Raw genomic sequence first — 144,179 nt, 5'->3', positions numbered from 1 at the left:
TGCAATTCCATATCTAAATCTATCATCTGGGATTTTGTTAAAATCAGAGATTTCTTTTTCACAATCATATGAAATACTATCAACCTTAGCTCTATCATAAGCTAAAAAAGGTAGTAATTTTCTATGTTGTGCCTTACTAATTTCACATGAATGATGTAACTCAGTTAATTTTCCATATAGTCTTTTTGCTGAATTACAAAAGATATATCTCTGGGCTAACAACAAATTTATTTCTTTTCCTAATTTTTCTCTATCCTCCATGATATTTGAAACTTGCAATTCTAAGTAATCAATTCTAGTGACTTTCGAATCTAGCATTTTTCTTGTCTCTAGTAATTGATTACTTAACTTTTTGGCTTCATTGCTAGCAGACACAACGATTGAATCAAAGTAAATAACAGTTTCATCAAAAGATACTAACTCAGAATTATATGCAGAAACTGGAATGTTAAAAGATTCAAGAATGTTACGTACCTTAGTAGTCATAGGCGACTTGTCAGTAGACTTCGAAATGAAGCATCGCCCACACACTTCGTCAGTCTGTTCATCATCTGAATCTTCTTCCATTTTTGCATACATGGCTCCATGAGTTGGATTTTTCATCTCTTCATCATCTGAACCTGAAGACCATATTTGATATGTGCCGTCTGATTCAGTTTCTCCATGAGCCATTAATGACATATTCTTTGCTTTCTTCTTGACTTCCTCCAGTTTCTCTGTGTAGTAAGCTTCATCTTTTGTTTTACTCTTCTTTTCTTCCTTCTTTCTCAACAGACAATCCACAGCCAAATGATTTGCTCCATAACAATAATGACAATTGATCACTGTATCACCTTTCAATAGCATCTTCATTTTCTCCATCTCATTCTTCGAATCTGTCTTCATTTCTATTTTCTTCTCATCCAGTTTGTTTTTGTTCTCAAAGCTACCCTTCGAATCTGATGACTTCTTTGGATTAAAAGGTTTCTTAAAAAATTTCTTTACCCTATTGTTTGAGTAAAAAGCAACTGCCTCATCATCAGAATTCATCAAAAAACCTTCTTCTTCATCAGACTTCGTTTTATCATTCTCTCTTTCTGAGACCTTTGAAACTAGAGCCAAAGGACCACCAAGACTTGCTACAGCTTCTTCAGCTATTTCATTAACTTCATTTTCATGAGATTTCAATTGATTGTACAAGTCATTCAAAGTCGAAGTATCAAAACTTTGTTGATTTTTCACCATCATACTCACACTCCTCCACTCCTTTTGAAGTCCCATAACAAATATCAAATTGTACTCCATTGATGACCTGATTATACTATAACGATTACAACGATAGATTAACTCGTTGAACCTATCATAGTATGCTTCAATTGACTCATTTTCTTTTTGTTTAAAGTCTTTGAGTTCCACCAGGCATTGTTTTACAGATGTGATTTTCGTCTTTTCACTTCCTTGAAATTTATCTTTGAGATTGTTCCAGATTTATTTAGCTGTTTTGCAAGTTCTGACATAATTGTACACAATAGGAGGTAATGCACCTCTTAATTCCCTCATGCATCTCTTCTCCAGATGTTTTAAACGATCGGTTTGATTATTAACTTCTGAACTGCTTGAAGACATGCCGATTCGCTGAACTTGTGCAGGTTGATTAACATCTCCTATGATACACTTCCATAATTCTTCATCCAAACCGTTCAAGTAATCTTCCATACGATTTGCCCATTGATCATAATATTCTGGAATAAGGATTGGAATTTTTGTGGATGATCCAAGCAAATGAGAAAATGAAGTCATCGAATTAAGATTGAATGACGCCATTGTTGTATGGACAAAAACTTCAAGATGAAACTTGACTTTTGAGAATTTTGAAAATCAAATTGTATAATTCAATTCAGAATTACACAAAGAACACTCGATTAACAAAAAAATTTTGCAGAATCAAATCCTAGATTGAGATCTAGATGAAAATTTCAAATTCAAAAAGGACGGAAACTTTTTGAATCAAACAGTGGATTCAAAAACCTTTTTGATCGAATGAAAATCAGATCACAGAAAGGATTCCTGCTCTGATACCAATTGATGAGATTTGTAATCGAGTTTAAAGATCAATTTATCTAAGAATTAAGAAAGAGGAATCACGATGAACAAGAGAGTAAATATAATCTTTGATCAGCTCATATTATGCTTTCTGATTTACAGAGTATAACAAAATTCTCTGTAAAGTGTGTGAAAAAGTTACTTTCTCACATCGTACAGACTCCTATTTATAGGCGTACAAAAGCATAATAAAATACTAAGGACTAGACAATAAAGCTTCGTTAAAATGCCTTAGTAAATATAAAGTTACATTCGAAGACACAACTTACAAAGACTAACAACCCTTCGTAACAAAAACAATACTTCGACATATTACAATACAAACCCTAACATGGAGGGACTCGGCGAGTCTACGCCCTGACCCGACGAGTCCTGTCAACTGAAAGTTGACTTTGACCAGGAGGTAAAATAGTCATTTTATCCTGAGGACAGTTATCAGTACCTGATCTAGTGTTTTGGGATTTGTAGCCGGAGAGTTCCGGAGCAGCAGTCATCTAGTTTTAGAGTCAGTATCTCAGTAGCTAGTGATGTGAGGTGAGTTTTCCTTCTAGTAGGAATGGGTCTACGGCCACAATGTCGGCCCGCCTAGTTAGCAGTAGTTCCGGACTTCGGTTCGGTGCAGTAGTTCAGTGTGCTTGATATCTTTGTGATTCAATCAATTATTGTGTTATGTGTTCCAGACTCTGGTCCGATGCAGTATTCAGTAAATGTGTTCATGCTAGTTGATATGTTTATGCTATGCTATGATCAGTCAGTTTATGGACTTCGGTCCGATGCAGGGGACAAGGTCCCAGTCAGTTCCGAACTTTAGTCCGATGCAATTAGTTCCAGACTTCGGTCCGATGCAGGGGACTGGGTCCCAGTCAGTTCCGGTCTTCGGTCCGATGAAATTTCCGGACATCGGTCTGATGCAGTTTCTGGACTTCGGTCTGATGCAGTGGGAAAGGCCCAATAGTTTTTTTATCTGGTATTGTATGGTATGTGGTAGTTTGGGGGAGCTCACTAAGCTTCGTGCTTACAGTTTCAGTTTTTGGTTTCAGGTATTTCCGCTAGCAAAGGGAAGAGCTCGGGTTGATGGCATGGCACACACCACAAATTCAGTTTTATCCTGGGAGTTTTATTCATATATTTTGATATGACTAATACAATTTTTGTTTTGACATAGTTACTATCAGTTTTGAGTTACTCTTTCCATGGTTCTTATTATATATGACATTCGATGATGTGATTTTTATGAATATTAAAACAAAAAATTTTGGGTCGTATTTTGGGTCGTTTCAAGTTGGTATCAGAGCCTTGGTTTGAGGGATTCGGGCACGCTTTCAAGTGTGTATGAACTTAAACTAAGGAAATGGTAAAAGATTTTCAAATGAGAAACATTTTTGAATAGAATTTTTGAAAAGAACATAGAAAGAACAAGAGTTTTCTTAAGAAGAGAAAAGGGTGTGGTGCATGCGATCAGTCAAGCTCAAGTAAATACTCTCAAATTACCCATACAAGTTTATGTTATGATTATCAGTTTTAGTTTCAGTAGAACAACATGCTAGAATAGGACTAATGATCTAGGAATGATGCCTTATGTGTCTGCTATATGTGTTTCAGCTTTATGAGAATTGCATGCTAGTATTGAGTAGACAGTAGTAGGATAGCTTGTTTAGGTTATGCCTGATAGTATGAGCTTAGCATTGTATGCTAGTAAAACTTCTTGTTATGAGAATAGATTTGCTTGAGTAGTTCCTATGTCCGAATGTTGCTTGCTTTGTGCTTTGTGGGACTCTGAGTAATAGGAGTTAGCCATTAGGTGAATGCGTCACGTCACATGTGATCAAGGTTGAATAACTTCAGAGTGTTGGATTTGGCCCTATTGCGCAGATCTCGTTTGAGTCTAACCGTTGTGGGGACAAGTCTTTTACTCGAAGGATTATCTGAGCTTTGTCACATGTGATGGTATTCAGGTGATGGATAATTGGCATTACAAGGTGGCCTTCAGCAGCTGAGGACTAGTTTGGGTCAGAGATTTCCCTAGGGTATGCCTAGGATGAGTGTAGCAGTAGTAGTAACATGGTGGAGTCGAGGAAATTCTTGAGGAAAGTACGGATAGATGTAGAAGTTAGTATGGGCACGTACTGCTGAAAGTAGAGGATCCATACTTGAATCAAGGAACGCCTAGGCGAGACTAGGAAACCTGTAGTAGTAGCGATCCCTCGAGATATATCAGTGTTTCTGAAATTTGATGTGATGTGTTTTCAGAATTGTAGTTTTACACCCTAGACCAGCAGGTGGCAGTTTAAGTGTCGGTGAGGGATCATGATCAGGCTCGGGGGCCGAGCATTTGGATGAGCAGACGAGGGAGTTTTTCTCTTCAGAGATTACTCGTATCATACTTGAGCAGACTCCTATGATCTTTGGTTCGATCAAGGAGGGTATTTTGGAGCAGACGGATGAGAGGTTGAGCACATTTCGTGATGAGGTGGTGACCATGATGGGGTCGCGCACACTCAAGTTCAGGGAGTTCAGAGCTTGTGGAGCTCCTGACTACCATGGGGCGCGAGATCCCATTGCGAGTACTAGATGGTTGGCAGATGTCACCAACGCTTTCCGCACCAGCAGATGTCCCAAGGGGGACAAGGTCAGACTAGCATCCTGTTTTCTAAAGGACAGGGCACGCGATTGGTGGGAGGAGATTGGGCATGTCATCGGGGATGACGCAGCACTTGATGTGATGACTTGGGCTGATTTTACTACCAGGTTCAGATCCGAGTTTGCACCGATTATTGAGGTGCAACAGTTAGCCAGGGAGTTTCAGTATCTTACTCAGACTACAAAGACAGTGGCGGAGATTGCCGCCAAGTTCAGGGAGAGGGCTCTTCTTGTTCCTCAGTACGTAACAGATAAGGAAATGAAGAAGGCCCGTTATCATGAGATGTTGCAGAGTGATATCCGCTAGTTTGTGAGCCGGTCCAGCTGTAAAACGCTGGATGACATGATTGCTAGGGCACGTGATATATATATATATATATATATATATATATATATATATATATATATATAGAGAGAGAGAGAGAGAGAGATAGAGAGATTGATTTAGAGATGGAGAAGAAGAGGAAGCCAGAGGCGGCATCTGGCATTGGGAGTTTGGGTAAAAAGCCCAAGGTATCTAAACATAGTTCCAGAGGATAGCAAAGCAACAATTGGTGTGGCAAGTGTGGGAGATTACATGATGAGGCGTGCAAGGCAGGTAGTGCCGGTTGCTACAAGTGCGGTTGGACCAGGCATATGAGTAGAGATTGTACTGCTACTACTACCACCACAACATCTGATCTGATTTGCTTCCATTGCAATCAGAGGGGACATAAAAAGTCCCGGTGTCCGAGTTTGACAGCAGCAGGGAAGGTGGTATCACCTGCCCCTACAACATTGAGGATTACAGACAGCCGTTAGGGCAGGAGTGAGGCGCCAGTGATGAAAAGTAGAGCTTTTCAGATGACAGCAGAGGAGGCGCGAGCTACTCCTGACGTGGTGATAGGTATGTCTCTTCCCTTCATCTCTTTATTTGTTAGTGAACGGCATTTCAGCTACAATCTTGTTTGATTCGGGGGCTACCCGATCATTTGTTTCGCTTGCGCTTAACAAGAAGTTTAGCAGAGCTCCGGGGGAGCTGGATTGTCCACTTGAGGTTGAGATAGGTGATGAGAGGACCGTCAGGGTCACGAGAGTGCATAAGGGGTGTTCTCTTCGGTTATTCGATGAGTAGTTTTCGGTAGACCTGGTTCCTATTCCTCTGCTAGGGAACAAGGTTATAGTAGGTATGGATTGGCTGAGCCCCAATGGGGCAATGATTGATTGTGAATTGCAGTTAGTGAGGGTTCGCACTCCTAGTGGGGGAGAGTTAGTGATTCAGGGTGAGAGACCACGGCGCGGACCGATTCTTTGTTCGGCAGCGAAAGCGAGGCGCTACTTTTAGCAGGGTTGCGTGGGGTTCGTCGCCTATGTTTGAGATGCCCAGGAGAAGGGCAAGGCGACAGTCGATGATGTTCCGGTAGTGCGAGACTACCCGGACTTATTCCCGGAGGATTTTCCTGGGATACTTCTAGAGAGATAGGTTCACAATTTCACAATCACTATCTTCTTAACATCTTCCTTAGTGAAAGCATTTCCTCACAGTCATTTTAATGAAGGAGGAAATATTATGACACTTCGATTTTTAATGGTGTATGTGTTCCTATCCATGTGAATTTGTTAAAACCAAAGTTTATGACAAATTCAAACTCATATGGACCGAGCCTTCTCAATCCTGATTTCTTGCCTTATGGTAACACGGCTGCCCACCATGTCTTCCAAGTAGTCAAGCAGCTCACCCTTTCCTATCAATGTACTTTTCATTGATCAAGGTCCTTGCCTTTTATGCATTCAAATGAGAACTCATAAGGCTCACATGCATAATTAACTCAATTGGAACGGCACAGAAACAAGATAATGTCAACACGATAGGTTGTACACCTCAAGTCGTGTGCTAGTGATGATCGATAAGGTTTATTCTTGATTAGTTCTTAAACTTTTCAAGACCATTAAGACTCCCACTGACTCCTTGACATATAAGATTCTCTTGTCAATAAACATTTCTCGACAAACAAATATTCAAGAGTTAGTGTAGCTTTTATCAAGACAAAAACACTTCACAAAATTGGTCCTAGTTGGTCTTTGTCTTATTAAAGACATCACAACTTTCCAATTTCAAATGTGCGAGAATAAAACTTTTTTCAATTCCACATTTGATGAATGTTATAAACCTTCTTAAGACTTGTCACTCAATGTCACAATCTTAACTCTAAGACTTGTTTTGGAATGAAGTATGATTGACTTCTTGATTTAACCATTTCTTCAATTCTTGATTCCTCTTCTTAGACATACAATTGTACTAAGATTTACTTAGAGGATCAATTGAGATATGGTTCTTAATCATTAAGACATATCATAAAGCATAAAAGGTACTCTCCCTTCTTCTTAGAATAGAGAAACTTTTATCTTCCTACCTACTTGATTCTTCTTATTTGTTCTGCTATTTATTTAAACTCTTTCAATCAATTCAGAATTACACTTATTCTTATAAGTATAATCATATTTACTAAACCTTTAGTAAACCATGACTAATATCTTTGTTACTCTTGTGGTGGACTTGATCAACACACAACTTTGTGTACTCGATCTCCTAGTCCTTCACTTGACACTTTGTCAACGAATTAGTCTAATTTCCAAATATGAAATTTCTCATTCATCATGCAACCAATTTGTATGATTCCAAGTTTGTGTCCAATTGAAACTTAGGCGATGAGAAACTCTCCCTATTTGGTAAATTCTTGACATTTCCATAAATAACATGATATCCATTTGTTGTAGAAATATGCGAACATCAATTTTTCATAACGATTTCATTGCAAGGAAATAAATAAATGAGTCAAACCAAAACATATTTTATTCATAAAACTAGCGGAAAACATTTGTCCTTACAATGCAAAATCAACTGAAAACTATGTAGTCAAAAGAAAAAAAAATTGCTAACAACTCTATCATAACTTTCTAAGCTCAAAATCTAATCTTCAAATCCATGCGATCGAGATCCATTTCTTCGTGATTAGACTCATCTTGCTCTTTCATTAAGCTTCCTCTCTTTTCACTGATCTTGTAAAACATTCAAATGCAATTTTATCACATCATGTATTAAGAATCAACGAATAGGAACTTAATGGAGTTAGATAGTGGATTTTACCTGAAGCACATCCATACTCTTTGACTCTCCCATCTTCTGGACTCTTCAGGCTCTTAGGGAAGACTTGTATCCAACGCCCTTTCTTTTGGCAGCAAACGCAGGTCGGTTCTCCTAGAACATCCTCGGAAGCATGGTTGGTTGACTTTCCCAACAAATATGCTCCATTGTTTTGCCAAATCATATCTGATTCAGCAGCAATGAGCATGTAAGTTAGGTCAATGAGGTTTTCGTCATGATCCATCATATAATACTTTCTTTTGAACTCATTATATGATTCAGGGAGTGACTGTAGAACCCATTTCATAGCCAACTTATCAGGGAATGACGCACCCATCATTATCAATCTATCGATGTGTGATTTCATTCCTAGAACGTGGGCACACACGGGTTTACCATCTTCATGTTTCATTTCCAATAGGGCTTTAGTGACATTGAACCTTTCAATTCTTCGATCTTGTGGGTTAGGGAGAATAATTGGAGGAGGTGGAGGAAGTGAAGCATGATCTCTTGTTCCTCAATTGAATTGTGGAATATCATCTTCATGTGGAATGCTTGTTCCATGGGATTTGGGAAGACCATAGTTGTCGTACTTTGACATTTACAAAACGGGAGAAAAATAAATTCAAGTTAGTTGATTGATTGAGTCCTTAATAAATCACCCAAATGAGATATTAAGGCTAGGACCCAATACAATACGCTACAACCTAGAAAAGGGATGCCATAATCTAGTTGCAGAATATTTGAAGGTAAGTGAATGACGATTCACTAATTTTCCACCATGAAAAACAAAAAACAGTTTAAGTTTTAAATCTATTGAAAATTCCTAGATCTTTTGAGATTCATTAAACCTTTCAATGGCATGTTTAAATCTTGATATGCCCTTCTAGTTTGTGACTGGGATGCCGAGGATCACAAACCGGGTGTGAATAACCATGCAAATCTACATGGTGCCCCCACATGTTACAGTCACTTATTCGATGTGCTGGTTAACCACACATGCTCCACGGAACTATGACAAACATTGAGTCACCCTTTTCTACCTTTGCTTAGACCCATTTAGTGTGCCGGTTAACCATACACGCTCCAATAATGTCTTCGCAAGGGTACAAAGTGTAATTTCATGGAATTGAATCAATTCACTTTTTCCTAAAGTAACTAAGATTGGGAATTTTGTAAAACATTTAGTTACTTTTGTACTTCATTATACTTATAATGGAAGGTTTCTGTCCTATCCTACCCGTTCAGCTAACGACCCTCCACTAGTCAAGAGTGCGGTGGGTAAGAGTGGATACCCATTCAATCGCCATTTTATAGGCAATTTCCTTAAACACCCCTTATAGACCAGCTTCGTGAATGAGGCCTACTAACGATAAGACTGACTTTTACTCATACACATATATAATGTTAGACTTTTAATGTTATATATAGTATAGGGTGTATTTTACACTTTTAATATACTAGGTGGTCAAATTTAACAATTATACTGTTACTTCAATTAAATTGTGAACCAAAACTTTATGGATTTATTAAACCTCTTTTAATTATACACTTTAATTAATTAATAAAATCATAAGGGTGTGATTTGAACTTTTCAAAACAATACTAGGGTTTTAGAATTTAACATTCCTAAATTAAACTTTTAATCAACTTTTAAATTCCAAATCTTGAGGGCAAGTTTTGAAGCATTTCAAAACATTAGGGTTTCAACTATTTAAATTTCAAAAACAAAACTTTTAAGCTCAAATTTAAACTATAAAACCTAAAAGGGGAAAATTGAAACTTTTTCACAACAAGGATCAAATAAACAAATAATATAAATTAAACAAATAATTTTGTCATTATCTATATTTGACCTAATTTAAATTTCTTGCAAGATAAATTACCCAATTAATACAAATAATCAATCTTTAATCATATAAGGAAGTTATTATCTAATCAATTGGTAATTATCTTTTGTTTAATCAAGGAAATACTCATAAATATGTTTAAAATCAGATTTTAATGACCTAAAACAGATAAGGAAAGTATCCATGAGTAAAACAGCAAGAAATCCCGAAATCCCCTCTTTCTGATGCTCGAACTCGCCGAGTTCCTCTATGGACTCGCTGAGTTGAGGGCTACTCGCCGAGTCCACAATGGGACTCGCCCAGTTCATCAGGCAGACTCATAAAATCGAATTTTTTCAAGCATGAACAAGTTAACAAGGCATCAATACAATAGAAACCAATCTAGGCTCTGATACCACTTATGAGTTTTAGTCATAAGAACATCCTATGTGCTCATACAAACCCTAATGCTTGGATCTAGGTTTCTCTATTGTACATGCAATTCATCCAAGACTATAAACCCTAGATCTAGCATATGATAATCAATATTAACATAACAATGGGTTTAAGATATTACCTTGATTGTTATGTAGCAATAACAATCTCAAATCCTCCTTGTAATGACTTTAGAAAGCTTAGAGTGACAAATGTCACTCCTCTAACGGTTCACAAACACCAAGAGCAAGAGGATGAAGAAGAGAAGAGAAGAAACACCCAAAAACGTGTAGAAACCCTAAGGATTCAGTTGCCCACGTTTTTGGTGCCCAAGGGGTCCTTAAATAGTGAGGCTATTAGGGTTATCTAACAAGGAAACCCTAATTTGGATGCTTAAGCCCTAAGCAACCCATGGAATCCTTCCTTAATAAGCCTTGGATGATTTCCTATGGGTTTCCCCATAGAATTCGTTGAACCTTATATTATAAGGTAATCCATAGCCCAATTGCAATTATCATATAATTACAATTCCAGTCCCTTAAGTTTAATTAATCTCTTTTAGTCACAAAATTAATTATCAATTAATTCTTGACTAATTTTAATCAAACAATATGATTTCTCCTTTAATATATTATTCTCATAATATATTAATAAATCATATTTAATCCTTTCTCTCCATAATTCATCCTATCAAATTGCTTTGGTGAAGGGAACCCAAAAGGACCATGCACCATCGGGTCAACTACATACCAAAATAGTTATGGACTTAGACACTAATCCAACAATCTTGGCCTATTCCAAGACTCAGGAGCAGCACAAGGAGCACCTGAGGGAGGTGCTAGAAACTTTGAGGAGGGAGAGACTTTTCGCGAAGTTCTCCAAGTGTGAGTTCTGGTTGCTCGAAGTGCAGTTCCTTGGGCACCTTGCCAAGATAGAGGTTGTGATGCAGTGGGAGGTCCCGAGGTCTCCATATGAGATTTGGAGCATCCTAGGTTTGGCAGGGTACTACAGGAGATTCATTTAGGATTTCTCCAAGATAGCAGTTTCGCTCACCCAACTAACTAGGAAGTCGGTAGTGTTTCGTTGGGGGCCTGAGCAGTAGGAATCATTTGAGACCCTTAGACAGCGGTTGTGTGAGGTATCGATTCTTACCCTACCAGAGGGAGTGGATGACTTTGTAGTCTATTGTGATGCTTCAATCACAGGGATGGCAAAAATGTTGATGCAGTGAGGGCATGTGATAGCTTATGCCTCTAGACAGTTGCAGCCACACGAGGCTAACTATCCGACACACGATTTAAAGCTGGAGGCACTGGTGTTTCCCCTCAAGATTTGGAGACATTACCTCTATGGGGTCCGTTGTACCATTTACACATATCACAAAAGTTTGAGGTAGCTCATGGATCAGCCAAATTTGAACATGAGGCAGCGCAGATGGTTAGATGTGGTAAAGGATTATGATTGTGAGATCCTTTAGCATCCAGGTAAGGCCAATATAGTGGCCGACGCGCTGAGCCGCAAGGCGGTTGCAGCCCCGATCAGAGATATTTGGTTGAGGAAGACAGTGATTACTTGTAATGCCTGTGTTTCCGGGCTTGCCATTTTTAGCAATGTAATAGTCTAGGTTAACCTTTGTAACCCGTTTTGAAATAATAAGAATGTATTATTTAAGTATTGTGTGTTTTGTGCTTAATTGCTTAATTATGTGGTTTGATTAATTAAGAATAAAAATAAGCGTCAAAATTTAAGTGTAAAATAAACTTAATATCTTTGGTTAATGTTGTAGTAGTTGAAACGAGGTTTCCGAATATATATATAAAACGCCCAAATCTGACTTCGTATGAGGAAGTTATGATTTATCGAAGTTTCGGCTTAGCAGTGTGCAGCCTGAAATACTCGATTTGAGATCGAACGGTTTTTAGCCGAGATTTTGGGGATGTCACAGTTGGTATCAGAGCATTAGTTTAAGCGAACTAGGAATTTGCAGGATTTCTAGACTTAAACTTAGAATGCTAAGTGGAATTTTGAGATGTGTGTCTATTGTGTTTTAGACACGAACACTAGTTTATTTTAGGGAAGTTGCCTAAAATGCTTTATGTGCTAAATGTTATATGTTGCCATATATGATATTATTTGTTCAGATCTATGGATTGTTGCCGACCGGATCTAGAAACCTTATGTTGTAGGATTCTAAGCGTATGTCTACGATATTAGAACTAGCATGTAAACGTTTCGGAGTGATAAGGATGATTTGAATATCTATCGTGATTGAGGATCTAATTTCACCTTATTCGGTGTGTAGATCAAAATCGTGAGAACAAGAAGTGGAGTTGGAAATGCTGACGAAAACAGGAATCAACCACCAGTGATTGAACAAATACCTGTCGTAGCAGCAGCACCTGAGCCAATAACAATGGATGGTGTGCAATTGATGATTCAGACGATGTTGGATCGTCAGATGGATGAAACTAGACGGTTGCTTCAACAGAATCGTGAAGAACTGTCAATTCGTGTGGAAGAGCCTGAATTAAATGAAGGGCACTCGGAAGGTGGAAACTTCAGTGGGTCTGTTGGTCAAGCCAACCCACCGATAGTTAGGCAAGATAACCATGATGGAAGGAATGATGGAATGGGATGCAAGTACAAGGACTTTTTCACTTGCAAACCATCGACCTTCAATGGAAAGGAGGATCCGATTGGGGTTATGGATTGGATCTCTGAAATGGAGTTAGCCTTTATAACTTGTTGCTGCAGAGGTAAGTTGCAGACTATCTATGCAGTGCGTCAGTTCCGAGGTGGAGCCGTTCGTTGGTGAAACACTCTAGGGAAGACTTTAAGCCCTAATGAGCCACTGCAATTGTCATGGGCAGAATTCTTGGTGCCGTTCAAGCGCAAGTTCTGCTCGGCTCAAAATCTGTTGGAACTAGAGAACAAGTTTCTGACATTGACGAAAGGCAGCATGTCAGTTGATGAATACACCAATAACTTCACCGATAAGATGGAGTTTGCTTTGCGCATCGTTCCAGATGAGCTGACAAAGGTCGATCGGTATGCGAAGGGACTCCCATGGGAGTACGAGGTGCCAGTACGTCAGGCACTTACTCTAGAGGCAGCTATCTGGGCTGTCAAGTCTGTTGAGAACATGATTAAGTGAAGAACCACCGACAAGATTGAGTTTGGTGAGAAAAGAAAGTTTGAGGGAACATCTGGTTCCGGTAAGAAAGGCAAATTTTCGAAATCTTATTCGAAAAAGTTTGGAGGAAAGGGAGGCGAAGCGAAGTGGTGTGATAAGTGTAAGAAAAAGCATTTTGGGAAATGTAGCGAGGATGTAACCTGCTACAATTGTGGAAAGGTTGGACATTTTGCCAATGAATGTCCGAACAACAAAAGGATGTGTTTTGGTTGTAATGAAGAGGGGCATATTTTGAAGGACTGTCCGAAGAAGAAGGAGGCAGCTATGCCCAACATTCCACCAAAGCCGAAGGCGAGAGCCTTCCAGATGACACTTGAGGCCGCGAAAGATGAAGCTGATGTCGCTTCAGGTACCTTTCTCGGAAACGAATTACCTGCTCAAATTTTGTTAGATTCTGGAGCAAACTACTCCTTTATTTCGCATGAGTTTGGTAGAAAGCTAGCTTTGCCTGTTGATAGACTAGATAATGCTTTATTAGTCGAAGTGGCTAGTGGCAAGTTTGCACCTATTAGCCATCGTATGAAAAACATCTTAATCGACCTTAATGGGAATAAGTTTCATGAGGAATTATTGCCTATCGAACTAAATGATTTTGACATCGTGTTGGGAATGGATTGGCTTAGCGCCAATGATGCCGAAATTTTATGCAAGAAGAAGATAGTAAAGATTCATTTATGGTGTATGGGGACAAACGCAGAGTGAATTCTGGAGTCATTTCCCTAATGAAAGCTAGAAAGTGTTTGACCAAGGGGTGTACATCATATTTAGCATTCGTGATTGATGCTAAGAAGGAAAAGAAGGTGATGCAGAGCATTCCAGTGGTGTGTGAGTATCCGGAAGTATTTACCGAAGATCTTCCTGGATTACCGCCTGATCGACAAGTGGAGTTCAGAATAGACTTGTTACCAGGAACCACACCAATAGCAAAAGCACCTTATCGATTAGCACCGACGGAGATGAAGGAGCTGATGATGCAACTTCAGGAGTTATTGGACAAAGGTTTCATTAGACCTAGTTCATCACCCTGGGGAGCTCCGGTGTTATTTGTGAAGAAGAAAGATGGAAGTATGAGAATGTGCATCGATTACAGAGAGCTGAACAAGGCAACAATAAAGAATAGATATCCGTTGCCGAGGATTAATGACCTGTTTGATCAATTGCAAGGTTCGAGCTATTTCTCGAAGATCGATCTTAGGTCAGGATATCATCAGCTAAAAGTAAGAGAGCAAGATATCGAGAAGACTGCATTCAGAACTAGATATAGACACTACGAGTTCTTGGTTATGTCGTTTGGACTAACCAATGCTCCGACAGCGTTCATGGATTTGATGAATAGGGTTTGTAATCCGTTCCTTGATAAATCCGTGATAGTGTTCATAGACGACATTCTGATTTACTCGAAAAGCCAGGAGGAGCATGGCAGCCACTTGCGAGAAGTGTTAGAAGTTTTGAAGTAGGAGAAGTTGTATGCAAAGTTCTCCAAATGTGATTTTTGGATTCGTGAAGTCCAATTCTTAGGTCACGTGGTCAACCAAGAAGGGATAATGGTTGATCCAGCAAAGATTGAAGTTGTGATGAAGTGGGAACAACCGAAAAGTCCCACGGAGATTCGAAGCTTTTTGGGATTATCCGGATATTACCGCAGGTTTATCCAAGGCTTTTCTTCGATTGCTACTCCATTAACAGCTTTGACCCACAAAGGAGCTACTTATGCTTGGAGTGATAAACATAAAGAAGCATTCGAGAAGTTAAAGAAGAAGCTATTCGAGGCACCGATACTTTCTCTACCCGATGGATTTGAAGACTTTGTTGTTTATAGCGATGTGTCTGGGGTTGGATTGGGTTGTGTTTTGACCCAAAGAGAAAAGGTGATAGCATATGCGTCTCGACAGCTGAAGGAGCATGAAAAGAATTACCCGACTCATGATTTGGAGTTGGCAGCGGTAGTTTTCGCTCTGAAAATATGGAGGCATTACCTCTATGGCACGAAGTGCAAACTTTTTACTGATCATAAGAGTCTCCAATATCTCTTTAATCAGAAAGAATTGAGTATGAGGCAACGACGCTGGCTAGAATTACTTAAAGACTACGACTGCGAGATACTTTACCATCCCGGTAAAGCTAATGTTGTTGCTGATGCTCTTAGTCGGAAAGTCAATCTTGAAAGGAAGAGGCCAAGAGCGTTGAGAATTGAAGTTATCTCGACCATTAAGGAAAGTATAAAGAAAGCTCAAGAGGAAGCTTCTAAGAAAAATGACCGAAAGGAGGAACGTTTGGGTAAAACGTTGGTGTTTGGTACAAACGGTCATGGAATGAAGGTATTCCAAGATCGTATTTGGTACCTAAGTCAGGAGGAATTAGGGATCTTCTGATGGAAGAAGCTCACAAAACCATGTACTCAATTCATCCGGGTAGCACTAAAATGTATAGGGACCTAAAACCCTACTATTGGTGGCCGACGATGAAGCTTGATGTTGCAAAGTATGTGGCTGAGTGTGTGACTTGTGCGAGAGTAAAGACACAACATCAAAAACCGTACGGGAGTTTAGAACCATTGCCTGTGCCTATGGGTAAGTGGGAAGACATTGCTATGGATTTTGTCACTAAACTGCCCAGAACAAAGAATGGTCACGACATGATTTGGGTGGTCGTTGATCGATTCACTAAGAGTGCGCATTTCATAGCAGCCAAGGAGAAATGGTCTATGGAAAAGCTTGCGAATTCTTATGTGAAGGAAATTGTGAGGCTTCACGGTGTTCCGTTAACGATTGTATCGGATCTTGATAGCCGTTTCACCTCAAGGTTTTGGAAAAGTCTACAAGAGGAAATGGGTACCAAGTTGTGTTTAAGTACAGCTTACCATGCGCAGACTGATGGTCAGAGTGAAAGAACGATACAAACACTTGAAGATATGCTAAGAGCATGTACCTTGGAATTCCTAGGTAATTGGTATGAACATTTACCGTTGGTAGAATTTTCCTATAATAATAGTTTTCACTTGAGCATTAAGATGGCACCTTATCAAGCTTTGTATGGACAGAAGTGTCGTACGCCGTCTTGTTGGCTTGAGGCTGAGGAAAAGCAGTTTATGGGACCGGAGATGGTTCGTCAAACTGCTGAAAAGTTGAAAATAATTAGGGAAAGAATGTTAGCAGCTCAAGATCGTCAAAAGAGCTATGCTGACAAAAAGCGAAGACCGATGACTTTTGAGGTTGGAGATTCGGTTTTGCTTAAAGTCTCGCCGTGGAAGGGACTTATAAGATTTGGTAAAAGGGGAAAGTTGAGTCCAAGGTTTATTTGACCGTTTAAAGTTCTTCAGAGGATTGGGAACCAAGCTTACAAGCTCAAATTACCCGAAGAACTGAATGGAATTCACAACACTTTTCATGTGTGTTATTTGAGGAAGTTCACGGGATAAGTTCCCGATATAATTCCAATTTCTGAATTGAGAATTGATTAGAACAAAAGGTTGATTGAAGAACCAGAGGCAATTGTTGACCGAAAGACTAAGAAGTTGCGACGCAAAATGGTTGGGTTAGTGCTTGTCCGATGGAAACACACGAATTGGCCGAATCTCACCTGGGAGACGGAGAGTGACATGTTGAGTCGCTATCCGCATTTGTTTGTTGATGTGTGATTCCGGGGACGTAATCATTCTAAGGTGGAGAGAATTGTAACACCTGTGTTCCCGGGCTTGCCATTTTTAGCAATGTAATAGTCTAGGATAACCTTTGTAACCCGTTTTGAAATAATAAGAATGTATTATTTAAGTATTGTGTGTTTTGTGCTTAATTGCTTAATTATGTGGTTTGATTAATTAAGAATAAAAATAAGCGTCAAAATTTAAGTGTAAAATAAACTTAATATCTTTGGTTAATGTTGTAGTAGTTGAAACGAGGTTTCCGAATATATATAGAACGCCCAAATCTGACTTCGTATGAGGAAGTTATGATTTATCGAAGTTTCGGCTTAGCAGTGTGCAGCCTGAAATACTCGATTTGAGATCGAGCAGTTTTTAGCCGAAGCAATCTAAATGAGAATCGAAGATCTCATTGTTGGTATCGAAGCGATAAAAAGTTAGGCGAGAACGGACGTCAAACGAAGAAGTTATGAATTTATAACGAAAGTTTCTGTCCTGGCCTATTAAAAATAAATATTAAAAATAAATTCAAAATTAGCCGACGGAGTCTAAACGAAAGTTGTAGAGTGTAGTCTCAACGTCGCGTGGATATAAAGAACGTCGAAAACGGAGTTCGTATGAAGAAGATATGAATTTCCGAGGTTTATTAAATACATTGTATTTATTTTTAATTATAAATTCCGGTATTATCCGAAGGGCGAGTCATCGGACTCATCCGAAGTACACCCCGCGTACACCGAAGAGTGTCGACACTTCGGATGACGCATGCAGTGATGATTTCGGAGGCCTGTACGCCCCGCGTACTCCGAGGCTCCAGCCTCCTATAAATACGATGCGAGGGCAGCCGACGCAATTGCCAATTTTCTCTCTTCTCTATCTCGTTTTGCATCGTTTTGCATGCCAGAAATATCCCGAAGCCCTGGTATTATTCTCGAGCCCCGAGGCAAGTCCTGAGATCCCTAAGATCCCGAGAAGTGCGGTTCCCGAGCCGAAGCTCTGCCCGCGAGAAGTTCGATTTTTGAAGAGATCTTCCAGATCTGCTGAGGATTACTACTTTTGCAAGCCGTAGTGCTGTCCGATCATCTTCTGATCAAGTGAGTGTATACTACCTTTCATAAATACGATAATAATACAAGTATGGTTTGAGTGTATTAAGTATATTGTTGCTTATATGTGTGAATGTGTATTCACTTTCTTCTAACTCATAGATATGATTTATTCTCTATGAGATATGTGTTGTGTGTGTGTGCCTCATCTGTTATCTGAAATATGTGTTGATTAAAGCATGTTATACAGGTTTTTATCTATGTATAAAATGTATATTTTTATCTACTAATATGTTGGGTAGAACATGGGTAGATAGTTGGTGTGTAATAAACAGATGAGAGGCCTCGTTGTTGGTTGATCTAGTCATCTAGCGGAGTTTAGATGACGACCACATACTTTTCTAGATAGTCTTGGGGAAACATTAGCAGGTTCGCCACCTGTAGGTGTTAATGAACTTGGGTGTTCATTCGCTGTACTCCATCCCCCTCATGGTTGCCTTATTTGACTTATATTGCTGAGGTACCCCCGAAGCATGTGTTGTCGCCCCGATGAAATATTCTTAGACTAGGTCCCTTATGTTAGTTGTCTTAGGAACATTAAAGTGAGAATAACGGGAATGGGTAATTGGGTTATTGTTGGTTGGTGAAAATTAAATATGATTTTTTATTGTAGGTTGAAAACCCTATATGCTCACCAGGCTCCCAAGCCTGATCCACTCAGTTTTATTTGTATTACAGGATGTGGCGCAAGGGCATGAGATGGATGAACCATCAAGTTGTTTTGTTTACAAGTCTGCATATGTTTATATTTGTTGAATGACTTGTAATGTTATCGTTTATGCTTATTGGTCTGTATCGGAACATGACACCCCGAGTTTTGATTATAATGAAAATACATTTCTTTTATGAAATGCTTTGGTAAACATTGTTTTATCATGTTTTGTTTTTGGGAATAAATTCCGCAACTCTTTCAAATCAAAAGGATTTACTCTAAAAATATTTTAAAAGCATAAATGAAAATCGGTCTTTTCTGGCCGAGATTTTGGGGATGTCACATTACTCCCTTGTTGGAGCAAATTAGAGAGGCTCAGGTTGAGGGCCTGAAGAAGGAGAGGCAGAAGTGTGAGAGGATTGTGGGTCGAGTAGCTTCTTTTGACTATGACAGTCGAGGATTATTGACCCTTCATGGGGGGTATGGGTACCATACTGGGGCGGAGTATGGCAGGTGTTGATGGACGAGGCTCATAAGTCTCGTTTCTCCATCCACCCAGGGGCGACGAAGATGTATAGAGATCTCCGACCCGATTATTGGTGGCCCTGCATGAAGCGGGACGTAGCTTGGTACGTGGAGAGAGGCCTGACCTGTAGGAAGGTCAAGGCAAAGCACCAGAGGCCCCACGGCAAGATGCAGCCATTAGATATTCCCATGTGGAAATGGGAGGATATTACTATGGATTTCATCACTAAGCTCCCCAGGAGCGCACGTGGAGTTGAATCGATTTGGGCCGTGGTGGATCGGCTGACCATGAGCATGCATTTCATACCGATCTAGGAGAGTATATTAACTGAGAAGCTAGTCGATATTTATGTGCGCGAGGTAGTGGCACAACATGGAGTGCCTATATAAGTAGTATCAGATCGAGACGTCTGATTCACTTCCAGGTTTTAGAAGCGGTTTCATGACGAGATGGGGACTCATCTTCATTTTAGCACCACTTTCCACCCTCAAGTGGACGTGCAGAGTGAGAGGACGATTTAGACTCTCGAGGACATGCTTCGGGCATGTGTCCTAGATTTCGATAGCTGTTGGGATACATATCTTCCATTAGCAGAATTTCTGTATAACAACAGTTACCACGCTAGTATTGATCGCCCTCCTTTTGAGATGCTCTACGGGAGGAAGTGTAGGACCCCGATTTGTTGGGGCGCGGTCGGTTAGCGAGTCACCGGGAGCACTGAGGTGGTGCTCAAGACCACATAGTTGATCCAGCAGGTTCGTAGCAGACTGCAAATTATCCAGATTCGACAAAAGTGTTACATCACAAGAGGCGTTCGGACTTGGAGTTTTAGGTGGGGGACATGGTCCTTATGAAGGTATCACCCTGGAAGGGTGTTATCAGGTTCCGGAAGCGGGGCAAGTTGGGCCCCAGATTTATTGGTCCTTTTAGGGTTTTGGCCCGGGTGGGTCGGGCTGCTTACCGATTGGATCTCCCAACAGAGCTTAGCCAGATCCACAACACTTTCCATGTTTCTCAGTTCAAGAAGTGTTTAGTGGATGAGTTAGCAATTGTACCCTTGGAGGATATTCAGGTTGATAGCAGCCTGAATTATATCGAGAGACCAGTTGAGATCTTAGCTCAAAAGACGAAGACCTTGAGGAAAAAGGTGGTTCAGTTAGTGAAGGTGCAGTGGCAGCACCGAAAGGGGTCAAAGTGGATGTGGGAGACCGATGAGGAGATGCGGGAGCATTATCCAGAGTTATTCTCCGATTCAGCAGCAACAGACTTCGAGGGCGGGGAGAGTTGTAACGCCCCATTTCTAGTACGTGATTTAAATAAAGTAATTTTCAATTCTTAAGGGGTACTCGACGAGTCTGTAGCCCAACTCTTCAAGTAGAGACGGGTTTTGCACGCGTCTTAAGTTGGCTACTCGACGAGTCCATATTCTTGGACTCGACGAGTCTGCCAGTCTGGATGAAACCCTAATTTCAAGGGTTTGCACCCTATTTAAACAACATTATGCGCCCCAAACCAACCTTCATCACCCTCAGAACGTCCCTTACTAAACCCTAGCCTCCCTCTTAGCATTCTTGGACAATTTCTCATTTGGTGAATGATTTTTGGTGTATTTTGAAGTTAGAAGAAGAAGAGAGAAGAGGGATTTTCAAAAGGAGCAAACAAGATCTGAGTTTATTGTGTCATTCCAGTTTCCATTAAGGTATAAAGCACAAATCTTTGCTTGTCATCATGTAGATCTCCTTAAAAGCTTGCTAGTGTTGTTTTTAGCCATTTTCTAGACTTTGGATCTTTTAAGGGTAGTTAAGATGAATGGGTTTCAGATCCAAGCATTTCAGGACACTTTAAGCTCAAGGTTGGCACCTTTATTGAGCTAAACACCAATTCCAAACCTAGATCTCATATTTTAGCTCCTTATTGGACATTTTAGCTTCTTATGAGCATGCATGAACGTAAAGTTAGAAACTTTACGTGTGAAATCAGTCCTAGGAACCCAGATCTATGAATTAGATGCATTGGAATCGAGCAAAATCGACTGTATAGTAATGACATGCTTGGGACTCGGCGAGTTGTACTTCAGAATCGACGAGTCGAGTCGCGAGTCCCCAATTTTTCCCCGATTTGAGAGTTTGGGGTGAATCAGTGGGTGGGAATGGACTCAGTGAGTTGGAGTTCAGATCTAGTGATGGAGGGACTCGGCGAGTCTATGCCCTGACTCGGTGATTCCGGTCAACTAAAAGTTGACTTTGACCAGGAAGTTGACTTTGACCAGGGGTAAAATAGTCATTTTACCCTGAGGACAGTTATCAATACCTGATCTAGTGTTTTTGGGATTTGTAGCCAGAGAGTTCCGTAGTAGCAGTCAGCCAGTTTTAGAGTCAGTATCTCAGCAGCCAGCGATACGAGGTGAGTTTTCCTTCCAGTAGGAACGGGTCTACGGCCACAATGCCGGCCCGCCTAGTTAGCAGTAGTTTCGGACTTCGGTGTGATGCAATAGTTCAGTGTGCTTGATGTCATTGTGACTCAAGCAAGTCTTGTATTATGTGTTCCGAACTTTGGTCCGATGCAGTATGCAATATATGTGTTCATGCTAGTTGATATGTTTATGCTATGCTTTGTTTAGTCAGTTTCTGGAATTCAGTCCGATGCAGGGGATAAGGTCCCAGTCAGTTCTGGACTTCGGTCTGATGCAGTTAGTTCCGGACTTCAGTCTGATGCTGGGGACGGGGTCCCAATCTATTCCGGAATTTGGTCCCATGCCGTTTCCGGACTTCGGTCTGATGCAGAAGGCAAGGCCCTGGTTAGTTCCGGACTTCGGTCCGATGCAGTTCCGGACTTCGGTTCGATGTTGTGGGCAAGGCCTAATAGTTGTTTATATGTTATTGTATTGTATGTGGTAGTTTGGGGGAGCTCACTAAGCTTCGTGCTTACAGTTTCAGTTTTTGGTTTCAGGTATTTCCGCTAGCAAAGGGAAGAGCTCGGGTTGATGGCATCGCACACACCACAGTTTCAAGTTTATCTTGGGAGTTTTATTCAGATATTTTGATATGACTGATACAGTTTTTATTTTGACACAGTTACTATGACTTTTGAGTTACTCTTTCCATGGTTCTTATTATATATGACATTCGATGATGTGATTTTTACTAATATTAAAACAAAAAATTTTGGGTTGTATTTTGGGTCGTTTCACAATTGAATATCTACTTTAGCTAGCTTAAAATCAATCTAAAATTTTGAACATCCAAACCAAATAGTGATTTCTAAATTGTCATATTGAACAATTCGTTTATAACCAAATAATGTACAGTCCTACACTCACATACCCAAATTTGAATTTTAATATTATTTATAATTTTCTAAAGAATTGTTTTACAAAAGTTAAGAAAAAGTCACATGACTTTAAAGACAACGTAATCAATCTTTTTTTTATGTCACATTCTAGAGATCCAATTTATAAAAAAAAGTTATATTAAATATAGGGGAATCTAAAATTCCTAATATTTTAATTCACTTTAGGAAAAAGTCGACGTGTTACTTTGTTAACAAAAAAGTTTTGGTTATCGGTTAAAAAGTTCAACTCGGTCATTTTTTACCCACTTACCTATAGAAAAATCTTATTATTTGACATAGTTAGTATGGGTTAAGTAACCATTAAAATGCATTCCAACTAGTTAGTATGGGTTAAGTAAATCACACTCCACCCTTTGACTTGGAGTCATGTAAGGAAAAAAAATCCCATTAAGATATACATTTAGAGTGTAATATTTCTTTTACTTCACACCATGCATGTAAGAAAAGACCATGATTTCCTTTATGGCTAGCTTTGACCCTTTTTATATCTCTTAGTATATAAAGGCGATTTGGTTTTACGAACTATCAAGTTCTTCCATACGAGTTCTTTCTTATTTAACCTCCCAAAACCAAGAGCACTTTAGGCTTCTCGCTTCTCCTCCTTTGCCTCGTGTACTATGGAGTTTAAGGTCCTAGTTGCTTCTCTTTTGGAGGTATATTTGGTATATATTTCTAAGGCTTATTAATAAATAATATACAAGTGAAGACTAGCATTTTTGGCGGTTGATTCTTGCTTGGTGGATACATTATATAAAGTTTCTTCTTTGGAGTTTAATGTCATCTTCATCAACCTCAATAATTGCCAAAAGAAACCAATGCCATCAAAGATTGTCAAGTAATTCCATCTTATGGTTGTTTTAATCTTCCCAAGCTTTGCAAAATGATCATTGGTGGGTAAAATAGTTTTAGTTTATTTAAACATACAATTGCTTATGTTGATAAGCTCATAGTTTTGACTATTTATTTTAGACTATTTTTGAATAAAACCCAAGAGTTCATATAAGAAACCATTGACTGATGACAACCCAATCAATACGATAGTAGGTTAGGCAAGGTTGTATGGATTCTACATAAGAATATGATTTTATCTTTAAATGTTAAGCATATATGAACAATTCCTCCCTAGATAAAACTCATATTCTTCTTTATAATCCATAAAACCTTACCTCACATACTATTGTATTGATTCCTTTGTCACCAGTCAATGACTGCACTATTGTATTGATTGATTTTTCATCATTCAATTAATTTGTCATCATTCAGTTGTTTCTTATGTGAACATAACACTCTTATAGGATCGTAGATCATATAAAAACAATTTGAAATAACGATTAACACATAATTATCATAAATATGGTTTTCATTAAGAATGATTCTCACAAAGAGATCTGGATACACAAAGCAACAAGTACTATCTAAGAACTCACCAACAACTCTCAAATCTATCTCTACAGAAACTCTAACTCTTACAATACAATACAATACAAATTATTAACTCTTAACTAGTGAGAGAGATAGTATAAATACTAGTTTAAACCTAGCAGATAAATCTTCTATAGATTCACTAGATCTTCGCTTATATCAAATCCTTGAGTTGATGAGATTAATTCTTAAATGATAAATGCATATATGGTATTTCAGGAATGGATCAGATCAGATCTTCAACATACTTCTTCACCAAGTAAATCTGATCAATTCCATATTTGGATATCATCACCAACACATCATATGTAGGTCAGGGGAATCGACATCAGGGAGTCACACTGATCAGCTTCAACTTCATATAGAAGAGCTTCAGCTAGTGTAGCTTCATCTTTAGAAGTGTATTATTGACACTTTCTTAGACAAGAATGACTTTCTACAATGAGCAATAAAACTATAATTATAATGTATATATATTCTTCATCATCAAATCTATAATATGTATCACAACAATCTCCCTTTATTTTATGATTTTAATAACAAACTAATAAAGAATGAAGTAATAAATGAACTAACTACATCTAAAGTAAAATGCTAATTTCTACTCCCCCTTGGATTTTGTTCCCCCTCAAATAACCAACATTTGAGTTTTGGTCCCCCTTTGATGTATAGCCTTCTTCTTTTAAGAGTGTCTTCTATTTAATGAATCATCAAGTAACAATGTTGTAGAACTAAACATTTCCTCTTTTTGACAACATCAATAATTATTGCCTTCTTTTTGATTTTTCAATATTTTTAAGAAGACAGGAAGTAACTTGAAATGAAAGAAAACATCAAGTAAGTTAACGGATAGGATAGGATTTGTTGTATCATACTATTGTGTTGTTGCAATAGTTAATAACTTACATAGTTTTGCATAGACTCATCCGCGTATGATTTTATACACTAAATCATTAACCACTTCTGTTAGAAGAAAAATGACAAGAGTAAGTAGGTGCGTGTAATATATCACATTACATGATATACCCATCAGAACAGATTTTTCAAGTTCTCATCAATGTCTGGCATATTACATTGAATCATAAAACTTTTAAGAATAATTTAAGGGCAAGAATAGGTTGGTGCGTGTGATAAACTATGGTACATAGCATAACCATCGTCATAGAGTTTCAAAATTTTAACACTATATGGTATTATTCCCTGAATCTTCAAGTTTATATTAGAAGACTTGTAGAGAGTAGTTAAAATCATGGAATATATCCATAGTCAATTCATAATGGTAAAATATCATACCTCAGACTAAGAGGTCAAGGACATGAATAACCCTTTTTCATTTAAGGACATGTAAAGTATCTCTTACGCTAATATCAATGCGATCAGGGTAAGCCACTAGGTAACGGTTGATGTTTCAACAGAACATGTGACTTGATGCATACAACAAACACACTTTGAAGGACGAAGTCAGGTAAGAAAAGATGAACCTAGAGAATAAACACTCAATCCTTACACTAAATTTTCTTATCATGACTAGGCAATCTTACTTTGAACGATTAGAAAATGCTAGACAGTCAGCATGAGTAGGTGACTCAATGCCCTCTTAACAGATGGTCACACCTTTCCTAGCTGATGGCGGAAATGCCGAGTGGTGACGGTACATAGATTTCCCAAATCACAGAGTGTCAATCATATTATTTAAACGAAAATATACATGTCTTCAAGCTAATAATCCTTTCTTCTTCATGGTCTCTGCTCCATCCTAGGAGCACATGTGATTTTTGAAAACGTCAACTTGATGTTGATGAATCCACAGGTTTTTATAGTTTTATTTGGTTGTATTTTATCAAGCCCAACTTACTATCTTTGCAGGATATCTAACGATCTTATATTATTATCTTTTAGCATCTTTTAATAATCCTAATTTACAATCATTACAAGATATCTAATGATCCTATCTTATAATCTTTAAGGACATTTTATTAATCTTAATTTTCTATCATTGTATGATATCTAATTAATCCTAACGTATTTTATCTTTTAGGATGTTTTATTAATCCTAATTTACTATCTTTACAGAATATCAAACGGTCCAATCATATTTTATCTACTATTATAAGGCATCCCAAATGGTAGTATGATCTCTAAGGGGTTTGTAATATATATTACCATGACCCCTAATAATCAACACTATCTAACTAGTGATTTCCCTGCCATGACTCTTCATCGGAGGTCGAACAGTGATTAATAAGAAAGTTTTCGTATTCGAAATGTAGCTAGCAATCACAAGTGGGGGAGTCAATCCCCATATAGAACTATGCATAGTTTTCTATCTCTCACAATATTAATGATTATAGGTATTAGGGTAGCCGAATTTAATGAGGCTAATGATGAATATTAAAATCCCACTAACGTATTAACCTTAGGTATTTTATCTTTTATCTTTTATCTTAGTAATTTCTTATAATTATCATAATATAAACCCCTTTAATTTTATATTTGACAATTATATCTTTTAGATCTCATAACTATTATATATATATATATATATATATATATATATATATATATATATATATATATATATATATACATATATACATATATATATATATATATATATATATATATATATATATACATATATACATATATATATATATATATATATATATATATTATCTTGCGATACATATCTATATACCATAATTATGGTTATCATGAAAAAAATGATATTTAGGCAGAGTAATGATTATGTATGGTGCATATCTCTATATTTGACCAGCATTACTTCTACGTACTATGTTATCCTAGGGGATTGGTCATTATAACATCTAGGTATTATCTCTTCTTAGAGTATCGGGCATCATAAATCTTAGGCATAATATTATAGCTTACAACTAGGTATAATATCTCTAGCTATATTATCCTAAAGGTGTTAAGGTTTATAAAACTATTAATAAATATAGTTTGATAAAGCATTTTGATAAGCATGTGTCCCCCCCCCCCCCCCCCCCCCCCCCGCGTGCGAGCGCTCGCGCACGTAAAACATTTAAAACAGTGAAACAAGGGTTGTGTACTCACTATAGTAGCATATTTTGAATCATCCAAGCTATTGCATCCAAAGCTTCACGCCATTGGGAGTGCTTCCAAAAAAAACTTGAGAGATATAGACAAAGTTTTGGGTGTGAGAAACTCAGAAAGTGAGCAACTCAATTTATAGTGGTTGTGCGTGCAGTGCATTTCATGTGCGACATGAACTTGATTTGTTGCCCCATCCAAAGTTTGCCACATGTCATACTTCTAATGATCCACGGCTCGTTAATCTCGACGAATCTAGGTGTCAGGTGTGTGCATCGAACATGGCGCACACTTGGCGTGCACCCCTCAATCTTTTATAAAAACTAATATCTTCCTTATATGAATCATGTTTCTTACACTCTTTACGTATTTGTGTAGCTCTCTACTAGTACTACAACTTTCCTTAACGTTACGTTGCCAAATTTTAACTTTTATTTTTAATCCGTATTTTATATTTTTCTAAAAATCGTATTTCCTTCATACGAACTCCATTTTTAACCTTTTTTCTATCGAGGTCCTTATCTCTTGGAGTACTATGATTTTACTTTTTTTGATGTTATTCGAAAATCTATCGATTTCTTCATGCCATTTTGACGTTAATAGTTATTAACGCGGTTGATTTTATCTTTTATAAAATCACAACTTCTCTGATCGAAGTTAGATTTTGACAATGCGTATATCCTTCGGATCACTTTGTTGTGCATTTTCCAAATACAATGACCATTATTAAAAGTGATATATATATATATATATATATATATATATATATATATATATATATATATATATATATATATATATATATATATATTGGTCATTCATCTTTTACCATATTATTATCTAACTGATTATATTTTTCCTTCAATATGAAAAGTACTATTATCATCGGTGGTTGATGAAAATCTCTAGTGACGATTGGTGACAGTAAATTATGAATTGTCATATTCTCCCCTTATTTTAGGAATTTCATCCCAAAATTTGAACTATATGATAATCTTATCAGGGGAGATTGGTTTCTTAATTAGGAAATCGATTCTTTTTTCCTATTTATTGGGACAACTAAATTTCCGTTTTAGTTTCCTCCTTCTAACTCTTCAACTTTGTCATTAGAGTCTAATATTTGTCTTCTAAAATCCTATTTGCTCTTATCCTTATTTTACACCAATAGGAAGTTTAAGGTGTTGTTGTTGTTTGGTTTGTAGAATGTTACTGGAGGAATTTGAATTGGAAATGGAAAAGGAATCTATCAAGAATTTGAATCCGATTCTATATGTTGTTTGGTTGGCAGGCAATAGAATTGGAATTAATTCCAGATTTTATTTGGTTCACAGGAAATGGAATTGTAGTTCATGTAAAATGATAGACTTTCCATTTTCTCTATTTTGCTTAATTTTACCTTGTTTTCTAACTTATGTATAAAGATACATTATATAAATTATAAAAAAGTAAAATTTTAGCAGCGGTGGTAGTGGTAGTAGGGGAGGTGGCAGCGGTGGTGACGACAGTGATGGTGGTTGCGTTTATGGTCGGTGGTAGTGACGGTGGCGGCGACAGTGGTGGGTGACGTAAATGTTGGTGGCAACGGTGGTGGTGATGGTAGCAGTGGTATTGATTGTAGTGGTGGTGGTGATGGTACCGGTGACAACTAGTGATGATGATGATGATAATGATGGTGGTGGTAATGGCAGTGGCTGCTAGTGGCTGTAGTGATAGGTTGGTAGCGAAGGTGGTGATGGCAGCGTTGATGATGGTAGTGGTGACGTTGGTGGTGGTGGTAGTAATGGTAGGTGATGATAGTGGTGGTGGCGGTAGTGTTGTTAATGGTGGTAGTTGTGGCGGCGATGGTGGTGGTGGTGGTGGCAGCGGCGATGTTGGTGGTGACAATGGTAGTGGTGTAAGGTGATGACGGAGGTCGTAGTAATGTCATTGGATGGGGTAGTGGTGGGTGATGGTAGTGGTAGTGGTGGTGGCAGTGATGGTGGTAGTGATGAGTGGTGGCGGCAACGACGATGGTGGTGGGTGGAGGCAGCAGCGGTGGCGGCGGTGATCAGTGGTGGCGGCAGTGGTGGTGTTCATGGCGGTGGCAACGGTGGCGATGGTGGTGGTCGGTGATGGTAATGGTGGTGGGGTTTCTTATATATACAAGGGGTATTTTTGTAATCTATCACTTTCCTTGATGAGAATGAATGTTTTCCCTCCAACTTTGAAAGGAAATCACTTTCCTCCATATAATGGAAGTTTATTTTATTTAGGAATCCTTCCCCCTCTATGTCCAACCAAACATATGAATTCGATGGAATTGGAATCCTTTTCCCTCGAATTTCATTCCCTTCCTGCCAACCAAACACACCTTAATTCTTTTATCTTAATATTGGTGTGGATTTCTTGAAGGATTTCTATAATTATTGGTCTATTACTACATGTATTCAAAGTAGATCTTTATATATAATAATGTTGAATACATTTTTAAGGGTTTCCAATTCCCTTTTTCAAACATTACATAATCATTCCTATGAGACGTTTTCCTAAACCTCTTTATTCTAACATACAATATTTCCTTCTACTAGCTTCGTTGATCCTTGCAAACGTTTGTGAAGTGGGTGATCTCTCATGATGCTTCCTTTCCTCTGTTTCCTTCCACATGGGTCAACTAGATTGGCCCTTTACAATTCCTTCCCACCTCTTCTTAAGTTCTTTGGACTTCTTCTTACTCCATCTTGGTATTGGGTTGGTGGGACTGCACCTCGACTCTGATACGGGGAGCTAACCCTTGGAGATATGCATTGATTTTATGGATCTTCTAGCTAACAAACTTAGGGCATATGGTGACTAGGTAGTCAAAGTGTACCATGTAGAAAGCTAGGTCTGACTCCTTGGTGCTCAGATGATTGATTTCATGCTCTGGTCGTGCTACGTCTCTTCCATAACATAATTCATTTATCATTCGCTTCTTCAAATCTTCCCAAGGAGTTGAATAGGCTTTATCTATTCCGAAAGTCTTGAATTGAATACTCCACCAGAGGAGATCTCTTCCCATGAACATGCATGTTGCGAGCTTAACTCTATGTTCACTAGCACACTTTCTCTTTATCTATCTTGACCAGTGGATCAAACTATCTACTCCTATGTCTGCTTAAGAAGATCTCGGCTTACTATTAAGAAAATACTGATAGATTCTTGTCATTTGACTACCTTATTTATTACTTCCCTCATTATTATTAGCCTTGAGATTCCCTAATGCATGAGAGACTTGACGCTAAATCATAGTATCAATAGTGGCCTGGTCAATCAAGGTTAGCATTGTAGTGTTGTTTTCCTGAAGCGACAACAAGAAGGTTACTTGTTGTTCCTAATGGAGTTAACACTACTTTTCCTTTTGTAGGGTAGTATAGTTTCTATCCTAGCAACTTGTCTTCTTGTTGCTTGCTTAAATAGAGACTTTAATGGTATCTTTTCTTTTATTTTCATTTTCCTTCTTATCATGACGTGCTATTGTAGCTTTCCTAGGAACTCTTATTATGCACGGTTTCTCGTATTACTGTTTCTTTCCAAGCAACTCTTATCATGAACGGGTTTCCCATATTATTGTTGCTTTCCTAGTAACTCATTTTATGGAAACCCCTTATTATTTCAAGGAAATCCTTCTTCATTGTTCTTAATATTCTAATTGGATTAAATTCCTAAAGATTTTTAATATATAGGGTGTCTAAAGGTTTTTGGGAGTGAAAAGGGTCAATTTTGAAAATCTTAAATATGCACGTCGGGCACACTGTAACACCTAAAATCAGAAAGTCCAAGAAAGGAAAGAAGACCCTAAGTCAAAGGGTCAACTCGTCGAGTCCAGGGAGGAACTCGACGAGTTCGAGCAGGATCCGGGTCAAGGAGTAAGTGACCGACTCGGCGAGTCCGGTCTGAAGAGAGAAACCCTAATCCCGAGGGTTGTACCTTATATAAAGGATGTTATGTCCCTTCCTCAGCCTCTATATCATCCTAGAGAGCCTGTAAATCCTAGATTTCGTGTGAGATTCCATCATTTGAGAGAAAATAGCTTTGGAGGAGGGAATCTTTGAAAGGGACTTTAAGATCAAGAGGGGTGCATCTAGGTCTATTTTGTTATGAGATTTGGGGGTTTTATGGTTGTTTGAGATCTATTTCGGGTTTGGGGCATTGATATGAGGTTGCCACTTCAGATCTAGTGTTGGGATGGCCCTAAATGTCGTAAAGCATTAGTTATTGAGTAGTTGATGAAGCCCTTTTGTCTTAAACCTAGCCCTAGAGTGTTTTGAGCCTAGATCTCATTAGTTATATGTAAAGTTTGCAACTTTACGTAAGGAATAAGCCTTGGAAGAATGGATCTACAGTTTGGAGTCCCTGCATGACTCAAAAAGCTTCTGATTGTATGAAGGACTGAATAGACTCGGTGAGTCCTCCGAGTGGACTCGACGAGTAGTTTGAAGATTAGGAGGGACTCGAAGAGTTGGACGAACAACTTGGCGAGTCTGTTGAAGTTTGCCTTGGACTTGTCGAGTTTGTTCTTGGACTCGGCGATTCAGCTTGCGAAACCCCGAACCCTTTGAGTTAAGACTCGAATCAGTGAATCGGGTGGAGACTCAGTGAGTTGGACAGGACAGGACTCGAAAAACGGTGGACTCGGCGAGTCATGGTCTGACTCAGCGAGTCGAGTCGCGAATGGAAGGACTCTAATGAACTCGGCGAGTCAGTAGGTAGACTCGGCGAGTAGGGTTGACCTGGAAGGTTGGCTTTGACCAGGACTTTGACTTTGACCAGACTTGACTTAGTTGACTTTTGGAGGACAGTTAAGCTAAGTGCTATATGTTTTGATATTGGTAGCTTGGGGAGCTAGTGGGACAGCGGTTTAGAGAAATATCGCACAGTAGGCATCAGTAGCAGCAGAAGTTCAGCAGTTAAAGTGAGCTTCCCTTTTGTGTGGATGGGTCTACGGACATAATGCCGACCCATATAGTTATGAGTATGAAGACCCAGGGGTTAGCCATATGCATTGATTGTCAGTATGTTAGTATGATATTTAGGACGAGGTCTAGCGTCAGCGAGCGGGTGCCCAAGGAGCGGTTTGCATGATAAGGTATACTTGTTGTCTGTGTGATACATGTATGTGCCTGGTAGGAAGGTGAGTGTGGGTGAGGCCCCATATCTCACCAATAGCAGAGTATAGACGGTGTTCCATATCTCATTAACAGCAGAGTAGGGGCGAGGCCCAGGTTAGAGAAAGGGTGAGTGTGCGTCGGGCCCGTATCTCACTATCAGTAGGAGCATGGACGGGGTTCCATGACTCATCAGTTGCAGGACATGAACGAGGCCCAAGACAGGAGAGGCCTTAGAACAGGATTCGGTAATATATGTTTGGTTTACGTGCTATGATATGTTTATGTGTTAATATATGTTGGCGGGCGAGGCCCAGTGACAGGCGAGGCCTATGTGAAATAGATCTGTATCAGAGCGGGGCTCGAAGCCAAGCGGGGACTGGAGCGGCAGGGCCATTGTAGCGGGCGAGGCCCGAGGTAGGGGCGAGGCCCAGAGTAACGGGCGTGGCCCAGTATGTGCTGTATGTGTGAATGCGTGGTATGTGGTAGGTTTGGGGAACTCACTAAGCTTCGTGCTTACGGTTTTCAGTTTTGGTTTCAGGTACTTCCGGTAGCGGAGGGAAGAGCTCGGGGTGATCGCATGACACACACACCATAAATTTTACAGCCTTGGATGTTTTTACTCTGATAATGAACATATGTTTTGGAAATTTATACTCTGATTATGTTATGAATTGTTAACTGTGTTTTAAGTAATCTTTTATAAAAGAAATTTTTAGTCTTGAATTTTGGGACGTTACAAGTTGGTATCAGAGCCTTGGTTTGAGGGATTCGGACATACTCTCGGGTGTGTCTAGACTCAAACTAAGGATTTGGTATAGAAGTTTTCAAAAGAAAAGAACTTTGAAAAGAGAAAAGGGGTGCGGTGCATGCAATCAGCCGAGCTCAAGTAAGTACCTCAAAATACCCATACAAGTTTATGTTATGATTATCAGTTAATAGAACTGCATGCTAGATTTGGACTAAGGATCTAGGGAGGATGCCTTATGTGCCTATTAGATGTGCTTTTGAGCTGCATGATAGTGCTCGTTAGACAGTTGTAGGATAGCTTGTTTAGGTTATGCCTGAGTTTATTAGCTTGTGTTGCATGCTAGTACAGATTCCTGATATGAGATTATGATTGCTTGAGTATGTTATGGTTAGATTTTCCCTTGTCTGAATGCTGCTTGCTTTGTGCTATGTGGGATTCTGAGTGATGGGAGTTAGCCATTAGGCGGATACGTCACGTCACATGTGATCAGGGTTGAATAATCTCTGAGTGTTGGATTTGGCCCTATTGCGCAGCTCTTGTTTGAGTCCAACCGTTGTAGCGATGAGTCTTTTACTCGAAGGATTATCTGAGCCTCGTCACATGTGATGGTATCCAGGTGATGGCTAATTGGCATCACAAGGAGGCCTTTAGCGGCTGAGGGCTAGTTTGGTTTGAGGCAGAGGGTTCCCTAGGGTAATCCTAGGATGAGGTAGTGCTGAGAGCAGTAGTAGTAGAAAAGGGACCTGGTGGAGTCGAAGCAGTTCTCGAGGAAAGTACGGATAGATGTGGAAGGTAGTATGGTCCCGTACTACTAAAAGCAGAGGATCCGTACTCGATTCGGGAAAGGCCGAGACAAGACCTGGAACCTGGTAGTGCGTGTATTTGATCTCGCAGCAGTGATAAGTATTCTGATTAGTGGTTGTATTATATTTTCAGCATGGTGACGTTGCGAGAGAGACCAGTGGGCGGATCAGGCGCTGGAGAGGGATCAGGCTTAGGTTCAGGAGCCGAGCAGCTCGAGGAGCGGATGAGGGAATTGATATCAGCTGAGGTTACGCGCAGCATACTAGACCATACTCCTGTGATCTTTTGCACGGTCAAGGAGGGTATATTGGAGATCTTGGGTGAGAGGCTGGGAGCCTTCTGTACCGAGAAGATGGCTTTGATGGGAGCGCGCACTTTGACATTTCGAGAGTTCAGGGCTTGCGGGGCATCGGATTATCATGGGGCTAGGGATCCCATTGCTAGCAGCAGGTGGTTGGCGGATGTTGCCAACGCTTTTCGTATGTGCCGGTGTCCCGAGGGGGACAAGGTCAAACTCGCCTCCTATCTTCTGAAGGACGAAGCGAGGGATTAGTGGAAGGAGATTGGGCATGCCATTGGTGATGATGCCACATTAGACGCGATGACATGGAGCGATTTCTCAGCCAGGTTTAGGGATGAGTTTTCTCCGATTATTGAGGTGCAGCAGTTAGCACAGGAGTTTTAGGATTTGACGATGACTACTGAGACTGTGGCGGAGATCACCGCCAAGTTCAGGGAGAGGGCCCTTTTTGTTCCGCAGTATGTGGCGGATGAGGAGATGAAGAAGGACCGATATCACGAGATGTTGAGGGATGACATCAGGTAGTTTATGAGCAGGTCCAGCTGCAAAACATTAGAGGATATGACCGCACGAGCTAGAGAAAGGGAGATTGATTTGGAACAGATCCGAAAGAGGAAGCCGGATGAGATTCAGACAGACACAAGTTCAGGCAAAAGTCCCTAGGGATCGGATTCGAGATTGAGAGATTATCAGGACCGCAGTCGATGCGGGAAGTGTGGCAGAACTCACGGGGGTGCATGCAGGAGTGGTAGCGGTGGTGAGTCTGGCTGCTTCAGGTGCGGTCGGACTGCTCATTTTAGCAGGGATTGTACTGTTACCATCACATAGGGACCAGACTTGATATGTTTTCACTGCACTCAGCGGGGCCACAAGAAGGCCCAGTGTCCCAATTTGCTTTCGGCAGGACGGGTGATGGCACCTGCCCTTGCAACCTTGAGGACCGCAGACGGCCATCAGGGCCGAGCAGAGGTGCCTGCGATAGGAAGTAGGGCTTTTTAGATGACTACCATGGAGACGCGAGCAGCGTCGGACGTTGTAGGTATGCGACTTTTGTTTTTTGTTTTTCTTTATGCATGATTAGATTGTTATGGTTCTGCATCATTATTGGTATGAGTATTTTAATTTTGTGTGGCTTGCTTGTCATTGAGTTATATGCCATCTGCATACCTTGGATATCTAAATGGTAGTTAGGGAATGTGCCCTATCGGAGAAGGTCACTTAGGATGCAGTAACTGTAGCATGCCTGTGTGGGACTTGGAATGTCTCGCTAGTGCGGACATGTATCGTTTGGAGATGGACTGGTTAGATCTCTAGTTATGGTGAGCTTGGGTTTCTCAGCAGATTGATTATCGGATGGTAGCAAGGACTGGGAATTTTTTTCGAGCATTGAGCAACGAGGTGTAAGTAGGGGAGAACCCTCTGAATGTGCAAGGGTAAGAGCGTGCAGATCCAGAATGAGTACGCGGTCTCTGAGAAGGAAAGGGAGTGGCATAGCGTTTGATGGATTGAAGAGTTCAAGGTTGGGAGTTTGAGAAACTCCCCATCAGCTAGTGCGTGTAATGGTGATGGTTAGTATGTGGTTGTGAATTCAGGTTAGAGGATCGCCTGTAGGACTCGAGTGAGTCGGAATGAAGATCTTGAGGACGGTTAGCATGGGATGCTTTCGTGATAATAGTCAGTGGCAGAGTCAGCATGCAGAGCATGGTAGAGCGGCGAGAGAGTCGCAGCATTCTCCAACAACAGTCAGAGATGGAAGGTGTTGTAAGACTACGGGTAAGCCATAGCATTCCCTAGTAGGTTTGTTAGCGGAGCTGGGGCGAGGCCCTTATCTCCTAGTGATCAAGGTAGGGATCAAGGATGGGTAGCGGTTAAGGATAACAGGGAGGTTGCCTGTATAGCCCTAGAAAGGTGAGACCTTGGGAGAGGCCGTTCCAGGATGTAGTGGGGTGGGACCTGTGGGCGAGGCCCGTATGTGAGTACCAGTGTATGTGAGACCTGAGAGCAGGGTTGCTCAGTAGTATGGTTGGGTGAAACCCGTGGGCGAGGCCCGTGCGAGAGTGGGTAGACAGGTGAGACTAGAAGGATAGATCGCTTGAGGTTATAGTCGGGTGAGACCCGTAGGTGAGGCCCGTGAGTGTTAGTAGCACAGGTGGGACTTGGTAAGGACCATAGGGTCAAGTCAGGGGATCGAGGATCCCAGGACTTGTAGTGCCAGAGTGGCAGAATAGAGAGGGCAGTTTAAGGTCGCCCGAATTTCTTCGAAAGTCGATGGGAGCGAATAGGAGTTGGTGTTGGGGCTAGCGACCGGTGGGAGCCGGTAACCCAGATACTGATACATCAGAAGGGACCAGGGTGGTCTCAGTTCATCTGGAAGGCGGATAAGGGACAGGAGAGATTTTCAGTCAGTGGCAGTGATGGTAAGCAGCCCATGGTGGAATTCAGCTAGTTGAATGATGGGTGCTCAATACTAAGTTAAAGTAGCGAGAAGTGTCTAGTGGATACTAGCGGTAATGACCCGTACTGGGAGAAGCAGGAGTAGTGGATTCGGTGAGGGATGGGTCCTTCACAATGTCAGAGAAGTAATTGGTTACAGAGCGTTGCCTTGGAAAGGCTAGAAATCGCGCAAGGAAAGAAAGGGCTGAACCCCTAGAGTGTTCAGCAAAAGGACTCGAGGAGTATCAGAAGGTTTGTCAGTCGAGTAGACTGTGTTCCCAGAATGTTCAGGGTCAGGTTTTGTTGGATTAGTGTCTAAGTCAATAAATATTTTGGTATGTACTTGACCCGATGGTGCATGGTCCTTTTGGGTTGCCTTCACCAAAGCAACTTGATAGGATGAATTATGGAGAGAGAGGATTAACTATGATTTATTAATATATTATGAGAATAATATATTAAAGGAGAAATCATGTTGTTTAATTAATATTAGTCAAGGATTAATTGATAATTAATTTTATGGCTAAAAGAGATTAATTAAACTTAAGGGATTGGAACTGTAATTGTAAGATAATTGCAATTGGGCTATGGATTACTTAATAATATATAGGTTGTACGAATTCTATGGGGGAGCCCATTAGAAAGCGTCCAAGGTATATACCAACGGAATCCATGGGCTGCTTAGGGCTTAAGCAGTCAGATTAGGTTTCCTAGTTGAAAACCCTAATAGCCTACATGTATATATAGTACCCTTAAGCCCCAAAAACGTGGCTAAGAGTTCCACTAGGGTTTTGGACGATTTTGGGCAGCCTCCCCTATCCTTATTCGTCATCCTCTTGCTCTTGGTGTTTGTAAGCCATTAGAGGAGTGACACTTGTGACTCTATGATTTCTAATGTCATTACAAGGAGGATTTGAGATTGTTATTGCTACATAGCAATCAAGGTAAGATCTAAACCCCATTCATAAGTTAATATGATTAATTGTATGCTAGATCTAGGGTTTAAAGTCTTGGATGAATTGCATGTACAATAGAGTAACCTAGATCCAAGCATTAGGGTTTACATGAGCACATAGGATGTTCTTATGGCTAAAACCCATCAATGGTATCAGAGCCTTGATTGGTTTCTATTGTATTGATGCCTAGTATATTCATTCTTGTTGCAAAATCGTTTTTTCGGCCCCCTGACTAATGAACTCGGCGAGTTCCAATGTGGACTCGGCGAGTAGCTCCAACTCGGCGAGTCCGTAGAGGAACTCGGCGAGTTCGAGCGTCAGTTAGGCGGATTTTCGGGATTTTTACCTATTTTGACTTAGGATAATTGCCATAATTGTTTAAAATTAATAAAATACGAATTTTATTGATTCCTTATGATTATCTTTGTCAAAATAAAAGATTTTGGTCATCTAATTAGATAATTGTTACCTTATTTAATAAATGATAAATTATTTGAATTATTTGATCATTATCTTGCAAGAATTTGAACTAGATCTAATTAGATAACCACCAATTAATTGTTAATTGCCTTATTTGAATTATGTGATCTTTAATATTCTTGACAAAGTTTGGAAAAGTTTCAAATTAATCCCTTCAGGTTTTATAATTTAAATTTGAACTTAAAAGTTTTTTTTTTGAAATTTAAATAGTTAAAACCCTAATGTTTTGAAATGTTTCAAAACTTGCCCTCAAGTTTTGGAATTTAAAAGTTGATTAAAAGTTTAATTTAGAAATGTTAAATTCTAAAACCCTAGTATTGTTTTGAAAAGTTCAAATCACACCCTTATGGTTTTATTAATTAATTAAAATGTATAATTAAAAGAGATTTAATAAATCCATAAAGTTTTGGTTTACAATTTAATTAAATTAAAGTATAATTATTAAATTTTACCACCTAGTATTTTAAAAGTGTAAAATACACCCTATACTATATATAACATTAAAAGTCTAATATTATATATATGTATGAGTAAAAGTCAGTCTTACCATTAGTAGGCCTCATTCACGAAGCTGGTCTATAAGGGGTGTTTAAGGAAATTGCCTATAAAATGGCGATTGAATGGGTATCCACTCTTACCCACCGCACTCTTGACTAGTGGAGGGTCGTTAGACGAACGGGTAGGATAGGACAGAAACCTTCGATTATAAGTATAATGAAGTACAAAAGTAACTAAATGTTTTACAAATTCCCAATCTTAGTTACTTTAGGCAAAATTGAATTGATACAATTCCATGAAATTACACTTTGTACCCTTGCGAAGACGTTAGTGGAGTGTGTGTGGTTAACCGGCACACTAAATGGTTCTAAGCAAAGGTAGAAAAGGGTGACTCAATGTTTGTCATAGTTCGGTGGAGCGTGTGTGGTTAAATGGCACATCGAATAGGTGACTGTAACGTGTGGGGGCACCATGAAAGTTTGCATGGTTATTCACACCCTGTTTTGTGATCCTCGGCATCCCAGTCACAAATCGAGGGGCATATCGAGATTTAAACATGCCATTGAAGAGTTCAATGAATCTTAAAGATCTAGGAATTTTCAATATATTTAAAACATAAATTTCCTTTTCGTTTTTCATGGTGGAAATTGGTAAATCGTCATTTACCTACCTTCAAATATTTTGCAACTAGATTACGGCATCCCTTTTCTAGGTTGTAGTGTACTGTGTTGGATCCTAGCCTCGATGTTTCATTTGGGTGTCACATCGAGGATTCTAATCAACTAACTTGAATTTTGTTTTCTCCCGTTTTATAGATGTCAAAGTATGACAACTATGGTATTCCCAATTCCCATGGAACAAGCTTTCCACATGAAGATGATATTCCACGATTCGATCGAGGAACAAGAGATCATGTTTCACTTCCTCCACCTCCTCCAATTATTCTCCCTAACCGACAAGTTCGAAGGCTTGAAAAGTTCAAGCTCACTCAAGCCCTTTTAGAAAGTAAACATGAAGAAGGAAAGTCAATGTGTGCATGCGTCCTAGAGATGAAGTCACACATTGATAGGTTAAGAATGTTAGGATACGCTGTCTGTGAGGAGCTGGCTGTTAACTTGGTTCTTCAGTCGCTTCCTAACTCATATAGCAAGTTCGTAAGAGAGTACTATATCATGAACCACAACGTGACCCTAATAGATCTCACCTTCATGCTTATTGCTGCTGAATCAGCAATGGTTTGGCGCACTGGAAAAGCAAAGTTGATTGGTGAATCTGCCTTCCAGACCTCTATGGATATAGGCAATGGAGACAAAAGGCATGCCATGATCGAAGAGTCTGATCATAAGAGAAAGGCAAAGTCTGAAGTAGTTCCATGTGCTATTCCAAAAGAGTCAATTTGCTTTTATTGCCAAGAGAAGGGGCATTGGAGACGAAACTGCCCTATTTACATAAGAGATCTAAGAGATGGGAAAGTCAAAACGTATAGCTCTACTTTAGGTAAAATCCATTAACTAACTCTTTTAAGTTCCTATTCTAGGTTCTTAATACATGATGTGATAAGATTACAATTGATGTTTTAATAGGATCAAAGAAAAGAGACGAAGCTTAAGGGAAGAAGTGAGCGGAATCTAATCGTGAAGAATTGGATTTCGATCGCACTGCTTGAAGATTGGATTTTTGAGCTACTACATAGAGTTAGAAAATATTGCTAAGAAATGTGTATTAATATAGTTTTTCGGTGAGTTGCATTGTAAGGACAAATTTTTCCGCAATGAAATAAATTTTGTTTTATATTATTTACTTATCCTTACAATGGTGTGTATGAAAAATTGATGTTTGAAGGTTTCTATTATTAGCAAAAATAGTTTTGATTCTTAATTATGTTATTTGTGGAAATGTTGAGAGTTTACCAAATAGGGAGAGTTTCTTGGAGTCATGCAACTTGGTTGCACGATGAATGAGAAATTTCATATTTTGAAATTAGACTAATTCGTTGATAAAGTGTCAAGTGAAGGACTAAGAGATCTAGTACACAAAGTTGTGTGTTGATCAAGTCCACCACAAGAGTAATAAAGATATTCGTCATGATTTACTGAAGGCTTAGTAAATATTATTATACTTATGAGATTAAGTGTAATTTTGAATTGATTGAAAGAGTTTCAATCAATAGCAGAACGGATAAGAGAATCAAGTAGGCAGAAAGATAAAAGTTTCTCTGTTCTAAGAAGAAGGAATAGTACCTTTTATTATGTTTTATGATAGGTCTTAATGATTAAGAACCATATCTCAATTGATCCTCTAAATGAGTCTTAGTACAATTGTATGTCTGAGAAGAGGAATCAAGAATTGAAGAAATGGTTAAATCAAGAAGTCAATCATACTTCTTCCAAAACAAGTCTTAGAGTTAAGATTGTGACATTGAGTGACAAGTATCAGGAAGGTTTATAACATTCATCAAATGTGGAAAGTTGTGATGTCTTGGATAAGACAAAGACCAACTAGGACCAATTTTATGAAGTGTTTTGTCTTGATAAAAGCTACACTAACTCTTGAATATTTGTTTGTCAAGAAATGTTTATTGACAAGAGAATCCTATATGTCAAGGAGTCAGTGGGAGTCTCAATGCTCTTGAAAGGTTTCAAGAACAAATCAAGAATAAACCTTATCAATCATCACTAGCACACGACTTGAGGTTCACAATCTATCGTGTTGACACTATCTTGTTTCTGTGCCGTTCCAATTGAGTTAATTATGCATATGAGTTCTATGAGTTCTCATTTGAACGCATAAAAGGCAAGCACCTTGCTCAATGGAAAGTACATTGATAGGAAAGGGTGAGCTGCTTAACTACTTGGAAGACATGATGGGCACTCGTGTTACCATAAGGCAAGAAATCAAGCATGAGAAAGTTCGGTCCATATGAGTTTGGATTTGTCGCAAACTTTGGTTTTGACAAATTCGCATGGATAGGAACACATACACCATTAAAATTTAAGTGTCATAAGATTCCCTCCTTCATGAAAATGATTGTGAGGAAATGCTTTCACTAAGAGAGATTTTAAGGAGATAGTGATTGTGAAAATTGTATTCTTGAATTCGATTATGGTTACGGTATCCCTTTCAATGATTCGAATTGTTCGATTTGGCAATTAGTATAAATTGTTTAGACACACATATGAGCTATCTAAGGCAAGGGTGTATAAGTTTGAGAAGCTAGGATAAAGGATTAGGTATTAGAAATATGAACTTTAGAAATTCAATAGGTATTGTTTTTCTGGAAGTTGAGCTGTTTTCTGAATACATGTCAAAGCTAGTGGGAGCATAAGTGTTATGCTTATAATAATCATCATGATATTGGGAGCATAGATGTTATGCTTGTATGATTATTAAGACAAGTATTGCAAGTTAGCAATATTAATTATAGAAAACAAGAGTTATACCTTGCAAAGTCGTTAGGGTTGAAAGTTGTTTTGCTATAATTAAGGGAGAAAATATTATGCTTCATTTCAAATCTAAAGGGTTAGGTTGTGGAATGTTAATAAATTTAGTCAAGAATACATAGTGCGTTCTGAAATTTTGATTATGATTGTGGCATCCCTCTTCATAGTTCGAATTGTGAGAACATGACACATAAAATATTATGGCAAAAGATTGATAAAGTATCATATCTTTATGTAAGACATTATGCATCGTGTCCCATACACTTCGGGTAAAGGATCGATTGCGGATGCTATAAAATTTGACCATTCTAAAATTTTCCAAATGTCTGGCGCATTAAGAGGGAAAAAGGACAAGAATCGGTTTTGACTAAGATAATTAAACAACTATCAAAGGACGATCCAAAGCTCGCTAAGGATTGGTCGCTTGTGAGTAGTTGGAAGTATAGTATTGGATGGACCATATTGAAATTATTATGAATAGAAAAGATTCTATTAAGAATAAGTTGTCATATGGCAAATATGGAAATGGTTCCATATTGGGAGTTGGATATTGAGAGTCTTTGTCTAGATTAGAAATTTTATGCAAAAGGATGTTCAAAGGAATGTACTTTGAGTGAGAGACATCATGTCTATGGAATTGTATTGTAACAATCTCAAATAGAGGACTTTGTAATTTCATTGGCAATAGACATTGTGAGTTTTGTGCTATGACATTACAAAAGGATCATTGCATAAAATGTTAGAATCTAGCATATTCTATAAGTGGCAAGAACTTGATATTCTTTCACTTGTGAAAAGGATTAAGAGTTGTGAAATGAGTATGATTGGAAATGTGTTCATTTGATCTATTTCACAAAGTAAGGACCGTAGGTAAACATTGTGTGCATGCTAAGAGCATGGGACAAGTGTAGTAAAAATTCAAGTAAGAAATTGATTACCTGAAACAACAAATAATGAGTAATCAATATGGTGATTAAATAAAATGTTTTATTTATACCCAGAGTTTGGGGCCATATGGGATTAGTATTATTATTGTGTTTGACTTTGCATGTTTTGACTTCCTGAATAATTAATTATTTTAGAATAATCAAATTGTTCGAACGGACCACAGTCGTTCATATGTTGGAAGTAGGTATGAATAAAGACTGTCATGAATTGGTGTGTGGATTGTCTAAAGTGTATTAGACATAAGCAAATGTTTGCTGCAACGTTCATGAGTGCTTATGAATACGATTTGAGCATTGGATTAAACCCACACTCACTTGGATCAATTCATGAATTGTATCACGAGTGATTGGTGAGACGATAATATCTTATATTCTTGAAACCGAGATGTGTGAGTTGTATCTTGTGAGTCGGTTGCACATTGATAATATGTAAACGCACAAGTAACTTGGTGTTATAAAACATATTGTTGTGTGTGATTCGGTAAGTGAGTGCAGGCGAGCATTAAGTCAAAGTTTATCCGTTCCTTTTATCCAAAGTAGGATAAAAGCAATATCTTTGGGCCCCTCGATGACTTAGTGATGGCACCTAAGGGCTTGGCCAAGCCGGGACTAATTTGATGTGATCAATTGTAGTCTTTTGTCAGTCGTCATAAATCGGAATTCGGGAAATAGTATAGAGAGAATGATTAGAATTCATCTATACGATATCTAGAATGGAGGAATATATCATCCCTTATCTAAAGGACACATGTATCTGATAAGATCAGAGTTGACAGCGGCTTTTGAAAGCTACGATTGCAGATCTGGATCTGAAGTCATATGCAAAATAGTTATTAGACTTATCCAAGTGGGAGACTGTTGGATTAGCGTCTAAGTCCATAACTATTTTGGTATGTACTTGACCTGATGGTGCATGGTCCTTTTGGGTTGCCTTCACCAAAGCAACTTGATAAGATGAATTATGAAGAGAGAGGATTAATTATGATTTATTAATATATTATGAGAATAATATATTAAAGGAGAAATCATATTGTTTAATTAATATTAGTCAAGAATTAATTGATAATTAATTTTGTGGCTAAAAGAGATTAATTAAACTTAAAGGACTGGAACTGTAATTATAAGATAATTGCAATTGCGCTATGGATTACTTAATAATACATAGGTTGGACGAATTCTATAGGGAAGCCCATTAGAAATCGTCCAAGGGATATACCAAAGGAATCTATGGGCTGCTTAGGGCTTAAGTAGTCAGATTAGAGTTTCCTAGTTGAAAACCCTAATAGCCTACATGTATATATAGTACCCTTAAGCCCCAAAAACGTGGCTAAGAGTTCCACTAGGGTTTTGGACGATTTTGGGCAGCCTCCCCTCTCCTTATTCTTCATCCTCTTGCTCTTGGTGTTTGTAAGCCATTAGAGGAGTGACACTTGTGACTCTATGATTTCTAAAGTCATTACAAGGAGGATTTGAGATTGTTATTGCTACATAGCAATCAAGGTAAAATCTAAACCCCATTCATAAGTTAATATGATTAATTGTATGCTAGATCTAGGGTTTAAAGTCTTGGATGAATTGCATGTACAATAGAGAAACCTAGATCCAAGCATTAGGGTTTGCATGAGCACATAGGATGTTCTTATGGCTAAAACCCATCAGGTTTGACCCAAGATTATTATCCGCAAGAATTAATGTTAGTTAGAATGACCAGGCGAAAGGCCAGCGAAGGTGGTCAGCAGATGTTAGGTCAACCAAGCAGAGTGTTGACAGCAGCTTGCAGGGCGATGGGCCGTAGAGAAACTTCGAGGATGAAGTTTAGTTTAAGTAGAGGAGAGTTGTAACACCCTAAATCAGAAATTCCAAGAAAGGAAAGAAGACCCTAAGTCAAAGGGTCAACTCGTCGAGTCCAGGGATGAACTCAATGAGTCCGAGCGGGATACAGGTCAAGGAGTAAGTGATCGACTCGGCGAGTCGGAGTATGGAATCGGCGAGTCCTGTCTGAAGAGAGAAACCCTAATCTCGGGGGTTGTACCCTATATAAAGGATGTTATGTCCCTTCCTCAGCCTCTATATCATCCTAGAGAGCCTGTAAATCCTAGATTTTGTGTGAGCTTCCATCATTTGAGAGAAAATAGCTTTGGAGGAGGGAATCTTTGAAAGGTACTTGAAGATCAAGAGGGGTGCTTCAAAAGTGAGGTGTAGATCCGAGATGTACTTCAGTTTGTGATCATCTTGGAGGTAATAAGCTGTTATCTTCGCTCTTTTGCATCTAGGTCTATTTTGTTATGAGATTTAGGGGTTTTATGGTTGTTTGAGATCTATTTCGGGTTTGGGGCATTGATATGAGGTTGCTACTTCGGATCTAGTGTTGGGGTGGTCCTAAATGTCGTAAAGCATCAGTTATTGAGTAGTTGATGAAGCCCTTTTGTCTTAAACCTAGCCCTAGAGTGTTTTGAGCCTAGATCTCATTAGGTATACGTAAAGTTTGCAACTTTACGTAAGGAATAAGCCTTGGAAGAATGGATCTACTGTTTGGAGTCCCTGCATGACTCAAAAACCTTCTGATTGTATGAAGGACCGAATAGACTCGGCGAGTCCTTCGAGTGGACTCGACGAGTAGTATGAAGATTAGGAGGGACTCGACGAGTTGGACAAACAACTCGGCGAGTCTGTTGAAGTTTGCCCTAGACTCGGCGAGTTTGTTCTTGGACTTGGCGAGTCAGGTCGCAAAACCCCGAACCCTTCAAGTTCAGACTCGAATCAGTGAGTCGGGTGGAGACTCAGTGAGTTGGACAGGATAGGACTCGAAAATCGGTGGACTCGACGAGTCACGGTCTGACTCGGCGAGTCGAGTCTCGAATGGAAGGACTCTGAGCATATGAACTCGGCGAGTCAGTAGGCAGACTCGGCGAGTAGGGTTGACCTGGAAGGTTGGCTTTGACCAGGACTTTGACTTTGACCAGAGTTGACTTAGTTGACTTTCGGAGGACAGTTAAGCTAAGTGATATATATGTTTTGATATTGGTAGCTCGGGGAGCTAGTGGGACAGCGGTTCAGAGAAATATCGCACAACAGGCATCAGTAGCAGCAGAAGTTCAGCAGTTAAGGTGAGCTTCCCTTTTGTGTGGATGGGTCAACGGCCACAATGTCGGCCCATATAGTTTTGAGTATGAAGACCCGGGGGTTAGCCTTAGGCATTGATTGTTAGTTTGTTAGTATGATATTCAGGACAAGGTCCAGCGTCAGCGGGCGGGTGCCTAAGGATTGGTTTGCATGATAGAGTATACTTGTTGTCTGTGTGATACATGTATGTGCCTGGTAGGAAGGTGAGTGTGGGCGAGGTCTCGTATCTCCCCAATAGCAAAGTATGGACAATGTTCCATATCTCATTAGTAGCAGAGTAGGGGCTAGGCCCATGTTAGGGAAAGGGTGAGTGTGGGCCGGACCCGTATCTCACTATCAGTAGGAGCATGGACGGGGTTCCATGACTCATCATTTGCAGGACATGGGCGAGGCCCAAGACAGGCGAGGCCTTAGAACAGGATTCGGTAGTATATGTTTAGTTTACGTGTTATGATATGTTTATGTGTTAGTATATGTTGGCGGGCGAGGCCCAGTGACAGGCGAGGCCTAAGTGAAACAGATATGTATCCCAGCGGGCTCGAAGCTAGGCGGGGCCTGGAGCAGCGGGGTCGTTGTAGCGGGCGAGGCCCGAGGTAGGGGTGAGGCCCAAAGTAGCGGGCGTGGCCCAGTATGTGCAGTATGTGTAAATGCATGTTATATGGTAGGTTGGGTGAACTCACTAAGCTTCGTGCTTACGGTTTTCAGTTTTGGTTTTAGGTATTTCCGGTAGCGGAGGGAAGAGCTCGGGGTGATTGCATGGCACACACACCATAGATTTCATAGCCTGGGATGTTTTTACTCTGATAATGAACATGTGTTTTGGAAATTTATACTATGATTATGTTATGACATGATAACTGTGTTTTAAGTAATATTTTATAAAAGAAATTTTTTGTCTTGAATTTTGGGACATTACACACATGATGTGCGTGTCGCGCACTTGTAACAGATTAGCATTAAAGTCGAGTTTTGGCTTCATTTAACACTTTCCTAACATAGCTTCTAGTCCCACCTAATTTACCTCAACTGGGTCCCACATGCACGACGCATGGTTCACGCACATGCTTCCAATCTTTGTTTTCTTCATCTTCTTCGATTCTCCTACATCCAAGTAACTTCCACACTTAATCCTATATCCTATCTTAGGCTAAATTTTGAGTTTAGGGTTTGTGAGGGTTTTATCAATTGATAAATTTTGGTTAGTTTTTGTGAAATAAATGAGTAATTTAGCATCTCATACTACCGATTTTACTTCATAGATACTCAAATTTGGGTTAAATTCATCCATTGATCCTAATTTTGAATCATTGAATTTTGATTTTTCTATAATTTTTGCTAAACCCGCAATTTAGTGATGTTTTAGATGAAATGGGTTACTTATTTATGTTGTAGAAGTCTAGTCGAACATCCCTATATGGTTTTTAGGTTGAAAATTAGACGAAATGGCAGGTTGCCATGCCTGCTGTTATCCGTGTTCTTGGAGCACGCCACACAGATAAATTTGCGCTGCATGCACTCTCACACAACACACACCTTGCACGTCTGGTTCATTTCAACATCTTAAACAACCTTTATATAATCTAGCTCATTCCTAATTGTCTTTTATCTATTTTTCTACAGATATGGCAAGACGAGGTCGACAAGCTTCGGGTCAATTACTTCGTAACTGGCCTTTGCATCCTTTCTTAGAGTTCCCCGATGATCTTCCTGATCGCAGTTCTTTTGCGTCTCGCCTGACTACTCTTATGTCCAAGAAGATTATTATCCTCCATGATCTTTCCTGGAAAGTGGCAGACGAGTTTGGGTTGACGACTTGACTGGGGCCATTCATTACCTGTGTATTACGTGATGATAGCAGTCTTGAGCTTTTTTCTGCTACATATGGTAGTAGGTTATTGGGGTTCAGGAGGTGGTCTACCAGGAGCTCTGCTGGGATTTCTTTTCGACGATCTACTTCGACAAGTATCCAACGAGATGAGTTGATAGATCAGTCTTTACTTTTCGTCTAGGAGGTGTATCCTGCTCCTGCAGCCTGATCGAGCTGGGGAGGCATATAAGGATTTTAACTATTGAGAAGGCTATGAGTCCTCATTTTTATGCCTATCTTGATAGTTGTATTACTGTGCCACCACAGGATTACAGCCACATGTAGGTGTAGGGTCATGTTAAGGGGACTTATCTTTCTAGAAAGGCCAAGGAGAGCGCCTTCCATTCCCCTATTTATCGGTTGATCCAAAGATTGGTTGTTTTTTTTACCATTTGTCACTACCATGAGTTTGACAAGGTTTCCTTTTGCAACCTCTTTTATATGTGGTGCCTCACTCAGACTGGTATTTTCCATTCATCATCCCTTTTCCCTAACTCTTTATCTATCTGGCATGCCTTAGGTTGATGTATTTGGGTTGATACTTTTTATTTGGATACTTATTTCTTTTTGTGGGATGTATTTGATACAAATTATGTATGCTTTTGGTTTGTGATTGTATATATATTGTTTTTATTTTATAATTTATCTATCTCTAATCCAATCGATGTATTGGTTTAGTCAAGTCTAAACAGAGTTGATTAGGCTTACGTTTTGGAGTAACTCAACCTTTATATACTAAATCCTCTTTGATAATTGTCTTGTATATGGAATTTTGTTGTATTCTTTATTCAAGATTGGCGGCTATTATTGTTTCTTACTTCTAGACTAGAAATGATCAATAAGGTAGGAAAAGTAAAAGAGAAAGACCATTTTGGCGTATAGCCATTCTTAAATTCAACAACCCAAGGCGATAATTCCAGCCTAGGCACCTCTCCCATACGTAGTCTATTAGTAAGGTAATTAATAGTAATACTTATATTTGTAAATTTGAGTGCAAACCTAATTGGAGTATATTTCTTAAGCTATAGTCATAATTTATAAAGAAATAATGATTCACTACAGCAAGTAGCTCTGATACCATTTTGTCACACCTTCCCCGACCGATGGCGGGAATGTCGAGTGGTGACAGTACATAGATTTCCCAAATCACAGAGCGCCAATCATAAATAACTATTTAAATGAAACTCTACATGTCTTCAAGCAGAATTCTTTTTCTTTTAGAAAAACCTTTCTTAAAGTATTTTATCAACCTCAACTTACTATCTTTGTATGATATCTAACGAACCTATCTTATTATCTTTTAGAATGTTTTATTAATCCTAATTTACTATATTTGTAGGATATCTAATGATCTTATCTTATTATCTTTTAGGATATTTTTATTAATCCTAATTTACTATCTTTGTATGATATCTAACGAGTCCTAACGTATTTTAATCTTTTAGGATGTTTTATTAATCCTAATTTATTGTCTTTGTAGGGTATCTAATGATCCTAACAAATTTATCTATCATTCTAAGGCACCCCTAATGGTGGTCTGATCACTAAGGTGTTTGTAATGTATTACCATGAGCCCCCATCATTGACGTTGTTTGACTAGTGATTTCCCCGCCACGACACTTCATCGGATGTTGAATAGTGATTAATAAGAAAGTTATCTTGTTGGGAATGTACCAAGAAATGGCAGATGGGGGTGTCAATCCCCTTATAGATTTATACATATATTTCTATCTCGGGTAAGATTAATGATTATAGGTATCGGTGTAGCTAAATTTAATTAGGCTAAGGATGATGACTAACAGCTCACCAACGTATTAACCTTAGGTATTCTATATTTTATCTTAGTGATTTCCTCTAATTATCATTATATAAACCCCTTTAATTTTGTATTTGATAATTATATCTTTTAGATCTCATAATCATTATATATATATATATATATATATATATATATATATATATATATATGTATATATATATATATATGTATGTATTATCTTATGATACATATCTATATACCCTGTGGTTATTTTGAAAACAGGATATTTAGGCAAATTAACGATTAGGTACGGTGTATATCCCTATATTTAGCGAACATTACTTCTAGGTACTATGTTATCCAAGGGAACCGAAAATTATAACCTCTAGGTATTATCTCTTCCTAGACAATCGAACATCATAACTCTTAGGCATAATATCATAGCTAACAAATTGGTATAGTATCTATAGCTATATTGTCCAATGGTTTTAAGCTTTATAAAACGATCGATATTTATGGATATAATTATACTTTGATAAAAAATTTTGATAAGCATGTATTCCCCCTGTAAAACATCTCAAATAGTGAAATAAGGGATATGTACTTACTCTAGTAGTGTATTCTGAAGCATCCAAGGTATTGCGTCCGAAGCTTCACGCCATTGGGAGTACTTCCGAAAAAGCTTGAGAGATATAGAGAGAGTTTTACATGTAAGAAAATCAGAAAGTGAGCACCTCTGCTTATAGTGGTTTTGTGCACGATGCACTTCATGCGTGACATGCACTTGCTTTGTTGCTCCATCTAGAGTATGCCACTTGTCACTTTTGATGGTCCACGTCTCCCTAATCTCGACGAATTTAGGTGTCAGGTGTGCGCGTCGAGCATGGCGCGCACTTGGCGTTCACCCCTAAATATTTTATAAAAATTTATATCTTACTTATATGAATCTTGTTTCTTACCCTTGTTATATCTTTTTGTAGCTCTCTTCTAATATTACAACTTTCCTTCAGGTTGCATGCCAAATTTTAATTTTTATTTATATCCAGTATTTTATATTTTTCTAAAAATCATATATCATTCATATGAACTCCGTTTTTGACATTTTTCCTTTCAAAGTCTTTATCTCTTGGAGTACTAAGGTTTTCCTTTTGGTGACGTTAGTCGATAATTAACCAATTTCTTTGTGCCATTTTGACGTTAATAGCGTTATTAACATGGGTGATTTTTATCTTTTATAAAATCATAACTCCTCCAATTGGAGATAGATTTTCACAATGTTTATATCCTTGGGATCACTTTGTTGTGTACTTGCCAAACACTCTGATCATTATTAAAAGTGATATAACTCTTTCGTCACTTATTTTTGACCCTATTATTATCTAATTGATCATATTTTTTCTTTAATATGAAAAGTTCTATTATCATCAATGGTTGATAAAAATCTCTAGTGATGATTGGTGATAGGAAATTCCCAATTGTCACAAGGCATATACAACAACATGCTTCTAAAGGACAAGGATTGTCAATAACTACATACTGGCCTATGAATTGTCACCGTCAAATCATGAAAGGTATGATGTTCTTTAGAAGGAATGACCATACCTGATGGAGCTTATGTAAGAGACAACTCCAGAAATCAACCAGCTCCAGATAACTTTATGACCAGGTTGTCAATTTTCAACTTTGTTGCCTTTGTCAATTTTAATTTCTCCCTTAAGCTTGTTGTTCATTTCTTCCAACATCTTGAGACACTTTGTCAGCACAATGAATGATCATAAAGAATACATTTCTCTTTGATTCAATGAAAATGGTGCAATGTTTTTGAAAATCATGTACCAAATGTGTATTGACTTATTAGGTAGACTATCATGAAGACCCACTTGAAACCTTCTATTTGAAGCAAAAGAAACATCACCTTATCAAACATCCATTCTATATCTTATTCAATCTATAGATCAGTACCTGAAACCAAAGAATCCTGTACACACAATAAAGATATGATAGTTAGGACTTTAGGGGGTAAATAGTTTCTGATGTACATTTAAAAGTTAAATCAAACACTTTTTAAAAACAACTTTTGATTTTTTACTTCTCAAAAGCTAATTCAAATACATTTTTAAACACACCTTTTGTAAAAAGTCCTGTTACAAAAAGAACTTTTGAAGGTAAAAAGATATCCCAAACAGCCCCTATATCTATGGTATGCTTCTGAATAAGCAATGATCCTTAGCACGAAGAACATAAATACTAATGTAAGTAACAGATAGAACCAATTTTGACCTTCTGTTTGACTTAAATGCTTTGATTGTTCTGATTCGTTCCAAGAACTCAGAAGCCATCAGAACTTCTTGAGAATCAAAATCAACCATCCTTATCACTGATTTTTCTTTATGAAGTACTACGAAGCAAAACAACACAATCGGTAAACTAGTTTTATACCATCCAGAACTGATTTTGACTTTTACTTTACTTCTTAATAACTTCATTAGAAATACTTCAAATCATCAATAATACAATATTTCTTTCCATTTTGACCACAATCCAAATCAATACAAAGCCAATCACATTTTTTGCATCCCAATTAATATGTCTTAAGCGAGAAACATTACGACCAATTTGGCTTCAGAAAAATTCACACTTCCATAACAATCCGAGAGTTCGGAGTTGTTTCGACTTCATCAAGATTTCAACAAACATCCACTTTCCGTATCTTTTCAAATTACAACAATTATTATCAACAAAAATCATATATTCATCATTGATTATCCATTGTTCAAAACCATATTGTCAACAACATTCAACAGTTCTTCAACGATCATCAATTAGGATCAGAGATTAACTTCAACCAATTGATAAAACAAAAAATCTCCAACTCGATTAAACAATGAATCAGATCAAATTTAAATTGAAGCAGCTTTAAGCCTATTCAAAATCAATAACAAAACCATGAGAAATCCATGATCAGTTATCGGTTTTATGATGATAACCATATTAGATAACTATAAAGCTTTGTTCAACAGATAAAAAGAATTTACCGATTCATGATACATAATCTTGAGAAAGATCAAGAAGAAAAACATAGTCAACGGAGCTGAACACTAAAGTCTTCTAGTCCAATAGTAGTAGATGATGACTTAAGTGAGATTACGAAGAAAAATCAAACAATGTTATTTAGAAGTGAAGATATGCAAAAAAAAAAAAAAAAAAAAAATTATATTCTAGAGAAGTATCAGCTAAGTAGCAAAACCAATTTAACCGTGAAAATATGTAAAAAAAAAAAATAAATAAAAAAAAAAAAAGAAATGATGAACCAAAACCGAAAGTCGGACTAGTTGGACCATAGTGAAAAACAAAAGATTTTGTTTTTAAGGTTTTTAAAAAGATCAATTTTTCGATTCGGTTAGCTTTTTATTGGTATAAAAACCGAAAGAAATAGCGAAGGGCCTACTCAAAAGATGCCCTTTCATATATAATTTATAATTTAATTGATTAAATATATTAATGATTAAAATAACTAATATATTTTTACAGTATTTTCCTTAACAATTATGAAAATTTATGATTCAATACTATTGCTTGATTTTCAATCAACTATAAAAGTGATTTTTACTAACAAATATTATAGATAATGCAACAGTTAAAACAAAAAAAGGCAACATTAAAATGTTATAGTGAAAAACGGAAAATGTATACATAGATATGAAAATACTGAAAGTTTTAGATATATAATTGAAAACAACGAAAGTTTTCGTGGGAATATTTTGATATTATATTTTTGATACTAGGCAAAAAATATTTATACTTTTAAATACTAAAGTGTATGAAATTCTAAAGGTTAAACTTGTAATTTCCCAAACCACCAAAAATTAAGGGAGATAAGCGTTTCCTGGTTTTTTTTATTGAAAAAGAAAAATATAGGGACTATCTTTATAACTTGGATGTCATTATTGTGACTTAGGTTCAAAGCAATTAAAAGATAGTCAAAGTGAAAGGAGACTCCACGTAAAATGACACAAATGCTCTATAAAGTTTATAAAGTTGGTCGATTCAGTTCTAAAAACTTTTTTTTCGCTTTTTATATGGGTACAAACTGGGATACTGACTGCTCTTTTAATCAATTTCAACCTGTAATAACATGTTCACTATGAGACGGTGACCATTTGGAAAAAAAAAAAAAAAAAAAAAAAAAAAAAAAAAAAAAAAAAAAAAAAAAAAAAAGACTCACATTGTGCCCCCATAAAGTTAAAAAAATAAGTTCAGGAATAAAATACTTATGCCACAAGATTGATTTCACAACATAAAAACACAAATTTTAAATTGGAAAATAGAAACCTAAAAAGTTCATAATTCACATTGAATAAACAAAACAAATTATTGAATTTCACTTAATTAGACGAAGAAACATGCATGTTGATATTAGGATCTTTTAAAAATTTGTTCCAATAGCTTATTCTATTTCTGGAACCGAGAGTTTCTTCTTATTTTCTTGTTTTCCGACTAGGTTTATGGCAAAAGTAGCAGTGTCACACGGTGGATCCGGCGAACTTAGGGTTTAGCATCTGGATTGTTATCATTAATCCATTATCATATTTTTCCTTTTCTAAAATTACTTCGATATTGTGGCATAAGCATCTGAGGGTTTTTTTTTTTTTTTTTTTTTTTTTTTTTGTTGTTTAACTGGTCACTGTTGCATACTAAACCGGTTATTACAGGTTGAAAAAGACTAAAAAAACATGTCGTATCCTAGTTTATATCCCCATAAACCCAACAAAAATTTTAGGGACCGAATTGACCAACTCTAAAAATTTGTAGGTATTTATATCATTTCCCCTCAGAACAATTTACTAACACAAATATATGAACGGTAATTCAACGATAACAATTGTATATAGTTCGACTGGAACAAAATTTTGAAGGTACACAAAATAATAAGGCTAACTTCTAAGTACCAAAAAATTACTATCTTTACACTCATATAAATTAATATTATATATACTATTAAAACGAAAAACAACCGATATAAACGAATAAATATTTTGTAACGTGGGCCACAATATCTACTTATGTAAGAAAATTTATCCTTTTAAATGTAGATTTAATATAATATTAAATATAATTTTAATACATCAAAGCTTCAAACATAATCAGAATAAAATAATAATAAAATTTTAAACCAACTATTTTTGAGATGTTATCTCTTCTAAGCTGCTTTTGACCCAATCTCTTTAATCCAAGGTTGAATTTAGGTTGATATATATATATATATATATATATATATATATATATATATATATATATATATATAGAGAGAGAGAGAGAGAGAGAGAGAGAGAGAGAGAGAGAGAGAGAGGTATAAATCAAACGGGAATTAAAAAAAATTATGAACCTTAAAAACCTCTAATTCTAGCTTATAATTAAGATTATATTTGTCAATTTTCAATTAGATATTTATAAATCTTGTAAATGACATTTTTGTCCACCTATTGTTAAAGGATAATGGCATGAATATAAATAAAAAAACTCTAATCTCATTTTCACAAACAAATTGTTACACCTGAAACATAAAACATCATAACAAAAAACTTAGAATGACAAACTTCATTCTCCCTCTCTCTTAGTAAACATCTCTTCATTCTCCCTCCTAGGTGACTTTCCGTCACCACCAACCATCGACCTCCGGTGCCGCCACCTACCTCCGGCAGAAATAACCTCTACCACCACAACCCTACCACTCTTAGGACCTTGCTCCGATGACACATCTTCAACTCGTCTTAATCGTTTTTCTAATGATCTCCATGAATCACGACCGGATCTGAACAGATCTGGTTCAGGTCCTCCTCCACTAACTGTCAAAGCTTGTCTTTAACCTCCAAAAACTTACTTTTACATTAGATCTATAGTGGTTTACTCCAGATCTATGATCTTCGGTGGTAGATCTACGATGTACGACGACAGATCTACGCATTTTGCCTATAAATCTATCATTTACTTGTCCAAATCTACATGATCCGGTGAGATTGAGTGACCAGATCTTGCTCGTGTGACACACATTTTTTTTCTTGATTCTAATGAAACACCACTAGATCTGTTTGGATCTGGTTCGCTACCTCCTCTACCAACCCTTGTTGCATGTCGTTAACCTCTAAAATCCTTCGTTTTCATCATATCTGCAGTCGTTCAATTCAAATCTAAGTTCTCTAGCGATAGATCTATGATCTCCGACGATATATCTATGATTTTCACCTCTATATAGATGATTATGCCTCCATATCTACGAGCTCCGACGAGATTGACGAAACGGATCTGAAATCGCGTCAACCGCCACCACCGTTGTTGCCTTTTCGCTCCGGTGAAGCACCACTAACTCATCTCCATCTCTTTCTCTATAATCTTCACTGAAACACCACCAAGATCTAATCAGGTATGTTGATTTTGATTTTATTGTTATTTTCTTATGTCAAGCTGTAAATTTAATGTTTTAATTTATCTTTTGTTGTTTTCTATTATTAATCTAAGTATTATTATTATTTGTTTAACTGATATTAAGTTGTGAATCCACTGTTATTAAGTCGTGAATCCAAGCTTTTTTTTTTAATTGTTATAATATTTGCAAAAATATTAAGTTTTGAATCCGTTGTTATTAAGTTATGAATCAAAGTTTATTTTTTTATTTGTTATAATATTTGCCTAAAATTGGTATTCACAACTTATGGTTTATGCTTTTTATATTATGAATTGAGTTTAGAATGTGTGAATGCATTATTTTTTTTTACGTATCTAACTGCTTCAATTAAAAACATAACTTTTAAATTATGAGTGTTTTGAATATATGATTTATTTTGAAGTTTTGTATTTTCTTATGCTAGAATAATATTAATTTAGGGTTTTAAAATTATGAATTGTAATGTTTTAATGTCTCTTTTATTGTTTTGTTATGTTAATGTTACTTTTAACCATTATTAGTAAGAAAATATATGATCAAATTATGAACATATTATTTTTTTTATAAGTTTAAAGCTGTGAATACTTACTTTTTTATAAGTTTTAAGTTAAGAATGCATGATTTTTATACATATTTCATTGTTTCAATGAAATACATAAACTTAAAGTTGTGAATGCATGAATTTTTTTTATAAGTTTTAAGTTGTTAATAATTTTTTTACATATATCTGACTGCTTGAATGAAAAACATAAGTTTTAAGTTGTGAATGTATGATTTATTATGTTTTTATATAATTTTGAATAAAATATATAAAATCTAAAATATTAATATTTTTGTAAATAAACTTTAAAAGAAGCACTAGTCTATACATAGGAATGTATAAATGTTAGTTTTAATTTGAGAATATGACTGTCACTATATAAATTTTGTAAATTAAACAATGAATTTATTATATTAACCTGTCAATTTTATGTTCTAAAAATAAAATGTGAATTGAATGTATCAATTTGTGAATTAAATTTATTAAACTATGATTTTTTATGCCTTTTGTGTTAAAATATGACTAATTTATGTATGAATGTTTGTATTAATTTTTTGTGAATATATTTATTTTTTGTATTGTATAAATATATAAGAATATATTAGTTTTCATAATTATTTTGTATTAAACTTTAAATTAGTAAATTAATTGGTTTATTAAATCGCGAATATAAAATTTGAGCTATGAATCCAAAAATTTGTATACAGATCTGATTTGGAAGAAATGATGGTTGTGAAAGTGGCACATATAGTTGGTGATGGTATGTGATAGTTAGTGGTGGTGGTAGTGTTTCTATTTGACTTATTTAACTTTGTGATTTACTGTAAAATTAATTGTGTTATGTTGTGAATTTTATGTATTAAACTAAAAATAGATTGTATTAAGTTGTGTATATTATATAAATTTTGTTTTAAAATATGAATGAATTATGCATGAAAATATTAAACTGTCTATTAGTAGATTAATATGTCTATTTAACTGTGCATATAATATTTTAAAGTGTGAATATTCTTCTAAACAAATCTATAATTTAAAACAGAGAAAATTAAAACTTTCAAGGTATAATTGTATTGTCTTTTTTAAAAAAAAAATTATTTGGCTGGAAAAATGAAATGGTATGTATTCAAAGTATTTCCAAAGAAATTGGAGTTATAATGTTTGTTCTATTAAGCTGTGAATACAACCAGAAAAATATCACTAATTTGGTGTTAGTCTAACAACGGTCCGACGACAGTACGACGGGGTCCGATGTCAAGTGGCAACTAGTTTTCTATTTGGCAACTAGTTATATATATATATATATATATATATATATATATATATATATATATATATATATATATATATATATATATATATATATATAAATGTTGGATTTGGCCAAAATAGCCTTAATGAAAAATTTTAGAAAAAATGGTTCTTCGGGTTTTTAACCTTTTTAAGTTCTCAGGATGTTACAATTCTCCCCCACTAGAATCAGACTTCGCCCTCGAAGTCTCGCTTTGCAAATAACTCTGGATACTACTCTCGCATCTCAATCTCTGGTTTCCATGTCAGCTCGGACCCTTACCGATGTTGCCACTGAACCTGCACCAAGGACACCTCCTTGTTTCTCAAAACCTTGATTCTCCGATGCCGAATCGCAATTGGCCTTTCAACATAATTCAGGCTCGCATCCACCTGAATATCCTCTAACGGCACCATCGCCGATTCATCGGCAATACACTTCCTTAACTGAGACACGTGGAAGGTATCATGAATCTGACTAAACTCCACTGGTAACTCCAAACGATACGCTACCCTGCCTACCCTCGCGATCACCCTGAATGGACCAATATACCGAGGCCCCAACTTGCCTCTCTTCCTGAACCAGATCACACCTTTCCAAGGTGACACCTTCAGGAGAACGAAATCACCAACCTGGAACTCGAGCTCTGATCGACGACTATCCGCGTAGCTCTTCTGATGACTCTGAGCCGTCAGCAACCTCTGCCTGACCTGTTATATCTGCTCAGTCGTCTGAAGCACTATCTCTGTGCTACCCATCACTCGTTGCCCTACCTCTCCCCAACAGATGGGAGTCCGAAACCTCCTCCCATATAACAACTCGAAGGGAGGCATACCAATGCTCGAATGGTGGGTGTTGTTATAAGAAAATTCAGCCAAAGGCATATACGTGTCCCAACTCCCTTTGAAGTCCAACACACATGCCCGAAGCATGTCCTCGAGCATATGAATCGTCCGCTCACTCTGCCATCTGTCTGTGGGTGGTAAGCGGTACTGAAATGCAGCGTCGTGCCCAACTCCTCATGGAATTTCTTCCAGAATCTGGAAGTGAAACGCACATCTCGATCGGACATGATCGAGATCCGCACTCCATGATTAGATACCACCTCCCTCACATACAACTCCGCCAGTCTCTCAGCAGAAGAACTCTCACTGATGGCTAGGAAATGAGCGCTCTTCGTCAACCGGTCCACTATTACCCAAATGCGTCGACACCCCTCGCAGTCCTCGGCAATTTGGTGATAAAATCCATGGAAATCTACTCCCACTTCCACTCGGGAATCTCGAGTAGCTGCAACTTGCCATGCGGACACCGGTGCTTGGCCTTAACCTTGCGATAGGTCAAGCAACTCTCAACGAACCATGCAACATCCCTCTTCATACAAGGCCACCAATAGTCTCTTTTCAAGTCTAAGTAGATCTTAGTGGCCCCGGGATGGATCGAGAACCTCGACCTATGCGCCTCCTCCATCAGAATGGAACGTGCCCCGCCCTCAAACGACACTCATACCCGACCCTGGAAAGTCATGAGTCCTCGACTATCAGTAATGAACTCAGACACCTGTCTGACTGCCCGCTCTCTCTTGCGGTTCTCCGATCTCATGGCCTCTACCTGGGCCTCCCGAATGGTGTCCAATACCGGAGTCATCACTGTTGTAACACCGTAAATTTTCAAACAAATTTTTCATTTCAAAATAAGTTATTTTAATTCAAACAAGGCATAAACATTTCAAGTGTCATATCAAAATACAAGTCATCTAAATCCCAAGATCACAAAACATCTTTCAGTGTGTACAGATCACGCCGGCGCCTTCCCACGGTCCTCGCTAGTACCTGAAACACATACATAACAATTGTAAGCATAAATGCTTAGTGAGTTCCCCAATATACAACTTACGCACATACGCCTTTCCAGGCCCTGACCTTCCGGTCCACGTGTCTCAGGGGACTTCCGTCCCTGCTGGGTAAACCTTCCGGTCCTACCCACGCCGACCTTCCGGTCCACAACACAACGCCTTCCGGCCCATAACCTAATCGCCTTCCGGCCCATAACATATTGCCTTCCGGCCCACATAAACATACATAGTACGCATAACAATTTACTTACCACATACAACACGTATATCACATATCATATCCGACCTTCCGGTCACACAGTCAAACCCTTCCGGGTATAGTATAGTGAGAAGACTCACCTCGTGAATGTCGAAAGCTAACAAATCCCGAAGTCACTCGTACTCGATCCGCCGAGCTACAATCTCCCTATAACATCATACATCTCTTATTAACACTTTTATCTTCTAAGTTTGACTATCCCTAAGAGGTCAAACATAGGTCAACTCTGGTCAACGGTCAACGGTCAACTTGACCTGACTCGGCGAGTCTAGACGTCCTCACCAATTCTCTAAGATCCCCTTTCTACTCGTCGAGTACCCTCCTTGACTCGACGAGTTTCTCCTGGAAGAATCGCGGGGCCACCCCGACTCAACTCACCGAGTCTGAAGAACAACTCGACGAGTCCCAGTTAATCTTCAAGCTACTCGCCGAGTCTGTTCATCGGACTCGGTGAGTCCATGCCATGCAACCGCTCAAACTGCTTTCTAAGGTCAGAACTGCTCCGACCATTCATAGGTCTGGCCTTCCTAGACTGATTCATCACGTAAGGTCCTCATTTCGGTGCTCATAATACACCCCATGACTCATAATTTACATTTTGACCTAAGGCATAAGGATTCCAATCCAAAACCTCCATTGATTCCCGAAATGCTCAGGCATGGGACATTCTGGACTTCTAAAGATCCCAATACAGGATTCCAATTGTTTGGGGGACTAAGGTAACACTCAACCTAGCCACAAAAGGGTTCAATAAACCCTAAATCCATATACACATCAACATAGAAGGATGCAACTCGAAATATTACCTGAATAACGTGCTCTCTGTATCCCCAATCCTCAAAACGTGGCTTCCCTTGTTGTTCCCTTAACCAAGCCTCCTCTTCCTTGCAAAACAACACTTCCAAAATCAACAATGGTCTTCAACCTTGCTCCAGATGCTCACAATCGAATTAGGGTTTCTCTCAGAGGACTAGGGTGAACAATGACGGCCATAAAGTCCCTTATGTACGTCCCAAACCTGAACGGTTAGGGTTTTCGCTAAACAGCGCAGACTCGCCGAGTCCATATCTGGACTCGTCGAGTCCAGTCGCGAACCCGCGACCAGTTCCGCAATCCTACTCGGCGAGTCTAGGCTCCAACTCACCGAGTCCCCTCTTAAAACACCCAAAATCGTAAATATAACAATACCTGGAATTCCGGGCTGTTACAACTCTCCCCCACTAGGACTAGACTTCGTCCTCGAAGTCTCACTCTGAAAATAGCTCCGGATGCTGCTCCCGCATCTCACGCTCCGGCTCCCAGGTCATTTCCGATCCCTTTCGGTGCTGCCACTGCACTAACACTAGAGGTATCTCCTTATTCCTCAGAATCTTGATCTTTCGATCTCTGATGGCCACTGGTCTCTCGGCATAATTCAGGCTCGCATCCACCTGAATGTCCTCTAATGGAACTACTGCCGACTCATCGGCTATACACTTTCTCAATTGCGACACATGAAAAGTGTCGTGGATCTGCCCCAACTCTGCTGGCAACTCCAAGCGATAGGCTACCCGGCCTATCCTTGCAATCACACGAAATGGCCCAATATACCGGGGTCCCAACTTGCCCCTCTTCCTGAATCGAATCACTCCTTTCCAAGGAGAGACCTTCAGGAGAACGAAGTCACCGACTTGAAACTCAAGCTCGGATCGGCGTCTGTCTGCATAACTCTTCTGTTGGCTCTGGGCGGTCAATAACCTCTGTCTAACCTGCTGAATCTGCTCTGTCGTCTGAAGCACGATCTCTGTACTGCCCATCACTCTCTGACCCACCTCTCCCCAGCAAATGGGGGTCCGACACCTCCTACCATACAACAGCTCAAAGGGTGGCATACTAATGCTCGAATGATGGCTGTTGTTGTAGGAAAACTCCGCCAAGGGTAAATACGCATCCCAGCTACCCCCAAAATCTAACACACACGCTCGAAGCATGTCCTCCAGCGTCTGAATCGTTCGCTCGCTCTGACCGTCTGTCTGGGGATGGTATGCGGTACTAAAATGCAATTTAGTACCCAGCTCCTCATGAAATTTCTTCTAGAATCTGGAAGTGAAGCGCACATCACGGTCTGAAACAATCGAGATCGGCACCCCATGCCGAGATACCACTTCTCTCACATATATCTCCGCCAACTTCTCCGCTGAAGAACTCTCACTGATGGTAAGGAAGTGAGCGCTCTTCGTCAACCTATCCACAATCACCCAAATTGCATCGACTCCTCTGACAGTTCTCGGCAATTTGGTGATGAAATCCATAGTGATCTTTTCCCACTTCAACTCGGGAACCTCCAATGGCTGCAACTTGCCATGCGGTCTCTGGTGCTCGGCCTTAACCCTACGGCAGGTCAAGCACCTCTCCACGAACCATGCGACGTCCCTCTTCATACAGGGCCACCAATACTCTTTCCTCAAATCCAAATACATCTTCGTAGCCCCCGGATGGATCGAAAACTTTGACCGATGGGCCTCTTCCATCAAAGTATTACGCGTACCGCCCACGAACGGTACCCAAATCCGACCCTGAAACGTCATAAGCCCTCGTCCATCCTGAACGAACTCTGAAACCAACCCAACGACCCGCTATCTCTTCTGCATCTCTAGTCGCACAGCCTCGGCCTGTGCCCCACAAATAGCATCCAATACTGGAGCCATCACAGTCAATCTCAAACATACATCTCGCAGTGGAGTGCTCTCCGCCCTGCGGCTCAATGCATCGACTACCACATTAGCCTTGCCTGGGTGGTACAGGATCTCACAATCATAATCATTGACCACATCCAACCACCTCCTCTGACGCATATTTAGGTTGGGCTGATCCATCAAATACTTCAAGCTCTTATGGTCCGTGTATATCGTACATCGAACCCCATACAAGTAGTGACGCCAAATCTTGAGAGCGAACACTACTGCCCCCAGCTCTAAATCGTGCGTGGGGTATCTCAACTCGTGAGGCTTCAGTTGCCTCGATGCATATGCTATTACATGACCCCTCTGCATCAACACTGCACCCAGCCCCGAGATCGATGCATCGCAATATATTACAAAATCCTCCATCCCTTCCGGGAGAGCTAATACCGGGGCTTCGCACAACCGTTGGCGAAGTGTTTCGAAGGAGGTCTGCTGCTCGGGACCCCATGAGAATGCAACAGCCTTCCGGGTCAATTTGGTGAGCAGCACTGCAATCTTGGAGAAATCCTTAATGAATCTCCGATAATACCCTGCCAATCCAAGGAAACTCCTGATCTCAGAAGGTGACTTCGGCACCTCCCAACTCATCACCGCCTCAACCTTGGCCGGATCGACCAATATCCCTTCCTGATTAACAACATGTCCTAGGAATTGGACCTCCTGCAACCAGAAGTCACACTTGGAGAACTTTGCATACAACTTCTCCGATCTCAAAACCCCAAGGACCTCCCTCAAATGTTCTTCATGCTGCTCTCTAGATCTAGAATACACTAGAATATCGTCGATAAATACAATCACTGACCGATCCAACATCGGCCTGCATACCCTGTTCATGAGATCCATGAACACAGCCGGGGCGTTGGTGAGCCCGAAAGGCATCACCACAAACTCATAATGCCCATATCGCGTCCTAAATGCTGTCTTCTGGACGTCCTCATCCCGCACTCTCACCTGATGGTACCCCGACCTCAGATCGATCTTGGAAAACCAAGATGCTCCCTGCAACTGATCGAATAAATCATCGATCCTCGGTAATGGGTAACGGTTCTTGACCGTCAACTTGTTCAACTCCCGGTAATCAATGCACATCCGGTGTGAACCATCCTTCTTCTTGACGAACAGAATAGGTGCTCCCCACGGCGAGCTGCTCGGCCGAATGAATCCCTTCCCCAGCAACTCCTGAAGCTGCGAGGACAACTCTTGCATCTCTGGAGGTGCAAGACGATAAGGCACCTTAGCGATAGGCGCGGCCCCCGGAACCAGATCGATACCAAACTCTACTTGCCTCACAGGAGGTACTCCCGGCAGCTCCTCGGGGAAAACATCTGGAAACTCACGCACCACTGGGACCTCCTCAACTGATCTCGGTCTCTCGGAAACCTCCCGTGTATCCATCACATACGCCACAAAAACCTTACACCCCTGCTGTAGACATTGCCTCGCCCTAGCGGCCGAACAAAAAGCTGATCCCGAACGGGTACCCTCGCCGTACACCGAAAGAACTCCCCCACTAGGGTCTCGTATAGTCACCAGCTGACGCTCACAGTCGATGACAGCGCCGAATCGGCTCAACCAGTCCATGCCCACAATGACACAGACATCACCCATCGCAATAGGAATCAGATCAATCGGAAACTCGACCCCGAAAATCTCTAACACACATCCCCGGAGAACCTCCGTGGCACAAATCACTCTCTCGTCAGCTATAGAAACTCTTAGAGGCCGACTCAACGACTCACGACTAACGCTGATATGCTGACTAAAAGCCAAAGATACAAAGGACCGACTCGCACCCGAGTCAAATAATACTAGAGCAGGCACAGAGTTCACAAGGAAAGTACCTACGCATATCCTAACATAAGCATAACATCTCGGCATCAAAATAAATACATGAAATAAAGCATACCTGCTACAACATCGGGCGCAGCGCGGACCTCCTCCGCAGTCAGCTGAAAGGCTCTCCCACGAGCCCTTGGGGCCTCGGCCTTCACCGGTCGAGTCTCAGTAGCCCTAGCAGTAGGTGCAGATCCCTGAAGAAGCTGAGGGCACTCGGCCTTCTGATGGCCTGTCTGGTTGCAATGAAAGCAAACCGTAAACCCCTTGGGGCACTCCCTAGCAATGTGCCCCTCCTTGCCACACTTGTAGCAAGCACCAGATCGACATGCCCCATCATGACCCTTGCTGCACTATCCGCAAGTGCGGCCCTTCGGACCTCCCGTCCTCGAATCGGCGGACTTAGTCCGCTTGGCTGCCGGCTGAGACTGAGCCGGCCGCCGGTCCACCCGCTGAGACTCGGCCTCCTCCCTGGCCTAGGTCTCCAACTCAATCTCGCGCTTCCTGGCATTCGCCTGAAGCTCAGCAAAGGTATGATAGGTGGAGTTTGACACAAACTCCCGGATATCCCTCCTCAAAACACCCAAGTACCGGCTCATCCGAGCCTGCTCTGTGGACACCAGCTCGGGGTAGAACATCGCCCTCTCATGAAACTTCCGCGTGATCACCGCAACCGAATCAGTACCCTGTTTGAGGGTCAAGAACTCCTGAACCAATCGTTCCCTCTCCACCGGGGGAACGTACTCGTCTCTGAACATAGAGGTAAACCCCTCCCATGTCACTGCCGAAATCTCTGCCAAAGTGAAGTTCGTCATCACGAACTTCCACCAATCCTTTGCTCCCAGACGGAGCTAGTTCAAAGCGAACCGTACCCTCAGATGCTCCGGACATGAACAAGTGTAGAAGCACCCCTCAATATCAGCGATCCACCTCATCGCAGCAATCGGATCCTGCGTCCCATCAAACTCAGGTGGCTTCGTGTTGCTGAACTCCCGAAACAGCAACGAGTCACCCCCTTGTGGCCTGGCAGCGGCCACAGCGGCGGTAGCTGTAACGGCTGCAGCCTCAGTCAATGCGGCGTACCACTCCTCAAAAGTCTCCATCAAGGTGGTCTTAATAGACCCAAACATCTCTTGAATCTCAGCCCGTATCGTTGCAGCCACCTCCTCATGAATCATCTGACGAATCTCTTTGTCACTCACACCGCTCGAACTCGCTCCGTGGCGTGGTCTAACCATGATGTCTCTGAAATACAATATAAAACTATCAGAGACTCCATCGAGTATAACCGCACTCGATAACGCAACCCTACTCAGTCTCCGATATCCAGGGATTCTTACTTGGGTCTCCCACTGACCCGGTGTCTTCGGTAGTACGGGCCCAATACTACCGACCACACCGCATCAGCATTCATCCCAAATCTTCCTCCCCAAACCCCGGATAGTGAGTACTCTACTTTTGATATGCACTATCTACGTGCACGCTATCAAGCATCTCATATCGGCAAACTTCCCTAGACTAAGGCATCACAAATCAGGCCACTCTAGTCCTATCATGAATACCTAGTCTTCTAGCATGCATAACAGTTCATATCATAACTTATCTCATAACATAACATTGTAAGGTATTTTGGGGATTTTTACCGTTCGGGCGCTGACTGATCGTACACACTGCTTCTTTCTTGTCTACCACAAAATCATTTATAAAAGTTTATGCCTTTATTTTTAAAAGTTTTCCTCAAATCCTCGGTTTGAGTTCAGTTACGCCCGAAGGTGCACCCGAATCCCTCAAACCAAGGCTCTGATACCAATTTGTAACACCGTAAATTTTCAAACAAATTTTTCATTTCAAAATAAGTTATTTTCATTCAAACAAGGCATAAACATTTCAAGTGTCATATCAAAATACAAGTCATCTAAATCCCAAGATCACAAAACATCTTTCAGTGTGTACAGATCATGCCGGCGCCTTCCCACGGTCCTCGCTAGTACCTGAAACACATACATAACAACTATAAGCATAAATGCTTAGTGAGTTCCCCAATATACAACTTACGCACATACGCCTTTCCAGGCCCTGACCTTCCGGTCCACGTGTCTCAGGGGACTTCCGTCCCTGCTGGGTAAACCTTCCGGTCCTACCCACGCCGACCTTCCGGTCCACAACACAACGCCTTCCGGCCCATAACCTAATCGCCTTCCGACCCATAACATATTGACTTCCGGCCCACATAAACATACATAGTACGCATAACAATTTACTTACCACATACAACACGTATATCACATATCATATCCGACCTTTCGGTCACACAGTCAAACCCTTCCGGGTACAGTATAGTGAGAAGACTCACCTCGTGAATGTCGAAAGCTAACAAATCCCGAAGTCACTCGTACTCGATCCGCCGAGCTACAATCTCCCTATAACATCATACATCTCTTATTAACACTTTTATCTTCTAAGTTTGACTATCCCTAAGAGGTCAAACATAGGTCAACTCTGGTCAACGGTCAACGGTCAACTTGACCTGACTCGGCGAGTGCTAGGGCGACTCGGCGAGTCTAGACGTCCTCACCAATTCTCTAAGATCCCCTTTCTACTAGTCGAGTACCCTCCTTGACTCGACGAGTTTCTCCTGGAAGAATCGCGGGGCCACCCCGACTCAACTCGCCGAGTCTGAAGAACAACTCGACAAGTCCCAGTTAATCTTCAAGCTACTCGCCGAGTCTGTTCATCGGACTCGGCGAGTCCATGCCATGCAACCGCTCAAACTGCTTTCTAAGGCCAAAACTGCTCCGACCATTCATAGGTCTAGCCTTCCTAGACTGATTCATCACGTAAGGTCCTCATTTCGGTGCTCATAATACACCCCATGACTCATAATTTACATTTTGACCTAAGGCATAAGGATTCCAATCCAAAACCTCCATTGATTCCCGAAATGCTCAGGCATGGGACATTCTGGACTTCTAAAGATCCCAATACAGGGTTCCAATCGTTTGGGGGACTAAGGTAACACTCAACCTAGCCACAAAAGGGTTCAATAAACCCTAAATCCATATACACATCAACATAGAAGGATGCAACTCGAAATATTACCTGAATAACGTGCTCTCTGTGTCCCCAATCCTCAGAACGTGGCTTCCCTTGTTGTTCCCTTAACCAAGCCTCCTCTTCCTTGCAAAACAACACTTCCAAAATCAACAATGGTCTTCAACCTTGCTCCAGATGCTCACAATCGAATTAAGGTTTCTCTCAGAGGACTATGGTGAACAATGACGGCCATAAAGTCCCTTATATACATCCCAAACCTGAACGGTTAGGGTTTTCGCTAAACAGCGTAGACTCGCCGAGTCCATATCCGGACTCGTCGAGTCCAGTCGCGAACCCGCGACCAGTTCCGCGATCCTACTGGGCGAGTCTAGGCTCCAACTCGCCGAGTCCCCTCTTAAAACACCCAAAATCGTAAATATAACAATACCTGGAATTCCGGGCTGTTACAACTGTCAATCTCAAACAAATATCACGAATCAGGGCATTCTCTGCTCTATGACTCACGACATCGACTACAACGTTAGCTTTGCCTGGGTGGTACAAGATCACACACTTATAATCCTTTACCACATCCAACCATCTCCTCTAGTGCATGTTCAGGTTGGGCTGATCCATTAAATACTTCAAGCTCTTGTGGTCCGTGTATATGGTACACCGGACCCCATACAAATAGTGGCGCCAGATCTTGAGGGCGAACACCACCGCCCCCAAATCTAGATTGTGAGTGGGGTATCTAGTCTCATGAGGCTTCAGCTGCCTCGATGCGTAAGCTATCACATGCCCCCTCTGCATTAGCATCGCCCCCAGTCCCGATATTGACGCGTCACAATACACTACGGAATCCTCCATCCCTTCTGGAAGGGCTAACACGGGGGCTCGCATAATCTTTGGCGAATTGTCTCGAAGGAAGTCTGCTGCTCTGGGCCCCAACTAAAAACCACGCCCTTTCGGGTCAACCTGGTGAGAGGAACAACGATCTTGGAGAAGTCCTTAATGAATCTCCGATAATAACCCGCCAACCCCGGAAAACTCCTAATCTCGGTGGGGGATCTTGGCACTTCCCAACTCATCACTGCCTCAATCTTGGCCGGATCGACCAAGATTCCATTCTGGTTAACGAGATGCCCCATAAACTGAACCTCTCGTAACCAGAAATCGCACTTGGAGAATTTGGCGTAAAGCTTCTCCGATCTCAGAACTCCGAGGATCTCCCTCAAATGCTCCTCATTCTGCTCTCTGGACCTCGAATACACCAACATATCATTAATGAACACGATCACTGAACGATCCAACATTGGCCTACACATTCCGTTTATGAGATCTATGAACGCCGCCGGTGCATTGGTGATCCCAAAAGGCATCACCACGAACTCGTAATGCCCGTATCTAGTCCTAAATGTTGTTTTCTGGATATCCTCCTCACGCACTCTCATCTGATGATATCCGGATCTAAAATCAATCTTGGAAAACCAAGACGCTCCCTGTAACTGATCGAACAAATCATTGATTCTCGGCAAGGGGGTAACGGTTCTTGACCGTCAACTTGTTCAACTCCTGGTAGTCGATACACACCCGGAGTGAACCATTCTTTTTCTTGAAAAAAAGGATCGGTGCTCCCCACGGCGAGCTACTCGGCCGAATAAATCCTTTTCTCAGCCGCTCTTGAAGTTGCGAGGATAACTCCTGCATCTCTAGAGGCGCAAGGCGATAGGGCGCCTTGGCAATAGGCGCTGCCCCGGGAACCAAATCGATACGGAACTATACCTGTCTCTCAGGAGGCACACCCGGAAACTCCTCGGTGAAAACATCCAGGAACTCGCACACTATCGTAAGAACTCCCCTACTAGGGTCTCGTATGGTCACCAGCTGTCGCTCGCAGTCGATAACCGCTCCAAATCTGGTCAACCAGTCCATGCCCACGATGACACATACATCGCCCATCGCAATCGGGACCAAGTCAATCAGAAACTCAATGCTGAAGATTTCGAGAACACATCCTCGAATCACATCGGTGGCATACACCGCTCGCTCGTCAGCTATGGAAACTCTCAGAGGTCGACTCAACGCCTCTAGACGGATACTGATGTGCTGACTAATGGCTAATGACACAAAAGATCGACTCGCACCGGAGTCAAACAACACCAAGGCAGATATAGAATTCACAAGAAAAGTACCTACGTAGATCATAAAATAAGCACAATATCTCAACATCGTAAATAAATACATGATAGAATACATACCAGCCACGACGCCGGGCGTATTACGGACCTCCTCCGCGGTTAACTGGAAGGCTCTCCCTCGTGCCTTCGGTGCTTCGGCCTTCACCGGCCGACACTCGATATCACGTACGGTATCAGGGGAAGATCCCTAAGATCCTCCCTGTGCCGACCCTCGTAGTTGCGGACACTCGGCCTTTCGGTGTCCGGTCTGGTTGCAGTGGAAACAGACTGAGAACCCCTTGGGGCAATCCTTGGTCATATGCCCATCCTTGCCACACTTGTAGCAAGACCCTGCTCTGTAACCCCCTCATGACCCTTGCCGCAATTGCCACAAGTGTGGTCCTTCTAGTTCCCTGATCTCGAATCGGCGGGCTTGGACCGTTTGGCTGCCGGCTGGGACTGAGCCGGTCTCTGATCCCTCCCCTGAGACTCTGCCTGCTCTCTAGCCTGAGTCTCGAGCTCTATCTCCCTCTTCCGAGCATTTTCCTGAAGCTCGGCAAATGTCCGGTATGACGAGTTCGCTGCGAACTCTCGTGTGTCCTTCCTCAAAATACTCAAATACCGACTCATGCGTGCATGCTCGGTAGACACGTGATCAGGGCAGAACATTGGCCTCTCATGGAACATCCTGGTGATCACAATAACTAACTCAGTACCCTGATTGAGGGTCAGAAACTCCTGGGCCAAACGCTCCTTCTCCACCAGGGGAACGTACTCATCACGGAACATGGCGGTAAATCTCTCCATTGTCACTGCTGCAAGCTCAGCAGGGAAATAGTGTGCTGTAACAAACTTCCACTAGTCCTTCGCTCCCAAGCGAAGCTGGTTCAGCGCGAACCGGACTCTCAGATGCTCCGGAAATGAACACTATAGAAGCATCCCTCAATGTCAGGAACCCATCTCATCGCTGCTATCGGATCCTGTGTCCCATCAAACTTTGGTGGCTTCATGTTGCTGAACTCCCGGAACAGCAACGAATCACCACCCTGAGGTCTGGTAGCAACAACAGCCACGGTAGCTGCAACGGCTGTAGCCTCAGTAACCACTGCGTATCTGTGATCAAAATTCTCGATCAACGTGGTCTTAATAGACCCGCACATCTCTGGAATCTCTATGCGGATAGCCGCAACCACCTCCTCATGGATCATCTGGCGAAGTTCCTCATCACTCACCCTGCTGGTCTCTGGTCTGTGGCGTGTCATAACCATGGTGCCTCTGAAATACAACATAAGAAATATCATAGATTCGCTCGAGCATACTCGCACTTGATAACTCAACCCTACTCGTTCCTTGGTAACCCAAGGATTCTTACTTGGGATGCGCACTACTCCAGTGTCTTCAGTAGTACGGGCCTAATACTACCGTCCACACTGCATCAGTATTCACCCTAAGTCCTCCTCCTAGGACTCCAAATCCCAAGTATTCTACTCTTACTATGCATAATCTACTCTCTAGCAGATCCCTCATAGGCTCCTCGTTGCTATCAAGTCACTCTCAAGCATCTCCCAGCAGCAACACCCCTAGGATAAGGTATCACACATCAGGCCACTCTATTCCCAATAAGAATACCTAGCCTACTCTAGCATGCATAATATATCATCACATATCTCATATCACATAATGTAAGGGTACCTTGGGAAATCACCGTTCGGGCACTCGCTGATCGTACACACGGCTCTGCTCTGCTCTGCTCTTTTGAAATCCTTTTTACTCTTTTAAAAAAATTCTATTTTATTCCAACATTTTCCTCAAATCCTCAATTTGAGTCCAAATGCACTCGAAGGTGCATCCGAATCCCTCAAACCAATGCTCTGATGCCAACTTGTAACACTGTAAATTTCAAAACAAATTTTCACATTTTTAAAAACATATTTCATTCATTAATATTATAAAATCTCGTTGTTCACATATCAATTCGTAAGTACAACCCAAGATCATAAAGTAAAAAATCTCCTCGTGTGTGTGTACTGATCATGTCGGTGCCTTCCCGCGATCCTCACTGGTACCTGAAACACATACCACAAAACACTGTAAGCATAAATGCTTAGTGAGTTCCCTAAAATACCACATGCAGCACATATTAGCCACTCGAGGTTATAACTCTGTGGGCCTTCTGGCCCTAACTCTGTGGACCCTCTGGTCCTAACTCTGCGGACCTTCCGGTCATAACTCTGTAAACTCTAGCATACACACAACATAATTACATAGTAATAATGCAGTGCAACATATCACATACATAGCATACAAGATATATAGTCACATAACTTGGTTACCACTCAAGGTAAAGTATAGTGAGAAGACTCACCTCGGGAATCTCGGTAAAATCTCGATATCAGAATACTGCCCTTGTAACATCCCCAAAAATACAGTCTAAAAATTTCATTTAAATAACATTACTTAAACCATGATTTTCAAACCATAACATAATTCTTAACGTAAATCTGGAGTATTAGCTCAAAACATATTCGTATTATTAGAGTAAAACATCCCAGGCTGACTAGCTATGGTGTGTGCACTACAATCTTCCTGAGCTCCTCTTTTAAAAACTGAGTACCTGAAACCAAAACTGGAAACTGTAAGCACGAAGCTTAGTGAGCTCCCCCAATCTACCACATACCATACAACAACATATAAAGCACATACTGGGCCTTGCCCACTGCATCGGACTAAAGTCCGGAAACTGCATCGGGCCGGAGCCCGGACTAACTGGGGCCTTGCCCCCTGCATCAGACCGAAGTCCGGAAGCTGCATCGGGCCGAAGCCCGGACTAACTGGGGCCTTGCCCCATGCATCAGACCGAAGTCCGGAAACTGCATCGGGCCAAAGCCCGAACTAACTGGGACCTTGTCCCCTGCATTGGACCGAAGTCCGGAACTGACTGAACATAGCATAACATAAACACATATCAACTAGCATAAACACATATACTGCATACTGCATCAGGCCGTAGCCCGGAACACATAACGTATAAATCCTGTCTGGGCCCCGAAGGCATCAAACACACTAACTACTACATCGAACCGAAGCCCGGAAACAACTGCTAACTAATCGGGTCGGCATTGTGGCCGTAGACCCGTTCCTACTGGAAGGACACTCACCTGCACTGCTGAAGTTCTTGCTGATACCCTTCTGACCGCTATCTGACAACTCCCGCACTGCTACTCCAATGACTCCCCGATCTACTAATACCAAATATAACACTTAGTCCCAACTGCCCTTCAATAGTCAGACTAAGTCAACTCTAGTCAAAGTCAAAGTCCTGGTCAAAGTCAACCTTCCAGGTCAACCCTACTCGCCGAGTCTGCCTACTGACTCGCCGAGTTCATATGCTCAGGATCCTTTCATTCGCGACTCAACTTGCCAAGTCAGCCCCTAACACGCCGAGTCTACCGATTTCGAGCTTTGCCCAGTCCAACTCACTGAGTCCCCACTCCACTCACTAATCCGAGTCTTAACTCGAAGGGTTTGGAGTTTCGCAACTTGACTCGCCAAGTCTAAGAACAGACTCGCCGAGTCTTAGTCAATCTTCAACAGACTCGCCGAGTTGTTCTTCCAACTCATCGAGTTCCTGCCTATCTTCATCCAACTCACTGAGTCTACCCATGTGACTCGCCGAGTTACTACGCGACTCAAGCCTGATATCTAGCCCGACTCGTCGAGTCATCTCCCAGACTCGTCGAGTCCATACGTGCATTTCCATAATTTCGAGTCTCATACCTTCTCCTTTGCTCCAAACAACAGATCTGGGTTCCTAGAGTCCATTAGTAACATAAAGTTGCTAACTTTACGTGCTTCTTGTCTCATAATATCAAAAACCAAGCTAGAGAGGAACTTAACTCATGGGAAATTGCTTTTGCATAGCAACTAACAGGGCTTTCTGCATCCTTGGTCCAAATAGAGCTCAGATCTGGAGTTTCAACTCCAGATCTAACTTGTGCATCGATTTCTCATCACATACTCTCAAAGAAACCCTAAAACTCCATGAAAGATGGATCTAGAAAGGAGAAAGCCAAAGATAACGATTCATTATCTCCAAATGCTCTAAAAAGTTCCACCAACTCTGGATCCAAGGCCTCTTCTTGCACCACTATGACTCTATTCTCTTCCAAGCTCTAAATTACTTCACCAAGGGTAGATCTTGCTCCAAAAACGATTATGGTGGCTAGGGTTTGGGGTTCTGGACTATAGGGGCCGCAAATGAGCCCTAGGAAAGAGAATAAGATGCTTAAATAGGGTACCAAGTCCCGGAATTAGGGTTTCCTAACCCAGACCAGACTCGCTGAGTCCACTTTCCGACTCGCCGAGTCGGCCACTTACTTTACACCCGGATCCCGCTCTAACTCACCAAGTTCCTCCCTGGACTCGACGAGTCGTCCCCTTTTAACTTATGGTTTTCCTTTCCTTTCTTGTCCTTTCTGATTTCGGGTGTTATAGCCCTAGTCTCCACCTAGACACAATAATAAATTACACTAAATAAATGTCTCTTCACAAATTTGATATTCTCTCTTGCAAATCCCTAGAAGGGTAAAAGACCATTCTATCCCTCTACAGACCCAAAGGCCCAAATGTTGACAAACCCTAAAAGTCAACCAAAAGTCAATTGTCCAATTTGACCAGACTCGTCGACTGCATGCGACGACTCGGCGAGTTCCATCTTCCTCATAGACTGTACCCTTTCCAAGCCTCACTCGACTCACTGAGTCACCCCTCAACTCACGGGTCATTACTGGAGTCAGACCCCGGGGCAACCTGGTCCGACTCGTCGAGTCTACATATGGAATCGGCGAGTTTCCTCCATTGACTTGCTCATACAACCTCCTGAAGTCAGATTTGCTTAGTCAAATCATAGATCTAACCCTTAAACACTCAAAAGTCACGTAAAGTTGCAACCTTTATGTGTATGCAACCCTTTTCAAGCCTCAAATGGAGAAATAACACTAGAAATGGCAACCTAGTCTCCAATTGCTTATTTGCTTGCAGAAAGCTAGAAGGTATTGACTCTAGGGACCTCTCATGGTCTAGATCTGGTGTCATAATCCCAAAGAGGACCTCATGCTCACTAGATCTTTCATAAAATGAGGGTAAAAACTCTAAAATCGAGAAGTCGATCAATATAACACGAAATGGAAAGGATTATACCTCCAAAGATGATATCACGAGATGATTAGCTCAGATCCAGTCCCCTTGACACTCTAGATTTGTGCTCCTCTCTTCCTTCAAGCAAAACCACACAAAAAGATGAAGAAATAGCCTCCTCTTGCCCTCAAACTCACTATCTCAGCTCTCTAGGGCTTCTCTGGAACAAGGTGGCCGCAAATGAAGGCCATAAAGGTCTTTAAATAGGCTCCCAAACCCGGGGATTTGGGTTTTTGTAATCAGCACCGACTCGGCGAGTCAGGTCCCCTACTCATCGAGTCTATTCGCGAAAATACGCCAATAGATCAGACCCTACTCGACGAGTTGAGGCATCAACTCATCGAGTTCCTCAATAAAACAATAAATAAATAATTAAATTAACATAACCGAACTCAGGATGTTACAAATACCCTTATTATTTTTTATTTTGTCTTTACTTATTTAGATAATTAATCTTCTCTTCTAATAAAAGACTCTAAAAGATGCCATTTGTCATCTCATTAAACACCCAACCTGCCACATGTCAGTCTTTTGGACCCTGTACGTTATGTTTTCCCGCTCATATATTTTCCTCTTCAATTAGATGTTTCAAAATCCAAATAATTAGGAATTTTTTTTAAAAGTTACAATCATATCTTGCCTCAAATATCTCTTTAAATTTCAAACCCTTAATCTCTCTACAGTTTAATTTCAAAATGCCTACTTCCATCCAGTTGTAAAATCTATAAAACCTACCTTCTCGCAATCTCCATTTATGTTGTTGCAATATTTGATGCGAACCAGACGACAAGTTGCCCAAGGTTGGCCCTTCCTTACATCGTGACATTCATTTCAGGTACGCTTCATGTTCAATGGCCCTAAGTTACCATCGACGACCCCTTCTTCATCCTTCATTATTTCTTTAAGATGAATCTGAGATTGAAATTCTAAATTTGAAAACACTAATCTTTTCTCAATTGATACCATATTTCATTCTCAATATCAGCAGAGGTAGATTTTTTAAAAAATATACATACATATGAGTTCAATTTCTTCTATAAATTAACCCATATTTTGTGAATAGAGGCAATCATATGGTTTAGGGTTCGATGTCTCAGATCATATTTACCAAGTGTGACTAATCTGTTAATTTTTTTCCTTATTTAGCTTCGATGTAGCACACACCAACACAAACTGCGGCCACTTTCTTTTCTTAGGCTCCTTATGTAATCAACTTTTTATTTTCTTCTTATATGGGTTGTTTTCATGGATTTGGTTCTACATCATGTTTTCGTAATCGGCTTTCTATTTCTCTTTATAAATTATGTCTAACAGGGTGTATGTGTCTGCGTGTGTGTTTGTTCACAGGTCCTTTAAGGGAAGACATTGAAGATGTAATTGTTGAATCCAGGTTTGCTTCTTCCTTGCTATGCCTTTTCTTTAACGTATCACCATCACACTTATATGATTCAACATGTATCATGTATTAGGCCCTTAAATGATCATATCTTGATTTGATATGTTGGCTATTAACGATGTTAGTATGGTTTTCTTTTTCTGCAAGCTAACCCGAATTGCTCTACTACAAGCTTCTCATGCTTGGGTCGAGATTTTTTTTGAAGCAAGACATGGCGAGGTTCTTGTGCTACAATTTTGGGAGGCCGTGTTCATTCAGAGTGGATTACTTTTGCTGAGTGATGGTAAGATTTGGTAATTGATTTGTTATTATTGCGTACTTTTCTTTCTTTTTTTGTTTCTTGCCTTGATATTTTTCGTATATTTGTACGTAGATTCCAAAGAGTTCTAAAAAATATTTTAATTTTGGACTAAACACTTAAAAACCCCAATTATTTCATTATTCTATTCTTGTTTCTCATGGAAATTGCAAAAAGATTAGCAAACTAAACCTCAACTTAACAGCTTCCAGCAGTAACAATCATGTTTTGGATTTCTACAGTGACAATACGTAGTTGGAGTTCTAAATCTTACAGTTTTAAATATTCTCATCTTCATTCAATATAGTATGGTACATGGCTATTTTTCATTTAGTTATATCTTTGCTTCTATAATTATGAATTATTGAATTTAATTGTGTTAATGTGAGGATGGTTTTAATGGCTCTAATAACATCAATTATTTTTGAAGTGTTTAGGTTAACGTACTATTCACCTTCAAATGTACATAAATGTGGTTATTTTTTTTTATTCAAACATAAGCTGCAAAATTTGTTACTTTTTAACTCTTTATAATTTATTAATTGTTCATATAATAAACAAAACTTATTATGAATCACATCAGCTTGATAAAAAAAACAAAAAGAGACGTTTTTGTTTGATCCTGGACCATCTTTGGTTCCCAATCTACTCCGTCGATAACCTCCCCACACCTTCACTAAGTGTTCTTTGGAACATGTTTATGAAAGGAAAGTATTTGCTCCTAACACTTTCACATATATTACCTAATTGAGTGTTCTTTGAAATATGACAACTTTCTAAAAAGAATCTATTTGCCAAAAACAATTTATTACCTTATTTGTTGTTATTTATTATAACAACACGATGTTACAGAAGCATATGGCCTGTTCAAAAGGGTGCACGGACCACATATACAAGGCACCTCCCTATAAGTGTATTTTCATTATGTTGACATTGTTTGTTATGTGATTGGTAGTTGATCTGGAAAACTGTCTTAACATCGAACCAAAGAAAACAATTATTAGGATATGCTAAAAGTTCTTGAGTTTCATCATAATGACCATGAATCAGTTAAAGTGGCCATGAAAGATTTGGGTCTGCAAAAGTAATCGTATGAATTTAATTCTAGCTTTAGATTGTTTGGGTAATCCAGGAACTAAGGTGGTTAAATGTAAGAAATAAATTTGTATTTTCATTCTTTTAATTACAAACATTGTAATAGGTAGAAATGAAAGCATAATGCTATTTTGAGAATATAAAAACTATGTTGCTATTACGAGCATTTAAAAATTTGAAAAACAAATTGCTATATGTGTAATAGGTAGCACAATGAAAGTATGGTGCTATATCGAGCATTTACAAATAATAGTGTACTTTCATTTATATGTGTATTATAGTGTCTTCCTCCTAATTAATGTCATGACACTTGTATACCTATTGATTCTCCATTTCAAATTTCAAATTTAAAATTTCTCAAACTAATTATATTAATTTAATAACATTGGAGTAAAAATTATAATAAAATTAATACCGATTATAAGGTTATATAATTTCATGTATTTACTTAAAATAAACTATTATAATTTTATATAACGAAAAAATATCTCTTAATTAATATTTTTTTTAAAATAATTAATTTATAATTTTAAGGTTTTACTATGAAAGTTTAATTATTTCTGTAACTACAGTTCCCACGGGTTATAAACTAGTTTTATTATAATAAATTGTTGGGTCCAACCCTTACACTTTATCTCTTCACCCTGAAAATGACTGCAGCCCTAGAGATATAATTCATCATCTCCTTGAAGTGTTTTATGTCACACACCAAAACCGAGAATTGCGGAAACGTTATGGGGCGGAGGACGTCATCTAAAGTGTCACAACACAGTATAATAGTAAACAAGTAAACAACATCATCCATTGCATTAAATATATAATTTTTTACAAGTGTGTTCTGTAGAGTTATAGACACCAAAATATAAATAAAAAAATAAGATGAGTCTTGTATGCGCTCTATCTTCTCAAAAGCTGGCATTGGTACCTGTCTACTGATGACCTGAGAATACAAATTATTTTGAAAGAGTTTATCAGCATTAAAGCTGGTGAGTTCATAATTATTTAGTGTCGGTGTTTGTATCAAAATGTTTGAACGTTGTTTGAAGTATAAGTTTGTAAATGTTTACAGTAAAAGTATGTGAATGTTTGTAAAAGTTTGTAACTCCTAGAAAATCCTATATTTTCTACTAAAAGTAGCCTTCTACCAAGGCACAACTGTTTTGTATGTTTGTTTCTTATAAAAGTGTGTAATTTTCCCAGGTGTAACCATCATTATCAAAATATAGTTTGTACATTAATGTTTAAGTGAAATAATCAATTAATAAATGTAAAGGGTAACTTAATAGTACTGTATTTTGTATTATGGGAACTACTGCTATACTAACTACCTTAAACCGGATTTATATCAAGGTATTATGTGATTAATTGTACCATACTATCGACTGGAAAATACGACAATGTAAGTCGTCAAAAGGTATGACGTTTGGCACCCGCAGACCTGCAGGTCCGGCAGTAGCTAGCAGTAAGGTGTAGGATAGTCAATCCAGTAGAGATCTATACGTAAACTCACGCACTCCCTCTAGGAGATTATGGCTACAACTCGGGTCATGAAAATGAAGACATGCTCCGATACAATGGATCACATTGATGTTAAAGTATAGTTGTACATGTAATGTATTGTTACTCTTCATAGTATCGTTGTATATGTTCTCATCCTAGTATAGTTGTATATGTTCTCATCATAGTATAGTTGTATATGTTCTCATTAGAGTATAGTTGTATATGTTCTCATCATAGTATAGTTATATATGTTCTCATAGTAATAAGTGATGACTCATGAATGAACTGACTCTTGTATGCTTCATTGAAATAGAAGTAGTAAGTAGTATAACCCTAAACTATACCTATTATAGCTTATTAGTAAACTTGATTGTATGATTGAATGTACCGAACTGAGATAAAAGCCTTTATATCTATACATATATACATAATATATAACTAAGGATTCAACGACACTCGGACAAACAACCGGGTACTTTAAGACCACAACCAAACGAGGACAAAAGTAAAGTGGATTATCTCTCCTAAGTCCTTTAAACCTTATTTATATAACTATATATTTAATCGGCATGGTTTTAACAATATATAAGTTTGAAAACTGTAAAAGAAGTGTTTAGTACACGGAAGTGAATTTGATAAAGAGTTTGACATGTAAAATAGTTTGATAAACAGTTTGAAGTCATTTCTTTGGTAAAACAGTTTAAAGCATGAAAAATACATTTGTATGCTAGTTATTAATCACATGTGATTGATCTAATAACTAACATGTTTCAACTTGTATTCCCCCCATAAAGAATTTATAAACATTTAAAAGCATTTCAAAGGTTAATTAAGGGGTATGAACTCACCTGTAGTGAGTGGTTTGGATGAACTGATGAAATAGGATTGCTAGGTGTCAAGTGAAGACTTGAACACGCACAAGGATCCTAGTTAACATATAATAACACATATATGTATCCAGTTAGTTTTTGAACAACTAATTAACAAAGTTAAGGCTTCCTAGGACATATAAAACACCTTATATAAGTGCTATAAGTCCTAAAGATTGCATCTAAGTGTTGTAGGACATTGCTATTGGGTTTAGGGTTCAAGAGGACTCTTTATTGGAGTTTACGGTTTTGTGAGCATAACTCATTGAGTTTACGGTCGTAAACCCATGAGTTTACAGCCGTAAGCTCATGTTTCTTTGACCATTTTGTGTTTTGAAGTTCTACAAGTCCTTGGAAGCATTTCTACTTGATGTATAAGCCTATGAAAGTGATTAGGGCACCATTTCACTCCTAAATGGGGTTTACGGTCCTTAGAACATTTTCCTTTGAGTTTACTACCGTAAACTCATATGGTTTATGGTCATTTGACGTTTTCAAGCCCTTAACTCATGAAGGAAGGGATCTATGCTAGTTTCCAAGGCTTAGGAGGGACTAGAACATACTTTGGCACCCTTTTTAGGGTTTACGGTCCAAGAACATCTTGGACCGTAAACACCTTGTTCTTCATGTTTCTTGGATGATTTATTGATATATGGAAGTGTAACAAGCCTTAAGATACTCTAGGATAGAAGTACTTACAAGATAGAGGCTTGAAAAGGTGCTAAAAATCAAAGAACACTAGTGTTTGTTCTTGGTGTTCTTGGTGTTTTGAATAACACTTGAAGATCTAGTAATAAATGAATTATGAATGGATGAAATGATGTGTAACTACTAGATATTAGGTTATAACAACAATTCAAGTTGATAATCACTTACGTTTTCGGGAGATTGGGTGAAGCACGGGTTGATAGTTGAGAGAGAATAGAGGGTGTTCTTGAGAATGGAAGTGAAAAGTGAGGAGTTTGGGGAGTAAAATCGTGCTTACGGCATGAGTTTACGGCCACTAGGGAGTTTACGGCCAAAACCCTAAAAGTTTAGCCGTGAACTCCTTGTTAAGGTGGTATGTGCGGTTTTGCAACTCCAAGACTCGCGACGGTACTTCCTTTCATCCGTTCGTTTAAAGAATAAATACTAAAAACACTCAAATGGACTTTAAATTGGCTAAAAATTATCAAAAATGTAATTGACTTTTAATTGAAGTGCTTGACTTTAATGTTTGTACAAATGAAAATTATCAGAAAGGGAATTTCGTCACGAAATTAAAGTCTAAGCAAATAAAGTAGTTACAGATAACTAAGCGAATAGATGAGGATATTTCAATTTCATTTGATCCTCGCGCTCCCATGTGAATTCCGGTCCTCGCTAGGTGTTCCAGCGAACCTTCACAATCGGGATACGGCTTTGCTTTGTCTGCTTGACCTCACGGTCCATGATCTCTATAGGTTCTTCCATGAAGTTGAGGCTCTCGTTGATCTCGATCTCATCGAGTGGCATTACAAGAGTCTCGTCGGACAGACACTTTTTCAAGTTTGAGACGTGGAATGTAGAATGTACGTTACTGAGTTCGTTGGGTAGGTTGAGTTTGTAAGCTACAGGGCCGATTCTAGCAACAATCTCGAAAAGGCCCTATGTATCTTGGATTGAGCTTCCCGCGCTCACCAAAGCGTATCAAGCCCTTCCAGGGTGAGACTTTCAAAAGGACTCGGTCTCCCACCCAGAATTCCAAAGGTTTCCTTCGTTTATCAGCGTAGTTTTTCTGTCGGTCTCTAGAGGCTTTCGATCGTTCACGAATCTGAACGATTTGCTCTGTCGTTTCCCGAATGATCTCCGTACCTATGAGAGTGCTGTCAGAAACTCGTCCTTTAGCTAACTAGGTGTCATGCACTTCAGCCAACACAGAGGGGATCTGCACTTCCGGCCATAGAGGGCTTCGAATGGAGCAGCCTTGATGCTCGTATGATAACTGTTATTGTCGGAGAATTCAACAAGGGGCAAGTGAGTATCCCATGCCTTCCCAAAATCAATCATACAGGCCCTCAGCATATCTTCCAGTGTTTGGATGGTTCTCTCACTTTGTCCATCGGTCTGAGGGTGGTAGGCTGTACTCATGTCCAGCCTCGCTCCTAGGGAATTCTGTAGTGACTGCCAGAACCTTGAAGTGAACCTACTACCTCTATCGGACATAATGGATATAGGAACACCATGCAGTCGTACGATTTCCCTAATGTATGTTCTCGTAAGCTTCTCCATCTTGTCAGTTTCTTTGATAGGAAGGAAGTATGCAGACTTGGTCAATCTATCAACGATGACCCATATGGTATCAAGTCCACCTGTTGTCTTGGGCAACTTGGTTATGAAATCCATAGAGATCCGCTCCCACTTCCATTCTGGTATTTCTGGTTGTTGCAGCAAACCGGAGGGTTTCTGGTACTCGACCTTAACCTTTGCGCAAGTAAGGCATTTACTCACAAAGGTAGCAATTTCTGCTTTCATGTTAGGCCACCAGTATTACTTTTTAAGATCCAGATACATCTTATCTGAACCTGGGTGGATGGAATACCGAGTGTTGTGCGCCTCGGTCATGACCAAGTCTCGGAAACCACCTTGTTTCGGGGTCAAGATCCGGTCCATGAAGTATAAGGCTCTGCTACCCTTGGCTTCTAAGTTCTTATCTGTTCCTCTGAGGGATTCACTCGCCACATTTTTAGGTTTCAAGGCTTCAAGTTGAGCCTCCTGAATTTGTGTAGACAAGTGTGAATGGACAGACATCGTCAATGATTTGACTCTTCGACCAGAATATTCTTTCCGACTTAGGGCGTCTGCTACTACGTTGGCTTTACCCGGATGATAACGAATTTCACATTCGTAGTCATTGAGCAACTCGACCCACCGTCGTTGTCTCATGTTGAGCTCCTTCTGATCGAATATGTGTTGTAAACTCTTGTGGTCAGTAAAAATGGTGCTTTTCGTGCCATACAGCTAATGTCTCCAAATCCTTAGGGCAAACACAACTGCCCCCAACTCAAGATCGTGTGTGGTGTAGCTGACTTCGTGTGTCTTCAGCTGTCTCGAGGCGTAGGGGATGACCTTACGCCGTTGCGTCAGAACACGACCGAGCCCTTGGTTGGATGCATTGCAGTATACAACGAAGTCTTCTATCCCTTTGGGGAGAGATAGTATCGGTGCGGTGCATAAGGCTCGCTTCAGAGTTTGAAACGCTTTTTCTTGTTTCTCTTCCCAATCAAAGGCCACTCCTTTCTGGGTCAGTGTAGTAAGAGGTTTCGCAATCCTGGTGAATTTCTATATGAACCTGTGGTAGTAGCCAGTGAGACCTAGAAATTGACGAATTTCTGTAGGCGTCTTCGGTGCTGACCAGTTCTCAATAGCCTTAATTTTGGATGGGTCCACGTGGATTCCCTCTTCGCTACGTGTCCTAAGAATTCGACTCTACGGATCCAAAATTCACATTTAGAGAACTTCGCATAAAGCTTCTCCATTCGAAAAGTTCCTAGAACTTGTCGCAGGTGATCGCCATGTTCTTCCTTACTTCGGGAGTAGATCAGGATGTCACAAATGAAGACTATGACGAACTGATCCAAGTAAGGTCAACACACTCTGTTCATTAAATCGATGAACATTGCGGGCGCGTTGGTCAATCCGAATGGCGTCACCACGAACTCGTAGTGTCCGTAACGAGTTCGGAAGGCTGTCTTTGGAACATCCTCATCTAGCACTAGTAACTGGTGATATTTGGATCTTAGATCAATTTTGGAAAAGTAATTCGCCCCTTACAGTCGGTCAAATAAATCGTCTATGTGAGGCAGAGGGTAACGATTTTTGACCGTCAGTTTGTTGAGTTCTCTACAGTCGATACTGATGGGTTTTAGCCATATGAACATTCCTATGTGCACATGCAAACCCTAATGCTTGGATCTAGGTTTCTCTAATTAAACATGCATTGAATCCAAGACTTATAATGGCTAATTGAGTATAATAACAATAAGAAATCAGAATTAGAAGTTTACCTTGAATCACTTGCTTAATCTTCTTGTCCTTGGAGCTTTAGAGTCACAGTTATCACTCCTCTAATGGCTTACAAACACCAACTAGCAAGAGGATGATTTGAGAGAGAGGAGAGGGGATCAAAATCGGCCAGGGTTTCTTTCTAAAGCACAAGTGCCGATTTCCCTTGACCCCTAGGGTCTATTTATAATAATGAGGCTCCTAGGGTTTCACTCTTAAACCCTAATTGGATAACTTAGGCCCTAAGCAATCCAATACCCTAATTGATAAGCCTTGGACGAAATCTAAGCCTATCCTAAGCCCTAGAAATCGTCCCACCTTATCCATAAGGGATTATAGCCCAAAGTGAAACTATCAATCAATTGACAGTTTATGGCCTTCTATTTAATTAATCTCCTTAAGTCACCAAATTAATTCCTAATTAATTTATGACTTATATTAATCAAATAATAATATTATTATCCCTTATATTATTCTCATAATATATTAATAATATTTCTTCTCTCATAATAAATTATCCTGTCATGTTGCTATGGTGAAGGCAACCCAAAAGGACCATGCACAACCGCGTCAAATACTTGCCTAATATAGTTGCAGCCTTAGACACTATTCCAACAGTCTCCCACTTGGATAAGTCTAGTAACTATATACAAGTATAATCCGATTAGTAATCGTAGCTCTCAAAGACGCTGTCAAACTCTGATCTCATCAACCTTGTCTTTTAGATAAGGGATCGTACAGTCCTCTGTTTAGATATCATGCTGACAATTCTATGGAACAATTTGTCTAGCATTTGGTTTCTCGATCTCCGATTCATTTGACATAGAACTTAATCAAACACATCAATTCAGTTCTAACCGTGCCCGTCACATAAGTCAAATCAAATCATCGAGTGGCCGAGATATCGCTTTTACCCTCTCAGGATAAAAGTAACAGATAAACTTCGACTTATATGCATTTACTTATTCATTAATCAACTATACACAACAACGCGTTTTATAACATCAAGTTACTGATACAGTTTCTCATTATCAATGTACAACCAAATAACATATAACAAACCATATATCTTGGTTTTAAGACCATATGATATTATCGTCTTGCGATCACCCTTTTTATCACATTCCATAAGGTGATTCCAGCAAGTGCGGGTTTGTTCCAATGCTCAAAACTAGTTCATAAGCACTCATGAACGTTGCAGCAACCTTTTGCTATGTCTAATACCATTTAGACAATCCACACACCAATTCATGACAATCTTCATTCATATCTACTTCCAACATATGAACGATTGTGGACAATTTGAATAATTCGATTATTCTTAATAAACTCAATTATTCTGGAAGTCAAAACATGTAAAGAGAAACAATAGTTAAACAATTAACATAAGACAGTAACATTACTCATAAATAATACTCTTTTATTGAATCATCAAATGTTAATTACATTTATCTATTACATGTTTCCAATACTATCTAATCTATACTAATATCATCCTTCAACCCAATACTCCTAGCATGCAGCAAGTGCTTAACCCTACTCAGTCCCTTCATAAGTGGATCTGCTGGGTTATCTTCTGATTATATCCTCTTCACCACGAGTTGTCCTTCTTCTACACGATGTCTAATAAAGTTTTATTTTCTGTCGATATGTCGAGATCTACCATGATCCCTCGGTTCCTTGGTCAAGGCAACCGCTCCTTCATTATCACAGAAAATCTCCATGGGCTCCTTTATGGCAGGTACAACTCCAAGATCACCGATGAAGTTCTTCAACCATATTGCCTCCTTCGACGCTTCACTCGCTGCAATGTACTCTGATTCACATGTTGAATCAGCTACAATTTCCTGCTTGGGACTTTTCCAAGTTACTGCTCCTCCATTCAAGGTAAAGACCCAGCCTGACTGCGGACGGTAGCTGTGCCTGTTTGTCTGAAAGCTGGCGTCACTATACCCTCGCACCTTCAAGTCATCACTCCCTCCGAGGATTAAAAACCATTCCTTCGTCCTCCGAAGGTACTTAAGGATATTCTTGACCACAATCCAATGTGCTCTGCCAGGGTTCCCTTGATATCTACTAACCATGCTCAAAGCAAAGGCTACATCAGGGCGAGTACAAGTCATAACATACATGATTGAGCCAACTGCGAAAGCGTATGGAACTCGGCTCATTTCAGCTATTTCAGCTTCGATACTCGGACTTTGAGTCTTACTCAACTTCGCATTACTTTGTATCGGTAATTCTCCCTTCTTCGAGTTTTCCATACTAAAACGTTTTAGTACTTTATCTAAGTAAGTGTTCTGACTAAGTCCTATTAGTCTCTTACTTCGTTCTCTCACTATCCTTATTCCCAAAATATAGGAAGCCTCTCCGAGGTCCTTCATAGCGAAGCACTTCCTGAGCCAGGACTTAACCTCCTGCAGAGTCGGGACATCGTTTCCTATGAGTAGTATGTCATCGACATACAGAACGAGGAAGCTTACTATACTCCCATTGGCTTTGACATATACACATGATTCATCTTCGCTTCGTACAAATCCAAACTCTTTGACTTTCTTATCGAAGCAAAGATTCCATCTGCGATACGCTTGCTTAAGTCCATAAACGGACTTCTCAAGCTTACACACTCTATTTGGATTCTTCGGATCCACAAACCCCTCTGGCTGAGCCATGTAAACATCCTTAGCCAACTTACCATTAAGGAAAGCGGTTTTGACATCCATTTGCCAAATCTCATAATCATGAAATGCAGCAATAGCTCGCATCACTCTAATAGATTTTATCTTCGCAACTGGTGAGAAGGGCTCATCATAGTCAACTCCGGGAGTTTGAGTAAAGCCCTTCGCAACCAATCGCGCCTTATATATGTGTACATTTCCATCCATGTCGGTCTTCTTCTTAAACATCCATTTGCACCCAACGGTCTTACGTCCGGGCACATTATCAACCAAATTCCAAACTTTGTTGTCATACATGGACTGGATCTCGCTGTCCATTGCCTCTTTCCATTTTGCAGACTCCGGGCCTGCCATGGCTTCCTTATAGATATTAGGTTCATCTAGATTTATTAGTGTACCATCACTAATATACGTGTCCCCTTCGGTAGTAATATGAAAACCATAAAACTGGGGTTGAACTCTAACTCTTTCGAAACGTCTAAGAGGTAATGACTCGTCAATCGGTTCAACCGGAGTTTCCTCCTCGGGTTGAGTGCCAGCAGTAGAGGTTCCTTCATCTATCGACTCTTGAATCTCTTCAAGCTCGATTTGCCTCCCACTGTCTCCTTGGCTTATGAGTTCTCGCTCTCGGAAAACTCCTCTCCTTGCAACAAAGACAACATTGTCCTTCGGTCTATAGAAGAGATATCCAAAGGATTTTTGCGGGTAGCCGATGAAAATACATCGCTCACTACGAGGTTCGAGCTTGTCATGAGTATCTCGTCTTACGAAAGCCTCGCAACCCCAAACCTTGATATGTGCTAACGAGGGAGCTCTCCCCGTCCACATCTCGTGAGTTGTTTTGGCAACCTTCTTAGTAGGGACTCGGTTAAGGATATGGGCGATAGTCTCTAAGGCATACCCCCAGAATGAGATATGTAGTGAAGCATGACTCATCATAGAGCGAACCATGTCTAACAAGGTTCGATTACGCCTTTCTGCCACACCATTCAACTGCGGTGTCCTAGGTGGTGTCAATTGTGAAACTATTCCACACTCCTTGAGATAGTCGTGGAATTCAAGACTTAGGTACTCTCCTCCTCGATCGGATCGAAGCATCTTGATTTTCCTGCCCAATTGATTCTCCACTTCATTCTTGAACTATTTGAACTTTTCAAATGTTTCTGACTTTTTCTTGATTAAGTAGATATACCCATATCTACTATAGTCATCGGTAAAGTCACATAGAAGCGGTTCCCATCCTTTGTGGTTGATCTAAACGGTCCACATACATCGGTATGTATGAGGTCCAATAGACCCTCACCCCTTTCACATGTACTAGTGAAGGGCGACTTAGTCATCTTTCCAAGTAAACAAGACTCGCATGTGTCATCTTCCTTAAGGTCGAATGACTCCAACACTCCATCCTTTTGAAGTTTGTCTATGCGCTTCTTGCTGACATTTCCACGACGACAATGTTACAAGGATGCTCTATCCATACCATTGGAGGAATCCATGCATAAAACATCATTTCCTAAGTTATCTACAATAATAATAGTTTCATAAATTCCATTAAATGGTATTGCTTCAAAATATAAGACACCATTTAGATAAGCAAAAATAGAACCATTCTCATTATTAAAAGAAAATCTAAATCCTTGTCTAAACAAACCATGAAATGAAATGATGTTTCTTGCCATTTCTGGCGAATAGCAACAATTGTTCAAATCTAAACATAAACCATTCCTAAGCACTAAAGAATACACTCCAATCTTGGTTACAGGCGACGATCTTCTGTTCCCCATGATTAGATTTATTCTTCCATGCTCCACATCCTTATTTCTTCTTAGTCCCTAAAATTCAGAACAAATGTGGTAACCACAACCGGTATCAAGGACCCAAGAAATAGCATGATATGAATTGTTAGATTTAATTGTGTATATATCTGCGAAAGACGACTTGATCTTTCCTTCCCTTATGACTTGCAGGTAGTCTGGGCAGCTTCTCTTCCAATGCCCTATTTTACGGCAATGATGGCACTCTGCCTCTTTTGGGTTAGGGTTAGGCTTAGCGTGATTAACTTTGGTCCCACTAGAAGAGGAACCATCTCGGGACATTCCCTTGCGGTGGCTCTTAGACAGAGCCTTCCTCTTCTTGCCTCTTCCTTGCCCAATGGCCAAAACAGGAGCAACGGGTGGATTGGGAGTGGGTGCAACAGACTTGTCCTTAAGGTTGCTTTCAGCAACCCTAAGGAGACCTTGGAGCTTACTTAGGGTGACCTCTTCTTTGTTCATGTGGTAGGTCATCCTAAATTGATTGTAAAACGGAGGCAAAGAGTGAAGCACCATGTCGATCGCCAAGTCTTCCCCAAAGTCAACATTCAACTTGCGAAGACGATCGACATACCTTTGCATCTTTTGCAGGTGCACAGTTAGAGATTCTCCATGACCCATTTTGGCGGAGATCATGTTAGTGAAAATCTCGTAACGCTCCTGCCTCGCGTTTTGGTGGTATCTCTCCAACAAGTCTTGGTGCATTTCGTACGGATACATGTCCTCATAGGACTTTTGGAATTCAGCGTTCATTGTGGCTATCATGATGCAATGAACCTTCGTTGCATCACGTTCATGAGTCTCAAAAGCAGTCATTTCAACCGGATTAGCGATTTCTGGGTTGATCTTCTCGAGCTTCTCATCGAGGACATACTCCTTGTCCTCGTAGCGAGCAATCGTGTGAATGTATATTATCCGTTCGCTAAAGTTCGTCCCATTGAAAGTCACCTTTTGACAAAGGCTCATCAATGTGAACGAGCTAGCAGCAGCGTTGTTCGCGTTCCACATCTACAAATAGAAACGACAAAGATAGATTAGAATTTGAATCCCTAATTATCACGCAATAAGAAAAATTAGGGCTAGGATCCAACAACAATATTTACATATTAGAAAGGGATGCTGTAATCTAACATGCAAACAATTTGAAGGTAAGTGAATGACGATTCACTAATTCTCCATCATGAAAACATAACTTTAAGTTCTAAATGTATTGAGAATTCCTAGGTTTGGATGAGATTCATTGAAACCTTTCAATGGCATGTTTAAATCTCGATATGCCCCTCTCGTTTGTGACTGGGATACCGAGGATCACAAAGTGGGTGTGAATTACCATGCAAATTCACATGGTGCCTTCATTGTAACAATCACCTATTCAATGTGCCGGTAAACCACACACGCTCCATCGAACTATGATAAACAATGAATCACCCTTTGCCACCTTTGCTTAGAACCAATTAGTTTGCCGGTAAACCACACACGCTCCACTAACTTCTTAGCAAGGGTGCAAAGTGTAATTTCATGGGATTGCATCAATTCACTTTTCCTAAAGTAACTAGGATTGGGAATTATTGAAAAACATGTAGTTACTTTGTATTTCATATTATACTTTTAATGAAGAGATGAGGTTGCCCTATCCTACCCGTTCGGCTAACGACCCTCCACCGATCAAGCAAGCGGTGGGTGTGAGTGTACACCCATTAAGCGCCATTTTATAGGCAGCAACCTTATACCCACCTTATAGACCGACTTCGTGAATGAGGGGTACTAACGGTAAGACTAGCATTTTAATTATACATACATATATATATATATATATATATATATATATATATATATATATATATATATATATTAATCTTGTAATATTATATTAGTATAGGGTTGAATTTTAAACTTGTAAAATTCTAGGGTTTGAGATTTAAATTGACTAAATTAAACTTTTAATCACAAAACATAAATTTCAAAACTTGAGGGCAAGTTTTAAACTTTTCAAAACATAGGGGATCAAATAACAAATAATCTAAATTAACATTTAATCACATAATTATCCATATTTGATTTATTTAATAATTTCTTGCAAAACAATTTACCAATTTAATAAAAATAATTAATCAATTATCACATAAGGAAATAAACATTTTATTAATTGATAAATATCTTCAATTAGATCAAGAATATACTCATATATATATATATATATATATATATATATATATATATATATATATATATATATATATATATATATATATATATATATATATATTTCATAAAATCGGATTTATATTGATCTAATATGATAAAGGCATGTATCTCAAAGATAAACAGCAAGAAATCCCGACATTTGCTTTTTCTGACGCTTGGACTCGCCGAGTACCCCAATGGACTCGCCGAATCGAGCCTACTCGCCAAGTCCACTATGGGACTCGCCGAGTCCATCAGACAGAACCACAAAATTTGAATTTTGAAGGCATCAAACAAGCAACCAATGCATCAATTCAATAGAAACCAATCTAAGCTCTGATACCACTGATGGGTTTTAGCCATATGAACATTCCTATGTGCACATGCAAACCCTAATGCTTGGATCTAGGTTTCTCTAATTAAACATGCATTGAATCCAAGACTTCTAATGGCTAATTGAGTATAATAACAATAAGAAATCAGAATTAGAAGTTTACCTTGAATCACTTGCTTGATCTTCTTGTCCTTGGAGCTTTAGAGTAACAATTGTCACTCCTCTAATGGCATACAAACACCAACTAGCAAGAGGATGATTTGAGAGAGAGGAGAGGGGATCAAAATCGGCCAGGGTTTCTTTCTAAAGCACAAGTGTCGATTTCCCTTGGCCCTTAGTGTCTATTTATACTAATGAGGCTCCTAGGGTTTCACTCTTAAACTCTAATTGGATAACTTAGGCCCTAAGCAATCCAATACCCTAATTGATATGCCTTGGATGAAATCTAAGCCTATCCTAAGCCCTAGAAATCGTCCCCCCTTATCCATAAGGGATTATAGCCAAAAGTGCAACTATCAATCAATTGACAGTTTATGCCCTTCTATTTAATTAATCTCCTTAAGTCACCAAATTAATTCCTAATTAATTTATGACTTATATTAATCAAATAATAATATTATTATCCCTTATATTATTCTCATAATATATTAATAATATTTTTGCTCTCATAATAAATCATCCTGTCAAGTTGCTATGGTGAAGGCAACCCAAAAGGACCATGCACAACCGGGTCAAATACTTGCCTAATATAGTTGCAGCCTTAGACACTATTCCAACAGATACACATACGGAATGATCCGTCTTTCTTCTTAACGGACAAGACCGGTGCTCCCCACGGTGAGAAACTTGGTCTAATAAAGCCCTTACTGAGTAGTTCGTTAAGTTGACCAGATAGTTCCTGCATCTCAGCTGGTGCTAATCGGTAGGGCAACTTGGCTACTGGGGTAGCTCCTGGAATTAAGTCGATCCTGAACTCGACCTATCGTTGTGGAGGTAATCCTGGTAGTTCTTATGGAAAGATGTCGGGAAAGTCGTTCACTACTGGAATGTTCTTTAGTTCTTTCGCTTCTAAGATCGTATCGACAACGTGAGCAAGGAATGCACAATATTCCTTACGTAGATACTTTTGTGCTTGAATACTTGAGATAATACGAAGACTCGTATTGGGTTTTTCGCCATAGACGATGAGAGTTTCGTTATATGGGAGGTTTAGACGGACTGCTTTCTCGTAGTAGATGATGTCGGCGCGATGAAGAGTCAACCAATCCATGCCGATGATGATGTCGAAGCTTTTAATCGAGACCGACATGAGGTCGATTGGAAATGAATGGCTATCTAGAGTTAGAGTACATCCTATGTACATGCTATTGGTGCTCTCAGTTTTCCCATTAGCCATTTCTTCCGTGAATTGTTCTTTTAGTGCGTGCGGTTGTTGTTTAAGTATGCGAGCAAATTTATGGTTCACGAAGCTTCATTCTGCTCCACTATCGAACATAATGCATGCATAGGAGTTATCGAGGAGAAACGTACCACTCACCACCGTAGGGTCAGCAACTGCTTCCCCGTGGCCTATAGCTAGAACTCTTCCTGCTCCACCAACATTTCTTGCTTTGGGGCAGTCCTTTTTATAGTGGACCACATCGCCACATCCATAGCAAGCCTAGCCCACGCCAGCGCCGGGAACTTGGGTGATCGGCCTTGCCAGCGATTTGCAGAAACAGACAGTGTGTCCTTTCTTGTTGCAGTTGGAGCACTGCATTTCTCGGCAGGGTCCATTGTGGTGGAAGTTGCATTTGTTGCACATTGGCAAACTTCCAGCATACTGCTTCACTGGAGCAGCAGCAGCGGGGGTTATCGCGGCATGAACTACCACAGTCTGCTGCTTTTTGGCAGCTCGTTGTTTCTTCTTGTCATCCTAGAACTTCCGCTTATTGTCAGCGGGTTTGGAGGGTTCCGAGATGGCCAGGGTTATTGTTGATGGTGGGGATTGGACTCCATGATCAATGAGTCGTTGTGCCAGTCGCTTGGCAATGTTGAAGGTAGCAGGGTTTGATGCTAGAACATTTCCCTGATACGGAGGCACCTACCCCCAGATGTACCTCTCAATCTTTTTCCCTTCGGTGGGAACCATGTTGGGACAGAGGGCCACCAGTTCACTGAACCAGGCGGTATACGTGACTATGTTGGAACCCGTAATAGTTAGGCACTACAGTTCTTATTCTAACTTCTGGATCTCACCCCTCGGGTAGTACTCCACAATCATGACGTCTTCCATAGTTTCCCAGCCTATGTCGTTGGCCACTACGAGAGTTAGTGATTTGACATGGCTGTTCCACCATGTCAGGGATTTCTCCTCAAAAGTGCAAGCGGAAAACTTGACCTTACCCATAGCAGGGCAGGAACAAATTTCGAAGACCGATTCCGTCTTCTCGAACCATTGCGAGAGGGCAATGACTCCGCCAGTCCCCTTGAAGGACTTTGGCTTGCAGTTAGTGAAGTCCTTGTAGGAGCACTCTCTAGCGCACAAGGAGTTCACCTTGAGTAGAGTTAATAGGTGTTCCACCTCTGCTGGCATCAGTGGAGTGATATTGAGCCATGGCAGTTGCTACTGCGGTAGCTACTGCAGCATTCAGAGCTGTGGTATCGATTACCGGAGGAGGAGGCGGTGGTGGTGGAGGTGGAGGATTATGCCGTGTTGATTTGCGAGGAGGCATCTTTCAGCTGTAAGTTTACAAAAATGAACACAATGGTAAGATTCAATTGTAAGCAGAGTGAGAGTGACACATGGACTAAGTCGCCATAGTTAAACAATTGAATGAGAGTATGTTTTGAAATAGCAGTATTGTAGGAGAGTAGGGAAAACACAAGAGTACAAATTTTTCCAACAAATTAGATAACTGTCAACATTACTGGTATTATTGATGTAACAAGTTCAGGAAAATTGACCTAATAGTAGGTCTTACATCATATCATAAGGGAAAAGCTTGACAATTCTTAGATCCTTAGTTAGAGTACTGAAAGATAGGAATATTTTACAGACAAGTGCTACATAGAGCACAGATACGAAAGGCTATTCCTTAGTCAAAAGAAAAGATGTGCTAGATATCTTCTAATGGCGATGGGAATTCCTCGGGCGTACCCTAAGATCTGCCACTTGACAAACCACCTCTTGAAGGTGTCGCTCATGAGCCCTCTGGCGAACTCGAAGTTCTATGACTTCAGCTCGGGAGGCAGCCAGCTGTTGCTGCAGAATTTCATTGGTTCTCCAGGTCCTTTCCATTTCTTCTTCAAGACGGCAGATGTGGACTGTGTTGATTCCAGAGTTGGCATCAATTTCCATGACCCGGTCGATGGCTGCTTGACCTTGTTCGACATTACGAGCAATTCTACAGACAATGATGGGCAGAGCTCGATCTGCAGAGCCACCTTCACTTAGGTTGTAAAAGCTTCGGTCCCCATAGTAAGGTAAGGGTTGACCTTGTTCGTCGCTCCAACGATTCAAGTTGGTTGCCCACAAGGGTTGACCACTTAACGACTATTGACCTACTTGATAGAGACCTTTTTAGTTCTCAGATAAGTGATTATAGTAACCCAAAATACTCCTATAGTATTTTAAACTTATGTTATGTTCTAATGATTTCATTGTAGTAGTGTTGGTAAGTTTTTAGACTTGTTGCCATATCACAACCATTCTAGGGCATATGCTAATCACTCCTCGGACTAGCATAGTTGATCAGGCTATACCACTCCCAGTACTGACTATACATCTCCGAGCTTACTTGTGATATTCAACAATCATAATACTTTTGTTCTTGTCATTGTGACACTGATTTTAGTATGAATGCAAACTTGTATACTTAGTTAAACATTTTATTATTTAAAAGTATAGACTCTTGGTCAGAGTGTTTTAATCCCAATGGGTTTATAGTTAGTATATCTTTTATGGGTTGATATACTAAATTCACTATAAACAATGCTCTAATACCAATCTATCACACCCCAAAACCGAGAACAGCGGAAACGTTATGGGGCGGAGGACGTCATGTAAAGTATCACAACACAATATAATAGTAAACAAGTAAACAACATCATTCATTGCATTAAATATATAATTTTAATAAAAGTGTGTTTTGTACAGTTATAGACACCAAAATGTAAATCATAAATAAGATGAGTCTTGTATGCGCTCCATCTTCTCAAAAGCTGGCATCGGTACCTGTCTACTGATGACCTGAGAATACAAATTATTTTGAAAGAGTTTATTAGCATTAAAGCTGGTGAGTTCATAATTATTTAGTGTCGGCGTTTGTATCAAAATGTTTGAACGTTGTTTGAAGTATAAGTTTGTAAATGCTTACAGTAAAAGTATGTGAATGTTTGTAACTCCTAGAAAATCCTATATTTTCTACTAAAAGTAGCCTTCTACCAAGGCACAACTGTTTTGTATGTTTGTTTCTTATAAAAGTGTGTAATTTTCCCAAGTGTAACCATCTTTATCAAAATATAGTTTGTACATTAATGTTTAAGTGAAATAATCAGTAAATAAATGTAAAGGGTAAATTAATAGTACTGTATTTTGTATTATGGGAACTACTGCCATACTAAGTACCTTAAATCGGATTTATATCAAGGTATTATGTGATTAATTGTACCATACTATCGACTGGAAAACGCGACAATGTAAGTCGTCAAAAGGTATGATGTTTGGCACCCGCAGACCTGCAGGTCTGGCTGTAGCTAGCAGCAAGGTGTAGGATAGTCAATCTAGTAGAGATCTATAAGTAATCTCACGCTCTCCCTCTAGGAGATTCTGGCTACAACTCGGTTCATGACAATGAAAACATGCTCCGATACAGTGGATCACATTGATGTTAAAGTATACCTGTATATGTAATGTATTGTTACTCTTCATAGTATCGTTTTATATGTTCTCTTTCTAGTATAGTTGTACATGTTCTCATCCTAGTATAGTTGTATATGTTCTCATCATAGTATAGTTGTATATGTTCTCATCGTAGTATAGTTGTATATGTTCTCATTGTAATAAGTAATCACTCATGAATGAACTAACTCTTGTATGCTTCATTGAACTAGAAGTAGTAAGTAGTATAACCCTAAACTATACCTATTATAATTTATTAGTAAACTTGATTGTATGATTGAATGTACTGAACTGAGATAAAAGCCTTTATATCTATACATGTATACATAATATATAACTAAGGATTCAACGACACTCGGACAAACAACCGGGTACTTTAAGACCACAACTAAACGAGGACAGGAAGTAAAGTGGATTATCTCTCCTAAGTCCTTTAAACCTTATTTATATAACTATATATGTGATAGGCATGGTTTTAACAATATATAAGTTTGAAAACTGTAAAAGAAGTGTTTAGTATACAGAAGTGAATTTGTTAAAGAGTTTGACATGTAAAATAGTTTGATAAACAGTTTGAAGTCATTTTTTTGGTAAAACAGTTTAAAGTATGAAAAATCCATTTGTATGCTAGTTATTAATCACATGTGATTGATCTAATAACTAACATGTTTCAAATTTTATTCCCCCTTATAAAGCATTTATTAACATTTAAAAGCATTTCAAAGGTTAATTAAGGGGTATGAACTCACCTATAGTGAGTGGTTTGGATGAACTGATGAAGTAGGATTGCTAGGCGTCAAGTGAAGACTTGAACACACACAAGGATCCTAGTTAACATATAATAACACATATATGTATCCAATTAGTTTTTGAATAACTAATTAACAAATTTAAGACTACCTAGGACATGTAAAACACCTTATATAAGTGCTATAAGTCCTAAGGATTGCATCTAAGTGTTGTAGGACATTGCTATTGGGTTTAGGGTTCAAGAGGACCCTTTATTGGAGTTTACGATTTTCTGATCATAACTTATTGAGTTTACGGTCGTAAACCCATGATTTTACGGCTGTAAGCTCATGTTTCTTTGACCATTTTGCATTTTGAAGTTCTACAAGTCCTTGGAACCATTTCTACTTGAAGTATAAGCCTATGGAAGTGATTAGGGCACCATTTCACTCCTAAATGGAGTTTACGGTCCTTAGACCATTTTCCTTTGAGTTTACTACCGTAAACTCATATGGTTTATGGTCATTTGACGTTTTCAAGCCCTTAACTCATCAAGGAAAGGATTTATGCAAGTTTCCAAGGCTTAAGAGGGACTAGAGCACCCTTGGCACCCTTTTTAGGGTTTACGGTCCAAGAACATCTTGGACCGTAAACACCTTGTTCTTCGTGTTTCTTGGATGATTTCTTGATATATGATAGTGCAACAAGCCTTAAGATACTCTAGGATAGAAGTACTTCCAAGCTAGAAGCTTGAAAAGGTGCTAAAAGTCCAAGAACACTATTGTTTGTTCTTGGTGTTTTGAAGAACACTTGAAGATCTAGTAATAAATCAATAATGAATGGATGAAATGATGTGTGACAACTAGATATTTGGTTATAACAACAATTCAAGTCGAGAATCACTTACGTTTTTAGGAGATCAGGTGAAGCACGGGTTGATAGTTGAGAGATAATAGAGGGTGTTCTTGAGAATGGAAGTGAAAAGTGAGGAGTTTACAGCCACTAGGGAGTTTACGGCCCAAACCCTAAATGTTTGGCCATGAACTCCTTATTAAGGTGGTATGTGCGGTTTTGCAACTCCAAGACTCGAGACGGTACTTCCTTTCATTCGTTCGTTTAAAGAGTGTATACTAAAAACACTCAAATGGGATTTAAATTGGCTAAAAATTATCAGAAATGTAATTTAATTTTAATTGAAGTGCTTGACTTTAATGTTTGTACAAATGATAATTTCGGGTTGTCACATTTTAACTGCTACCTCCCCCTGCCTCAACTCCTCCCATCGTCGAGAATTGATTTTAACTCATAAATATCCCAACATCATGAACCTAAAGAACCATTATTAAAACCATGCTTCCTTATCGCCTTGCTCTCTCCACATATGTCACCGAATAATACGAACCAGGAAATCTTCGTCAACGAAAAATGCGAACCTATAAAAATTAGAACTGTCCCTGTCATTCTTTCTCCTTAATCCTCATCAAGTCTATCTCGTCTTAAATATGATTAATCGAACTAGGAAGCCTGCAACTACACAATTTTCTCTCTTCTCTATTGTCGGATGTATTGTCGAACGTCGTTGCTCATAGTGATCATTGGTTGGTAGTAAACACCATCACCGGAAGCCTACAACCCTAAATCATAGGAAACCTTCAACTTTGGTTTTCTTTTCTACATCCTTATGTCGCCTACTGAAAAGCTCAACCATTCTCTTACCCCTGTATTGTCCGAACCCAAAACCATTGGACATCGCATCCAGATCCCATCTCTCGCCCCAAGAAGCTGAACCAGTTTTGGCTAAACCACTAGATTCTGCTTCTCGATTTGGTTTCTTTGACATTAAATCTGGTTTTGTTAATATGTTTTAGGATCTTAAACCCTCAACCAATGTTTGTTTTTAAATTTCATTATGGTTTTGGTTCCTTTTGATTTTTTTTTAGTTTAATCTAATTTAGAGGTAAAGGGTAGTAGTTGTCAGCGGTAGAGAGAGGTGACAGTGTTGGTGGTATTTGATGGAATAGGTGATGGGGATGGTGTTTGATGATGTTAGTGAAAGAGAAGGGTGAGGAGTAGTGGGGCCCAACTTTTATTAAATACACATTATTAACCTTTTAAAATTATTAAATACAATTAAAAATATAAAAAATCTTATAAGGGCAGTATAGCCATTTCATATGTCAGGGACGAACTACTTAACAAAACAAAAACATAGGGATGGTCTGAATGGAAAAGAACGTTAAGACCAAACACGAAATTTTGTTAAACCACAAGGACAATTTCAGTAATTTTTTCTCTTTCTCTCTCTCTCTCACTGTATATATATATATATATATATATATATATATATATATATATATATATATATTTATATATGTCCTCCCTCTTATTTGTTATCAAGGTTTTCACATTTTCTCTCATTTAGAAACCTTAAAATGTAAAAGGATTAAATTGCCTCTTTCTTCACGGAGTTCTCAAACACTTCACTCTTTTTCTCTATGCTAAACCCACCTTGATTTATGTAGTCACAAGGGTTTGCCAGGAAAGAAATGGGCTATGAATTTTTTTGGAGTGATTTGGTTTGATTTTATACCTTTTAGTTTTTTTTAATGATTTATTGGTTTTGTTTAACAGACTCACGTTAACAGACGCACTGGGTAAAGAACCAAGAATATGCCTTCGGATTTGGGTTCAAGATATGTGCTTAAAAATATGTACGATTAACGGAGATGTTTTTAAATGTAACATTCTCAAAAAAATTTCTCTTTGATTTCAGTTTTAATGATTTTTATGGAACTTCTTATGGATGTTTGGTCAAGGAGAACATCAGAAAAATTTGTGATGTTTGAATTCATATGTAAACAGTTATTTATCTATCTTCTCAAAGCTTTATCTAAACCTCTTTCCTAATGGGTTTTATTGGCTATAAAAGTCTTATATTTGCGGGAAAACTTAAACCTTAAGTTCACAAACAACCTAAAGGGTCTATGTTCTCACTATGATTTGCAACTAAGAATTAAATATCAAAAACCCTAGAAATACTTTGTTATTTTCAATATTAACAAAAAGGTTATTAGATAATACAAACCTTTTGTTTGTTATATCAAATAAACAAAATCCTTCTTAATTGGTCTTCAGGAAGCAAGCTATGAAGTCTCGTGCCTCTAATGACTTACACCCAAACCATAACAAGTTGGAGGCTTAAGTGGAGAGAAGAGAGGGAAGGATTTTTTTTTTCATATTTTCTCTTTTGAATGAAATGAATCCCAAAAATCAAACCTAAGGGGTTTTATAGGTGAAAGGGAGCCTAAAGATACGACATGATCCTTTTAGATAACCCTAAGGTATCTAAGCTTCCTTAAAGCCCAATAAAAGCTCTAGAAAACCACTAAAAACCATCTCCTTATGGGAGGTTCTTGAATTGGTCAATGTTTAACTTTTAAACATTGTCACCTTTAGTCATTCTACTTTTAATTAATCCAATTAATCCTAAAATTAATTTCAATTAAGTTATGATTAATTTTTAATTAAACAATAATATTTCTAATTAATATATTATTCTCATAATATATTAATAAATCATTTATTTTTACTTTTAATTAATTTATTATTCATATAATAAATTAATAAATCATTCTCTCTCTCTCTCTCTCTCTCTCTCTCTCTCTCTCTCTCCAAAAAGCATTCCACTCAATTACTAGTTTTGAGGGCAACTCAAAGAGACTTTGCTAATAATTCAAGATTATACTAATATAGTTATTAGATTACACACCTGATCCAATAGTCGCCCACTTGGATAAGTATAAAACTAAATTATAGGTATACCTTCTAAATTAAACAACAGATGGTGCTTTCCAAAGCAATTGCCGAACTTTGATCCGGTCATATACTTTTACTTACATAAGTGATCAAATATTCCTCCATTTTACAAGATATCATACATATATGAGATATGGATTAGAATCAATCTCATTGTCCAAAATTTTGCTTCCCAATTTATTGATTTATGATGACGTTATAAGACTTCTAATTGAACACATCAATTTAGTCCTAGTTAGGCCCAATACTATAAGTCAACACCAAATCATCGAGGCGCCCAAATATATCACTTTTCCCATCATGGAAAAAGAAACGAATAAACTTGACTCATATGCTTGTATATTTTCCTCACCAAATCACATGTGAAACTACGTTTTATAACATCATGTTACTGATGCATTTTCACAATACATATGTACAATCTAATGGGTTTTGAGCAATACATCATTCCTATGGTGTACATGCAAACCCTAATAGCTTTGTGGATCAAGTTTTTCTAGTGAACATGCAATTGAATATCCAAAGCTATAAACCCTAGATCTAGCATACAATTAACCATATTAACATAAAATAGGGTTTAGATCTAAACTTTGATTGTTATATAGCAATAAAAATCTAATCCTTGGCTTCAGAAAGCTTAGTGCCTCAAGTGTTGCACCTCTAATGGAGTCACAAACACCACTAAGTAACAAGATGAAGAAAAGAAGAGAGGGGAGGCACCAAAAATGGCTGGAAACCCTAATCCAAGTGTTAGCCACATTTTGGTGCCTAAGGGCTCCTCATATACTTAGGCAATTAGGGTTATCTAACAAGGAAACCCTAATTTGACTACTTAAGCCCTAAGCAGCCCATGGACTCCTTCTTTAGAAGCCTTGGACGACTTCTAATGAGTTTCCCCCATTGAATTCGTCCACTCCACCTTCTATGGAGTCCATAAGCCATCTATGTAATTATCTTTTAATTACACAATAAGTCCCTTAAGTTTAATTAATCTCTTTTAGCCATAAAATTAATTCTTAATTAATTCTTGACTAATATTAATTAAAAATTATGATTTCTCCTTTAATACATTACTCTTATAATATATTAATAAATCATAATTAAACCTTTCTCTCCTTAATTCATCCTACATATTGCTATGGTGAAGGCAACCCAAAAGGACCATGCTCATAAACGGGTCAAGTACATACCAAAATAGTTATGGACTTAGACACTAATCCTACAGTCTCCCACTTGGATAAGTCTAATAACTATTTTGCATAACTTAAGAACCTGATCATCAATCGTAGCTTTAAAAAGCCGCTGTCAACTTTGATCTTATCAGATATGCGTGTCCTTTAGATAAGGGATCATATATTTTAATCATTCTCTCTATACTGTTTCCCGACTTCCGATTTATGATGACTGACAACAGACTACAATTGAACACATCAACTTAGTCCCAGCTTGGCCAAGCGCTTAGGTGTCATCACTAAATTATCGAGCGCCCTGTAGATATCGCTTTTATCCCACTTTACGTAAAAGGAATGGATAAACTTTGGCTCATATGCTTGCATGCATTCACTGATTGAATCACACACACCAATAAGTTTTATAGCACCAAGTTACTGGTGCGTTTTCTTATTATCAATGTGCAACCGGGCATCAAATAACAACTCACACGTCTCGTTTTCAAGAATATACAATATTATCGTCTCACTAATCACCCATGGTAAATCCATGAAGTGATCCAAGTGAGCGTGGGTTTAATCCAATACTCTAATCTTATCAAAGCACTCATGAACTCTGCAGCAAACTTGTGCTATGTCTAAACTCTTTAGACAATCTACAGACTCTTCATGATAGTCTTCCTTCATACCTACTTCCAACGTATGACCGACTGTGGATGTTCGAATAACCCAGTTATTCTGGAAGTCAAAACATGCAAACTGAAACGCAACAATAATACTTAATCCTATATGGACCCAAACTTGTGAGAGTAAATAAAACACTTCTATTTAACCACCATATTGATTACTCATTATTCATCATTTAATGTTTCGGATAATCAACTCATTAGTTGAATTACAACAACCGTCCCATGCTCCAAGAATGCACACTTTGTTTCATATGGTCCATGCTTTGTGAAATAGATCAATTGAAAACTTTTCCAATGATTCTCATTTCATAATTCCTTAATCCTCATCATTAGTGTAAGAACACAAGGTTCTTTCCTCTACTAGAATATTTTAGATTCTAATATTTTATGCAACGATCCTTTCACAAAGCCATAGCAGAAAAGTCACCAAGACTTGGCCAATGAAATTACAAAGTACTCTATCAGAAATTGTTACAAGACAATTCCATAGATGTGATGTCTCTCACTCAAAGTACATTCCTTTGAATATCCTTCTAGCATAAAAGTTTCTAATCTAGACATAAATTCTCAATTTTCCAACTCTTAATATGAAACATTTACATATTTGACATATGACAACTCATTCTTAATAGAATCTTATCTATTCATAATAACGTCGATATGGTCCATCCAATACCATACTTCCAACTTCTCACAAGCGACCAATCCTCAGCGAACTTTGGATCGTCCTTTGATAGTTGTTCAATTATTTTAGTCACAACCGATTCTAATCCCTTTTCTCTCTTAATGTGCTAGGCATTTGGAAACTTTTAGAATGGTCAAATATTATAGCATTTACAATCGATCCTGTACCTGAAGCGTATGGGACACGATACATAATGTCTTACATAAAGATATGATACCTTATCAATCTTCTGCCATAATATTTTATGTGTCACGTTCTCAGAATTCAAACTATGAAGAGGGATGCCGTAATAATAATCAAAATTTAAGAACACACTATGTATCCTTTGACTAAATTTATTAAAATTTCTCAATCTAAGCTTTAGATTTTAAAACGAAGTATAATATTCTCTCCCTTAATTATAGCATGTCACACCCCCGAACCAGACGGCGGAAACGTCCGGGGGCTGTCGTGACTCAATTGAATACCATAACATTGAATATATATATGAAACAAACAACATTCGTCACCATTCATCAACACAATACAACCAGTAGTGTTTACATGTCATACATTGTTTGAGATATTACATTTCCAAAAATTAATATTGTTTGGTTCATTCAAAAATAAACTGCAACCGTCACTGAGCATGATTTTCCTTGACTCACTGGTTTCCTGAGAATACAAGTATTTTGAAAAAAACGTCAACATATGAAATGTTGGTGAGTTCATAAGTAGTGTTTGAAATCGAATGTTTATATTGTTTGAAAAACCACCAGAAAATCCGATATTTTCTGAAAAGAAAAGCTTTCAAAAACGTTTGTGAAGATCCATAGGTATGCTTGTTTGTTTCTATACTTGCAAAAATTGTTCATTTAAGTTGTATGCGTTTGAAATCTGTATGCGATAAAAACCCTAGGGAAACCCGATGTTCCCCTAGTTCTTTTGAAATCCGTTGAGTTGCGTTGAAACCATTACAAAAATAGTAGTATCGGTCCCAAGCGACGTTGGAAGGTTCTCGAGCATTGATTATTTACTACAAACCCGCATTACACAAATGCCCGGTTTATAGATATACCAACGATTCCCGAAGGCGTCGTCAGTACTAATCACGTTATCCAATCGCCCGGACTATGAGTGGTCCCACATCCGAAGAGAAAGAGGTCACGAAGACCCCGGTAACTCTATTAACCGGCTGGGGAAAAATGTGTGCGAGGGGTCCCCGACCCGCCTCGTAAAATGTGTAGACTTTTCTAGCAATACCATGGCCCTTGGGGTCCAATGGTACAAGCCATTGAAAGTCACCCTACGTTGTGCCAAGTCGGTAAAACTCAACACTTCGTAGAAAAAAAATGTCTTCGGGCCTTAAGATCAGGTCATTGGGCTAGCTAGGCCCAACAAACAAGATTTTACACTTTTGGGGCCCGAAGATGGTGCGTAGACGTCTGTGCACACTCGTATGTATGTGTATTACCAATCGTTATTTGTATGTATCAAAGAGTTAGTAGTTGTGGATTTTCATTGGCTCGAGACCGAGCCAATTCGTTTAACAACGACTTTTGGTATTGTAATGAGTTGTATTTCGTTGGTAGTTGAGGTGTCATTATTTGATCACATTGTACATAATGAATCAGCCTTGAAATATTTCTGTTTTCAGCCCCTCATTATTTGTAAAATTTACATTTTCAACCCTTTTATTTGAATATTCCCCGGTTTGGTCCTTAAACTATTTTTCTTGACATTTTAACACCAAAAATTATTGAAATTAATATTTTCCAGCATATTTTTCAAAGAAAACAGTTTAAGTCCCTGAAAATGCAGTTTTTTTCTCGGTTTTAGCCCATCTTTTCGCAATTTTGACAATTTTGGTCCAAAATGGAAAATTTTTGCAACTTTGGTCCTTTTTAAATTTAAAAAGCATTTTAAACCTTTGAAAAGGGTTTGGGACACTTATAGTCCACTGTTTTACAGAATTTCACAGTTTTGGCCCTTCAAAACAGAAAAATTCGCATAATGGGCCTTATTGGGCCGAAATTTACATTTTTAGCCCAATAGGCTTGAAATTTATGTTTTTAATCCTCAAAATGAATAAAATTCCAGAAATAGCTTTATTGAAACTGTTTTCACACATTTCAACTATCAGAATCTGTAAAATGTCATTTTGGGCCCTTAATTTTGTATTTTTCACATTTTTGGCCCAAGATGTGTGTTTTTAGCTTAAAGAAAATTGTTGCTAACCACTTGGCTATTTATCTAGTATCACTTATTATGTAGTAACATATTTGAAGCTAATATCATAAAACATGAGTTATATCTCGGTTTTGAGGGGTTTAATGGCTAGATCCAACATTAAAACACATATAAGCATACATATAAGCATGGAAATCATACAAGGCATACAAATACATATAGATCTACACTTTCACTTGTATTCCCCCCCACAAAAACTCTTAAAAACAGGAAATAGGGGTATGAATCTCACCTTGAGTGGGTAGTTTCGGTTCTTGAAGAAAAATTGGAAGAAATGAAGTGATTTTTGGCCCTTGCACTCCTTGATGAACTTTTCGAGATTATGGGGTTTCTAGAGTGCAAGATCACGGTTTTCACATGGATTAGGAAGAGATTTTGATAATAAGAGAAGTTAAACCATAGATCTATGCATAATCTTACCTTAGATGATGATTTACTTGCAAAATCCTCTTGGAAAGCCCCTAAATTTCGAGATTTTTGGAGAGGGGAGGGAAGGAGAGTTCTTTGAGTGTTCTAGAGAGAAAGTTGAGATATTTTGGTGTGTGTGATGATGCTTGGCCGAGAGTGAGAGAGGAGAGAAGAAGAAATGACTTTTGAAGTGATTTGCATGGAGATATGGACTAAGATGCATGGAGACATGTTGGGTAATAATGAGGTGGCAAGCAAATAGTCAACCCTTCTTCTTGGGCTTTTCTTTTGGGCCGAAAATGGGAAGGAAAAAAAAAGGTTTTTGGGCTTTTTGCTCCTAAGCCCAACATTAGTGTTAATTAGGGTATTTATTGGACTTATAAAATAAAATTGTGATTTTTGTGCTTTATTAAGCTAGGTTAGGTTTAATTATGGATCAAAACTTGTGTTTTATTTCCTTCTAGGTTCTACCTAGCCCAAAATATTGAAATAGACGAATGTGGGTCCAATTAGAGCCCAATTAGGGTCCTAACCCATGATAGTCCAATTGGAAGCTTATTGGTCCATTTGGATCCAATAAAGAAGTCTTAGTCCAAAATGGACTTAACCAAAACTTCTAGGGTCTCCAATTGTTTGATGGCTATCTATAGTACTTGTATCTTGTATTTGGTTAAAGTTTTTGATTCACATTAACTTGAATGTATAGATTACATAGCTTAAAATTCACAGTTGTGACATCATCCCCCCGTTAAAGGGAATTTCGTCCCGAAATTCTGTTTGAAGGCTAGATTTGAGAATGCTAGAATAGGTGAGGGTACTTCTGCTTCATTTGATCTTCGCGTTCCCACGTGAATTCTGGCCCACGCTTTGCGTTCCACCGTACCTTCACGATCGGGATGCGACTCTGCTTAGTACGCTTCACCTCTCTGTCCATGATTTCGATTGGCTCTTCGACGAACAGGAGATTCTCATTGATTTCGATTTCGTCAAGAGGAATGACAAGGGTTTCATCTGATAGGCACTTTTTCAGATTAGAAACATGAAACACGGGGTGTACACCGTTTAGCTCCGTGGGTAGTTGTAGTCTGTAGGCTACCGGACCTATTCGGGCGACGATTTCGAAAGGTCCAATGTACCGTGGGTTTAGCTTTCCTCGTTTTCCGAAACGTATAACCCCTTTCCAAGGTGAGACCTTCAACAATACTCGATCACCGACCTGGAACTCTAAGGGCTTTCGCCGTTTATCAGCGTAGCTCTTTTGCCGGTCGCGCGATGCCTGTAATCGAGCTTTGATCTGGACAATCTTTTCTGTGGTCTCGCGAATGATTTCCGGTCCTGTCATTGCCCTATCCGACGTATGTGCTCTTGCTAGCTGGGTGTCACCTACTTCAGCCCAACATAACGGTGATCTGCATTTACGCCCGTACAGTGCTTCGAAAGGGGCCACCTTAATGCTCGAATGATAACTATTGTTATATGAAAACTCGATCAACGGTAGGTGGGTATCCCAAGACTTTCCGAAGTCTATCACACATGCACGAAGCATATCTTCAAGCGTCTGAATGGTTCGTTCGCTTTGACCGTCCGTTTGTGGGTGATACGCGGTGCTCATGTCAAGATGAGTTCCCATTCCCTTGTGGAGCGACTGCCAAAAGCGTGACGTGAATCTACTGTCCCTATCTGAGATGATAGATTTTGGCACTCCATGAAGTCTTACAATCTCTCGTAGGTACAAACGCGTCAGCCTCTCCATCTTGTAGGACTCTTTGATCGGCAGGAAATGGGCAGATTTCGTCAGTCGGTCGATTATTACCCATATGGTGTCCAATCCGTCTGACGTCTTGGGCAGCTTGGTCACGAAGTCCATTGAAATCCCCTCCCATTTCCACTCAGGGATTGCCGGTTGCTGTAGCAATCCGGAAGGTTTCTGGTATTCTACTTTCACTTTGGCACACGTAAGGCACTTACTAACATAAGTTGCGATTTCCGCCTTCATGTTAGGCCACCAATAGTGCTGTTTAATGTCCAAATACATCTTGTCCGAACCAGGATGAATGGAGTATCGTGTCTTGTGGGCTTCCTTCATAACGATCTCCCTGAATCCTCCGATTTTTGGAACCCAAATACGGTTCATGAAGTAGTATACCCCATTCTCTTTGACTTCCAGGTTCTTCTCCATTCCGCGTAATGCCTCGCTAGTTCTGTTTTCCGTTTTCATAGCCTCTGCCTGGGCTGATGCAATTTGAGTGGTCAAATGAGACTGAATGGTTATCGAGTGCGTTTTCGTACGTCGATTTGTGTATTCCTTTCGACTTAATGCGTCAGCTACCACGTTGGCCTTGCCTGGATGGTACTTGATCTCGCATTCGTAGTCGTTTAACAATTCCACCCATCTTCGTTGTCTCATGTTCAGCTCCTTCTGATTCAAAATGTGCTGGAGGCTCTTGTGGTCCGTAAAGATGGTGCACTTTGTACCGTACAGGTAGTGCCTCCAAATTTTTAGGGCGAAGACCACAGCTCCCAGTTCTAGGTCATGGGTTGTGTAATTTACTTCGTGCGCCTTTAGTTGACGGGACGCATATGCTATCACTCTTCCACGTTGCATGAGAACGCAACCTAAGCCTTGATTTGACGCGTCACAGTATACCACAAAATCTTCCGTTCCTTCAGGTAGAGATAGTACAGGAGCGCTGCAAAGAGCTTGCTTCAAGGTTCGAAACGCAATCTCTTGTCGGTCTGTCCACTTGAATGGCACACTCTTTTGCGTGAGCAAGGTAAGTGGCTTGGCGATTTTTGAGAAGTTTTGGATGAATCTTCTATAGTAGCCTGCTAGGCCTAAGAACTGACGAATTTCTGTGGGAGTAGTCGGAGTTGCCCATCCTTCCACAGCTTTGACCTTAGAGGGATCCACATGAATTCCATCTTGGCTAACTACGTGACCTAAGAAATTCACACTCCGAAGCCAGAACTCGCACTTGGAGAGTTTGGCGTAAAGCTTTTCCGATCGCAGCGTTTCTAGGACTTGTCGGAGATGTTGGCCATGCTCCTCTTTGCTTCGAGAATAGACGAGGATGTCATCGATAAACACAATGACGAAGTTGTCCAAGAACGGTCGACAGATTCGATTCATTAGGTCCATAAATGCGGCAGGTGCATTTGTTAGACCGAAGGGCATCACGACGAATTCGTAATGTCCATAGCGGGTTCGGAAAGCGGTTTTAGGAATATCTTCTTCTCGGACCTTGAGTTGATGGTATCCGGACCGTAGATCTATTTTAGAAAAATAGCTAGCTCCTTGGAGCTGGTCAAATAAATCATCGATTCGCGGGAGTGGGTAGCGGTTTTTGACAGTGAGTTTATTCAACTCTCTGTAATCGATGCACATTCTGAAGGATCCGTCCTTCTTTTTGACAAAGAGCACCGGAGCTCCCCATGGCGAGTAGCTAGGTCGGATAAATCCCTTGTCCAGAAGCTCACTGAGTTGGCTGGATAATTCCTGCATTTCAGCAGGAGCCAGTCGATATGGTGATTTAGCGAGGGGAGTTGCTCCTGGAACGAGGTCGATTCGGAATTCAACCTGTCTCTCTGGGGGTACTCCTGGAAGATCTTCGGGAAACACGTCCGGATATTCACACGCTACCGGAATGTCTTGGATGTTAGTTTCTTCTTTGGTCTTGTCCACTATGTGGGCCAAGAACGCTAAGTTGTTCTTTCGCAGATGTTTTTGTGCTTTGATGCACGAGATGAGGCGGAGATTCGTACTGGGTTTGTCTCCGTAAATTACTAGGGTTTCGTGATTCGGGAGACGAAGGCGAACGGCCTTCTCGTGGCACATAATCTCAGCATGGTGGGGGCTTAACCAATCCATGCCGATAATCACATCGAAACTCCTAATTGACACTGGCATCAGATCTATTTGAAAGACGTGCTGGTTAAGGGTTAGGGTACATCCGATGTAGATCTCCCTAGTGGATTCGGTCTTCCCATTGGCCATTTCCACCGTATAGGTTTCATTTAGCTTCTGGGGTTGTTGTTTTAGTAAATGTTTAAACTTCTCGCTTACGAAACTTCGCTCCGCTCCGGTATCAAATAAGATGCATGCATAAGTGTGGTTTAGGAGAAACGTACCGGTCACAACTGCGGGATCTTGGACTGCATCACTCTGACCCATGGTCAGCATTCTTCCTGCTCCTCTGTTTCCTGAGTTGTTGTTATTGTTAGGGCAGTCTCGACGGAAATGTCCCGTCCTTCCACACCCGAAACAGGTGTGGCTAGGCCCTGTGTTGTTGCCGCCGGCATTGGTGTTGTTGGTATTGCGGTGGTTGTTGTTGTTGTTCTGGTTGTTTCCCTGACTCTGGTTCTGAGAAGGATAAGTCCTGCAGAACTTTGCAGTGTGTCCCCTTCGATTGCAACTGGTGCAATGGAACTCCCTACATTCTCCTTGGTGATGGAAACCGCACTTGGTGCATTTGGGATGAGTGCCGGAATAGGGTCTTGAAGTATTTGAAGTAGCTGAGGCTGGAGCATGTGATGTGACTGGTACCGGCGCAGTGACAGCGTGAACTGCCACCGTTTGCTGCTTTTTAGAGGTCTCGGGACCTTGACGCCCCTTCCTCTTGTTGTTCCATCCTTTCTTACCATCGCTCTCCTTCTTCTTCTCAGTCTCTACCGGTTTCTCGCCCTTTTTGTGGTTATGATCATAGAGCCTCTTTGCCAATCTCTTCGCGCTGTCAAACGTTTCAGGGTTAGCAGCTATCACGTTCCCTTGAATGGGGGATGTCAATCCCCAAATGAATCGTTCAATCTTCTTCCCCTCTGATGTGATCATACCCGGGCACAACAGAGATAGTTCGCTGAATCTCGATATGTAAGCATCGATGTTCCCATTCTGCACCGTGAGATTCCATAGTTCCTGCTCCATCTTCTGTATTTCGCCTCGGGGGCAGTACTCAGCCGTCAACATCTCTTTCATCTCTGTCCAGGGAATAGAGTTGGCGACAGGGAGTGTCATAGCTTCCACATGACCATTCCACCAAGTGAGCGCTTGGTCCACAAAAGTGCAGGCCGCGAACTTCACTTTCATCTGCTCGGGGCACTCGCATATCTCGAATACCGACTCTACTTTCTCGATCCATCGCTTTAGGGCGATCACTCCTCCGGTACCGTTGAAAGTTCGGGGTTTAGCGTTCGCAAAATCCTTGTAGGTGCACGTTTTAGTGAGTCCTTGGTTCGTCCCGTTGTTCGAACTTCCGGATCCTTGCCCGTTACCTCCTCCGTTGTTCCCTCGGTGAAGTTGTGCCATAGCTGCCGTGACCGCAGCAGACACGGCTGCCTGAAAAGCAGTGGAGTCAACTTCCGGCGGGGTTGGTTCGGGATTTCCGCGAGTAGCTGGGCGAGGCATCTTTCTGTCATGAAACGGAAAGACGTTGAGTGTACGTGGTTTTGGTGAGGTTATGATCCTATTAACTAGGTGTAGGGTACGAACCTAAGCATTACTATCATCAAGCATATAATCATAACAACTCAACACATAACAACCGTGAATATCATAGCAAAACACACAAAAGTTCATTAATATTATCCGTGTTTAGTACAAGAAAATTTGCTCGTAGGAGCATACATAAGTAACACTAATCCGACAGCATAACGGCTCCATGAGTAGTGTAGTCACTTAAACATAGAGCCGGAGTACATAACATAGTTACTAATATCCTACTACGATAGGTCTATCCCTAACTGCGATGAGCTGCGTCAGGAGGTGGTGCCGAAGATGTGGATGCTCCCTGAAGACGAGCCACTAGGCGTTCTGCATCCTGAAGTCGAGATTCCCACCTTACCTGCCTCATGTGAAACTCCCGGAGGACGTCACGCGTCTCCTGTTCCGCACGCTCGACTCTAGTCCACAGCTGGCGTACTTGATCAGCAGTGTCCTGAGCAAGGTCGCCGGTGTCCCGTAATCGTCTCACCATGACTGGTAGGGCTCGGTCGGCCGGTCCTCCGTCCCTCAAGTCAAAGAACTCGCGTGACATGCCGAACGGGGGTCGCTGTCCCTGATGTCTGCTCCATCTCCAAAGATCAATGCCCCAAGGAGGGGTAGGTCCAGTGGGTCCCACACGATAAGCAGGCACCCTGATCGGGTAAGGGGGGTCGATGACCTCGGACTCTGCATCCGAATCACCCCCTTCGCTGTCATCGAGCTCCTCTTCGAAAGGTTCTTCGTCTTCTTCGGGTTCGGCAGGCTCGCCCTCGACTTCTGCTTCCGGTTCCCCATCTGATTCCTCTTCGGGGTCCTCCTCAGGTTCTTCTTCAGGCTCTTCCTCAGGCTCCTCCTCTAGCCACCCGTTGTTTCCCTGATTAGGGAAGTAGGGGTCTCCAGGGTGATGAAAACCAGCCATGCTGTCTGCGCGAGTACGTAATTATGCTACATTATTCCTAGGGTACTATGACTATTACACAGGCTAAGCAAATATTCTCTTTTTGGGTGATATAGGGTAAAATTTTTAGGTTCCCTGGCTATTCCGATCTCATCAAGACATGTGTTAGTTTTACCTTGGAGAGAATGTAGTTGATCAGGCTACATTCACTCCTTGGTATTACTAAGAACAGTCCCGAATTAACCGTGATACCAGTATTATGGTGTTTGATTCAGCGTTAGGTCCTTACTCCTAATGCAAGCAAGTGTATTTTATTCATTTGTTTTGTTCAGAGTTATGTTAGTCCCTCTTATTGGTTTATAGTTGCATATCAATGTATGGCTCGACATGCTGGTTCACTATAAACAAAGCTCTGATACCAACCTGTCACACCCCCGAACCAGACGGCGGAAACGTCCGGGGGCTGTCGTGACTCAATTGAATACCATAACATTGAATATATATATGAAACAAACAACATTCGTCACCATTCATCAACACAATACAACCAGTAGTGTTTACATGTCATACATTGTTTGAGATATTACATTTCCAAAAATTAATATTGTTTGGTTCATTCAAAAATAAACTGCAACCGTCACTGAGCATGATTTTCCTTGACTCACTGGTTTCCTGAGAATACAAGTATTTTGAAAAAAACGTCAACATATGAAATGTTGGTGAGTTCATAAGTAGTGTTTGAAATCGAATGTTTATATTGTTTGAAAAACCACCAGAAAATCCGATATTTTCTGAAAAGAAAAGCTTTCAAAAACGTTTGTGAAGATCCATAGGTATGCTTGTTTGTTTCTATACTTGCAAAAATTGTTCATTTAAGTTGTATGCGTTTGAAATCTGTATGCGATAAAAACCCTAGGGAAACCCGATGTTCCCCTAGTTCTTTTGAAATCCGTTGAGTTGCGTTGAAACCATTACAAAAATAGTAGTATCGGTCCCAAGCGACGTTGGAAGGTTCTCGAGCATTGATTATTTACTACAAACCCGCATTACACAAATGCCCGGTTTATAGATATACCAACGATTCCCGAAGGCGTCGTCAGTACTAATCACGTTATCCAATCGCCCGGACTATGAGTGGTCCCACATCCGAAGAGAAAGAGGTCACGAAGACCCCGGTAACTCTATTAACCGGCTGGGGAAAAATGTGTGCGAGGGGTCCCCGACCCGCCTCGTAAAATGTGTAGACTTTTCTAGCAATACCATGGCCCTTGGGGTCCAATGGTACAAGCCATTGAAAGTCACCCTACGTTGTGCCAAGTCGGTAAAACTCAACACTTCGTAGAAAAAAATGTCTTCGGGCCTTAAGATCAGGTCATTGGGCTAGCTAGGCCCAACAAACAAGATTTTACACTTTTGGGGCCCGAAGATGGTGCGTAGACGTCTGTGCACACTCGTATGTATGTGTATTACCAATCGTTATTTGTATGTATCAAAGAGTTAGTAGTTGTGGATTTTCATTGGCTCGAGACCGAGCCAATTCGTTTAACAACGACTTTTGGTATTGTAATGAGTTGTATTTCGTTGGTAGTTGAGGTGTCATTATTTGATCACATTGTACATAATGAATCAGCCTTGAAATATTTCTGTTTTCAGCCCCTCATTATTTGTAAAATTTACATTTTCAACCCTTTTATTTGAATATTCCCCGGTTTGGTCCTTAAACTATTTTTCTTGACATTTTAACACCAAAAATTATTGAAATTAATATTTTCCAGCATATTTTTCAAAGAAAACAGTTTAAGTCCCTGAAAATGCAGTTTTTTTCTCGGTTTTAGCCCATCTTTTCGCAATTTTGACAATTTTGGTCCAAAATGGAAAATTTTTGCAACTTTGGTCCTTTTTAAATTTAAAAAGCATTTTAAACCTTTGAAAAGGGTTTGGGACACTTATAGTCCACTGTTTTACAGAATTTCACAGTTTTGGCCCTTCAAAACAGAAAAATTCGCATAATGGGCCTTATTGGGCCGAAATTTACATTTTTAGCCCAATAGGCTTGAAATTTATGTTTTTAATCCTCAAAATGAATAAAATTCCAGAAATAGCTTTATTGAAACTGTTTTGACACATTTCAACTATCAGAATCTGTAAAATGTCATTTTGGGCCCTTAATTTTGTATTTTTCACATTTTTGGCCCAAGATGTGTGTTTTTAGCTTAAAGAAAATTGTTGCTAACCACTTGGCTATTTATCTAGTATCACTTATTATGTAGTAACATATTTGAAGCTAATATCATAAAACATGAGTTATATCTCGGTTTTGAGGGGTTTAATGGCTAGATCCAACATTAAAACACATATAAGCATACATATAAGCATGGAAATCATACAAGGCATACAAATACATATAGATCTACACTTTCACTTGTATTCCCCCCCACAAAAACTCTTAAAAACAGGAAATAGGGGTATGAATCTCACCTTGAGTGGGTAGTTTCGGTTCTTGAAGAAAAATTGGAAGAAATGAAGTGATTTTTGGCCCTTGCACTCCTTGATGAACTTTTCGAGATTATGGGGTTTCTAGAGTGCAAGATCACGGTTTTCACATGGATTAGGAAGAGATTTTGATAATAAGAGAAGTTAAACCATAGATCTATGCATAATCTTACCTTAGATGATGATTTACTTGCAAAATCCTCTTGGAAAGCCCCTAAATTTCGAGATTTTTGGAGAGGGGAGGGAAGGAGAGTTCTTTGAGTGTTCTAGAGAGAAAGTTGAGATATTTTGGTGTGTGTGATGATGCTTGGCCGAGAGTGAGAGAGGAGAGAAGAAGAAATGACTTTTGAAGTGATTTGCATGGAGATATGGACTAAGATGCATGGAGACATGTTGGGTAATAATGAGGTGGCAAGCAAATAGTCAACCCTTCTTCTTGGGCTTTTCTTTTGGGCCGAAAATGGGAAGGAAAAAAAAAGGTTTTTGGGCTTTTTGCTCCTAAGCCCAACATTAGTGTTAATTAGGGTATTTATTGGACTTATAAAATAAAATTGTGATTTTTGTGCTTTATTAAGCTAGGTTAGGTTTAATTATGGATCAAAACTTGTGTTTTATTTCCTTCTAGGTTCTACCTAGCCCAAAATATTGAAATAGACGAATGTGGGTCCAATTAGAGCCCAATTAGGGTCCTAACCCATGATAGTCCAATTGGAAGCTTATTGGTCCATTTGGATCCAATAAAGAAGTCTTAGTCCAAAATGGACTTAACCAAAACTTCTAGGGTCTCCAATTGTTTGATGGCTATCTATAGTACTTGTATCTTGTATTTGGTTAAAGTTTTTGATTCACATTAACTTGAATGTATAGATTACATAGCTTAAAATTCACAGTTGTGACATAGCAAAACAACTTTTCAACCCATGCAACATTGCAAATTGAATCTTTGTTTTCTATAATTAATATTGCTAACTTGCAATACTTGCCATAATAATCATATAAGCATAACACTTATGCTCCCACTATCATGATGATTATTATCATATAAGCATAACACTTATGCTCCCACCAGCTTTGACATGTATTCAGAAAGCAGCTGAACTTATAGAAAACAATACCTAATGAATTTCTGAAGTTCATATTTCTATTACCAGATGCTTCGATAAGCCTTTATCTAAGCTTCTTAACTTTATACACCTTTGCCTTAGATAGCTCACATGTGTGTCTAGATAAATTCAGAACTTATGTTACTAAGTCCCAAATGTTAGACTAATTGCCAAATCTCACAATTCGAACTATGGAAATGGATGTCGTAACCATAATCGAATTTAAGAATACAATTTTCGTAATTGCTTTCTTAAAATCTCTCTTAGTGAAAGCATTTCCTCACAGTCATTTTCATGAAGGAGGGAATCTTATGACACTTAGATTTTATGGTGTATGTGTTCCCATCCATGTGAATTTGCCAAAACCAAAGTTTGTGACAAATCCAAACTGATAAGGACCGAACGTGCTCAATTTTGATTTCTTGCCTCATGGTAACATGAGTGCCCACCATGTCTTCCAAGTAGTTTAGTAACTTATCCTTACATATCAATGTACTTTCCATCGATCAAGGTGCTTTGTCTTTATGCATTCAAATGAGAACTCATAGAACTACAATGCATAATTAACTCAATTGGAACGACATAGAAACAAAATAATGTCAACACGATAGGTTGTAAAACTGAAGTCGTGTGCTAGTGATGATCGATAAGGTTTATTCTTGATTTGTTCTTGAAACCTTTTCAAGATCATTAAAACTCCCACTGACCTCTTGACATATATGATTCTCTTGTCAGGAAACTTTCCAAGACAAAACAAATATTCAAGAGTTAGTTTAGTTCTTATCAAGACAAGACACTTCACAAAATTGGTCCTAGTTGGTCTTCGTCTTATCCAAGACATCACAACTTACCAATTTCAAATGTGCAAGAATAAGAAAACTTTTCCAAATTCCACATTTGATGAGTGTTATAAACCTTCTTGAGACTTGTCACTCAATTCACAATCTTGGAGTATAACTCTAAGACTTGATGTTGGAATGAAGTATGATTGACTTCTTGATTTTAACCATTTCCACAACTCTCGATTCCTGTTCATAGACATACAAATGCACTAAGACTCACTTAGAGGATCAATTGAGATATGGTTCTTAATCATTAAGACTTATCATAAAACACAATAAAGGATAATCTCCCTTCTTCTTAGAATAGAGAAATTTTTTTGTTGGATTAGGTGTCTAAGCCCATAGCTATAATTGGTATGTACTTGAATTGATAGTAGCATAATCCTTTTGGGTTGCCCTCAAAGCTAGCAACCGGACAAGGAAATTATGAAAGGAGAGATATTGATTTATTATAAGATTAATAAATTAATATAAATGATTTATTAATATATTAAAAGATTAATATATTGATTAGAAATCATAATGTTTAATTAATAGTTAGTCAGAAATTAATTAGAATTAATTTTAGGGTTAACTGTATTAATTATAAACTATACGGACTAGTTTGCAATTATGTAATAGTTGAGTGGAAGGTTCCAGAACCTCCTTGGGAGGTGGTGGATGAAATCCGTAGGGGAAACTCTAATGATTTTGTCCAAGAGGCTTGGATAAGGCCTTTGGATAAGCTTAGGCCCCAAGCAAAGGAACATTAGGGTTTTCCCTAAACCCTAGATCCCTCAGCTATATAAGGAGCCTCCCAGCTCCTAAATTCGGCTACTCCTACCTTGGAAGAAACCCTAGTCCGATTTGGCGTACCCTACCCTCTCTCCTTCAAGTTTCCTTCTTTCTAGTTCTTGGGTATGATTCCATTAGAGGCATTACATTTGTGGTGCTACGCTTCCAAGAAGATCAAGTTCAAGAGGATTATAAATTGTTTACTATAACAATTGAAAGGTATGTAACTCTTAAACCCTAGTTAGTTATTTGTGAAAATAGCCTCTCTCCTCTAGGGTTCTTGTTTGAAATTCAAAGTTATATGTTCATTAGTTAAAACATAGATCCAACGTAGGTTGCATGTGAACTTAGGAATTGTTTTTCTAGTTTATTTGTTTTACCTAAAACCCATCAGTGGTATCAGAGCCATTGTTGTTTTAAATTTAATTGCTATAATAGTTGAATTGCAAATTAGTGTTTATAGCTATTAAACCCTAAAAGGCCAAATTTTCGTTTTCTAGGCTTTTTGGTTCAAAGGGTTTTCAAAAAACCCTAGCCTCCATGAACACTAATCGAAATTAGGGTTAGGGTTTTGGAAACCCTAGCCTCCTCCCTTGATTTTCGAAATATGCTAGAAGAATTAGGGTTCCTTTTGTTTTAGATAATAGTTGCGTTATTGGATAATTGAGAAAAATAAGGAAATTATCCTATCCCCATATTTTCAAAATCTAGAAGGCATTTGGATTAGGATTAAATTAATTGTTTAATTTAATTAGATAATCCTTACAAGATTTAATTAATTAATTAAAAGTTAATTAATAGATAAATATTAAATCTAGTTATTTGGTTTATTTTAAATTTAAAATTAATGTCTTAATTTTCGAAATTTATACATAAACCCTAAAGTTTTAAAAGTTTAAAACGCACCATATATATATATATATATATATATATATATATATATATATATATATATATTATAATTAAAAGTTAAATATTATATATGTATAAGTCTATGGTCAGTTAAATGACTAGTATGCCTCATTCACGAAGCTAATCTATAAGGGAGTATAAGGAAACTACCTATAAAATGGTAGTTGAATGGGTGTCCACTCTCACCCACTGCTTGCTTGATTAGTGGAGGGTCGTTAGCAGAACGGATTTAATTGGACAACTACATCTCATTAAAAGTATAATGTTATTAAAGTACTAGAACATTATTTTACAAAATCCCAACTCTAGTTACTTTAGGAAAAATGTGAAAAGTATGCTAATCCATGAAATTGCACATTATGCTTTATTGGTCGTTAGTGGAGCATGTTTGGATTGCCAGCACACTAATAGGCACTAATAAAGAGTAGTAATGGGTATTTCATAAATTATCATTTTGATGGAGTGTGTGTGGTTTACCGGCACATCAAGAGTTAATGATAAAGACAATGAGGTTACCAAGCACATTTTCATGGTTATTCACATCTTTTTTGTGATCCTCGGTATCCCAGTCACAAATAGAAGAGCATAATCTAAGATTAAAACATCCTATTGAATAGTTTCAATATATCTCAAAAGGAATTAGGAATTTTACTTCGTTTATTTTGTCTAATGGTGGAATTGGTGAATCGTCATTGGCATACCTTTATGAGATTTAAACTTGGATCTCGGCATCTCATTTCTAAGTTGTAAATCGTCATAGTTGGATCCTAACCTTGATATGATATCTTTGGGTTATTATATTGAGGTGTCTTGAAATCTAACTAAAACTGTCTTTCTTTTTAGATGTCTACTCCTGGAAACACTTTTGCTTCATCCTACAACCACAATTTCTCTTTACTCAACATTTGCTTCAAAGTTGTTATGGATGGCTCTAACTATAACGATTGGATGCGTAACATCAAGATGGTGCTTCGATTCGAGGACAAAGAATATGTCCTTGAAAAGGATCTCAAAGAACTTGATGAGTCAAAAGCCACTCCCGAAGAGTATGTTGCCTACAAGAAGCACTATGATGATGCTACTAAAGTGGCATGCATCATGGTCGCAACCATGTCCCAAGAACTGCAAAGATACTATGAGGACTACTGGCCTTTTGAGATGAACAAGGAACTTATGGAAAAGTACCATAAACGAGCTCATCAAGAAAAGTTTGAGGTAGTCAAGTCACTCATGGCTTTCAAGATGAAAGAAGGGGAGTCGGTTGTATCTCATGTGCAAAGAATGCAACGCTACATAGAGCATTTGGTCAAGCTCAACATTCACTTTGATGAGGAATTGGCCATTGACATGGACTTGAACTCATTGCCCGATTGTTATGGTCAGTTTATCCTAAGTTACCATTTGAACAACACTGAGCAGACACTGGCCCAACTGCACAACTTGTTGCAGACTAATGAAGCAGGGATGAAGGGTAAAAGTATAGCCTCCACTCCTGCAAGTGTTCCTATCTTAGCTATTGGACATGGAAAGGGGAAAAAGAGGAAAGGTCCTCCTAAGCAAAACTTGAAGGGAAAGGTCCAAGTTGGGTCATCTAGCAGTGGCCCAAAGGCCAAGCCCAATGCTACCATTCCCCTTGTTTCTGATCCAAAAGAAGCTATTTGCTTTTATTGCAATCAAAAAGGACATTGGAAGAGAACCTGCCCACAATATCTGCAGGACATCAAAGATGGCAAAGTGAAGCCGTCTTCGACAGATATTTACACTATTTCTTCTAATAAATCATTATCTTCTCGTTCATGGGTCCTTGATACAGGATGTGGTTTTCATATCTGTTTCTGATTTGCAGGGGCTCAAGGAAAGTGAGGAGATAGAGCGAGGAAGGATAAACTTGATCATGCGAAACAAGAAGTCTACACCAGTAACCAAGATCGGAGTTTATCAACTTTTTCTTTGTAATGATGTTAGATTAGATTTATTGAATTGTTGCTACTCGTCAGAGATCATGAGAAACATTATTTCATTTCATGCATTGTTCAGACAAGGTTTTAAGTATTCTTTTAATAATTTGAATGGCTCAATTTATGTTTATAAGAATGGTGTTTTCATGTTTGAAGATTTACCTTGTGATGGTGTGTATGAAACAGTGATTTGTGTTGGTAGCTTAGGAAATAGTGTGTTTAATATTGACTCGTCTAATAGTGTAGACAAGTCATGCTTGTGGCATTGTCGTCTTGGACACATTAACAAGAAACACACATCCCAACTTCAAAAGGATGGAGTGTTGGAATCATTTGACCTAAAATCAGATGATAGGTGTGAATCTTGTCTTTTGGGAAAGATGACAAAATCACCATTCACAGGGTGTTGTAAAAGTGGTGAACGTTTGTTGGACCTCATACATACAGACGTGTGTGGACCCTTCAGATCAACCACAAGAGATGCTAATCGATTTTATGTGACTTTCACTAATGATTATAGTAGATATGGTTATATATACTTAATCAAACATAATTCAGAAACCTTTGAAAAGTTCAAAGAGTTTAAACATGAGGTCGAAAATCAAATAGGCAGGAAAATAAAGATACATAGATCCGATAGAGGCGGAGAGTATCTTAGTATTGAGTTCAACGACTATCTAAAGGAATGCGGGATAGTCTCACAATTGACTCCTCCTAGGAAACCACAATTAAATGGTGTGGCTGAGAGGCGTAACCGAACCTTGTTGGACATGGTTCGTTCTATGATGAGTCGTGCCTCACTTCCAATTCATTTATGGGGCTATCCTTAGAAACAACCACCCACATCCTAAATCTTATCCCATCAAAGAAGGTTGCCAAAATACCTCACAAAATGTGGACAGGGAAAGTTCCCTCGTTAGCACATATTAAAGTCTGGGGTTGTGAAGCTTTCGTAAGACGAGAGACTCATGACAAGCTAGCAGCAAGAAGTGAGAAATGTGTTTTCATTGCTTACCAAAAACAGTCTTTTGGATATTTGTTCTACAGACCTAGTGAGAACGTGGTTTTTGTAGCACAAAGAGGAGTACCATTGACCTTGAAGAGATTTAAGAGTCAACTAATGAAGGAACCGTATATGACACTAGCACTCAACCAGCGGAAACAGTTCCTGTTGAACCAGTTGATAAATCATTACCTCTTCGAAGATCCACTAAGGCGAGTGTGCCACCTGAGTTGTATAGTTTTCATATTACTTCAGACGGTGACACATTCATCAGTGATAGGACACTGGTGAATTTAGATGAACCAATCTCTTATAAGGAAGCAATGTGTAACATACACGTTTTGACATTGTGTGTTGTAATGAATAAAATTGTGAAATACTATGTGAAATTGAGTGTTGAGTTCTAACAGATGGTTTTTTCTAGAAGTGAAGTAGAACTATGTTTAGAATCACTCAGAAAATATTGGAAGTTTTATAAGATTCCAATTAAAAGCCAAATAGTGAAATTTAGCGAAAATATAAAATTTGAAATAAGTAAAATTTTATTATTAAAAGTTGTAAATAATCTCGTTAAAAACTTGTAGGCGAAAACCTCGTCGAAATCGGAGTTATAACGAAGAAATTATGACCAACCGAAGATCTGTGACAAAACCGACACGACGTTGAATGACGTAAAAAGTGATTTTTTGATAAAATACTTTTTAGCCTTAGTGATCTAAATGAAATTCATAATATTCGTTAAACCGAGAAATTCGATAAAAAGAACTCTAAAATCTGACTTCGTATGAGGAAGTTATGATTTTTCGAAGTTTTAGCTTAGCAGTAGACAGCTAAAAACTCGAATTTTAGATCGAGTGATTTTTAGCCGACACAACCTAAATGAGAATCGAAGGTCTCGTCATTTGTAGTTCAACGGTAAAAAGTCTGACGAAAACGGACGTTGGATGAAGAAGTTATGAATTTTTAACGGATTTTCCTATCCCGGTCTGTTAAAAATAATAATATTAAAAGTAAATTCAAAATTACCTGACGAAGTCTGAACAAAAGTTGTAGATCTTAATTTTAGCTACGTGTGCATATAAAGAACGTCAAAAATGGAACTCGTATGCGAAAGTTATGGATTTTAGAAGATTTGGGTGCATTTCTCGAGATATTCGCATGGATAAGGTGAGGCCACATCACCTCGCACGAAGCAGGTGCGTCACCGAGGTCGTGGCCCAATCCGAGAAGCAACGCGTGTCCCAATCCGAAGTAGCCATGTATCGCACACGAGCCTCTGACGCGCCCCTCACATCGAAGCCACGTCCGAGCCTCGCAGCGGCTTCGTGGCCTTTGCTCCTCCTGCCGTGTGTCCGAAGCTCGCATGAGCCACGCTTCTCCCCTCCGTCCGAGCATCGCAGATACGACGTGGTCCTCGCTGCTGATGCCACCGAGCTGCTTCGCTTCCTGGTTCCTTCCCATCCGACTTCGGCCTCGACCCTATATAAAGGGAGGCTGCGAACCTTGCCGACTAACTTTGAAAATTTGCCACATTTAGCCCCTAATTCCATATTTTCTCTATTTTGCCATCCCTCGAAGCCCTGGTATCGATTTAAGCTCCTGAAACACGTCCCGAAGCTCCCGAGAAGCCGGAAAATTTTATCTTTTCGGTTTTGAAGCTTTACCTTCGCAGAGCCTGGTTTTCAATTAAACTCCCGGTTTTCAACATAGAAAGTCATATTTAAAGCCGAAGTGCTGCCCAAATTACTATTTTGACCCCCGGTTAATTCAAGGTGAGTTCAATATATAAGAACAATTGTATGTTATGTATTATATGTGCTATGTGCTTTTCAGTGTTATTATTCTGGGTTATTTTCCCGTGTGATTTTTATTTGCTATTTTTATAGCAAATGTAATACCTTTGACTATGTGATCAGTGAAAGGACTTTGATTCATATTGGTACGGGTACGTAGCCTCTGGCCATGTAGAGCATGTCTTCGTAAGAGAATGACTTCTATTCTATGGCATTGACAAATGGTTAGACAGGATTATAAGCCTGAAATCTACCAAGATGTTAATCAGAAATTGTATGTCTTCTATGCCATTTGGGCCAAAGTTTTATTGATATATATCAAGTATGGAAATTGTTATGTCTCATTGATTGTATATCCTTGAATCAAGTCATCGCATGATATGAAAAGCTTAACACATGATTCTCTTATGCCTTTGTTGTTCTTTGTTTCTCTTTGCTTCTGCCATATTTAAGTATATATATGACATAACGTTATATTGTATCTATTATTGAACTCATTAAGCATCACTGCTTACCCTATCAATATTTAACAATTACAGGTGATAAGTAACCAATATGATCTTATACTATTGAAAGATTTAGAATAGTTTGTAATAGTACTTTTGTACTACATTTTATGTTTGTATAAATTACAATATCCTAGGTAGTTATGTAATATATAACACTTTGTAATAGTCAGTTTGTATCCAGTAGTTTGTAATCTCTTTATCAATGTAATATATTGCTTTTATGAATGTGCAAGTAGCATGTTTTGGAGTAATAATATTGTGATGTATGAAAGTTTGGGTCTTTCAAAAATACGAAAGTTGGGGTCTTTTAATCATGGTATCAGAGCAGTAGTTTAAGCGAACTAAATTCCACGGATTGGTATTTAGACTTAAACTATTGGAAGTTCAATATATGAACTTAATCATTGTAAGTTTAGGGATACAAACCATAGGAAATATATAAGTAAAAGTATTAGGTAATAATAATCCCTAATATTCTAAAATGCTATCCTACCTGGTATTTCAGAGCAATGGCTGAACAAGTAAGTAGCCATACCCCTGAGATTGGTGGAGGTCCTCAACCCGAGGAAGTGAATACTCCAGTATCTCCTTGTGAGGAGCGACTCTTGGGTAAACTTACTGGTCTTATTCGATAGTATCTCCTTGTGAGGAGCGACTCTTGGGTAAACTTACTGGTCTTATTCGACAGACTCTTAGAGAACACAAAAAGAATGGTGATAAACGAAAAGAGAAAGCCACTGGAGAATCTTCAATCGGAAAGGTGAAGCATCCCTCGTTCAATGATTTCAAGAGTAGTGGTGCTACGGAGTTTTCTGGTGTCCTTAATCCTATAGTTGTTCTAACTTGGATTCAGAATACCGAGAAAGTATTTTGTGTCTCTCATGTGGATGATGAAGACAAGGCTATCTATGCTTCTGCAATGCTCATTGGAGAAGCCTTGGTCTGGTGGGAAGCAACATATGAAGCACTCAACGGATGTGACCAGGAGAACTTATCCTGGGAGTTGTTCAAAACTCGTGTGCTAGAGAAGTATTATCCTCTAGATATGAGGAGAAGATTGGAGAAGGAATTCCTCGAGCTCAAACAAGGAGGAATGACTGTGAATGAGTATGATACTCAGTTCAATCAAAAAGCACGGTTTGCTGCAAAGTACATTCCAACTGATGACAAGAAAATTCAGTTATTCTTAGATGGACTACGACATGAAATCCATGATTTCATAGCCAATCGAGATGTTCTGTCATTTGATAAAGCTGTTGAGTATGCTCGAAGGCGTGAGCATGAATTAGAGATACGTGGTGCCACTCTTACTATTCCAAGGCATCCACGTACTGAAAGAACTACTCCTGTTTCCACTATTCCACCAGCTCAATCTGTTCGAACTGATCCTAGCAAGCAAGCGCAATCTCAAAGTGCTTTTCGTGGCCGTGGCAGGTCACAATCTTTTTCTATTCAATTGCCTTCATGTCGCGTTTGTGGAAGGAATCATCCGAGTCAATGCAAAATAGTCAAGGAATCCATTGTCTATTATGGGTGTGGAGAAACTGGTCATATAAAGCCAGCTTGACCAAGGAAGGATGTGACTTCCTATGCATGTGGTATTACTGGCCACAAGAAGCGTTTTTGCCCTACTCTTACCAGCCAAGTGATGGGACGTCAAGCTTCTATTCAACAACTGGCGAGAAGTCAAGTCCCTATCCAATAACCAAAGAATACTCCAGCTAAAAAGGAGGAGGTGCCAAAAGCTAAGGGTCGTGCATTCCAGATTACCACACAGAAAGCACGTGAGGACCCGAATGTTGTGACAGGTACATTTCTTGTCAACTCTTGACCTTCTCACATCTTATTTGATTTTGGTGCCTCAGATTCTTTCGTATCATATGAATTTGCGCATTCTTTTCAAACTGCTTGTTATGCACTAACACAACCATTTCACGTAGATACTGCGGGAAGTATATCATTACTTGCTGATAAAATCTATAGGGATTGTGTCATAGAAATTGAAGGCTATAATTTTCTTGCTAACCTAATCCCTATCTCTTTGCCCAACTTTGATATTATTCTCGGCATGGATTGGTTGTCAAAGAACCATGCAGAACTCTTGTGTTACGAAAAGATGCTACGCATTCCTATTGAAGGGGAAGATTCTATTTATGTCTACGGTGAACTAAGGATCTTAAAAATAATCTCTTTCCTCAAAAATCGTAAATTTATATCGAAAGGTTGTCTATCTATCTAGCCTATACAGTTGACATCTCAAGAAAGGAGGGTAAAACTGTAAATAATGTTCCCATCATTAACGAATATCCTGATGTTTTCCCCGATGATCTGCCTGGACTTCCTCCGGACAGGCAAGTAGAAATCCGAATTGACCTTGTGCCTGGTGCTGCTCCGATTGCAAAGACTCCTTATCGTCTTGCGTCAGCCGATATGAAAGAAATGATGATCCAACTGCAGGAATTACTTGAAAAAGTCTTTATTCAACCGAGTACCTCTCCCTGGGGTGCTCCAGTATTGTTTGTCAAGAAGAAGGATGGATCAATGCGGATGTGCATAGATTATCGTGAGCTGAATAAGGTGACTATCAAGAACAAGTACCCACTACCTCGCATCGACGATTTATTTGATCAAATTCAGGGTGTTAGCTATTTCTTAAAGATTGATTTGAGATCTGGCTATCATTAGTTGAAAGTACAAGAGCAAGATGTACCGAAGACTGCATTCCGTTCTCGTTATAGGCATTTAGAATTCCTTGTCATGCCATTCGGTTTGACAAATGCTCCTGCTGTATTCATGGATATGATGAATCGAGTATGCCGCCACATGCTCGATAAGTCTGTCATCGTATTCATTGATGATATTCTAATCTATTCTAAGTCTGAAGCTGATCATGCCGTTCATATTCATGAAATCTTAGAACTTCTTCGAAAGGAGAAACTTTATGCTAAATTCTCGAAATGTGAATTTTGGCTCCACCAAGTTCAATTTCTCGACCATGTTATTTCTGGTGACGGTGTATCCGTAGATCCTACCAAAATCGAAGCCATTCAAAATTGGGAAGTGCACCGTAATGCTTCCGAAATTCTTAGTTTCATGGGTCTTGCGGGTTATTATTGAAGATTCATTAAAGATTTTTCTCGTATAGCTGTACCTCTCACTAGTCTTACTCGAAAGGAAGCAAGATTCGAATGGAGTGAAGCCCAAGAAAAAGCTTTCTCGACTTTAAAAGATCTTTTGACTCATGCTCCCATCTTATCACTCCCAGAAGGTGATGATGATTTCTCAGTATATAGCGATGCGTCAAGATTGGGACTCGGTTGTGTATTGATGCAGCGTGGTAAGGTGATAGCCTATGCCTCAAGACAACTAAAAGATTATGAAAACAATTATCCCATCCATGATCTCGAACTCGCTGCCGTGGTATTTGCCCTAAAACTTTGGAGACATTATCTTTTTGGTACGAAATGCCAATTGTATACCGAACACAAGAGTCTCAAGTAGATATTCAGTCAGCAAACTCTGAATATGAGACGGCAATGAGCCATGGAGCTGATCAAAGACCATGACTGTGAAATCCTGTACCATCCTGGAAAGGCTAATGTGGTTGCAGATGCACTTAGCAGGAAGGTTTATCATAATAATATGTGTTATACTATTACTCACACTATAGTGAAGTTCACTATTCTTGATGAACTAGAGAAGTGGCAAGTTGAGGCCTTAAAGCCAGAAAATGTGAAGAAGGAAGGAATGGTACATGATGCTGATGTTTTACTTGATGATCCACGAAGATTAAAACTATTTAAGAATCGGCTATGGATTCCAAAGATCGGTGGATTAAGACATAAGATTTTAGACGAAGCTCATAAGTCTAAGTTGTCAATACATCCTGGTACATGTAAAATGTACTAAGATGTAAGAGCTGATTATTGGTGGCCTGGATTAAAGAGAGACATTGGACGATACGTGCATGAATGCTTAGTATGCTTACAAGTCAAAATAGAGCACCAAAAGCCTTATGGAACTCCAGAAAGCCTTAGTGTTCCTGTATGTAAGTGGGAAGAGCTGTCCATGGATTTTATTACCAAATTGCGAAAGACTGCTAGACAGCATGATAGCATTTGGGTAATCGTCGACCGCCTAACTAAGAGTGCACATTTTCTCGCCATGCGTGAAACGGATCCAATGGAGAAATACGCACAAGTATACTTAGATGAGATTGTTGCAACACATGGTGTGCCACTAAAGATCATTTCCAATCGCGATACACGTTTCACTTCTAATTTTTGGCCGAGCATGCAACGTGAATTAGGTTCTCGAGTTGCCCTCAGCACAACTTATCATCCCCAGACAGACGGTCAGACAGAGAGAACAATCCAAATAGTAGAAGATATGCTTCGTGCATGTGTCTTGGAGTTTGGTGGTAACTGGGATAAATACTTGCCTCTTGTCGAATTTTCATTCAATAACAGTTAACACACTTCAATCAAAATGCCACCATATGAAGCATTATATGGTCGCAAATGCCGTACACCATTATGTTGGCGTGATGTAGGACAGAAGATTCTTGGAGGCCCTGAAATGATTGAAGACACCACTGACAAGATTCAAATCATACGAGAAAGAATGAAAGTAGCCCAAGATCGACATAAATCCTATATAGAAAAGAGAAGATGACCTATAGAATTCCAAGTGGGTGATTTCGTGATGCTGAAGGTATCCCTATGGAAAGGCCTTATGCGATTTAGCAAGAAAGGAAAGTTGAGCCCTAGATTTATTGATCCTTTCAAAATCATCCAAAGAATTGGAAAGCAAGCATACCGCTTAGAATTGCCTGAAGATTTGGCAGGTATTCATGATGTGTTTCATGTGAGTTATCTGCGTAAATGGTTGAGCATCTACGATGAGACAGTACCATTATCCGAGGTGAAATTGGATAATAAGTTAAGATATGTTAAAGAGCCTGAAGAAATCGTAAATAAAAGAACAACTAAGCTACGCAATAAAGAAGTAGAATTAGTGCTTGTCAAATGGAAACACCATCGAGGCCCAAACTATACTTGGGAGAATAAGAATGAGATAAAAGCAAAATATCCCCATTTATTTTAATCGATGTAATTTCGGGGAAGAAATCCTCAAAAGGAGGAGGTATTTGTAACATACACGTTTTGAAATCGTGTTTTGTAATGAATAAAATTGTGAAATACTATGTGAAATTGAGTGTTGAGTTCTAACAGATGGTTTTTACTAGAAGTGAAGTAAAACTATGTTTAGAATCACTCAGAAAATATTGGAAGTCTTAAGAGATTCCAATTAAAAGCCAAATAGTGAAATTTAGAGAAAATATAAAATTTGAAATAAGTAAAATTTTATTATTAAAAGTAGTAAATAATCTCGTTAAAAACTTGTAGGCGAAAACCTCATCGAAATCCGAGTTATAACGAAGAAGTTATGACAAACCGAAGATCCGCGACAAAACTGACACGGCATTGAATGACGTAAAAAGTGAGTTTTTGATAAACTACTTTTTAGCCTTAGTGATCTAAATGAAAGTCGTAGTATTCGTTAAACCGAAAAATTTGATAAAAAGACGCCAAAATCTGACTTCGTATGAGGAAGTTATGATCTTTCGAAGTTTCAGCTTAGCAGTAGACAGCTAAAAACTCAAATTTTAGATCGAGTGATTTTTAGCCGACACAACCTAAGCGAGAATCGAAGGTCTCGTCATTTGTAGCTCAATGGAAAAAGTCTGACGAAAACGGACGTCGGATGAAGAAGTTATGAATTTTTAACGGATTTTCCTGTCCCGGTCTGTTAAAAATAATAATATTAAAAGTAGATTCAAAATTAGCCAACGAAGTCTAAACGAAAGTTGTAGAGCTTAATTTTAGCTACGTGTGCATATAAAGAACGTCAAAAACAAAGCTCGTATGCGAAAGTTATGTATTTTAGAAGATTTGGGTGCATTTCTCGAGAAATTCGCATGGATAAGGTGAGGCCACGTCACCTCACACGAAGCAGGTGCATCACCGAGGTCGTGGCCCAATCCGAGAAGCGACGCATGTCCCAATCCAAGGTAGCCATGTATCCCACACGAGCCTCTGACGCGCCCCTCGTATTGGAGCCACTCCGAGCCTCACAGCGGCTTCGTGGCCTACGTCCCTCCTACCGCGTGTCCGAAGCTCGAATGAGCCATGCTTCTCCCCTCCGTCCGAGCATCGCAGATGCGACGTGGCCCTCGCTGCTGATGCCACCGAGCTGCTTCGTTGCCTGGTTCTTTCCCATCCGACTACGGCCTCGGCCCTATATAAAGGGAGGTAGCGAACCTTGCCGACTAACTTTGAAAATTTGCCACATTTAGCCCCTAATTCCATATTTTCTCTATTTTTCCATCCCCCGAAGCCCTGGTATCGATTTTAGCACCCGAAACACGTCCCAAAGCTCCCGAGAAGCCCGAAAATTTTATCTTTTCGGTTTTGAAGCTCTACCTTCGCAGAGCCCGGTTTTCAATTAAACTCCCGGTTTTTAACATAGAAAGTCATATTTAAAGCCGAAGTGCTGCCCAAATTACTATTTTGACCCCCGGTTAATTCAAGGTGAGTTCAATATATAAGAACAATTGTATGTTATGTATTATATGTGCTATGTGCTTTTCAGTGTTATTATTCTGGGTTATTTTCCCGTGTGATTTTTATTTGCTATTTTTATAGCAAATGTAATACCTTTGACTATCTGATCAGTGAAAGGACTTTGATTCACATTGGTACGGGTACGTAGCCTCTGGCCATGTAGAGCATGTTTCCGTAAGAGAATGACTTCTATTCTATGGCATTGGCAAATGGTTAGATAGAATTATAAGCCTGAAATCTAACAAGATGTTAATCAGAAATTGTATGTCTTCTATGCCATTTGGGCCAAAGTTTTATTGATATATATATCAAGTACGGAAATTGTTATGTCTCATTGATTGTATATCCTTGAATCAAGTCATCGCATGATATGAAAAGCTTAACACATGATTCTCATATGCCTTTGTTGTTCCTTGTTTCTCTTTGATTCTGCCATATTTAAGTATATATATGGCATAACGTTATATTGTATCTATTATTGAACTCACTAAGCGTCACCGCTTACCCTATCAATATTTAACAATTACAGGTGATAAGTAACCAATATAATCTTATACTGTTGAAAGATTTAGAATAGTTTGTAATAGTACTTTTGTACTACAGTTTATGTTTGTATAAATTACAATATCATGGGTAGTTATGTAATATATAACACTTTGTAATAGTTGGTTTGTATCCAGTAGTTTGTAATCTCTTTATCAATGTAATATATTGCTTTTATGAATATGCAAGTAGCATGGTTTGGAGTAATAATATTGTGAAGTATGAAAGTTTGGGTCTTTCAAAAATACGAAAGTTGGGGTCTTTCACAATGGCAGGCCCAGAGGCTTCCAAGTAGAAGGAGGCAATGACAGCGAGATAAAGTCCATGTATGACAACCAAGTTTGGAATTTGGTTGATAGTGCACCGGGTCATAAGACAGTTGGGTGCAAATGGATCTTAAAGAAGAAGACGGACATGGATGGGAATGTACACACATTCAAGGCTAGACTGGTTGCAAAAGGTTTCAAACAAACCCCAGGGGTTGACTATGATGAAACATTCTCGCTAGTAGCCAAGATTAAATCTATCAGAATATTGCTCACCATAGCTGTCTTTAATGACTATGAAATCTGGCAGATGAATGTCAAGACTGCTTTCCTTAACGGGAAGCTGGCTGAGGATGTTTACATGAATCAGCAAGAGGGTTTTTTCGATGAAAAGTTTCCCAATAGAGTGTGTAAGCTTGAGAAATCCATTTATGGTTTGAAACAAGCATCTCGCAGCTGGAATATTTGCTTCCATGAGAAAGTCAAAGAGTTTGGTTTCTCTTGAAGTAAAGATGAGTTTTGTGTGTATATCAAGGCTAGTGGGAGTATAGTAACTTTTCTGGTGTTATATGTTGATGACATATTACTCATTGGTAACGACATTCCAACCATGAACGAAGTTAAGTCTTGGCTTGGAAAGTGTTTTGCCATGAAAGACCTTGGAGAAGCAGCCTATATTCTTGGGATTAGGATATTAAGAGATAGAAAGAAGAGACTAATTGAAGTTAGTCAGAGCACATACTTAGATAAGGTACTAAATAGGTTTAGTATGGAAAATTCCAAGAAGGGAGAGCTACCTATCCAGAGCAACACAAAATTGAATAAGACTCAATGCCCTAGTACAAATGAGGAAATAGTTGACATGAGTCGTGTACCTTATGCTTCCGCTGTTGGATCGATCATGTACGCTGTGACATGTACTCGCCCTGATGTGGCCTTTGCTTTGAGTATGGTCAGTCGCTATCAGGGAAACCTAGGTAGAGCTCATTGGATAACAGTAAAGAATATACTCAAGTATTTGCAAAGAAGGAAGGACTGGGTCCTTGTACTTGGTGGCAATGATACTTTGAGAGTAGATGGTTATAGTGATGCCAACTTTCAAAAGGATAGAGATAACTTCCGTTCTCAATCTGGCTGGGTATTTCAACTGAATGGAGGAGCAGTTACTTGGAAAATTTCCAAGCAAGATACAGTGGCTGATTCTACTTGTGAATCAGAGTACATAGTAGCAAGTGAAGCGTCTAAAGAAGCAGCTTGGTTGAGGAACTTCATCAGAGATCTCAGAGTTGTTCCATCCATCCAGGAGCCTATGGAATTGTTTTGCGATAATAAGGGAGTGGTTGCCTTAACTAAGGAACCCAGAGACCATGGTAAAACCAGACATATCGACATAAAGTACCATTTCATCAGACATAGAGTAGAAGAAGACCATCTTGTTGTAAAGAGGTTATCATCTAAAGATAAACCAACAGACCCCCTCACAAAGGGTCTGAGTAGGGCTAAGCATATTCAGCATGCTCGAAGCATAGGGCTGAAAGATGATATTAGTTTTAGTGGTTAGATTAGTCTTGTTTAGAAACATGTTACAAAGTAAATGTAATTGACTTTTGGTGATTAAATAATAAAGTATTATTTATAAGTTTGTTTACTGCCTTTTGTCAATTGTTTATTATTGTGTTTCATATTTTATATGTTTTACTTCCCGAATAATATGATTTTTCAAACTCCACAATAAGTAAGTAGTGAATTAAGACTGTCATGAATTGGATTGCAGATTGTCTAAGGATAGACATGGAAATAGAATTGCTACAATGTTCATGGGTACTCAGAGAGTGAGATTTGAGTATTGGATAAACCCACGCTCAGAGTATTACTTCATGGAATTCATCACGAGTAATACTGAGACGATAATATCTATGATCTTGAAACTGAGATATATGATTTGTAATTTGCAAGTCGGCTATACATTGGTGATACGAAAATGCATCAGTAACTTGGTGTTATAAAATCTATTATCATGTATGGTTTGATGAGTAAAAGATACAAGCATATGATTCAATGTTTATTTGTTCCTTTTTCCCTAACGTGAAAAGCGATATCTGTGGGCCCCTCGATGATTTGGTGTTGACTTTTGTGTTGGGCCCAGCCAGGACTAAATTGATGTGTTCGATTAGAAGTCCTATATCATCACAAATCAGATATCGGGAAACATATGTTCTGGACAAAGAGATTGATTGTATTCCATGTATTATTTCTAGGGATATCTAGTAGAACGAAGGGTCATGTGATCACTTATCTTAGGACACGTAACTGACTGGGTTAGAGTTCGGCAGCAACTTTTCGAAGCTACAATTTGAGGGTCAAATTTAGAAGTCATACTAGCATTTATAGTTACAGACTTATCCAAGTGGGAGACTGTTGGATTAGGTGTCTAAGCCCATAACTATAATTGGTATGTATTTGAATTGATAGCAACACCGTTCTTTTGAGTTGCCCTCAAACCTAGCAACCGGACAAGGAAATTATGAAAAGAGAGATATTGATTTATTATAAGATTAATAAATTAATATACATGATTTATTAATATATTAAAAGATTAATATATTGATTAGAAATCATAATGTTTAATTAATAGTTAGCCAGAAATTAATTAGAATTAATTTTGGGGTTAACTGTATTAATTATAAAGTGTAGGGACTAGTTTACAATTATCTAATAGTTGAGTGGAAGGTTCCAGAACCTCCTTGGGAGGGGGTGGATGAAATCCATACGGGAAACCCTAATGATTTCGTCCAAGAGGCTTGGATAAGGCCTTTGGATAAGCTTAGGCCCCAAGTAAAGGAACATTAGGGTTTTCCCTAAACCCTAGATCCCTCAGCTATATAAGGAGGCTCCCATCTCCTAGATTCGGCCACTCCTACCTTGGAAGAAACCCTAGGCCGATTTTGCATACCCTACCCTCTCTCCTTCAAGTTTCCTTCTTGCTAGTTCTTCGGTGTGATTCCGTTAGAGGCATTACATTTGTGGTGCTACGCTTCCAAGAAGATCAAGTTCAAGAGGATTATCAATTGTTTACTATAACAATTAAAAGGTATGTAACTCTTAAACCCTAGTTAGTTATTTTTGAAAATAGCCTCTCTCCTCTAGGGTTCTTGTTTGAAATTCAAACTTATATGTTCAACAGTTAAAACATAGGTCCAAAGTAGGTTGCATGTGAACTTAGGAATTGTTTTTCTAGTTTATTTGGTTTACCTAAAACTACAAGAAAAAAAGCCTTTAATGAAGCACAAACAATGACACGCAATGATTTACGATACGCAAATGCGCGCGTCCTAAAAATAATGTTATCTCTTATAAAATTTGATGGATAGAGCACACGCATTTGTGCGCGCCCTAAAATTAGTGTCCAAAAAAAACACGGAGGGCGCATATGATAAAATGTGTGTCGTGTGCACACGTCGCTTTATATTTTTTTTTCATAAACACGCGTTTGAGAAGCTCAAGGGGAAAATGAAATTCCAAAAGTTTGAAAAGCCGCCATGTTCTCCTCTACCTTCTTTCAATCGTTCTTTTCTATCTCACACAATCAAATACTAAAATAACCTTCAATCGAAGAGCCACGATGTCTCTCTCACCATCACTACTCTTTTCTCCTACAACAGCATCACACCATCACCAAATCTCTGATCTCCGACCGATGTCTCCACCCATTGTCTGCCCCCCCCCCCCTCTAATTCGCTCAGTCAAATATCCAAAAAAGGAACAACGATGCACTTCTCCTTTCTCCCATACTAGTTGGCAGAAATCAAGGAGTCTCGTGCCTAAAATTCTATATAGGGCCACAAAATCGACTATTGTTGGAACTAGGGTTCCGGTTCTTAGTGAAATCGAAGGTTTTTGGTCTCCACCCATTCTCTGCCCACCGGAACCCTAAGTCTTTCCTTTTATACTTTCACATCCTTCTTTCCATAGTCTTTTGTTATTTCAAATCCTCATTTATTTTCTCTCTCACGAACACATTTTCTTTTAAAGCAATTTCTTTTTATGATTGTTTTTAACAATGTGCTTTGATCCAATTTATTTAGCATTTTCATGTACAAATTTCACTTTACATAGAACTAGCTCATCTGATCGTGGCGATGATCAGTGCATCGAACCCTAATTCATTGATGTCTTCTTCGTCAACAAGAGAGAACAACAACGCTGCCGACAGCGAACAACAAGCGCCAGGTTTGAAGACGTATTTCAATACTCGGGAAGGAAGGTATAAGCTTAAGTACGAGAAAAGTCATCACGCCGGTCTCCTTCACTATGCCCATGACATGTATATTACTTAGGTAATATTCTTGGTTCTTGATCCACCCTAATTCTGATAAATTTCTCATGTTTATAATTCTATTTCAATCGGCCTATATTTAATTCACTATTTGGGCATTTTGGTAAGGGCGTAAAATTGGTAATTTGACTTCCAAATCATGATATGCTTGCCAGGTGACTCTGGCTCATCTAAACGATAAACTTGTACATGCTCTGTCATCTTCATCTTCAAGTCTAGGCATCAGTAGCGGTGTAAAATCAGTAGTAGCAAAGTTCGGGATAGAAGACTTGTAGATGTGTGTGTGTGTGTGTGTGTATATATATATATATATATATATATATATATATATATATAGAGAGAGAGAGAGAGAGAGATTTTCTACTGGAATCAACAGCTCCCAATGACAATTTTATCAGGAGAGGTTACAGGAATCGGAGATGTCAGCAGCAGGGGGAAGTTTGCATATAATTACATATATCCTAATCCCAATGACGATTTTACCTAAATGCCCCTCCATGTTATTTCATCAGTAATGTAGGATGTTAAATTGTTTTTTTTCGTGACTCTCTAGCATGACGTTGACTAGCTTTGGCAGGATCTTTATGGATATGGTCACCTGATGATAACGGTTGATCAGGTAATTTTCCCAATTCTTTACATAACACATGTTTAAAATTCAAGAAATATCAAATACAAAGCCATTTATTGTGTGAACTACACATTATCCACAATTAAAATTCCATTTTATTGAAAAGATTCATTTTTTTTGTCGCATCATGATGGATCACATATCAAAGGACTGTTGATCAACTTCTTGCACTCGTTCTGGCCATCTTTACTAAAAGTCCCTGAGTTTGTACTAGAGTTCATCACTCCAATTGTTAAGGCTACTCAAAAGAACAGTAACAATGTTATATCTTTCTATAATATTCCTGAGTATGAGGCATGGAAGGATAGTCTAGGGCGCAGAGCAAAAGATTTCAAATAAAATCGTTTCTTGTGAAGTTTTTTCTGTTTTATTACAGTTTCTTTGAAGTTATTATTGCATTTACCCTATTTAGTAATTGATAATTTATTTACTTTTCTTTATACAGGCCGGGGCATATTTTGATTCAAATGAGAAACATATCCCATATCGTGATTTCATCAACAAGGAGCTTATCTTATTTTCAATGGCTGATCTTCAAAATCTTGTGGGCACCATCATTGGCATGGCCCAAAACTTTGTTGGCAGCAATAACATCAACCTTCTCTACCCAAGTGGCCAATTTGGTACACGTCAGATGGTAAGATTCATAAAATATAAAATATAAAATTTTGTTCATTTTTCTTTAGCTACATATTTAAAACTCTAAGAGTACATTACACGAATGGTAGGGTAATTTACGCATTTGGTAAGACAAGGACCAAGGTTGGAGTACTTGAGTGAAGATGGACAATCCATTGAGCCTACTTGGTATCTTCCAATTATACCCATGGTTTTGGTGAATGGAAGTGAAGGAACAGGGAAAGGGTGGAGTACTTTTGTACCAAATTATAACCCTAAGGACATTGTTGCAAATTTGAAACGTTTAATGAATGGGAAAGAAATGGTGCCAATGGATCAATGGTATAAATGGTTCAGAGGAACAATTTAGAAAACAGCATCAAAGGACACTAGTTACACAACCATTGGAATTGTTGACGAATTGAAGATGAGGACGGAAATACCCTCTGCATCACTAAGTTGCCAGTTAGAAGGTGGACACATGACTATAAGGAGTTTTTGGAGGTTGCTTCAACTGTTGGAAAAGATAAGGAATAGAGGATGGTGTTAGATATATCAAGGAATTTCTATGAGATAACACTCGCTGAGCTTCTGAAGGTGAGTGAACCTACATGTTATTTTCTTCATTTTCTGGTCATCTTCATCATCACTCAATTAATTTTCATATTGTTTTCATTAATGTTCTAGCATATAGACTAAGCTTTCATTGTCATTCTACACTGCAGGATAAAAATGGATATACAAGTGGAAAATGGAATGAGGGGGTAAATCTCTCCGAATTGGTTGGTACACGAGAGAATGAGAGGGAGAAGGACCCCTTGATTAAATGCAACTAAAACACCTTTTTTTATAAGTTTTTGATGCAACTTTGTTTAATTGACATTGTATTAATATTTTAATGAACCAACTAAAAACTTCGTTATATAAGTTTCTATATGATTATGTGAAGACAATTGAATTTGTGGTTGTTCACACACTTATATACCACCATGGTGATGGATTAAGCGCCAACATGAGTGGTTGGTGATAGGCCACAAGAACATCTTAGGTTTTAAGCCTGAGCATCACCTTTCTTGGGGACATTGTTTGTGAAGGGTTCAAGTTCCAACAGCTACAATGTGTGAAAGTTTGGATTCTAATATGGATTAAGCTCATTGTACGTACTGAGTTCCCATGGCAACCAACAATGATTTTGAAATCTTCTAGGAAACACTTACGCAGTCACTTGAGTTTATAATTTTTATGCAGGCAAGGATGTGGAAGGAAAAGGCTGAGCAAGCTGATGAAAAAGCTAGCCAAAAAAATATTTGATTCAAGATGTGTATTGGAGGTGGCAATAAAGCAAACTTGTTATTTACATATCCATATACATCTATATGTTGATATTGTTATTGAATGCAGGAACAAATATAATATTGCAGATCTGATGACAATCAATTTACATGGACAACATTTGAAAGAGGGAATGACGATACTAAAATATCACCTTGCATTTGGTGTATATGGTCGTTGTATGTATCTGTTTCTTCACACACACACACACACACACACACACACATATATATATATATATATATATATATATATATATATGTTCTATTTATGATTATCTTTTAATCGTTGTGATATACGGCTCTGCGGCGGCTCCGTGTCATCACCGGATATGGGAGTGGAGGAACTGGGCAGTCGATGCTGAAACAGGCGGTATGAAATCATGCCTTTTTATTGTAGAAATAAGCATTACCTAATTAATTGTTTTAAGGATCAATCATCTCATGTTTTTGTATAGCTTAATATGTCTGAATGTTTGTTATAGGTTGTTGATCTCTTAAAAATGGAGAAATTTGAGAGGGAGAGAAAACGAATGTAGTATGAGAATGAAACAAATATCTAGTCTGTGAGTTAAATTTACCAATACATAGTAATGAAGAGTTTAGACTTCTTCCCAACCTTAACGACAGCATTGATATCCTTGTTGACCTCCTGATGAATATGGTTAGTAAAAAGATGTTCCACGTACGCCCGAACCCTTTGTTGGACACACACTCACTTATGTGGTTGTCTGATACGTTGCCTCTAAAGTGTAGGTGGTGTTAATATGGTCTTGGAGATGCTATTTATATTTTTAAATTCAATGATGATCAATGACTTAAAAACATAATTGACAATGACCCTTGTGTATTTAACAATGTACTTATTATCATTCAAAAATATATTATCACAAAAACGTTGACTAGACCACCTGAAGCCAGATGCCAAAAGTCAACCTAATATTGAAGTAAATATTCTGACTATTTTGTTATTTTTATAATTTTTATTAATACATAAACATATCTACTTATAGGTAGCACTCAGGCTGAGGAAACTAGGGTACACCAGTGGTTGTTCTGCTGGAGATACAGTTCCTTACATAATTTGTTGTGAGAAGGTTTGTGATTAAGCATTTATTTTTAATTTTTACCTTTTCATATTTATTTATCTCAAATTTGCATTTTTTAAATAAATTTTATAAGGGAATGGTTTAAGTACATCAGTAGGGATTGCTCAACGTGCAAGAGATCCTGATGAACTCACAAAGGATAATGACAATTTGATGATTGACATTAACTATTATCTAGCACAATAGGTACCTTTTTTGTAATTTTTAATGTTTTAATTATATTATCTAAATAATTAAATAATTTTTTTTGGTAATTAAAAATTATAATATGTTTTAATTATAAGAATAAATAGTAATTAAAAATTATAATATGTTGTCACAGGCTGCAAGACACGCTGGAGCTCTTAGAGAAGCTAAGGACAAACTGGAGAAGTGAGGCGTAGAGCTGACAAAGAGATTAGACTTTGAAAAACATTTGAGGATATATATTTTTTGTATTTCTTGTATCCAATTAGTTTGTAAATTTTTGTTACAACTTCTATTGATTTGTTTTATCTTTCCATGTAACGATTATTTATATGACATTAAATTTTATGCAATGGATTCTATTATTTGTATATGGTATTTTATTTCTATTAGGAGACATTAAATACAAATTTAATTTGAAAATTAGTAAATTCATAAATAATATTTTTTTTAAACATATAAAATTATGATACGCAAAAGTGTGTGTCATCTTCATTTATGACATGGCCTTTCTTGACAGGGGCTTTAATGATACGCAATGCGAGTTGTAAATGCGCGTCGTAAGGTTACGACACGCAAATACATGTCATCGTCCTTTATTACAGGGCCTTCCTTGATACGCAATGCGTATCGTAAACACGCGTCGTAAATGCGCGTCGTAAATAGACGACGCGCAAAAGCATGTCGTCTTTTGTTATGACAGGGTCTTCCTTGTCATGCATTTGCGCGTCGTAAAAGGCTGTTTTTGTAGTAGTGAACCCATCACTTTTATCTTTCTGCCTACTCGATTCTTCTTTATTCGTTCCGCTATTCATTAAAACCTTTTCAATCAACTCAGAATTACACTTAATCTTATAAATATAATCATATTTACTAAAATTTAGTAAATCATGATGAATATCTTTGTCACTCTTGTGGTGGACTTGATCAACACACAACCTAGTGTACTCGATTTCCTAATCCTTCACTTGACACTTTGTCAAATAATTAGTCTAATTTCCAAATATGAAATTTCTCATTCATCACGCAACCAAGTTGTATGATTCCAAGTTTCTTTCCAACTGAAACTTGGGCGATGAGAAACCTTTCCTATTTGGTAAATTCTCAACATTTCCACAAATAAAATAATTAAGAATCAAATCCATTATTGCTAATAATAAAAACCTTCAAACATCGTTTTTTCATACACGCCATTGCAAGGATAAATAAATATGATAAAATCAAAATTCATTTTATTGTGGAAAAATTTGTCCTTACAATGCAATTCAATTGAAAAACTATGTTGTTACATATTCCTAATCAATTTATCCTAACTCCAAGTAGTAGCTCAAGAATCCAATCTTCAAGCAATGCGATCGAAATCCATTTCTTCACGATTAGATTTAGCTCACTTCTTCCCTTAAGCTTCCTCTCTTTTCTTCGATCCTACAAAACATCAAAATGTAATCTTATCACATCATGTATTAAGAATCTAGAATAGGAACTTAAAAGAGTTTGTTAATGGATTTTACCAGAACTGGAGCCATACATCTTGACTCTCCCATATCTTAGATCTTTCAGGTAAATAGGGCAGCTTCGTCTCCAATGCCCCTTCTCTTGGCAACAAAATCAAATGGACTCTTTTGGAATGGCACAAGGCACTATCTCAGAATTTACCTTTTTTGGAGCTCCAATGTCACCAATTTCAGTGTCCATTGAAGTTTGGCAGTTTGATACACCAGACAAATTTGCTTAACCAGCTCGCCAAACCATTGCTGATTCAGCAACTATAAGCAAATAGGTCAAATCAATGAGGGTCACGTAATGATCCATCATATAGTACTCTCTAACGAACTCATTATATGATTCAGGAACCGACTGAAGAAACCAATCAACAGCCAACTCACTTGAAACCTCGACACCCAACATCCTTAACCTATCAATGTGTGACTTCATCTCTAAGACGTGTACACACACAGGTTTCCCATCTTCATGTTTACTTGCCAAAAGGGCTTGAGTGAGCTTGAAATTTTCAAGCTTTCGAACTTGTGGGTTAGGGAGAACAATTAGGAGGTGGAAGAAGTGAAGCAGGATCTCTTCTTTCTCGATCATATCGTGGAATACCATCTTCATTTGGAAAGCTTCTTCCATGGGATTTGGGAAGACCATGATTGTCAGAACTAGACATCTTCAAAACGGGAGAAAATTCAAGTTAAGTTGATTAGAATCCTTGATGTAACACCCAAATGAAACATCAAGGCTAGGATCCAACATAATACTCTACAACCTAGAAGAGGGATGCCGTAATCTAGTTGCAAAATATTTGAAGGTAGGTACATGACGATTTACCAATTTCCACCATGAAAAACGGAAAAGAAGTTCAAGTTTTAAATGAACTGAAACTCCTAGATCTTTTGAGATTCATTGAACTTTTCAATGGTATGTTTAATCTCAATTATGCCATTGTATTTGTGACTGGGATGCTGAGGATCACAAATAAGTTACGAATAACCATACGAATCATGTGGTGCACCCAATGCTACTACCACCTAATCAATATGTCGGTTAGCCACACACGCTCCATTGATCTATGATAAACATCAAGCCACCCTTCGCTACCAATGACATCCCCAAATTAGTGTGCCGGTTAACCACACACGCTCCACTAACATTTGACAAGGGTACGAAGTGTAATTCCATGGATTAGCATACAATTTCACATTTTCCCTAAAGTAACTAGAATTTGGGAATTTGTAAAAGCATGTAGTTACTTTGTACTTCATTATACTTATAAGGGAAGGTTTCTGTTCTATCCTACCCGTTTGGCTAACGACCCTCCACTAGTCAAGAGTGCGGTGGGTAAGAGTGGATACCCATTCAATCGCCATTTTATAGGCAATTTCCTTAAACACCCCTTATAGACCAGCTTCGTGAATGAGGCCTACTAACGGTAAGACTGACTCTTTACTCATATATATATATATATATATATATATATATATATATATATATATATATATATATTAGACTTTTAATGTTCATATATATAGTATAGGGTGTATTTTTACACTTTTAAAATACTAGGTGGTCTAATTTAATAAATTATACTTTTAATTTAATTAAATGTAAACCAAAACTTTATGGGTTTATTAAATCTCTTTCAATTATACACTTTAATTAATTAATAAAACCATAAGGGTGTGATTTGAACTTTTTAAAATACTAGGGTTTTAGAATTTAACATTTCAAAATTAAACTTTTAATCAACTTTTAAATTCCAAAACTTGAGGGCAAGTTTTGAAACATTTCAAAACATTAGGGTTTAGAATTTAAATATTTCAAAATTAAGATTTTAATCAAAAATTTAAATTCCAAAACTTGAGGGCAAGTTTTGAAACTTTTCAAAACATTAGGGCTTAACTATTTAAGTTTTAAAAACAAAACTTTTAAGTTCAAATTTAAACTATAAAACGTAAAGGGTGCAAATTGAAACTCTTAAAACTAACTAAGTCAAATATTTATCTAATAAAAATCCTATATTATCCATATTTGACCAAATCCATTAATTTTGATAAGGATAATCATTACAAACATAAAAAATCGATTTTAGGCAATAAAAACGAGTTTTGGTAATTATCCACATCAAAATCTGGCCAGAAATTCAAAAATTCCGTCAACAGAACAGCCAACTCGTCGAGTCCTCTTTGGAACTCGTCGAGTTCGTGCAACTCGTCGACTTCTTAGAGAAACTCGGCTAGTTCATCAGGCAGTGAGCAAAATTTTTCGATTTTCAGATCTTTGGCAGTCCAATTATGCATCTATTCAATAGAAAAACGACTTAGGCTCTGATACCACTAATGCGTTTTGAGAAATACATCATTCCTATGGTGTACATGCAGACCCTAATAGCTTTTTGGATCTAGCTTGTCTAATGAGGATGCAATTGGATATCCAAAGCTATAAACCCTAGATCTAGCATACAATTAATCATATTAACATAAAAAAGGGTTTAGATCTAACCGTTGATTGTTATATGGCAATAACAATCTAATCCTTGGCTTTAGAAGGCTTAGTGCCTCAAGCGTTGCACCTCTAATGGAGTCACAAACACCACTAAGCAACAAGATGAAGAATAGAAGAGAGGGGAGGCACCAAAAATGGCTGGAAACCCTAATCCTAGTGTTAGCCACATTTTGGTGCCTAAGGGCTCCTTATATACTTAGGCAATTAATGTTCTTTAGAAGCCTTGAACGACTTCTAATGGGTTTCCCCCATGGAATTCGTCCACTCCACCTTCTATGGAGTCCATAAGCCCATCTATGTAATTAACTTATAATTACACAATAAGTCCCTTAACTTTAACTAGTCTCTTTTAGCCACAAAATTAATTCTTGAGTAACATTAATTAAACATTATGATTTCTCTTTTAATATATTATTCTTATAATATATTAATAAATCATAATTAAACCTTTCTCTCCTTAAGTCATCCTACATATTTCTATGGTGAAGGTAACCCAAAAGGACCATGCTCATAGTCGGGTCAAGTATATACCAAAATAGTTATGGACTTAGACACTACTCCAGCACAATCGACCTATGAATTACAACTCATATGTGTCCACTTTAGGAATAGAAGACATTATCGTCTCAGAATTACTCGTGATATAATCCATGAAGTAATTCTCTGAGCATGGGTTTATCCAATACCAATCTCCATTTTCTAAGTACTCATGAATGTTGTAGCAACATAATTGCTATGTCTAAACCCCTTAGACAGCCTTCAATCGAATTCATGACAATATTCGTTCACTACTTACTTACTAAAGTACGAGAGACTGTGGAATTTTGAATAATCAAGTTATATAGGAAGTAAAACATACAAAACGAAACACAAGAATAAATAATTGAAAAAGGCAGTAAACAAACTCATAAATAATATCTATTACATTTATTCAATCACTAAATCAAATACATTTATTCTATTATATTTTTCGAACTAATCATCTAACTAGTAAAACTAATGTCATCTCTCAAACCAATGATCCTTGCATGTTGACTATGTTTAACCCTACTCAGAGCCTTTGTGAGA

Source organism: Lactuca sativa, chromosome 5, assembly GCF_002870075.4.
Source record: "Lactuca sativa cultivar Salinas chromosome 5, Lsat_Salinas_v11, whole genome shotgun sequence".
Taxonomy (NCBI): Eukaryota; Viridiplantae; Streptophyta; class Magnoliopsida; order Asterales; family Asteraceae; genus Lactuca; species Lactuca sativa.
The sequence above is the reverse complement of the archived record's forward strand: the minus strand, read 5'-3'. Positions refer to the sequence as shown.